The 144,179-nt window shown below is 32.0% G+C and overlaps 3 protein-coding genes, 1 long non-coding RNA gene and 2 other non-coding genes across 7 annotated transcripts in view; 2 read left to right on the top strand and 4 right to left on the bottom strand.

Moving 5' to 3' along the window:
* Positions 1-36,963, bottom strand: part of LOC136987367 (abnormal spindle-like microcephaly-associated protein homolog) — a 46,629-nt gene extending 9,666 nt beyond the window's left edge. Inside the window, exons 1-17 of the mRNA XM_067285098.1 lie at positions 36,719-36,963; positions 31,787-32,212; positions 30,085-31,696; positions 28,154-28,249; positions 26,149-26,301; positions 19,141-19,380; positions 18,980-19,047; positions 18,762-18,903; positions 18,537-18,667; positions 18,287-18,462; positions 16,519-16,738; positions 14,051-14,278; positions 8,958-9,138; positions 6,371-6,444; positions 3,943-4,143; positions 239-433; positions 1-171 (exon numbers count right to left, since the gene is read on the bottom strand). The exon at positions 1-171 is cut by the window's left edge and continues 3,197 nt beyond it. Of these exons, the coding sequence (XP_067141199.1) occupies positions 1-171; positions 239-433; positions 3,943-4,143; positions 6,371-6,444; positions 8,958-9,138; positions 14,051-14,278; positions 16,519-16,738; positions 18,287-18,462; positions 18,537-18,667; positions 18,762-18,903; positions 18,980-19,047; positions 19,141-19,380; positions 26,149-26,301; positions 28,154-28,249; positions 30,085-31,696; positions 31,787-32,203 (4,305 nt within the window). The 5' untranslated portion in view covers positions 32,204-32,212; positions 36,719-36,963. The remainder of the gene's footprint in view (positions 172-238; positions 434-3,942; positions 4,144-6,370; positions 6,445-8,957; positions 9,139-14,050; positions 14,279-16,518; positions 16,739-18,286; positions 18,463-18,536; positions 18,668-18,761; positions 18,904-18,979; positions 19,048-19,140; positions 19,381-26,148; positions 26,302-28,153; positions 28,250-30,084; positions 31,697-31,786; positions 32,213-36,718) is intronic.
* Positions 36,964-40,951: 3,988 nt separating this feature from the next.
* Positions 40,952-41,033, bottom strand: TRNAS-GCU (transfer RNA serine (anticodon GCU)). The gene has a single exon. It is a non-coding gene; the product is annotated as a tRNA-Ser (tRNA).
* Positions 41,034-42,420: 1,387 nt separating this feature from the next.
* Positions 42,421-42,493, bottom strand: TRNAR-CCU (transfer RNA arginine (anticodon CCU)). The gene has a single exon. It is a non-coding gene; the product is annotated as a tRNA-Arg (tRNA).
* Positions 42,494-50,240: 7,747 nt separating this feature from the next.
* Positions 50,241-54,877, top strand: LOC136987377 (uncharacterized). The gene is made up of 3 exons (XR_010882610.1): positions 50,241-50,372; positions 51,522-51,711; positions 54,667-54,877. It is a non-coding gene; the product is annotated as an uncharacterized lncRNA (long non-coding RNA).
* Positions 54,878-63,096: 8,219 nt separating this feature from the next.
* LOC136987369 (uncharacterized protein C05D11.1-like) lies at positions 63,097-101,727 on the bottom strand. Its single transcript, XM_067285101.1, has 22 exons — positions 101,432-101,727; positions 89,468-89,550; positions 88,876-89,034; positions 86,306-86,515; positions 85,879-86,001; positions 84,543-84,683; positions 83,570-83,680; positions 82,402-82,493; positions 81,994-82,096; positions 80,932-81,006; positions 79,418-79,528; positions 75,294-75,437; positions 70,695-70,868; positions 66,821-66,923; positions 66,494-66,627; positions 66,159-66,425; positions 65,052-65,203; positions 64,027-64,213; positions 63,820-63,963; positions 63,572-63,735; positions 63,309-63,464; positions 63,097-63,243 (listed from the first exon to the last, which is right to left on the bottom strand). Exons 1-22 carry the CDS (start codon positions 101,580-101,582, stop codon positions 63,156-63,158), a joined length of 3,072 nt encoding a protein of 1,023 aa, XP_067141202.1. The 5' UTR covers positions 101,583-101,727; the 3' UTR covers positions 63,097-63,155.
* Positions 101,728-108,896: 7,169 nt separating this feature from the next.
* CycC (cyclin C) lies at positions 108,897-140,311 on the top strand. 2 transcript variants are annotated; one of them, XM_067285131.1, is made up of 11 exons: positions 108,897-109,051; positions 114,310-114,416; positions 115,479-115,563; positions 118,378-118,447; positions 118,542-118,593; positions 121,493-121,584; positions 123,738-123,829; positions 125,810-125,877; positions 127,762-127,841; positions 129,743-129,861; positions 140,176-140,311. In XM_067285131.1, exons 1-11 carry the CDS (start codon positions 109,020-109,022, stop codon positions 140,258-140,260), a joined length of 882 nt encoding a protein of 293 aa, XP_067141232.1. In that variant the 5' UTR covers positions 108,897-109,019; the 3' UTR covers positions 140,261-140,311. The 2 variants fall into 2 exon arrangements, with proteins under 2 accessions (XP_067141232.1, XP_067141233.1); XM_067285132.1 differs by lacking the exon at positions 140,176-140,311 and adding an exon at positions 133,832-135,371.
* The last annotated feature ends 3,868 nt before the right edge of the window (positions 140,312-144,179 follow it).

Genomic DNA, 144,179 nt, shown 5'->3' with positions numbered 1-144,179 from the left:
TAGTTTGGCAAGTTTCGATGAACGGAAATAATTCTGTAGACTAAGTATGGCTTTATATATTCTCTTGTATTTTTTTTGGGCTAGATAACGACGCACGTGTGCCTGTAACAAAATGGTAGCATTTTTCTTTCTGTCTAATGTTTTCCTAGCTAAATATCCTCTAAATGTTTTCTAAAAGAAAAAAAATATTAAATCATCATTTGTTATTTGAAACTAAAATATCAAATATTAAATTTACCTGTATTAATGTAGCCATTTTCTCCTGATGTTGTTTTATCATCTCTAATCGTAAATTATTTCTCAACTGCCTTGCTTTGTAACCTCGCCAAGTTTTTTGTATTATGAGGGCAGATCTTCGTTGTTTTTCCATCTTTTGCTTGGCAAGAAATTTTTTTACACAGTTTTGAATAATGATAGCAGCTTTTCTTTCCAGCTAAAAAGAAAATTTACATATTATAATGTAAATAAAGTTTATAAATAATTTAAAAATTCTTATGTAATAAAACCTACAATGATTTAAAATTTACAGTTATATAAGGCTAAATAATCATCATAATCATCATGGTGGAGGAAAAAAGGTGCAAGATGATCCCATACTTTTTAAATTGAAAAACATTTAACAATTTTCTTATCAAGGGTGAATGTGTATAAAATCTTCAACAGGTACAAGGAAGCAGAAATGATTAAGAACCATTGCTTTAATCCAAATGTTTACGGCAAAGGTCAACACTTCACAGACAAACAGAGCACTCATCCCTCCCTGGAATTGAGTAAAAGATTCCACAAATTATAGTTGTAAAAGTAATTGAGATATGTGTCCTTACACCCTCGACCATAGAAAGCTTTGTCTGCCTTTCTGTATTAATGCAATACCGTATTCTATAATCAATTTGTGAAAAACCCTAAGAAATTAAATAAAAATTTAATGATGTAATTATTTGTTTCTAAGCTTTGCCACCTGGAAAATTTTCTGCAGATGCTCGTGCCTAGTACTACTTTATTCATCAAGCAGTATGTTATGATTTCAATAAGAAGCAATTATTCAATCCCATTTTCTTTCTATTTCACATTTATAATAACAGATTAATGAATGGAAATAGTATTTTATTTTATAATTGTGTGCAAATACATTTATTTACATTTTGTAACCTTTATTAATGTAAAAATATCATTTTAAAAGAAAGGTTAACAATAAAACTGAAAATGAGGATCAAATAACATCAAGTCGGTGTTTGAAAAATGATGTTCATTCATTCTTCCCCAATTTCTTCTGATATAATTCATCTAACATCAACCCTCATAATCAATAGCTATTAATGTTTCTTTTATATATACTTTTATATATTCATACACATATTTCTTTATACTTTGTACATTTTATTTCATATAAAATATTTAAAAAATGACTATATGTTTTTATATTTCAAAAGCTATATAAAAACTTTCACAATAAAAATTTTAATAAGACCTATTAACTGCCATAGAAGTATTTAAGATAGAAGTGTAAATAATTTTCTACAAACCAGATAATTTATTTTCATATAAGTACAATACACTTCAGGTTTGTAATGGAATAAGTTTCAATAGACGTTTTATCAAATTATACATCCTCGATCATGGGCGAACACAGGAATTTCATTTAGGGGCGCACTTCATGTGAACGTCAATATCAAAATCAATTATTTTTAGTATCAAGACAAGAAAATAACAAATTTTTAGTGTCAGATCTAACAATACTGTGGCTATTTAATTTTTGTATCACAGTTGTTTTGTCAAATTTCAACAAAGTTTGTCCACAAACACGTGTCATTATTTTATCAGAAAACTTACGCCACAGAAAAGCAAAACGTCTTTCTCAGTTACACATAAAGTAGCAACTTCTTTTTGTATTTTATCGATGCTTTTATTCAGACACAAAAGCAATATCTTGTCGCCTTTTTAAATCAGGTCGGTATCTGGTTAGATCGGCAGTTAAATTGTTGCAAGTTGTAAGTCGGAGGGCTAATAATTGGTTGGCAGTCTGTGTCATCGGTGACGAGTTGGTCGGGCTATCAGTCAGCCCGCGTTTGCGCACCTTTAGGCAAAAAATACAACTGTCACTAAGAATAGGTCACAATTATTCTAGTAGGGGAATTTGCAAGTTTAGGATTCTACCTGCTGGAGAAATTATATGCCAGTTTGCAATGCACTATGAGATTGAAACTGGTACTTGCAAATCTAGCTTTGTAGTTGTACTATAGAAAACTCTTTTCTACTTAGAATTTTGATTTTAGGGAGTATGTACGCACACTCTGCATCTCCTCGGATCCGCCTGTTGATGAAACTTTTCAGGGAAAGTGAATTGCTAACAATTTCTTAAAGGTTAAGAAGACCTGAATTAAATGAAGGACAATAGTCTCTTCATTGTCTGTGTACTAAGGCAATTTAATCCTTTTTTTTTTTGTATGTTTTAATAATCTTTTCAGTTTGACTTTAATTGAATGAAAAAAAAAGATTTAGCATTTTATATTATAAAATATAATGTATTTATTCTTACTTTATTAAAGATTTATTTTTAAAATATTTGTTTAAGTTAATAGTCATCTATGCTAGAAGTGTGCAAACTTTTCTTTAGTCATGTTTTCCTTTAAAGCTGTTTCAATATATGCATTCGCCCAACTTACGTAAACAAAAATGTTTCAAATGTCAATAGGAATATAACAAAAAAACAATAAATTTTTCTACAAATAATCAGTAAAATCAGTAAAAAAAGAAAAATAGAATTACAAAAACACAAATATTTATAACAGAATACATAAATGTCTATTTTTTTTTATTGAAGGTAGAAAAATTCTGTGCCCAATTAGCATTTTTGCATCCCTTCTTTGTGCATCACAGCTTGTGCAACAGTTAGGTGACCAAAATATGTCATACACATGCAACTGTTACATGATTATGTTCTAATTTTTATACATTAATTAATGTATCTACTCAATTATCAATCTGGCCATTATAATCTTTTGCTTATGTCAATTATATATGTTAGATATAAAAAACAACCTTGTTTTATAAATTTTTACTATTTATTTTATACTCAACAAAACTAACATTTGGTCTTTTTATACTATGTTTATTAAAAATATTATAAAACAATTTCTATTTCGGAAATTTTAGAGAGAATTTTAAACATCTAAAATCATCATTTACAGTGGAACATTGATTACTCAAACACCAATTATCCAAAATATCAAATATAACCTTTCTCCTTCCTCTTTTCCTCTCTTCAGCTAGTAACCAAGTGAATAAAATCACTGAACACTGGAACACGTGGATTCACGCCTGACTCATAAGCTGGCATGTGGAGTTTTCTGGGTTTTCTTCACACATCTAACACAAATAAGAGTAAGTTTCCCATAGAAAGTCCTCCCGAAAGGAATTCCCTCTTGGCAGATCACCCATGGGTTGAATTGCCATATCTCACTACTCCAATCCAAATCAATCTTGTTTTTTTGTTTTTTTTTTTCATTTCCATTTCTTATGTTTCTTCGGATTGCTAAAAACAATGTCTTAAATGTATGTTTTAACTAGATGAATGAAAACGGCAATACTGTGAGACAAACCACAATTAGAATATTGCCTTACAGTTACTTCTAAAACATGTCAGAGATCTCATTGCAAAAAACCAAAAATCAACTTGATACAAAGAAAAAGCAGCTGTTACTTTTGCAAATAAGATATTGTACCACACTTATTTCATTTTGTGCGCTATTGTATTGTATGATATGCAAGTTCACACTAGTTAATAAATAGGTCAATGTTCAATTATCCGAACATTCACGTATCCAACTATGCTTGATCCCAATTGATTTGGATAATCAATGTCCTACTATATTCGTAAAAAAAATTATATAGAAATGTATGCAAAATTATTTTCCAATGTAACTTATTTAATGTTTTGCTCACCTCTCTCTGTTTTATTTGCTTTTGAAGTTTCCTACGTCTCCAAGCAAGCTGTATAATTCTAGCAGCACGAATTTCCTGACTCAAGTCCATCAGTCGACTATTCAAATATGCTACTAAAGTGATCATTATTTTCTCATCTGGTATTGTATTAGAAACATAACTTGGTTGAGTAGTGATGGGTATACCACCAAGTTCTTGAATCTGAAATATAATAGATGATTAAAATTAACTACTATACTTATAAAATTATTTAATGATCAATTGAAACCACATTTAAGCAGTAACAGATCAAATATTTCAGGTGCTGAATTTTCAGGCTATATAATAATTAAGAAAACAAAGAAGTTTGATCATAAGAGCGTTGTGGACATAGACGCATTCATAATCGACACGATAATTAATCTGTATGATTATACAATTCTATATTAATAAGTCTGGAGGTGACAATCAAATTGAGACTAGAGGGCTGGCCAGATCACTTGCAAAGTAAAACTTTCTTTTCAGATTATTCTGAATTATTAAATTTAGTACAAGATGGTTACCTAAGCATATGGTTTCAGACCAAATTACTTTATTTTGTTAATTATTATCTAGCCTATTTACAGCCCAGAAATCAGGCAATTAAACATTTATGTATTAATTAAATTCAGGCTTGGTTGTTTATATAAGTTATATATGTCACAAGAAGTGATTATGAGTTTTTTGGGCAATAATAGAAAAATTACAATTGGAACTAAAAATAAACACCAAATTCCATTAAAAATATTGCTGTAGACAAGAATTAATAATATTGTATCTGTTAGCATTTTTTTGAATTTCTTTGTTATTAACTAGTAAAATATCTACCTACACTGTTTATTGAATGGTTAAATTTAGACAAAAAACTTAAGGCTGGTTCACACTTCAAAACAATGAAAGAAAAACACATGCAGTTTAAAATATGATGCACCTTAAAAGCATGCTTTGAACGTATACCAGAGTTCTAAAATACTTAAAAACAAGAGTACAGTTAATTAATTCAAGAAGAAGAGCGAGTAGAGAATATTGTATAAGGTAAGTGATCCCAAAGTGCATTTTCAATATTTTAGATAAGGTTTAAATATATGTGTAATGATAATATCTATTTGGATTCGATTAAATTAAGATAGATAAATAATGAATTATAAGTCAACCAGAGTTAATTCTACTCTAATTCTAATCATTTCAATATTAACAGTCACCATGTTAAAGGACACACAGAATTATAAGCTACCAACAGAGACAAAAGTAGAAATTCTGTAAACTTTTCTTGCTAACCAAAAGAGAATAATTATAATGACCTTGTATTTCCAAAGTTCCACCTTAAAATGGCCATAAAATGAAAACTACTGGACAGAATGTTATCAAACTTGGTAATAGTTTACAGGAAGTCGTGGAATTTTATTTTCCGCCAAAAAAAAGTTCAAAAACTCGCCACCAGCAGGGAATGGCGCTGTATGCAATATTGTTAAATGAAATAAGACATGAATACATTGGTTGAAAATGTTTTTTTATCATTTCTAAAACATGTTACAAAGCATGTTCAATGTGGCATCCACCATTTTCTGAAAGCAAGTTAAATCGCATTACTATGTTCTCGACAGTAGCTGTTAGCATATCAGGAGGAATTTAACTTGCTTTCAGAAAATGGTGGATGCCACATTGAACATGCTTTGTAACATGTTTTAGAAATGATAAAAAAACATTTTCAACCAATGTATTCATGTCTTATTTCGTTTAACAATATTGCATAAAGCACCATTCCCCGCTGGTGGTGAGTTTTTGAACTATTTTTTTTGCAGAAAATAAGGAAAATAAAATCCCATGACTTCCTATAAACTATTACCAAGTTTGATAACATTCTGTCCAGTAGTTTTCCTTTTATGGCCATTTCAAAGTGGAACTTTAATTATAATGATCCTGTATATCATTAGTAACGCACAAAATGTTGAGCACTGAATCTATTTAGTGCTGTTTTCTGTTCTCATACAGTATGAACCAGCCTTTATGTAAGAGAGAGAGAGTATTATGTTCCAAAAATCTGGTTCTCTTATATTATTATTATATTCTCTAAATAATAAATTGAATGACGATAAGTAGAAAAGCAAATAAAACAAACTTACATATGTAATTTGCTAATTATGATGTGCTAAATTTTAAATAATTCAGTTTGAAATTCAGTAATTTCAACAAGAAATTTTAATAATAAGTTTTAAAATTTCTAATGAATCAAGGCTCTATATGTTACTTTTGAATTCTATTTCTATTACTTTGTTCTACTGTAATTAATATTCAGTTTGTAACATTTCAAATTAAATTTGAAAATTGGTATCTTAATTATCAGAATTCTTATAATTGATAAAAATTATGATTAATAAATTTTTATAGAATTAAAAATGTAAAAACTCACTTTATCAAAGGCAAGCTTAATGTTGCATCTCTCGTTATTCAGTAATTCTTCTATATATTCATTTTTAGATCTATCTAAAAGAAATTAACATATATTTAATTATAAAAAAATTTGAACAAATATTGTAGTTTAAAACTACACGTTTCTCTTTCATTAAATTGTTATATTTAACAATTAATGTGAACGGAGACAAATGTATATTAAACAGTGGGGTACCAATTATCCAAGGTAATGATAACGATTTCCTGTGCACAGTTTAAACACATTTGTTCCATTAGAAACTGTGTGTCAGAGTTTTCTCAAACAAGAAAAATTCCTCAAGAACTTAAAGTGGACATCAAAACTGCAAAAATGATGGAAATCGCCATTGGTGTGGTTATGACGCGAAGCATAGCGGTAGGCTAAGTAAAGTTAAACTAAAATCCAAAGATTTAAAATAAAGAATTAGATAAACCTAGGCCCAGCATAATTTCTTCGTGCCAAAATGGGATGCGGAGTCATAGCTGATCTCTCTCAAAATTTCATCAAGTAGTATAGATGAATGTTATTAAACTATTAGTATATTATTAGTGATACTGATTTATTGGCTTACAAAAAAGTAAACAAATTTCTCTAAAAGATTTTATTTTCAAAAATCTAATAACAAAAAAATATTATCTTTATTACAATGATATTAAATTTAATAGTCAAATTCGTGTAAACTGTTTCCCAGGATCAAACCAAGCAAATTTTTCAGTTGAACTTACTTTGTCTAATAAATTCTAGTCACTCAAATTGCATCTGCTTCATAATTAATATTGTTTTCGTGGTTTGAATATTTAATTTTGATTGTTCTTTTTTACCTCAAGGTTCGAGTGAAAACATTCTTTCTGCAAGAGTTGTAGTTCCTGGCAAACAAGAGATTAACTCTATCAAATTATTAAAATCTTAGAATTCAAAATCCATTTTGTGCATTTCATTAAATATTTTGCTTCATTTGTCAGCTACATCAATTTTTTTTTTTTCATTCCATTTCTCCAAGTGTTCAATTATTATTCTTTATTAGCACCCATTAATTGAATAATCAAATTTCATCTGTTTATGTTCTTTTATATGTTTCTTACTGTAAATTTGCTTAAACTCTTCTCTATTTCTTGCCATCCAGGCATCTTCCATTCAATATGTAGCCAAAGAACTGAATTATTCTGATCATTATATATCCAGTGATGGGTATATAATGATCAGAATAGCCAACCAAAGAAGGGTCAGCCATATGATTGTTTCAAGATAAAGTAGACTAAGTATGCCTACGAATTAAAAGTGAAGCCAATGTTTAACACAAAAATGTAATTAACTGTGTCAAGTTTTAACAGAGAATGGTAACAGAAGGATTTACAGATGATAACCAGATCAATAGGAGATTCATCAGTGAAACGTGCTTGCATACATGTTCACTGATGAATCTCCTATTGAACTTTATCCAACTACCAATAGACAAAATTTGAATTTTGAACAAGATATCCAGACATCTCTTTTCTTACCACATCAAAATTTAATCTTAAGATTATGGTGGCAAAAGGCATTATAGATATGGACACACTGATTTGGTCATTGTTGAACAGGCTACAGTTGATGACACTATCAGTAAGATTGTGCCAGCTTACATTAAATATGAAAAGAGTCTTCCCTATGCAGGAAATGGTAGTTTTATGCAGGATGGTTGTGATGCATTGTCACAGTTCACATGAATCAATGCAAATGCCAAAGAAAAGCTTCTATACATTATAAGAGGACTGGCTAGAAAATTTCCCTAACCTTAATCCACTAAGCACATTTAGGCAAGAGAATGCTTCAAGAAAATGTTTTCAAAGAGCCTCACCAACAATTCTGGCAATTCATTCAATGGGTAAAGCAGGAATGACATCCCATCAAATCAAAAACTAGGGATATTGGTTTAAAGTTCCCCATTCAAATGAAAGAGTATCTACAGAAGAAAAATAGTCGTAAAAGTTATCAATATACAATGGTGTGCTTTAAGGAATAAACAAGATTTGATATTGAAATAATATGCTGCTTACATAAGAATAAATATTTACAAAACTTCTGAGAAGAGAGAAATTTTCATTACATCCTGTAATATGTATAATATTGATATTTTTAAATTTAAAAATTTCAAAAAATATCTTTCATTTCTACAAACATGTTCCTAGAATTGAAGAAAATTATACAGTATATAGCCATAATGAGCATCTAAAATAATAATATATATATAGATAACTCGTGTCACTGACATCACTGCAATTTAAGTACCAATCCCCAAATGCCATCTTGTAAACAAAACGCAAATTTTTTTTGTGTTTAAAATTAATATATATATATTCAATTAAGTAGCTTGTACTTTTTGTCAAAACAATAAGCATCTAAGCAAAATTTCATCTACATTGGACAAAGACAATAGGAATTATAAGGAATTCACACTCACATACACATGTGCATGCAATTATATTGGCAATATAAAATTTTCCATGTCACAAAAAGACATTTAGATATTAGAAAATATATTTTTTTATATATTAGGATTAGTTACAATTACAATAAAATGTCTTACTATTCTCGTAAGTACGGGAAGCAATTTCAAAAGATTCATCCAGTTCAGTTTTTTCTTCAGCCCAAAATGTTTGTGTGGTATTTGATTTAATTTCTTCTGATTTTAGCAGGCAAGGATGATAATGATGAATCAAATAACACAAAGCTCTTCCATCACAGAAAGAAACAGTAAAATTTTCTATCTATATTGTAAAAAGGATATAAATACATAGGTCATTTTATATAAATATTTCAATAATTCCAATAAAATCAAAGAACAAAAACTGAAAAATAATCTGATTTAACACAACAAATATTTTTTAATATATATAAAATTCAATTTGGTAATTCTACATATATACAACTGCACTTCACATACAATATTTATATCCTGATTATCGTACGATAATGAACAACTGAGACTGCAATTTATATAAAATTCTACAAACTAATTAAATAATGTGTGTTTTATGCACGGCTTCTCTTCTCAGACTTACAAATCTATTCTTGTATATAATTCTAAAAGAAATTAAAATCAAATCATATAATTTCTAATATTGTAAACAAAGAAAAAGTACCTTAATTAATTGAAGCCCTAAGGAACATATAGTGCTAACCCCCGTAATCACATTTCTGAGGTAACTGTTTGAATGTTAAAAAAAAATCCTAAAATCGTATGAATAGGTGTGTGTTAATAGCGATGTTGACGCCAAAGTTTTAAATGCACAAACGTGTACATCAGACATTTTTTGTAAGCCTAGAAGTTTGACAATGGCGTTTGGAAGGTCGAGCATGATTCCACTGACTTTCCAAACACCATTGTCAAACTTCTAGGCTTACAGGAAAGTGATGCCGAACGTTCCGACGTACACGTTTTCGCATTTAAAACTTTGGCCTCAACCTCGCTAATACTTTTGCTCTTTGAACATTGCCTGTAAATGTGGCTGTCATCTCATCATTTTGATATTTTTCATTTTAGAATATTTTCAAACATTCAAACTCAATTACTTATTACTTGAATGCTTGCTGTTCTCTCTTTTTGGTTGTCTGTTCTTTGGAATTAGGCACAAATTTGCTATGCAGACCTTATCATACAGGAATACTTTTTTCAATGGAAAAAGTAGAATTCATTTGCTATTTTTTATACAATGAAAAATGCATTTTGGGGCATATGCTCCACTTCAGTCTGTAATACAATCATAATAAATTATAGAACATATTTAATAGTTATTTATATTTTACACACGCATACAACACACAAAAAATTACCTGTAATATAACTATTGGTGACAACTGGAATGACTAAATTTTAAAAACGTAGGTAATTTAAATAAATAAATATGATAAAATGACTAAATACCAATAAAAAATAATAAAGGGCATACCTGTAAAATGAAAAAATAAAACTTCCTAAAAATATTTAAAAATTTTGGCAAATAAAAGGAGTAAAAACATAAAAACTTTAAAACCAACAAAACGTGGCTAAAAAGCAAGGTATAAAATGCTTCGCTGTATGATTATCAGGACGTCTGATTGTTATATGGTAAATTAAAAGGAAGGGGGAGGAAGAACATCGTAAAATGGACTCTTCTTATTTTATAGTAATGGTTGCCAGCTCTCCCTGATGACAATGCCAGTGTTTAAATTCATTTTGTTGTTTTCATTTATTCTAATTTCTAGATGTTCATTTATAATATTTTTTTTCTTTTTTAAGAATTTTGATACTGTTGAGTGAAATCTCACAACTGACACGGTTGTGGTTGTAGTGTGCGATAACTGCTGAGTTACTGTAATTATATTTCACAGCCTGTACATGCTCTTTTATTCTAGTTTTTAACATTCTTCCGGTCTTAACTACATAATAATAATATACTGGCTGACAAGTGAAAATACAAACCAAATTATTATTTAATATTACATCTATTTTTCTATTAATTGGTTCTCTGACTTTTAAGGAATTTTTGACTTTGTTGTTCAACACGGGGGCTAAAATAATATTATACGGTTTTAATATTTTTCGTATGTTTTCAAAAATTACTGGGGTGTAATCTAGTTTTTATAAATTATTTGTGTTTTAGGCATTGTTTGTTTTATAGTGTGATTATAAAGCCATTTGTTAATAATTCTGTTGGGCTAGCTGTTTAACTGAAATGTGCATTATATATGTTCAACTTCTAAATTTTGGTCTGTTATATCACTTGAGCATTATTTTATTTTTGTTTATGTACATATCAATCATATTCTTTTTTATATACATAAGTGCACTGGAATAGTAATTGATGATTTTTCCAATGTCACAAGGTTTAATGTACTTTTTGAAAGTGATAAAATTATCAAATCTTTAAATAGTGATATCTAAAAAGTTCAACATAGCCATTATTTTCATTTTCTATTTCAGAGCGTATATTATCTTGGATATTATTGGCGCAGTGAAGTATAATTTGAAGATTGGTTGATTTCGTGTTGTAAACAACAAAGAGGTCGTCAACATAACGATTGTAAAATATTACATCATGAAGATTTTTAATCTCGTCAATTTTTATCATGCAGAGTTCAGCAAGTTTTAGACCAATGCAAGAACCCATAAAGATGCCTTCTAATTGTCTAAATAAAATTATCATCATCTAAAACAAATTCAACAAGTTGAGTTATCCAGTTGTCACATCCTAAACTATGTAATGTATCTATTATGAACTTTTTATGTATAAAAGAATACATATTTTTTTTATATTCAGGCTCCACATCCTAATATCTTTATTTACAGTAAATTTTTTGAGATTTTCAATAAACTGGTCAGTATTTTTAATGCTATTGATTGAATTATTAAATATGTTTAATTTATCTTTAAGAAATTTATCTAAATTGTAAAGTACATAGAACTTTATATCAACTAATGGGCAGTAAGCTTCATTTATTTTATGAGTTTTGACTGTGATGTTGAGCCTAGGTAATCTTAAGTTATATATATATAGTAGAACCTCGATTATCTGGATTGTTCAAAATAAACAAAAATTCTACGAATTTGCTGATTTGCACTTGGCAAATTGCGACACTATTTATGTACGTACGTGATGGAATGCATGAAACAAAATTTTGAAAAGACCATTAGTAAATTCCAGTAACAGTAGAAAGTGGTATAGAAGACATTGCGGAAGCAATAGCACAAATTTCAATGTGTGTTGAACGTGACGAAGAAGATGTAACCGAGTGGTTAAATTGCGATTCGAACGATCCTGGATTCCAAATTTTGAATGATGAGGAAATAATTAAAGAAATATCTGACTCAGATGAACAAGATCGAGAAGACAAAGAGATTTGCAAAGTAGGAGATATTGGTCCTACATATTCTGAAGCTTTTCGGTGCTTAGATGTCGCCATGAAGTGGTTCGAGAGCTAAGAAGAGTGTAACTCAGGACAACTTATATGTCTTAAAAGTATTCGCGATTTAGCAGCTTCAAAAAGAACAGCTAGCTTTAAACAAAAATCGTTAATTGAATTTCTTAATAAAAAATAATTTAATATTGAAGCTATATGTAAATCTAGACAAAAAAAATTATTCATACTATATGCACTGTCAATTATTATTTTTTTCGATTATCCGGATTTTTCCTTATCCGGACTACCTTCATTCCCAATTAGTCCGGATAAGAGATTCTACTGTAGATATAACTTATATATCTAGGATATTATTAAATTTGTTTACATTGATAGTATTAGTTTAAAATTTTTTCTAAGTTTTCGTATATGTTTAATGTAGGATCTTCCTTTAATTTACAATATTGTGAAGATTTTTGTACAAAATTTGGAGCTGTGCAAGTAGTTTGGTTTATTTCCAACTTCTGTTCCTAATTCTTTCGTTCGTTTATCATTGAATAAGTTAATCTTTTTACTAATTTATTGCATTTTCTGAGAGTATATGGATTGTCACAGTCAACCAACACATTTATTATTTAATATTTTGATTTAAGCTCAGAATTAAAAAGATTCTGAGCTTAAAATTAATTACCGACTGCAAAATTAACTTATTTACTTTTTTCACATCATGGTTCTGCATTGAAGAGGCTATGAATTATCTCAGAAGCATAATTCTGAGGGTTAGCACTATACATCCCCAAGGGCTTCAACTATTAGATATTGGCAAAAATATCATCCAAATCAGTCTTCAGTATCAAAAAATCAAACAATCTGCTTTTCTGTTTTGTGTCAAAGTGAACAACTATAAAATAATTGCAAAAATAAGTGAAGATACCTTCTACAAAGTATTGAAAGTGTGCCACAGAGTCCGAGCAGACAGTGGCTTTGAAAAAAGTGCTAAAGGAGAACAAAAAAAAAATTCCCTATAATGACTCTATAAGAAATCTTTAGTTAAGACACAAGAACATTGTCAGTTTGTCGAAAATATGCTGAAAGAGAACAGGCGACTTGAAAACCACATTCTATTAGTATTTGACTTTTGCGAACATAACTTAGCTGGATTATCGAGCAATGTTAACTTTAAATTTTTGCTGGAAGAAATTGATACAAGTTACTAAATTACTTTATTTCATATATAACAATAAGTTACTCTGTATTGAAATAAAGATGATTAATATACTCATCACCAAAACTTTGATTTTGGTCTGGCCAGAGCTTTCAGTATCAACAGAATTGACAACTCAATATGTATACCAATCACATAGTTACTCTTTGGTATTGATCATCAGAATTATTACTTGGTAAGGTAAATACAATCCTCTCATTGACATGTGGGTAAGAAGCTACATTATGGCATAAATATGGAATATATTAAAATTAATCTAATACCAATGACTGTAGATCACATCTACAAATCCAATTAGAATTAATCCAACCTATTGACGTAGGTTAATTCTATTAACTATAAAAGAAGTGATAACTCGAACTCTAATAATTATATGATATGATTTTAAATAAATTTTAATAATAATAATAGCAACAAATATTGTTTGAATAATGTAGTCAAAGCTCTCTTGTTCTGAATAAGAATTTAACTCAAATGTTTCTTTCAAAATTTGTATAATAAGATGATTATTTATCATCATCATCATCATCATCTATAAAAATTCATAAAATAACTTATAAATATTAAAAAATTACCATTAAATTATAATAGAGGCAAACGGTTTGACACCATTGCAACAATAATTGCAAAACTTCCGATTCTGCGTACAACTTGTTGTCTCTAACGCTTTTGTGAGTGTTGTCATCAAATGAGGTTATACTACTGTAATCTTTAATGGAAGCTAATTTATGACAGACTCTGAAGTTTTTACGAAGAAATACTATTTCTTCTTTCAACTTTTCCTTATTCAAAATAACTTCCACCTAATAAGAAAAAAATATGTGCATTAGAATAAATTAAGACATTCAGATCTTTATAACATAAAAAAGAATGCAGAGTTAATTAGATTGTATCAATAACTGATCATAAACGGTAATATATTTTATAATTAAAATTATATTACTAAATTGTTATAACTAATTACAGCGAGTGAAAAATATTTTAGACTTTGCAGCTAATAAATGCTATTGTAATTTTATAAATATTATTCATTAGCATACTGACTTATTTATTAATTTAACTTATAAAAATCCGTAGATCATTTAACTTTTGGATAAATTGTATAATATACAATTATCCAAAACTAGAGTTTTTTGGAAACTCATTAATTGAATTTCTTTTTTATTTAGATGTCGGAATTGTAGACTTAATGTTTAATCAGATAATTCAAAGGCATTTACAAAAAGAAATTATACTTAGTTTAGAATCTCAAATTTTTTCTTTGAAAGTCATGTAGAAAATCGTAGGCACAAAAAAACCTTACACATGCTGTTTCTAGCAAACAAATTAATAAGCACAAACGTTTTCGGCCGTTTTGAAAGGCCTTCTTCAGGTGCACTGAGGTCGGTTGGAAAGTCGGATAGCAAATGCTTACGTGACGTCATTGTTTATGCGGGGTTTCCTCTTACAAGAGACGTCATAGCAAAGAAGGTTTAAACGAAACTGACCCTTTGCTATCCGACTTTCCAACCGACCTCAGTGCACCTGAAGAAGGCCTTTCAAAACGGCCGAAAACGTTTGTGCTTATTAATTTGTTTGCTAGAAACAGCGTGTGTAAGGTTTTTTGTGCCTACGATTTTAAATTAGTTCTAGCTTTGTGTGCAGAGACATGTAGAAAATACAAACAATTTACTTAGAAATAAAATAATGCATCAAAAATCATGAAATGAATGAATCAACTCATTTTTGCTAATTGTTTTCAGGACGGCCAAAGTAGATTTGATGCATGTCTTTATGAATCTCAGAAATCTCCTAAATCCAGATTGGATTTCAAATCTTATGGAAGGTCTAATCCAGATATGCCTATCCCATCTCTCACTGCCTAACTACTCCATTGTATGCTTTTCCACACCCACAATGAGCAAAAACCGTAACAGGCATATCTTATTACGTCCAGAGGATGGAAATATGGTAGAGCATCGTTTATCCGAATTAATTGGGGACTGGGGTTGTTCGGATAACTTATTTTTCGGATAACCGATTATGTATGAAAAAATATATTAACCTATTCCCATGTTGAAATTTTTCTCCGTTGCGTGTCGCTATGCGTTGAATTTTCGTCGATGTTAAGCCTAACATGAATTTTTTAAAATAATAATCGTGGCTATTGTATCGTTAAAAATTATTTTTCTATTTTGTACAAACAAAATATATATATTGAAAAATATAAAAACGAAAAAATCATATTTTGGAAGTTAATCTAGTATCAAAAACGTTCGATTCAGTACCACACAGTCTGACTGGAACGCTTTTGGTTAACCGACGTTTCGGCTGATCGGCTTTCGGATAAACGACGCTCTACTGTATATATATGTTTACACACACACACACACTCAATTCTATGACAAAATTTGGTTTCAAAATCATGGTGTAGGTTTTTAATAAAGGAAAAGATTTTTAAATAATCAATTTCAAAGTTCTTTTTTAGGTAACAAATTAGAAAAACAGTACAAATGCATGAAATGAGTAATATTTACTGTATTCATTGCTCATCTAAAAGGTACAGCAATTATTCACTTTTAACGTTTCATTGTAATGTTGAAGATTGTCTAAATTAAATTTTTAATGTTTCGACTATACCAATTTAAACGATCTTTGATGATCATTTAAAGTGATATGGTATGAAGCAAAATATCAAAAATGTCTATTGATTGATGTTTTAGACTGTGAATATAAAATATGACCATTGATTGCAAGATGTATCGCTATACTGGGCAAGTAAAAGTAGTTTAAAAAAATCTTTGAATCAAGGTAGCACAGTATAATCTTCGAATTATGATGATGAATATTCTAAATATAATTACTGTTAATTAAAACAATCGAAAATATCATTTAGAGATTAAAATTTTTATTAAGTTTTAATGCCAAAACGTTGTCCGTACCATAAAATAAATGTGAAAACTTTTAAAAACCCTAAAAAATATAATTACAATTATTTACAGACATTTTACTTTCTGAGTTTATTCAGGTACAATTTAAAAAGAAAAAGTATGTAAAAACTAACCTGTGTTTTAAATATAATTTGCCACAATAAACTAAGGGTCTTTTCTCTGTGCCCATCAACTATATCACGAGCACCAATATTGCCTAAAAGAATAAATCCAGAAGCTTTCAATGCCTCGAGGGAGACTTCCACGTTATGAATTTTCTGTAATCTACTGATTGCCGGAACTCTAAGTTTTTTTGAAAGACTCCACTGTTTTAAAATTAACTCGATGACTCGGCTGAAAATTAATAAATTATTAGTTTAATGAAATTTATTTTTTTGTAGGTGAATCAAATGAAAACCTTAAAACTGCAATAAAATTTCAAAAAGTAGTACGATTGAAGTGACAAAGTGTTCCTTGAGATTCACAAAATGACTGACAGGTTGCAGAATGATGCTACAACAGAAAACGACAGTCATCAGTAACGAGATGACTGCCCCACTATCAGCATGCACCACTATAGAGCAGCAATCTGTGATAAGTAGCAAAGTGTCAAACCTATTGAAATTCATCACAGGATGATAGTGCAGTACGGTGGTTCGTTTGTCCCTGCAGCAAGTGTACAAGTGGTGCAGAAAGTTTCCAAGCAGCGTAACTTCTGTAGAGGATTCCCCACAACTGAGACAGGCTCACCACGTAGTGACAGGACAAAAACATTGCATTAGTGGAAGATCTTGTAAAGTAAAATAGGCATATAAGTCTGAACGAAATAGTTAGTTTTGGAAATTAGTTTTGGTTCAGCACAGAATATTGTCCGTAATGTGTTGCAATTCAATAAAGTGTCTGCAAGATGCATTCTATATCAGTTGACTACTGAATTGAAAGACCATTGCATTGATGCCTATGTAGAACTTTTGCATTGTTTCCATGTCAAAGGTGATGCATTTCTGGATATAATTGTTACAGGGTATGAGACCTGGGTTCACTATCATCAACAAAAAATGAAAAGATCAAGCAAGGAATGGCACCATAACACATCACCGAAACCAGAAAAAGTCTGCATTCAACCATTGGTGAGAAAAGTCATGCTCACTCTCTTCTGGGATGCAAAGGGAGTAATCCTGGAACATTACATGGATAGGGGAGTGACAGTAACCAGTACTTCTTATGCAAATCTACTGAAAAATCAACTTTGCCCTGCAATCAAGACTAAGTGACGAGAACTTCTGACTTCAGATGTATTGTTACAGCATAACAACGCCCAACTGCATACATTCTATTTGACAGTTCAGACTATCCAGGATATCAAATTTGAATGTCTCATACATCCACCTTATTCACCAGACCTCACCTCTAGCAACTTTCATGTGTTCGGACCGCTTAATGAAGCAATGGGAGGCAAACATTTCAGAACTGATGAAAAGGTGAAAACAGTGGTGCACAAGTGGCTACAGTATGACCAAAAGATTTATTTAAAGGTGGTATCCATGCACTTCCAAAGTGGTGAAATACATGCATTCAACGTCATGGAGACTACATCAAAAAATGATATGTACAATTTTTTCTTAATTGTTAAAATACAAAATGTTTTAAGGTTTTCATTTGATAAACCCTCGTAGTAATATCATATATTAAATTAATATTTATCAATTAATTTAGACGGTTCTGGAAAAAATTTAATTATTAGTAGTAGCAATAACATTGCCCAATCCAATCAAGCAATCATTTGAATTTAATATTATATATTCTGTACAATTTCTAAAACATTTAGACTAATGTTAACTATAATTACAGTCTAGGTGAATATAATATACAAATATTAAATATAATGTCAAAATTTCTTACGCAAGCCGTAATCCACAACGTAGATCAACGGCCAAGTTAGTCACCGCATATTCAAATTCTTCTAAAGCAGTTTGGGTGTGACTGACAGAATAACCTAAATAGCGAAGATGTCGGGTGATGTCACCTTCACCACTTAGAAATTCTCTCGAAAACGATAACAGTAAATCTCTACTTGACTAAAATGCAAGATAACATTATATTAGTACATTATTATATTTCATAATTATTTGATATATATTTAAATATTCACTTTATATTTTGCATTTTTACAGAACAGGCATGGATCGTGGTCTATCAAACGAGTTAATTTTGCATTATCCAAGAAATATACTAATAGTAAAAACTTCTTCAGAGTAAACTTCTTAAGTTCGTCTTCATAGCCTAATTTAGTAAAAAATGAATACATTAAATATAGCTAATTTTACTAAAATAATAAAATTATGTTATAACAATTATAAATAATAATAATACTCACCAGGCTTATATAAATGAGGGACTTTAGGATGTGCATATTTTGATGATATATCTGGGTTATTAAGAAGTCTTTGAATTATAAATCTTGATAAACCCAAAATATCATTATTGGAATTTAAATGTATCAGTTCACCGAAAACAGTCTAGAAAAGGTTTGCCATTATAAATTAATATAGTACTAGAGCTAAAATATAATTAAAATAACTTTGAAATATTTACCTCTAAACCAATTCTCAGCCACAGAGGATTATAATCTAACAGCAACTTCAAAATATATTTCCTTATGCCTACGTAAAGGACACAAAAATTTTAATTTTAGCTTAATTATTAAACACGTTTTACGCAAAAACGATCTTCGAAAAAGAAAAATTAAACCCGACCTATATCTGCATGTAAAGCTTTATCCTTTCTAACAACAAGTTTATTGTTTTCAATTTCAGTTTCTAGGCGAGTGATGACAAAGACCATAGGTTGTGACTGATACATCAAACAGGCAGAATGTCTTAATCTGTTAAGCTGTCTCATAGCAGTGTATGCTTTAAAAGAAAGTTGCTCTTTGGTGGGAGCTGGATTTGCTGCAGCATTGTACATATTCTCTTGCCACAATTTGCCTGCATCAACTGTAACATAATTATACAATAAATACCTATAAAGGTTATATATAGTCATATTTTGCATTAGTAATTCGAAAAATATGATAAAGAAAATTAAGACATGCAGTTAATATATTTTAACTCGTTAAATCTTAAAAATAAACCACCGAATATTATACCAGCGTGTTTGGATTATGTTAATTAATTATTGACCTTAGATTGTAAATAAATGTTTCACTACTTTTTCTGATAACTTTGATAATTAGTAAATTTAAAATAAATTTTGATATATCTGAAAAAATATCTGCTCGGATTTCAAATATTTTGCAACTTCTATATGTCGTATGAATGTATTAAGAGTTATATCTAAATTCCAAACAGAATAGGATCCATTATATAGGTAACCAAAGTATAGCACATTTCGGAAAGCGTTTTACATTTAAATAACACTATTGGTTTTAAATGAAATCATGAAACATCATTATATTAATGTAGATATTTATTGTCTCATAATTGGTTATTTAGCAAAAAAAATATTAGTTTTTTAATATGTTTCACAAATCTTAGGCAAGCTGATGTGATATTCAAAAGCATGAGTCCATGTTAATATGTAAAGGGTACAGTTACATAATTTACAAATTAACAAGTGTAATAATGAAAAGAGAAATGTCCAGATAATTAAATAGAATTTTAAAAATTGTATTTTTATTTGAAAACTCATCTAATAAAATAATTACATATAAAACTAACAAACATGATGTGAGATCCAGGATTTTAAGGATATTTTACTCCATTTTTAAGAAATGTTTTCATAACATCTGTCGTGATTGTTAGAGAAAAATATTGCACAAGATACGGATCTAACCACACTCTTTCTGTCAACAACTGGATGAGAATCTTAACAGTCAATTGCAAAAGTATAACATCCAATTGTGAAAGGAAAGTAAGTGACACTGTTGCGTTACCGAGAGTCACCTCTGAACCAGCACCAGTAAAATCAACTTTTGTTTCCAAACAACTGCTGATCACATGATCAGTTTCCCAGGCTAAATGAATAAAAGGACGAGACACCTACAGTTCCGGGCATTTGTCTCACAGAAGGCCGAGAATAGGTGACCATCCCATAGAAGAATCCCAAGGAAGCAGTGTCTGTCCTCAGCCCTTCTTTGCCATATTGACGGACCTTCCAAGATGTCATACAGCAGATACACTTCTCCGGTTCTCAATGAACATCGCAATAGAATGGATGATATGTATTAGAAGACGGCTAGACTCGCCATTATCCTACTCTGAGGTATCCTTTTATTAGAAAGTTGTAAACTCTCTCTCCGTGTTGAGATTAAGTCCACAGATAAGCGAGGCACACATATTGCAAGCTGCATAAGGAACCTTTGTCACACCACTTTATATGATTGTATATTTAATTGCATTTAATCATTTATTTTTGTAGTAATTATGTATATCTTAGAGTTATAGTTATATTAAACTTTTATTTGTTAAGTTTAAACTTGTTTACCCGTCTATTGTTTCGGTATCCAAGACACCTATGACTTACTCGTGACCTCCCTACTCAAAATTTAGCCCTCCTATTTTAAAACCATCCAGTGATCCGGTGAGTGGGTTTTACCAACCCAACAACTAGAAGGTATCACTTTTGCCCGTATTCTTACAATATTAATAAATGTTTACTTCTATGATAATTGTTAATTATGCATGTGTATTCTTCTTCATAGAAGTGTGAGGTCCCGGACAGAGTCCAAAATCCTCATTAAACATACAGAAAATTCAATTCATTAAAGAAAATAATTTTTTATGAAAAAATGTATGAAATAGATCTGTCATGAAGGTACAAAATAAACAATATGGTCAACTCCAAGAGATCACAAGTTGTTGCAAATGAATGGGTTGGAATGTTTAGAATGTCAATCGGAAAAATCAAACTTTGATTCTGACGCTCGTAGACATGACAAAATTTAGAACTAAACAAGAAAATGTAGCATTCCTTTTAAAGAAAAACTATCGTGTTGTAAATTATAAAACATAAAAACATTTTTAGATGTCAGAAAAGAAAATATCATTGCATGAGATATGAGCAAAAGTTTCAAATTTCGACCAACACTTGTGACAAAGTCAAATGGAGTTGTCAAATTGATTAACTCGGAGCAAACTTTCCCTCATCCAATCTGGTCATCTAATTTCACCTGGAAACAGGAAAAGGACCAGTTGGAAGGTGGATAGAAAAATTCGGGACCAATGAAATTTGGAATTTTGGAGAGAAATCTTTTATTAACACAGAGATTCAAGGACACAGTATATTTATTTATTTTTTTTTTTTTATCATCATTTCCCCTCTTTGGGAATCAGTCATCCTTGTTCCACCAGTGGCACCACAAGGATAATGCTTCATTTAAATAACTTACTTATATCAAACATACATTTTACAAACATAAAAATAAATAACACATAGAGTAATTACAAAGTTCTTGTCTAGCTTATACAAGAAATGCCAATTGCTTACCGGCTGCTAGGCTGGGGAGTTAAATTGTCTCCCCTCCTTTACAATAAGATCTTCCTCACAAAGGACTGGAGTTCCTCAGCCAGGCTTCTATCCCGAATAAAGTGATAAAGTTCCAGAGTAGGGAATCTCGTGTTTTGTTCGTGGAGTAGTTGTAACTCCAGCCTTTCCTTGGCATATTTATTACAGCATAGGAGTAAATGATTAAGGTCTTGAGTCTCCTCTCTGCAGTCACAGACTGCAGTACTTCTTCTTCCAAAACGTTTCAGGTACTCTTTACTACTAGTGTCCAGAATAAAGTTGACTTTAAGCCAATGTAAGTCTCTAGTACGTTCCTCAACACTCGGCAAGAGCCAGAACGTATGTCTGCCCTTGCAGGAATAGCTCCATCTCTCTTGCCATTCTGCATTAGTTTCCTCTCTAATTAGTCTCTTGATTCCCGATATAGGGATCTTGCCATGAGTCACCACCGTTAAGTTTGCAGCCTCCTTGGCCAGGAGGTCTGCACGTTCATTTCCATCCACTCCACTATGGGCTTTGACCCATCGTACTTTAATGTGCACTGCACTTTCATTTATCATGTTTTTAATGTGTAGAGCCATCATATTTGTGTCCACAAATTGTTGTAAAGCACTGATAGCCGACCTGCTCTCCGAGTTTAGTATTACTCGGCTCATTGTCCCAGTTGAAATCACCCATTCAATAGCTCGATCAATAGCAAACAGTTCTGCCTGGTAAACTGTACAGTAATCGTGCAGTCCGTACTTTTCTGCGTGGATCTCTTCACCGTTGTGCATTGCCGAAAAGCCTGCACCGACGTGCTCATCCACCTTTGAGCCGTCTGTATATATTTCTATTTCTCCTCTTTCGTCATTCTGAGCTATTTCTACCGCTTTGCGTTCATATGGTCTAGGCAACATTATTGAAGTGGGTTTCAAATCAATTTCACTCTCTGCATACTCTCTTTCGCCTATTCGTATGCTGTATCCCTTTCTACAATAGTAGAGGGCAGCCTTCTCTCGTAAGATCAAGTCCATTGGTGGGGTCCCAGCTATCACCAGGAGTGCATCTGTAGATGTTGTGCGAAATGCTCTTATAATCCGTAAGAGCGCACATCTTTGTGCACTGTATAATTTCTTTCTTATTATTTCTTTCTCAGCTGCCGAATGCCAGGCAGCGGCTGCATATGTCAGCCGTGGTATAAGAGCTCCTTGATATATTATTTCTATGGCCTCTCTGTCTAGGCCCCAAGTCGCTTTGGCAACCCTCGCAAGGGCGTTAAACATGTTGATGCATTTATCTTTGGTCAATACTGTGTGAGGGAGCCAAGTCAGCCGATTATCAAGCACAACTCCCAAATATCGGATTTGTTTCTCTACCATGATACTATCTTGTCCCATCTTTATCGTGGGGCGTCTTTATAGAGATCCGGTGTATGACCTTTGGTAAAGATTATGGCACTGGTCTTTCTCGCATTAAAAGAGAGTTTAAGTTGCTCGCCTATGTTCATGATCTTGCCAAGCACATGTGTTCCAATGTTTTCAAGTTCCCTGCGGGAATCCGCACCATAAATTACTATTGTGTCATCGGCATAGGCCAGCTCCATTATGCCTGGCCCTTTGTCGAGCCGTAAGTATTGATCATAGACTAGATTCCAGAATAGCGGTCCAGAGTTCGATCCTTGGGGACACCCTCTGTTAATTAAGGTCCCGACTTATCTTCGTCCCATTGTTACAGTAAATGACTTTTCTGTTGTTAAGGTAATCACTGACCACGTCGTATATGTTCTCTGGACATTTTGCCTCTCTCAAAGATTGTAGGATGAGGGGCCACCATGCGTGGTCAAAGGCCCCTTGGATGTCAAGGCTTATGCCGCAACAGTACTTATTTGTTGTTAAAGTCCGTTCTATCTCGTTAATTGCCTTGCAGATAGCGTCTTCCGTGCTCTTGTTCGGGAGGAACCCGTACTGTTTGACGCTGAGAAAGTTGTTCATCGTTATGTGTGTCATGATCTGTTGGCTAACTAAATAGTCTAAAACTTTACCGAGCATGGGTAAGAGGCTAATAGGCCTATAACTTTTCGCTTCACTCTTATCTAAATCATCCCCCTTTCGGAATGATTACCAACTTGGCTTCTTTCCATATTGCCGGAAAGAATCTGAATTCGAGGCACAAGTTGTAAAGTTTTGTCATATACTCAGGATTTATTTCCCAGACTTTATGGATTATTTCAGCCACCAAACCATCAGGACCGGGTGCCTTGCCAGATTTCAACCTGTACACAGCATTTTGTACCTCCTCTGTAGTGAACTCTGGGTCCACCATGCATCTGTATTCTCTTCTGTTCTCCTCTCGTATCTGTCTTTGAGTTAGAATATCTGTGTCTGGTTCATCTTGTGGAAAGAACGTATCCATTAGATTCTGAATTGTATTTTCTACGCCTTCAGTATAAGTCTCACCACTATGTATGGCCATTAAGAACGTCGGCACTTTCAATTTTCCTGCACAGGCCTTGTAAATAAAGCCCCATGGTTTTGCAGAGCTTTCCATGCAAAACTGACGCCATGAGTGCAGTTTCCTTGTTTTTATCATTTGCTTATAGGCCTTGCAATGATCAAGGTAATCTCTCCTCCTCGTTGCTCTTTCATCATCGTTCTGGGCCCTTTGATATCTACGCCTTAGTCTGTTAAAGGACACAGTATAGTTACTTCGCTCTCTTTCAACCTGTTTGTCATCTGTGTGGGTTTCCTTGTCATCTTGGACTTCATCTACGTTCAGCCACTCTATGCAGACTTCCAGCCAGTTTGCCGCAGGACCATCAATTGCTATCAAAACTTCACCTGATTGCTGTCAGATTGTATGGATAAAAGACTAACTACAGACTGCACTTTCTATGTATCCATTCAAGAGAAGAATTCTCGACCAGAATTGTGTAAGTATTGTCTTTCCAAATAAATGACTTGTGTTGTAAAGGTGACTGTCTTAGTGTCAACAACAACACCCACATCACATTCACACCCTTCATTCATCAGAAAAACTCACAGTAGTAGTACATATTCTCCTACAAAACTAATCCATTATCTTAGCCTGCTTTATTGAATTATTTAGCATAGTCAATTATGTACAAATCAATTTTTTCTTTATATATATATATATATATATATTATCTACATCTATATCTATTCTATATATTAAAAGCAAAATGTTCTGTCACCACCAACCAAAATTGAAATTAAACACTTCACAAAAAAGCGTAATAAATAGAGACTTGACTCTGCCTAGATGAAATATAACCAAATCAATCAGGACGGACAACAATTACTTTATCCACACCTTCCAAAATTTTGTTTCAATTGATTTGATTTAAATTTAATTTTCAGTGTAAAGACCAGTTTTAATTATTTTATTATTTTTATTTTTTATTAGCTGGCTATCTAGTATTAATAAATATTATTATTATAATATATAATGCTATATTAATAAATATTTGTCATTTAATTTAACTTAAGCATATTTAAACACTAATTCTTGAATGCAATTTATGTTATGTGAATATCAATTAATGCAACTTTTTTTTTTTAACTAATTTGATTTAAATTCGACTATGGCATATACCAAAAAATGGAAATAACATCTTTCCCAGGTATTAACTTCTAAATTGATAGTCTCGGACTTTTAATTGGTCGGACTGTTGACTTTCTTTAACATGGAAAGTTGACCATCTGTGACAGACTCTGCCAAGTAGGTTGTTTGGCAACCGAGTTATCATACAACCAAAGGCAAAAAGGAGTTCAAACTTTTGTTTGTAAACTGAATTGTTTGAGAAGCAAAGTATTCAAAACTCAAGGTTTGACTGGACATATACAAACTATATATACATATATATATATATATTTTAAACTTTTGTAAACTTTGTATATATTTTTCTGTAATTTACTTTGTTAATCTCGTTCCTTTTGGAATGAGGTTAACAACACCAATAAAGAATAAAGAGAGTTCGAGCGAGGACCCGAAAGTGAACGGACATGTTATTTTATGGTCTCCAGTTTTCTTTTGTCTTGCTCACTGTACATTCGACCCCACGACGACGACTGCAGAATAATACGGCATATATATATATACACACACACAGTATATTAGTTATGAATACCAAAATTCTGGCTGATTGGATCCTCACTAGTCAAATCTTGATCAATGGAAGTGTCTATTGCATATTTTTTATTCATTTATTTATTTTATGTGGTTTTAAAAACTTTTCTATTTGTCAAAATGTATTTTACCTTTTATTACGTCATCTGTAGTTAAGTCTTCAGGGGGAGTAAGAATATAATTAATCCATCTGGTAAAACCAAATTCCTGTTTTAACATCCATTTTTCATCATAATACATATTTTTCGCTGCAAATGGATTGGGGTGACGAATACTAGATGATCCTATTCAGTAATAATAAAAATGGTATTAACTTAAAATCTTCCATAATTAATTTATTATTTTTTTAGTTGTTAAAATACTACTTAAAAATAGACTACTTAGTTAACTATTAAAAAAATTATTTAACAATATCCTCTCATTCCTACCATTTGATCCACTCATAATACCTCCACTTTAACAGGAAATTTCATTGGAGAATATTTCAAAAAGTTAATATTATGTTAAAAATAAACCTCTTTAATTAGGTATATTGACAGATTTTTGATGTTACTTAATATACAAGGTGTTTATAATTAAAATTTTACTTTGAAACGGTCATAAAATGAATGTTATCAAACTTGGTAATAGTTTACAGGGAGTCGTGGGATTTTATTTTCCGCAAAAAGTAGTTCAGAAACTCATCACCAATGGGAAATGGCGCTGTCTGCAATATTGTTAAACAAAATAAGACATGAAGATATTGGTTGAAAATGTTTTTAATCGTTTCTAAAATGTGTAACAAAGCATGTTCAATGTGGCATCCACCATTTGCTGAAAGCAAGTTAAATACAGGTATACCTCGACTTACATCGGTAATTGGTTCCATGAGAGGCGACGTAAGTCAAAAAACAACGTAAGTCGAATTTACTTGTGTAGTTACGACGTAAGTCGTAGTTTCGACTTACGTTGTAACTAAACGCCAATAATGGAGGAAACGCCAATAATGAGTACTTAAAGACCGCTAAATAAGACAACAACACAGAAACACAGATGTTTTCATGGTTCGTTCCCTAGGATTTATGATGATTGTATTAACATTTATTGTAAATGTACATATTTTAATATGATTTTATGTGCTTTCAACGCTTTTCTAGTGATATTACGACTTCAATGTTTATGGCGGACGGATTTAAAGTCGAATAAACTGACTTAAACTTGATTTTTATTTTTCCATATACTTTTTTGACAAACGACGTAAAATCGGGAACGACGTAACTCGAGGTATACCTGTACTTCCTGATATGCTAAGAGCTAATGTCGAGAACTCAGTAATGCAATTTAACTTGCTTTCAGAATTTTTTTATTTGAATATTTGTAACGTATTTTTAATCCAATTCAGAATTTAATCTGAAGACCATCCATTAAGCAGATTGAAGATATTTGTACTAAACGTAAATTTTTTTCACTGCTAAGCATGAATTTTAATTTTGTTTCTGTTTTCAGTTCTCTTCCTTATAACTTTTACTCGCCAATTTCGAAAAATACATTCAATACACTGTTTTGATTTAACACAGTCTGGAAAAAATTTAGTTCTCTTTTTACGCAGTTTGTTGGGTCTAACACATTTCAATAAATTTTCCTTCTTAAAAATCTCCATTTGATTTTAATTCTAAGAAAGAAAGAATTTGCATTTAAGGCTGCTGTACACACTAAAGTAAATTTTATAATTTGGCTGTTTTTGAAGACTTATCTAAACACGTGTAGTGACTGTCTTTCATTCTAACTTTATCCCATGATTGAAGCAGTCGGAAATAATTTCATTTGAAGTCTAAGAATTTCTTTGCGTAACTGTTTTTTTATAATTTCTTTCTGTATGTCAACCAGAAAAATATAAGCTAGAGGTATTTCAATGTTTAATTGAATAAAGTCAAATAAAAAATAAAATTTGTGCAAATATAATGAAAATGTATGGTTAATTAAGATAAAAAAAATCTTTACTATATTCCAGAGAAAACTTCCTAGAATAGAGAAATTTGTTATGTATGATTTTGTGATACAAAAGTCCAACCATATTTAAATTAATGACAAATATGTAAATATTTTCGTAAACCTAGCTTATTTAATTAATCTTCATAAAAACATTGAAAGCATTACCTATTTGAACTGGCTTAATAAGAGTTAATTTTGATTGTGCAATCTTAAATTTCTTCCTTGGAGGCATTTTAGGCTTTGATTCACTATTGTTGTCATCTAAATTAAAAATAAACTTATTAAAAGAATTTTATACAACAAAATTTAATCATTTGCTTAATAAAATATATAATAGAATTTAAAGAATCTTATTATATACTGTATGCTGCTTTATTACACATGCATTACACTTTAGTTACAACTGACAAATGAACTTTGAGGTTTACTTAAATTTAAAAGTTTATATAAATTAGACTTATTAAATATTAGAAGCAAATTAACTTTAAGCTTTATATTCATTTCCGTAATTAGAATATATACATACGTATTCATCATTGATAATCAATGAATAATCGAGAAACTAATGATATTCAAAAATTATATAAAGATTTACAGCTCTACAAAAACTGACATTTTGCTAAGGATGTAAATTTTCTGACAATTGTAGTGGTCTGTAACTAAGATAACCAACATTGACATCCAATAAACTTTTTCTTGTAAAATATTTCATAGCCCCAAATCTACAGTGCCCTCGCAGGCCAAACATATTAAGGAACTTAGTCGAATTATTCACAAATACATTTATATCAAGTGATACAAACTCATTCACTGAAATCATTCATTTAACATTCTAAATGTAGTCTCAGGTTATTTGTGCAACAAATATGAACAAGCACTCTTGATGGATTTGACCTGTAAAAGATTGTTTTTCTAGATGATTGTGAAGTCCCAAAAACAGGTTGAAATTAATCATTTATATTAGAAAATTGTTAAAACGAATCTAGAAAATCGTCCATTGTTAAAGAAGACAAAAACCGATCAAAGATAGGATTAGACGCGTTAGTCATTTGAAACCGCAACGCCAAAAAAGGAAAAGATGTCGAAAGGCAAAAAGGGCCTAATGTAAAATAAAACGCGATAATTGTAATAAATAAATGGTGGTAGACGAGTGTCCACCAGTAGAGATGGACCTTTGACAAGTCGCTCGTATATGAAATATTAGATCATTAAAATTTGGAAAAAAGGGAAAGGTTAATAATGAAAAGGAACATCGCGTCAAATCATTAAATTTCAAAAATATCTCAGACCAGACAACAATGGGGAAAATATGACCGCAGGTTTCAAAGTTCCATCAATTCTTTCCATCCTGAGTTAACGGAGGGTGTCAAGTAGATTCGTCGAAGCGGCTCTTTCTCGTGACTCAAACAGGGGTCGTTTTTCGTTTAGAGACAAGCGAGGGATCAATTGAGAAGCAGGAAAGAGGGGGCGTGGAACCAATCAACACGAACAATGCGAAAAAGGGAGATTGATGTAATCGCCGAGCAGGAAGGACAGAGGACCTTTTTTCCGAGAGGTTTCAAGAGAGACAAGAGGTGCTCCAAGGTGTCCATCGAAAAGTCTGCCGACACCAACCAACGAGTTGCTTCACCTGCCACTGTCCCAGGGCCTACTATCGAGCAACGATAGGAAACACATCGACACAAAAACGTTTGAACGTTCACCAGTGTAAAGAACCGTGCATAGTGTGAGTTGTTTTGTGTTTAAATAAGTGGGTTTCTTTGTGAGACACTTGTCGTCCTTGTCTCCTCCCCCATACCCACACGCGAACGACCCTAGACCATCCTGTCGCGGGATTAACAATTCCCCCTAGAAGTCGGCTAGCTTACAGATAAATATCCGTATTTGAATTAATCGCAAAAATTCGAAAATCTTTGAAACGCATTATTCACAAACCTCACAACAGTAAGCGAATCCTTTATCGTGTGATCGTCAGTCAATTATTTATTTGGTAACTTCTGAATATTCGGTTAATATGATGTACAAAATCATTAATCTGTTTATAAAATTAAAAAGTTACAAATTTAGAATATAAATATTCAGTATAAAACAATTACCTTTTTTTTGTCCATTTTTTGTCTTCAAATTTGCCTTTAAAGATGGATATTTTATGCTTCCGGTATTTGATAACTTGTTCGTGTGTCCAACTATTGAATTTTGTTTTGAATATTTACTTTTAGATAAAACAGGAGGAGAAATAGTAAAAACAGAACATTTATCTTTTTCTTGGTTGTTAAAATCAATTATTTCTTTTTGATGTTCATCCTGGATACATTCGTTATATGTTTCTTCTTCTAATTTTTCTGCCACATCAGAATGTTCTTTTCGATTATTAGTATTTTCTATTTTAAAATTCAATTGATCTTCTATGCTGATGTTTGAAAAATGGAAATTATTAAACTCGTGAAATGAAAGCCGATTTCCACATGAAAGTTGATCAGACATAATGGTAAGTGGTGGCAATTTTGATGTAATACCAGTACTACAATATTTATTTTCTGTAGATTTACCAGACAAAAAACTAAAGTCACACGTTGAATCAGCTAATGTTGGATTATATGAAATAAACAAAGAAGGAATAAATTCTTTTTCTTTTGTCTGTACTCGTGGACAAATTTTCTCTTCGGATAAGGTTTCTGTACGAAACCTCTTTTCAGAACTGTAATGAGGCAATATTTCCGGTGATACCGACGGTTCTGTAAGCACGACCGTATCTGAACTTAATCGAGATGGTAACTTTGCACTCGCATTTTCTGTCTGCAATTTCTTAGAAAGAGAATTTTCTTTTTCTGAAGATTCATTAATACTATCATAAAAATCATTTTCTTGTGAATTTTGTTCAGGAGATTCTGGTTCAATTTTTTCTTGATTGCAAAGCATTTTATCTTGAATGTAGAGATTGTTTGCATTGTCTACATCCACTTCAGAAATTACATTCATTCCTTCCTTGTAAATATCTTCTACAAAATTTTTATTAGTAAAGAAATCTACTTTTGCATTCTGTTCATTTAACATAAACTTATCCATTAAATTATTAGGCACACAATTATTGTATTCTTCGATATTACGTTTTGTATTTGATTTTGTTAGCATATTGAAAGAATCATCTAACAGCTCATTTGATTCAAACTCTAAACTATCTTCCAGTTGTGATAACGATTGTTTTGTAAAAGTTTCACGTCTTGACTCCGGTGTTTTTGAAGTAGTTTGTGTATAGAAATTTCTCTGTAGAGGCGAAAGCTTATACTTTTGTTTTAATCCAGTTCTCTTATGATACTTTTTCCTATGAGTAGTATGTGTATTAGAAAATATTTTTGAAGACATCTTCTCTGTTACATCTGTTTTATCTTCATTAATGTTTACTTCAGAGTTTTTTTCTGGAGAGCTATTTCCTAAAATGTAAGTCTGACGCCTGAGAGGAGTAGGTGGAAGAGGATGTTCGGCATCCTGACGAGCAAATGTTTTCGCCGGAAAATCATCTACATTTATTCCATTGGAATCATTTTCACAATTTTCTGAATTTAAAAAGAGACCTTTCCCATTAGAAATCTTATCTCCAACAGTTGTTTGGTCTCTCTTATTTGTTTTAACTTCTTTTATTTCTGTATTGAGTAGTTTATAATGCTGTATTTTATAATTTACAGATAGTTTTCTAGCATTTACTTGTTTCTGTAATTAAAAATGGAAATTCTGTATGAAATTTTGATATAATAATCAATTACAATAATTGAAACATGTAAAATAAACTTAATTACATACCTTTTTCTTCTTTGGAGTAATGGCTGTGCCTAATAATATAATCTGTTTTTGACAACCGTTATTAGCTTGTAATAAGACAATCTCTCGAAAACATCCTTCTTCGGTAGGAGCCCAAGTTATATCTAAATAAGTCTCCTTGTCTTTTTCCAAGATGAATTTCTGGACATTAATAGAGAACCCTTTCGAGTATGGAAATCTCTTCACCATAACTTCTAAACTTGTATCATTGGGATTTTTAATTACTGCCTGTCGTATTTTAGTAGCCCCAATTTTCACTTTATCGAAACAAATATGAATTGCAGTTCCGAAATAAGTCAACAAAATGATTGGAGTTTCAATTACTTCTTCTTCTTTCGGTAATGGTGCAGGGGGACTGAAAGTCATTACCTCAAATTTTGCAGCATTATCTAATTCCATATTGGATTCCTATATGAAAAAAAAAAAAGTCAGTTTAAATTCTACTTTTATAATGCTATTTTCACAAATATAAACATCTCAAAGCCCAATATTTTATAATAAAACCAAACAATTACAGGATTTAAATTAGGTTACTTCTATTTTCACATTGCTTTAAATATCACCAGTACCAATTACGACAACTGTTTGTCATATCAAATCATATAAGTCATGTGTTGAATTGTCAAAGACACAACCTTTCTTTTGCATTGTATTGATATTGTTGGAATAAGGAAAGCACGTATTATATACGGGCAAGACATTTTCATGATCAATGCTCTAAGAAAACATGTTGTTGTTCTAATATTGATAAATTATGTTGAGATTTTATCAGAGATGGAAGCAGAAAAATTAGATTAAAAAAAATAATAAATGAAATATATTTCAATATGGAGATTTTCAAACCTATTTCTTGTATATATGATAATAGTAGCTGCACTAAAAATCACAATAGGCTACATAAGGCCCACATACACGATATAAACCAGTGGTTCTCGACCTTTTTTTACCCATGAACCCCTTTTCCTCTTAATTTTTTTTTTGTGGACCCCCGTAGACATTGCACGGGAAAAAAACCTTATATTTTTCACTAACAAAAAACAAGAGGAACGTATCAAAAATAAAAGAATAGTAAATGATTATGCTTTATAGATCATTTATATACAATAGTAAAAAATTAAAAAATAAACCATTTTAAGATAAGCCTAAGCGAGTAATGGAGGAAAAAAGGGCAGATTTATTCAATGAGCCTCCCTCCCTAATCTTCAAGATCTGGAACATACTGACGCAAAACCTTCAGAAATGTCACTGTCAAGCGACATGATGCTGATGGTATAAGATTCTCCTAATAAACCCTAGCTTTATAATCTCTCTTTGACCTTTGTCAATGAGATATACATGTCGTATACATATTCAATATTTTAAATAATTTATATTTTAACCCTTATGCAAGAAATGAGTAATGAAGAAATTGACAATATATATACTGTAGAAATTTAATTCTCAGTAAAACAATTGTTCTGAAGTAGAATTACCCTATAGACCACTAAAATATCACCGTGAACCACCAATTCAGTATTTTTTTTCTGTGAACCCCCAGTTGAGAACCACTGATCTAAACAAACTAACACAGACTTTAAAAGTCGAAAAATTTATAAGAAGTTCTGTTATTAACTCAACAAATAATAATAAAATTATAATGAAGAATACGAAAAATTCTTGTTTTCGCAATCTGCCGTTTCAGTCACCATTGACAATCAAAAAACACAATAGAGATGACCTTTTTATTGAGGCTAGCCTCTGTAAAAACACATGAATTTCATAGTAAAGTTGTCTCTGTAATAAAGATTTGTGTTTTTTTTGGTTGTCAATGGTGACTGAAATGGCAGATTGTGAAAATAAAATTTTTTTTTGTATTCTTCATTATAATTTTATTATGTAAATCACCGTTGGCCATTTTTAAAATGAGTCAATGAATAATAGTTAAATATTAAAATAACTCTAAATATCAAAAATGAAGTAATATGTTTAACTGCCTTTATTCTTAACGATCTAAATCAATAATTTTTTACCTGTTTAAAATATAAATAATTCCAGTTATGTAAATACAATAGACTTTCATTTAAGTTTTTTTCTAAGCTTACAAATCTTTTTAAAAATATAAAGATAGTATTATTTAACAATAATTCTTTTATTTTAATCTTAATATCAATTTCTTAATTTAATTTCATTTCCGACATTTTATTTATTTCTAAATCCTGAAACCAATTTTGGGAGACGATCAAACCTAGGTATAGAAAATTTCTATACAGTTCCACCGTCAAAGTTCCAACAAGTACTTGTGAATGGACTTTCGTCAAATACTAAGTAGCAAATTCCAATATGTTATGTTTTGTGCGCTACAAAAATTCCACATAGATGTTATAAACTTATTTGTAATGCTAAAACACTTGTCATGGCATTTACCGAGCCTAGGTAATGCCATAGGTTTTACCGAATGAACTTATTTTCGTCAAATCACAGAAGTTAAGCAGCAAGCGGACACGAAGTCGCCAGTTGCTGTCGTCTAACCCCATCCAAAGAGGGATGACTTTGAATGCTGTAAAGTTCAGATTAAACGAAAGGAAAATTCATAAGAACTCATAAAATAAAGCCAAACCAAGAAAACATATCAACCTTATAGAAAGTGGAACTTATAATAGAGGAGAATTTATAATCTGATTTTTATCGTTGTATCAAACTTTAGGAAGCAAAGCTTTGAATAGTAAGTTTTACATGACAAATCTTGACAATAATGAAATCATAATCTACAAATTATTGCATGCCATTGAATAGAAACTAAAAAGGCTACTAAGATATTTTAAATAAAACCTTAAAAAATATATAACTTAATAATTAAAGAACAAATCAAATATAATTAAAGTTAGAAGATAAAGCTATCGAGATATAAGTAAGATTTTAATCAAATGTATTAAACATACGTTTTGGTAATTATCAATTTTAAAAACATAATGACTTATGCAAGACTATCCGGATTAATTGTATATTTTCTTTTAAAAAAACCTGCATCCAATTCAATAATACAGCCAAAAGTCAATAGCATTATGTTTTATTTCAAAATTACATAATCCTGTTAATAAGAGTTCTGCTAGAAGTTAACTAATTTTTTTCTTTATTTAAAAAGAAAGATAATAAATTTTCACTTTATTTCTGTTGAATAATGTATTTCTTTTCCAATAATTCTAATCTTAATCCATTCAAATGATTGCTGGATTAATCGGGCTACTTTACATCAACTGTTAATCTGGCAATCGTTCAGTTTCTTAATCCATTCTTTACATTTTAAGTCTATATACATTTACAAGATTCAATATTTGAATTTAGTCCAAGACCAAACTGAATTCAATTTCTTATTGATTCTCACTTACAGTAATCTAAAAAATAAATCAGTTTAAATTCTCCCTGTAATTTGTAATTTAGTAATATAATTATAAAAAGATAAAATAATGTACAAAACTTATAGCAAATACATATAAGAAGTGTTTTCAATTAAATATCTGATTGACTTCAATTTATAATTTAATTAACAGAGAATTTATAATATATTTTACATCATTCTAAAATGTCAGGTACCGTAAGCCGACGACGATTGGCTTTCGGTCAAAAGATAAGGTTAAGGTTTATTTAGCCATGACGACACAACACACGGGTCGTCTGCCGGAGGACTTTCTACAGAAAACCAGTCCTCGTTTGGGCGTTAAGAGTACAAAGTAAACCCAGAAAACTACATGTGACAGACTTGCTGACAAGGCACAAACCTGCATTTGGCAATTATATCCACTTGGCCACCGGCAAGCTCCAAAAATTTAACAGAATTCCAAACACTTCCGACAACATTCTAATCTATTAATCAAATTACAGTAGACTCCCACTAGTCTGAATGTCCGCCTAATCCGAACACATTTCAGTCGGCGGAGAGGAAATTTTCTCTAACAAAAGGTCCACTTAGGAGTGTTTCCCTTTCTCTTTCACATGAACAAGGCTTCATCAAGCTTGTCAAACATCGAGGGCCTCGCCATTTGTCAATTTTCAACCGATTTTTCCGAAGTAGAGGAACGAAACCGTTCAATCTTTGTGTGGTTTTTTTCCAGTCGATTATTGCGGCCTCGCCTGTTCCAAATTTTACTGCCAATTTTATCGCACTTTCACCCTTGTCCAGTCTTTTCAAAATGTCCAGCTTATCTTTCAACGTATACACGTCACGCATTTCCATTTCGTGGCCATTGTAGCAGTAGTCTAAACTAAACTAAAATAACGTAGAGCGAAGAGTACATTCAACATTTGCAATTAAGTGCGCTAACTCACATAGTAGCATCAGTCAACAATTGGAATCCCGGACAATGTATTAAAAACATTTTTTACAGTTAAAATAATTTTAAGGTAAACAATGAAGGCAGGTTGCCATTTAAAAGTTACAAAACTTGTTTTTGTTAACCGTTTACACCCCGTACCAAGTACAAGTCAGACGAAATAAAGGGTGGGATGCCGACGTCATCAGATCTATATAAACCAGACCCATTTTAATGCTCGCTTCTGCATTATTTCAATTATTCGGCTAATCCGAATAGGGCTCAGTCCCAATTAGTTTGGACTCTACCGTATCATAAACCGAAGACAGAATAAACGCTCGAACGAAGAAGTCATAACTGTAAGCTAATGTTATATTTTCAGTTATAAATAGTATCAGTAGAGGTTACTGTTAGGTAATTTGTATATAAATACATATGTAATTCACCTAAAAGTAACTTTTACCCTATTATGTATAAAAATATATGTTATGGCTCACCATTGTAACATGTGAATGTCAAATTTTAATGAAAATATGATAATGTTATTAATAAAAATATAATGTAATGATTGGTTTAATGTGGTACATATATTATATAAATGGCATAAAATCAATATACAGTAACTTACTTTTGATAGTGAAGTAATTAAACGGATCTACGGTGATTAATTTATAATCATTTTATAATAACGAATCCGCTTATTTATATATAAAGCTTGTAAAAGAAGCTTCGTTCGTACATTTTCCCGAAACACTTCAAAACAACACTACGAACAATTACAAATTTCGAGCACTTTCAACTGTAACCAATCACAACAAGCGCAACATATATTTCGTTTTAAAAATGACACCGGGGACCAATAGGATTCGTTCTTTCACTTTAACGTTTTGTTGTTGTTTATCCGTTGCGACTAAAGTTCGTCTCACCTCTCTTTTTAATTATTATTAATATTATTATTTAAAATACATTTTAAAAAAAATTAAATATAATAATTATATTCGGTATATTTCTTAGAGAAAGAATATAATTGTTAAAATTTTATAAATAATTAAATGAATTTAAATTTAATGTAAATTTTTGTGTGTCTAGACCTTGACTCTTTCGGTAAAACTATATTTTTGTATTAAAAATGATAAAACGATATTTAAAGTAGGTCAATATTTGCATCTGTTATACTTTTGACTTACAATCGATATCACGTATCGACGAGGATTCCAGTAAAAGAATGATAGTTAACTGTCATCGCTTCCGTGCCAGCGGACGCTTTTATATTTAAATATACTGTATTTAGAGTTATTTTTAACTCTTTCCGCCCTGTGGGCAATAAGAGGACATCTTTTTGCAAGCCTATTATGGGTTCGGCCAGGCTCACAATGGGGCCGGGTGGTAGGGGACGGGACCCGACATATCCGAACGGAATTCCTGAAAAATTCCCCCCCCCGATCACCCCGAAAAATTCCTGGGGATTATTTGATCCGTCCGGATTCAATCTCGGGTTTTCCAGAGCGGTAGGCTGCCACCTTGACCGCTCGGCCGTCCTGTATCTGTATTTAGAGTGTGTTAAACAAAATGCGCCCCAGCTATATGTAAAGCATTATATAAAAATGATATCACGACAAAAAAAGCCTGATTTTTTTTAACTTATTTTATTGATGTTTTATGTAGTTTTGTGGTTTTTAAAGAGATGGAGCCGCGAATTTGTAGCTGACCAGTTCCCACCCCACTTATTTCAACTCCTATAGGCCTATACATAAATAATTACAGATTTCATCACGTTCTTCAGTTTTATAATTTTCATTAAAGAATCTAAAACAAAATTTTAAATAGTAAAGTTAACGTTGTAAATTTAGCAACGAAGCTTTTATGGGTCAAACAATAAACCCTATGACAAAGATAGCCAGAAGAGTCATTTAAAAGGGTATAACGTTTGTGAGAATTCGAGAACATTTATTACAATATATTCATTCCATTGCATTACGTGTGTATTAGGAAAAAAATTATCCTAAAGAGAAAGTAATTAAATTCGAGACTCGATTGTAACGATTTAAAAGAAAAATTGGTTAATGTTACCCTAAGTATACAAAATGGCGGCTCGTCTCTGACTCCAGCATACAGAAGCGAGGAAACAGTGGGGACGCACGTTTCTAAACCCAACCTATTCTAATAAATTATCATAATTATTAGCAACTAAATTCTTACAATAGGTTAGGTTTTAGAAAACGTGCGTCCCCACTGTTTCCTCGCTTCTGTATGCTGGAGTCAGAGACGAGCCGCCATTTTGTATACCTAGGGTAACATTAACCGAAAAATTTTTTAAACACAAATCGTGCTATTATGAATGATTAAAGAAAACTGTACAAAGCAAGGGTTTTGAAGCAGCAACACCTTACTTTGTCTTTCTTTCCCATTTATATCCCCCTCTTTCCGTATTTATGATACCATTGTGGGGAAGTTCTCGTTATCTTAGACTCCTTAGAGTGTTTCCCGTGTAGGTGCGAAGGAAAACGTATCCAATAAAGTAAACGCATTCTACGACTCCAATGAAAAAACCAAAAGTTTATTTCACCGTCTTTACGTTCAGTTCAAAATACACTAATATAAGAATAATACCTTAATTCTCCGCCGACTTTTCCGCACCCCTTATTCGTGGCACGCGCGACTGGAGGACAAAGAGGAAAAAATCCACACTTGTTAACACAATTGAAACGAAAGTTGCATCTGTAAAAATGGTTCTCCCACATAACACTTCGTTTTTGATAAGAGAACAATATTATTTATTATGCGCCGAACAATATGTATAAAATAGTAACTCTCAATTGTGAATTTAGTATCGCTTAAATAATAAATATCAAACAAATAATTAAAGTAAAACAATATTTATTTACATATAGCAAACACCAATTCTACTTACACGAATGAATACCCAAGGTATTCGCCGCAGTGTTTTAAATAATATTCATTTGTGTGTGTGTGTAATTTTATATATTGTTATTAAACGTTTACTTTAATATTATGAGTAGTTAAAGAACTCAATAAGCAGTTATTTTCTCGGTAAATTGCACTTTAATATAAGTAGATGTTATGACTCGAATGTTTGATGTATTGTTAATAATTTTATTAACTTTTTACAAGATAGCATATAAATTATTTTAATACAGTACATGAATAAATTGCTTACGGTATTTTTATGTTGTTACTTTTATATTTCGATGTTATTAGCGACCGAAATAATGTAAGTCATTTTAATAGTATTATTGTATGAAGAATTATTATAACATTATTGTAACCCCCTTTTTTAACATTGTTTTAGCACCTGTATCTGCTACGGTGGCTGTAAACCTGCTGATGAAGGACCAAATGGTCGGAAACACAAAGCGTGTAAAGTGTATACAGGTGAAACAGGCAAACAATTAAAGAATAATGCTTTTAAATAATGGAAGACATTTAATTTTTTAAATTAGTTTGATTTTTTAGATGCTGTCATAGGAACGTCACAAGAAATAGTAAGGCGTCACGGAGTGTTTCTACTGTCACGTGACCGCAGAAACACGCGCTTTTCCCGAGATTTGTTTACATTATTCTTCACTGTTATATTTTGTAAATAAATAAACAAAATTGAATAAAAATATAAAAATTTACAGAGAGCGATGAACAGCAAATAGATAAAAGCATAAATTAGTACAAAAACAAAGAAAATATTTTAAAAATTTACATTAATTAGAGCAAATAAATTTGATTATAAAATTTTAAAAAAAATTACAATCTAATCTGACAAAACGAATTGTTTAGTCTTAGAAACATTTTTGCAAGTAGGCCTACAAACAATTACAGTACATTTTTTTTTTTTTTTTTTAACTCTTTCCGCCCTGTGGGCACTAAGAGGGCCTCTTTTAGTAGGCTCATTATGGGTTCGGCCAGGCCCACAATGGGGCGACCGGGTGGTGAGGGACGGGGCCCGACATATCCGAACGGACCACCCCCCGAAAAATTCCTGGGGATTATTCGACCCGTTCGGATTCGATCCCGGGTCCCCCAGAGCGGTAGGCTGTCACTTTGACCGCTCGGCCATCCGGCCGTCCAATTACAGTACACTGTAATTGAAACTACTCGAAACAGAATAATTGTGTGTTTCGAATAAAGAGACCAGATTTGAAAACGTAGTTTCTAAAAAAACAAGCACATTCTTCAAAATAATTGTATATTAATATGGCTTTGTTTGTTCGATTGTGTAAAATCCTTCGCCACTCCAACAACTCTTCTGGCAAACACTGGGGGTCGCGACCCACATTTTAGAAACCGTTGGTGTATAAAGCACTAAAACCGGAGTAAAATTGTATTCAAATTCTGCACGTGGAATGGTAGTGAAAAAATAAAAATTGTATTGTAAAACCATATTTGACATTGACATGTTTGTGATTTTCCGATTTGTAACATTTGTGACGAAGTCGCTGAATCGCTGAAGTCGCTGATCAATATTTTCACTACTATTTCGCGTCAGAATTTCATTACTATCGCATGGCAACTTTCGGGTACATCGATTTTATTTATTTATTTATTTACGAATAAGTGTATAATACTGCAATTTAATTTAATGGAATTCGAAAATGTCTAACCAATTTTTACATTTTTATTCAGTACTTATTAACGTAACTTCAGCTAAGATTTTAGCATTCTTGTATGGATACATTTCTTTAAATACATCGATTGAAATAAAGCATAAAAGATTCATTGCGTTTTAGTGCTGTATTCCTTGAGTTGCCGGAATTAATGAGTAAGGGCTAAAACCCACGATCAAGAAAAATTAAGATTTCTCCAAGCTAAACACAGATTTAAAAAAAGACGCGGCCAAAAGGAACGGTCTCGACGAGGGTGGGATTCGAACCCACGCGGGTATAACCCAATGGATTAGCAGTCCATCGCCTTAACCGCTCGGCCACCTCGTCCTAAAACACACCCTATTTTTCGATACATGCATTTTCGCCATCCACTCCACAACGCTTGGCAACAACAGTTACACTCAGAATATCGGCTGCAGTAGCGTGGCGAGTGATCGGGTGATGGCGTTGTCGATAACACGGGACACTACCTCACAGCGTAAGCATTTCGTCTCCCGAACACCGAAAACTTGATTTCGACTCGGGCGATGTGGCGTCTTCTTGTCTGTAGTGGTATGGCTTTCTACCTTACTGGATGAATGCCAGCGTACCGCTACGAACCAGCCGAAATTGCGCCGATTAAATATTTGAAACGAAATAGTGTATTATTGACACGCCTGTGTTCAGGTATGCTCGTACTGTACGATTATCTAGGAAGAAAGAACAGGTGGAAGTTTGGTTCCGAGCATGTCAAACCGATGAGGAAGTGACGCCCAAGATCCGTGTTCCGTTCTGTCCGTGCTTTATTACCGTCGTGTAAGCTCGCCGAAATGGGGGGGAGAGTTTTATTCCCAACCGTCGGAATGGCTAAGGGCTATACGTATGTGGGTGGCGGTTTTGAGGAGGCAGAAAAGACAAACGTTGACAATTGACAAGGTCTTCACAGGCACCGTCCAGTCTGTTAGATGTCTTCAGATGTTTTCTTTCGTCCAGCGATGGCGGACCCCGGGGTAGCGGCGTATTAAAGTTCGGCACGGATACGTAACACAAGATAGCGGCGAGCAGAAGCACGGAGCGAAGAGGGCGACGATTCCAAAAGGCTGGATATGTTATGGAAGAAGTCCCTTCTTTCCTTGCAGTCGGAATTTTTATAAGTTTTTCGAGCTTAACTTGGAGTTAATTGGACAGATTATTCTTCTGCGCTTCCTAATTGGTCTCCCACTTGTCTCCAGGTGTAAATGGAGCTTCGTATAGGTCACGGGAAAGGTCGTCTAGAGAAGGTTTACTCGACACCGTCTTTTAGACTATGATGGCGCTTAATCGTTGACTATGACACCTACGCTCATCTTGATATTTTTTCTTTCTAGTTTCGTTTTGCTCTCTAAACTGCGTCTTAAATCTGTAATATTTTCCTTTCTAAATTTTCTTTACCTAAAATTTTGTTTTTCCCGTTACTCTTTATGAGCGTCGACGTCAAAGTCCGGTGTCGTCGACTCGACACTTATAATCTTGGAGTTTAACTTAACAAATTTGTACATATCCCCCTTTTTGGGGGCTATTTCCGGGCCTCACAGTTGCGCATTCCAAACGAAACCAGTCCGAAGATTGTAGATAACGTCCTGTGCGCGTGCGACCATTTAGCTTAACTAAAATTCTGTCGGTATTTCTGTATCGGAATGAGAAATAAGAGCCATGAACGAGTGTAAAAATTCATTTGGCGCCGGTTGCAAAAACGTACCCCTGGCGGGACTCGAACCCGCAATCCTCGGTTTAGGAGACCGATGCCTTATCCATTAGGCCACAGGGGCATCTCTTACTGCAGCTTTTCCTATTCTTCAAATCGTCATGCTCCTCTGCAGATACAGCTGCGTGTTTTAACTGTTGCTGGTAAACTGGGCGCGCGCGGAATCAGTTTAAAAATTCCTGCAGAACGTGTTCCTATATTTCGGCTGGAGTATACGCCGTCGCGCGGTAAAAACGGCTTCTTTACTGTGGAAAGTAACATGGCGTTTTCCACGGCTGACATATTGTTTGTTATACCGTTTCAAGAATGGAAGTTTACAAGTCCTGAAAGCTATGTTAATTATTATGTAACGTAGGTAAGCATAATTTTTCCAATGGTAGCCACCATTCTAAAAGGAAAGTTATAAAAATATCACTACATCACCACAAAAAATAGTAAGATGTAATTAATGGTGTAGCTACGTGTTAGTGTTGCTCTCGTTTTTTTCATAGAACCACCTTCATGCATACGAAATGTTAGCAGCATCCTTTGCGTTAATACAGTTGCCGGCCAGGCCGGCTTTGTATATTTCTAATGCTTCCAGGTTGCAAAGGTGCTCGACCTGACATTTTCACCAATTTGGCTTTAGATTATCCCTCGCGATTCCTGTGCGAGAAGTGGTTTTATTTTATTTCTACCCTTCTTTCTAGTTTGGGGTAAAGAATATAATTTGGCGCATTGGCTACTTTTTTGGCTACATATTATTTATAAATATATTATTGGAATAAAATTGGTTTTTTCTTAATTAGAGACCCAAATAAAACAAATATTTGTTTTTTTTTGTAATAAATGTATCCTTTATAATTAATATGTATCCTTTGTATGTATAATATGTATGTGTAATATGTATAATTAATGTATCCTTTGTAATAAATGTTTCCTTTATAATTAATGAATTTATCTATTTCTAAGCAAAACATGTGTTCTATTTAATGGAATAGAATACATAATAGAATTTGAACATCTGTATTTTATTTAAACCGTGCAGAATATGAGGTTATTTATGACGTTAATCTATTTTCCAAAGTATAGGCAGGATTGAAGCGTTCACTACGGACAGCGCCATAACTAGGCAGATGCGACAGGTGCACCCACACATGGCCCACTTGGAAGGGCTGGAGCCAAAATGCATGTATTTGTTTTATTGTTTTCCCAAATTGTAATTAATTAAGGGGCATAAATGCAAATTCTTACACAGAACAATGGCTAGTTACGTCACTGACCACGGGGCCTCCAGACACCAACATGGATCGTTATCAGTGCGAAACTGAATCTGGATTTGTCACCGTAGACGATCCGATTCCATTCCACTGCGGTCAAATCCCGTCAAGATCCACACCACTCCAAACGGAGGAGACGGTGGGTAGTGTCAATGGCAGCATACGTAACGGCTACCGTGGTACCAAATGTTCCTTGCCCAGGCGCCTCGAAACGGTACAGACAGAGGGTCCTCTAATGATGTGAGAACCCGAACTTTAACGAAAATCTTTTTTCGATTTCATCATACATGTTTTTGACAACAAACGTTGTCGACTATCCTTTATTATCTGAGAACATCTCGATTTACATTTTCTCGACGGCGAAAGCGACCTTTTCTTGTAATCCGTTGACCTGTCGGCCGTGCGTTACCGATTTAAACCCCTGTATTATTGTGTATTACATTATAGTATTTGATTTATATAACTTTAAAGGTTATTGTCGGAACGTAGTGACGACTAATACTTGACTTCGTGCATTCCTTGTCAACAAAATAACTCTGGAATGAGTTGTCCGATTTTGATGAAATTTTCTAGGGCGACTCATCATCACTCAATGATGAACTGATTAAAATTTCAACTCTAAAAAATGATCCATACTGAAGAAAAACCCCTATCTCCAGTTCTACAAACACGGATCATTTTTGAGAGTTGAAATTTTAATCAGTTCATCATTGAGTGATGATGAGTCGTCCTAGAAAATTTCATCAAGATCGGACTCCAGATTGAGATGAAGTCGCTCAAATTCACCATCATCGATGAAATGTCAATGATTGGTACAAGAATGCTTTACATGATCGAGAGAAGATTGAGGGAGATAAACCCCGAGAAAGATGAGCCGTTTGGTGGATTCTTTATCTATTTGTTTGGTAATTTTTGTCAGCTTCCTCCTGTTAAAGATACTCCTCTCTACTCGAGTGTTTTTTACAACGTATTGTCTAATTACATTGTAATTGTACAATGTACAATTACATTAATTCGCATTTGATTCTTTTGAGAAGTTCATTGAACTTAGTAATTCTCATAGACAAAATAGCGCAGATAGTTTTTTCACAGATGTCTTACAACATCTAGCTTCGGGTGATTTTTCTGATACAGATCTGAACACTCTGACGACAAGAAATCGAGCCTATTTATCCAGAGATGAACTTGATCAGTTCCAAACGGCTATATCCAACAAACGAGCAAGTTAAACAAAGCAACGAGGACTACTTGCAGTCAACTGGGTACCCTCTTGCTTATATAGCATCTGAAAACACTCCAGATATTGCCTTGCCTTCGTCCAAAGATGACTCGGCTCTTGGTCTCTCCAAGTATTTGAATCAGTTAATGCCAGAATCATGCTGAGAGTCAACTTATGGGTGAAAGGAGGTCTCGTCAATGGTTCACTAGGAACTATACGCTACATTATATATGCTCCTAATGCTCGCCCTCCAGTTCTTTTTCTGTTAATTTTAGTGGAATTCATCTATGGTAATCTGTTTCCAGTAATCCCCATAACACGCTCTTCGAACGATGGCAGTATATTGCCATCTCGTAGACAGTTTCCCCTTACTCCATGACTATACATAAATCACAGGGATTAACTCTTCCAAAAATCAAAATAGATATAGGGAAAAAAAGAAACAGCTATCTGTCTTATCTATGTTACATTGAGTCGAGTGAAAAAAATAACTGACTCAGTATTTTTAAAGAGTTACAATAAAGATCGCTACGAGTCAATCTGTAAGTCCGAGGCCCATAGTGATAGGCAGAATTTCGTGAGACGTCGGCATAGCAATTAATTAATGGCTTATTCTGACCTTATATTTGTACCTTTAAATGATCCAATAGAAATCAAATATATTGTTGAGAACGAATGATTATTTGTTTCTTTTTTCCCTCATAATCTAGAAAATAAAGGTGCGAGCAGCTTCGTTCCGACTACACGCAGATACAGCGTTACTTAACTAGTTTTACTTAACACCGAGTGACCAATCTAACACGTTTTGAAAATTATTTATTTCTCTACTGTACACAATGTAAGAAATTTTTAAAATGTGTTAGATTGGGTACTTTATGTGACAAACCCTTACATAAGATAACCTTGTAAATATAAATCCAACAACACTATAATTTAATACAATAGAAAGGTTAGAAGTACAAAATAATGTAATAACTCATTCGGTACTACTATTTACAACACTATTTCCGTGAAAATACTGTACGTAAAGCATAACTACCGGAAACGTAATAATACGAAAGAGGAAGCGCGCCATACCATCTGCAATGTCATACTTATGGATTAATTAACCGATAGGAGGAGAAATAGCGCTAAACTCACAAGTCTACGTAGAGTTTAGTTATAAAAAAGGTATGGGAAACTGCAGTGAAAGCATATTTCGGCGAACAACAAACCGAAAGCGACATGAAAAACATCCTCCTTCTCGTGGTTCTTTTCGGTAAGTTAACAATTTCCTATAATATTTATATTTCTAAATTGATAGGCATTAATCTAATATTTTGTTTTCAATGTTTATACTTCGATTTGCTAGTCTTGTCTCCTTCTATTGTAAGTGAAATTTTTAAATGTTACTTGTTGAAGACAAGTTAAATGAATTAAAATTGTATTATTAGTCGTTTTAAATGTTCTGTAAAGTTTTTTTTTATTAATTAGTTAATTAATTAATAACTTTCGTTAATTATACTTTAGTTATTTTATTTATTTTAGGAATTGCCACCGTAGACAACGGGGAATGTCGAAGAAAGAAATAAAGGAAGATGTTTCATTGGACGAGGAGAAGAAAGCCGAACTCTCAGTTGATGATGATTCGAGACAACTTTTTGGAGGGTCAAATGATGGCCTAATGGATTTCATAGATGATCACAGCGGAGATTTGAATGCACTTTTAACAAACTTTGATCTAAATAATTTAATACCGGATATTTTCTCTTGGGTTAGTTTAATGTATTTTTAAGGATTGTTATCATTTTTTTTTTTTTGCAAATATTTTCTTTATTACTTGATATTGTTATTATTAAAAACCCATAAATTAAGTACAGGTTTATGTATTTTAATTTATATATCTCCTTTTGTTTTTTTTCTTTTCCTAGTTAACACTTAATTTGCCTAGTTTGCAGAAACGCTTTAATAACCTTAAAGTTGTGAACCCGAAAGTTTCTGATGCTACAGTTAAACTTAATGAGCTATTGTTTGGTAAAAGTGGCCGCGAGCAATGACGGATTAAGGGGTACGCCGGACGGCCGGATGGCCGAGCGGTAAAGGTGGCAGCCTACCGCTCTGGGGGACCCGGGATCGAATCCGAACGGGTCGAATAATCCCCAGGAATTTTTCGGGGGGTGGTCCGTTCGGATATGTCGGGCCCCGTCCCTCACCACCCGGTCGCCCCATTGTGGGCCTGGCCGAACCCATAATGGGCATACTAAAAGAGGCCCTCTTAGTGCCCACAGGGCGGAAAGAGTTAAAAAAAAAAAGGGGGGTACGCCGAGTATGCCTGGCCATAGGGTGGCACGCTTCCAGGGGCAGCAATAGAAGAAAATTTTTTTTTGTTATATCTGGACAAAATATTTTATGTTTGAATCTTCTGTTTTAAATTTTTATTGATGCACTGTAATAATAAAAATTGTGACAGAGACCAAAATATTTTTATTACAAAGAATAAAACAGTAAATATAATAATAAATGAGCTCGAAATTAAATTCAATGAGACACCAAGTTTTCCTCCCGATAAATTTCGAACACTTATTTGAACACAGTATAACGAAAAAATTGAGAATTTAGTGGTTAATTAATTATACTTTATATTTGTAAATTTTCCTCAACCTTAACAAAAATGAAGTAAAAAGTAAACTTTTAAGAAATTTGTGAGATTTCCCGGGTTAAAAAACAGCTAGGATTACTGGGATCCCGTTAGAAAAACCGTTTAATGTTACCTTTGGTTCCAAGATGGCTGCTCGTCTCTGATTCCAGCAAATAGAAGAAGGGAAACAGTGGGGACGCACGTTCTAACCTAACCTATTTTAATAAATTACCATAATTATTACCAACAAAATTATTAGAATAGGTTAGGTTAGGCTAGAACGTGTGTCCCCACTGTGTCCTTGCTGGAATCAGACGAGCGCCATCTTGAAACCATAGATAACATTAACCGAAAAACCTTAGTGCACACAGGGCATAAAGAGTTGAAAAGTTCTTAAGATGAACTAGCCTTTTGTTCGTTATGTTGTAGACAACAACTTTAGAACTAAAGCCGTGAGCCCGAAGAGGGATTGGAAATTTACCAATCCGAAATGCATTGTTAAATGGGCGAAATAAAGTGAACTGTTTTAATCTCGGTCTCTGTTAATTGTGCGTAATTAAGAAAGACGTGATAAATACTACTAGTTTCACTATCGGAAAGAAAACCTTTACATATAACTTTTTCTGCGCTCTCTAGCCCGACGAAATAGTCTGTCTCCTTGAAGTCAACTACGGTCCATCTCCCGCAGGTTTTGTACATTTCTAACCTTTCCAGTTGTTTCGGCCGAGGAACTGTTTTCTCTCAATGGCATCTTTTTTATTTCTAAGGAATGAGGAAATTGTAGGGTTCTTCTAAAAACAATTTCGTGCTTACTCCTTATAGATGGAACAGAGTATGTGACTACCACGTTGTGTGATAGAACTGCTTCGGCTGAAACATTTGGAAAGATGTCTACAGATTCTACGGGATAACTATGGCATGAATATAGATAGTCCATTTATATCTTACTGTAGGCCTATTATCATACCATTTAGCAAAATTGCTGTAGAGGAAATCGCCGTAAACTTTGATGTTAGAAACAATAATGTAACGAAACAATGGCTTCATCTATGTTTATATCAAACTAAATTTTAAATTATCATCACGTTACTGAACGCCGTTTAGTAAAATCGTTATAAAAAGTTTTAATTGGCATATTTACCAATTAAAACTTTTTATATGTAAATATCGTAAATATAGCATTTTGACGTCTTTTCTAAAGACAATTACTTCTATTTCTGTCAATGTGAAGACAGTAAATACTATTTAATTTATAAATAACCGAAAAACATTTGTATTTATTGTATTTTTTTATATATCTTTTGCATTAGATGTGTTATTGATACAAGATTTAACTATTCTTGTGTTCTTTATCCTCGTCTTTACTCGCGCTTGTTCAGACAATTCGCCATACAAATCCTACATGATTATTTTTAATATCCACCAAACAATACGAATGCTTATCGTACAATATTCAACACACGAACTAACAAAGGTAATTGTCAATTTCACAATAAATAATCATCAGTCATGTAAATCTAATTATTGCAGTAATTATAATTATTTAAAAGTCTATATTTTTTAAGTGTGACCTTTCATAAGTTGTATACGGCAATAGTTAGATTTATTAAGATATACGAAATGCTTTTTCGCCTAGTTATTACGCACAAAAACGAAACACTGTACATTTCGTATATACAGTACTTTGAATACACGTAAGATAAAAGTCGTCCTAGTAATTGCAAATTCTTTTTTTTTTTTTTTTTTTTTCTAGTGAATACTTGCAATGAGTACATGTTCCGAATTTGCAAGAAAAAGTAATTGTTAAATAGAGAAGGTATCTCGTACTTGTATAATTGGTTAATGTTACCTATGGTAGCGAACATGGCGGCTCGTCTCTGAAACAATGGGGACGCACGTTCTAACCTAACCTAACCTATTCTAATAAATTACTATAATTAACCGTATAATTTGCCGATGAGTCGTATGCATAAAAACGTTTCCGGCTATCGGACTCCGTGGTGTTCAGTAGATTTGCACAGTAACAATAATAAGCAAAGAGAAAAGAGACAATATGTCATTTGTCGTTCTGATCCCTTTATATTAAATCCGATCTGTACGAATCGCGGGTTCATATAGTTGTGTTGTAAGGACGTGTGACTCAAAACAAACGGTCCGGACGGTGGGGACTTCAGCGGTTGCAAGGGGCCTCGCTCTTTTAAGACCACAGAGTTGCACAAATAATATATAGATATACTTGTCGCTATACCATTATTAGCTAGATCCTAGAGGATTTAGACATTGCAAAATGTTAAATATCTTACGGTGAGAGATTTAAATTATATTTAATATAACTCAAGGTTCACAGACCACGTGTCTTTGGCTTCATACTTATGAACAAGACCTAAGCTATTATATATACGAGGCTATTCACTACTCGCCATACAACTTATTTTGTCAATTTAACAATTTTAAAATTCATTTTTATAACATTGAAAATGATTATAATGTTCTTAATTTTATTTTATCCCAATTTTAACCAGTATAATTATTAAATATTATAAAATACATCATTTAAGCATCGAATTAATTATGTTTATAGTAAAATATTGATTGACCTCTGATCGACACTCTTCAAATAAATGTAAATATTATTATATAGATAAGAACTTTAAAAAGAAGTAAATATGGAGTCTTCTACGGAACGATCATCAGTAAGTTAATTTTAAATGATTTTAAAAGATTTTATAATTTGACAACAATTTTATAATTATTTTTATATATTAGATGAATTCTAAATCTTATTTGGTGTTCGATTATAAACTGAATAATTTGCTCTTCTATAATCTTTCCATATCAAGTGTTGAAGGTAAATATCATCCATTTAATTATAAATATTGCATACTTTATATAAATATTCAACGTTGTAGTATTTCCTACTCAATATTCTACTTAAATGATTATAATAATGTTTCATTTTGTGAATCAGAACATTTAAATCACCCCTGTGTGTTTATTTATGTTTATACTGTACTGTACATGCTTATTTACACGTACTCAATATGTGACCTTATATATGCATTCTCTATAAACTCATAAGGAATAAACCATTAGATTACTGCTTCGAGCAGCACTAAAGATGTCTTGCAGAAAAGAATAAGTGGCCACAAGCCGGGTTTTACAAGTCCCGTAAATGAGAAGATCTGGACAAACACCTAACAGCACTTTCTGTGTAACAGAGCCTGCACAAGAGCAAAAATATCTATAAAAGCATTTCCATATTTATAATAATAGACACTGCCTAGACAGATAAAAGACTATCAAAGCCATTTAACTGGGGTAATGACAAAAGAGCCCTAAAATGAAAAAGGTCAGTTAACAGAGACATACTTTAAGAACAACTCATGTTATCCAATTGATCCTCACACAGAGAAGGCCTCAAAATTTAGTCTTTCACGTAACAGAAAGCCACTCTTCTTTACATAGATCCATGGGCGTAGCCAGGAAGGGCATGGGTGGGCACGGCCGCCCAGTTAACCTGGTGCCCCTCTCCAGAAAATTACAGCCTCTACTAGGCCCCTCTCATAACAAAATCCTGGCTACGCCAATGCATAGATCGTTATAATTCTATAAAAATTCACAGGCTCAGATAGGCTAACAATTAAATTTTAAAATAATTACAACCTCTGTAATTAAAGTCATTATTTTCATTTTTAAATACTATTTTAAAAAATATTTTTTAGATATTAGTGAGGTTGAGGCCGAAGTTTTAAACGCGAAAACGTGTACGTCGGACGTTTAGCGCCGCTTTCCTGTAAGCCTAGAAGTTTGACAATGGCGTTTGGAATGTCGAGCATGATTCCACTGACTTTCCAAACGCCATCGTCAAACTTCTAGGCTTACAGGAAAGCGGCGCTGAACGTCCGACGTACACGTTTTCGCGTTTAAAACTTCGGCCTCAACCTCGCCATTTATTCAAGTATTTTCTAAATTGAAAGTGTATTTTTGTACTTTATAGAAATGCTGGGTATTTGCCTTATGGTATCATTAATGGTATTACTGTATGAAACCATAAAGATTTTCCGAAAGCGCGTGTTACAGTTATTCGAAAATAATAAAAGAATATTTAAAAGGAAAGAATCTCCATCGATCACTTCTGAGAAAGCCATTATCGCAAAAGTTAGAAGATCTGTTCAGGATTGGAAGAGGTAAAATTATATCATATTAACATTTTTATGAGAACTAATTCCAAGGTAGCAACATATGGTAAGGCAATGTGCTGCTGCCCAAATACATGGCATCCTACAATTACTCTTGTTACAATGGGCCCGACCAGCATGTTGAGGAATGAAAATGATGCCCTGACTCGTACTGCTCACAGATGCTTCTAGACAACAACTAGGTAAATGACTCAGTTACTTGTTTAGAAGTACACCATGATTGATTATTGTGGTATAGATCGAATTGGAATCCAGATCTCCTATGTCAATTGGTTAACATTTACCATGCATGATCGTTACGCTACTATGCACAAGACATGTTCCTTGATCTTGGAAAGATAATGGTCAGATGTTATAGTAGACCTTTCTCTACGGCAGGGATGGCAAACCTTTTTGAGTCCGCGTGCCATATTGTAAGCATACTTCGCTTCAAAGATGTTAATGCGTGCCAATGTCTTAGACTTCGAATAATGATATTTAAAGGAATTAAACGAATACGCTTTAATTCGAATAAAGTGTAATAAATCAGATTGAAAAAAAAAGATCATCAGGTGATAAACAGAAAGGATAATTGAAGAAGACAGAAATCATATGTTACAATACGTTCCAGATGATTTCTCTTACGTGCCACTTTGGGCACGCGTGCCATAGGTTCGCCATCCTTGCTCCATGGTAACAAAATTTACTAAGGACCATATATTTTACGAACGTTCCTGTATTCAATTATATGATTGTTAAATATAAATCATAAAGGGCTGTTTTTACAAGACAATTAATTCCATTTTTAAGAGCAATTCAAAATGCAAGAGATTTTTCTATTGCCTCGAGAAATCCAATTCGAATACAATCTGTATCTCAATTTATTCTCATAAATAATTTTAATCAGAATGTGAATCCATTCAACATGACCCGTTCAAGTCCTCTGTTTTGTTTGACTAAGCCCTATGTAAAACTTGTTTATAAACTTCTCATGAATGGTCTTTTTTTTTTGTAACTCTTTTCGCACAAATGGAACTATAAGGGATTACTGTTATGCCTTTTATGGGTTCGTTCAGGCCTACAATTTAAAGAGGTTGAGGTGCACGTATTCAGCTCAAAACGTCTGCCTGAACGGCGGACGGACGAGAGCCGCCATCTGGCAAATCTATACGGTCGATAACGGCGTTTGCTACGTCTAGAATGGTGAGTAGACGATCGGCTTAAACTTCTTCATTTTTTTTGTGTGTGTGTGTTTGTGGTTAAAATTATGACGTAGTTTATTAAAATAATGATTATTTAATCATTTACGAATAATATTGTAAAGAAACAGACGATTTTAATCCAGAAATTACTTAATTATTCAATTTTTGCAAGTGATGCGAAGTGCCTATAGAATTTACATATATTTGTCTTTATAATAGCTTATCTTAAGGTAGGTTTGTTCTTCCACGGCCATCAACAGCGTAATACGTTTGTAAATTTTCTAAAAATTAATTTTTCAAGCAGCTTTCGAATTTACATAAGCCACTACTTCCCTGAACAAAAGTATGAGGTAGTCCTATCGTCCGATCGTACGGTAGGAGACACCACGCTAATTAAAAATAATTATTTAGTGTTATTAAATATCCTATAAATACTTTAAAACGTTTAATTTGTTTATTTACCTCTGCTTGTAACCCTCGATGTTAAATGTATCCACTAATTTTTCAATAAATTTCCCGTGAGTCAATGCGCGACGTTCACTGAGTCACGTGATGCTGTGAACGCAAGGTCTTTTACTTGGACTTAAAACGTCAAACGTGTACTTCTGCTTGCCGTACAAGTTTAACGTTTGTACTTGCGTCTCAACCTCTCTAATAAGAGCAGCTGTATGGTTGTACTTGCGTCTCAACCTATGAAAACTTCCTGGGGATCTCGGAGCTCCAGAATGTCAGCCTAACATTTTTACCGATTCAACATCCAAATGTCTATTATAGATGTTCTGGAGGAGCTTTATTGGGCATTATCTTTCTCTATACAGCTGAATCAGTGTGATGAACATGCAGAGCTAGTTGAACATGTGATGAGTATTAAAAAAAAAGACTTTCTTAGTTATCATGACACACGATGCAAAGTAGAGTACAAAAGCTGGCGATGCTGGAAATTGATCTTATGAACATTTTCCGATAAATTTCTATTCTTTTCTCAGCAAATAATACGCGTAATTCTTTAAAACAGAATATATTCTTGTAAAATAAACTGTATAATTATAAGTTTAAGATATTATCTACTAAAAGTTGGACATAGATCCCTGTATGGCAGTTACGAAAATCGTGCATCAAATAATGAAAATTACATGTTCAGATATATTTTTAATTTTTTATTCAATTTGTAAACCCACTTTTCTCTTCGAGAAACGATACAAAATAAAACATCGTTATAAAAATCCACTGTTTTACGGACAGAGACGTAACTAGGGAGAGCGAGGGGCCAAGTGCTACGGGCGCCAACCCAGGGTGTTCCAAAATGAGTCCGTAGAGTAAAAGCCTGTAGAATTTTCTTTTCTAATTAATGTTGAATCGGGAGCGTCAGGTATTAGGTTAGACGACGAAACTGTTCTGTAAGGCTCTGTCCTACGGCACATTATGAACGCCGCCATCTTGGAAACGATCACAGCGCTTTCTACACGGCTACCAAGTGTACCGTGCGTAGTGTCTATATCATCCTTAATGTAACAGTTTGTGTGGACCTCACAAATTTTGATCTCGTAGCAAATGATACTCCGTTATGAATTTCCATTGCGAGGTAATCGAGATCATGGGCACGTATTCTTCTTACACTTTCTTGTAGGCAGCCGTGACGACAGACAGCAAGCATTATGAATATATTTATAGACTTTATTTTAATATTAAATTTCAAAATGATTTTTTACCGAAATAATATTATTTTGATATGTATATTAATATATATTTTTTATACTTTCAGAATTAAATATCATCTATTTCAAACAATCTTTCATGTCATTCAGACCGTCCTGAGTTACCTGATAATGCTGATCGTTATGACTTTCAATATGTGGCTGATAATCTCTGTGCTCCTCTCTTCGGCGATAACTTTTTTCTTATTTGGAGCATTTATGTCGCGTAAACCTAACAAAATTCCTATCGAAATGTCATCTCACAAATGGTAATATATATCTCTACATATATTATTTGTATGTTACTGTACAAATATAATTAACTAGCGATTTTGAGTTACGAAAGTGATTTATTCTTTGTAAAAGTAATACTACTTACGTGTTCCTGTAGCGCAGAGAGTAGCGCGTTCGACTTTTAATCCGAAGATAATGGGGTTCGAATCCCGTGTTTCTGTGAAATTTCTTTGTATTTTGCTTATCTATTTTTAATAATCCTATGAAAGTAGATTGTGATTCTGAAGTGTCTCTATACAAAGGTCAAGTATTATTTAATTGAATGCATGTATAAATACGTGAAAAGATCGTAACAAGCTGCGAATATACTGTATATATATCACGAGTGCGTCTCATAAAGACTTGAATCATCCTGCCGTATACAATAATCATTTATTGTCTAATAAAAATATAACAGTTCTGAGATAATTTTTGGACAGTTTCAAATAACCAAATGATATACAATGGCATCAATTGGTATTTGATGCCACTAAACCATGTAATGTTAATGCTTGTTGAGATTTGTACACTATCTCTATAATTAAAGTATATTCTTTTAGATCACTCTACAGGCTTTTTATTGATCTATGGACCGATAAATTTTTGTAGGCACTTATCTTGATACGAAACAAGTATGCTGTTTCAAAAATAGTTACAATTTTGCCACTAGGATCTATAACGGTACCACTCGTGACTGTGCGACATCTGTCTGACTCCGTTCTTATTTCATTACGTAGAGCAGTGTGTCTCAAACTTTTTTGGATCACCTGTTAGTAGTAATGCCCCCAGTTCTGTGTTCACAGGGTCGAGGGTGCGTGTATACAGAACAGAGATAGGAGGCGACAGAGGCCTCCTATCATGCCTAACAGACCCCTAGGGGCGATATTGCCACAAATGTCTAGAGCAGTGATTCTCAACCATTTTTTCATCATGGTACACTTTTAAATTCAAAAATTTGGCGGCACACATAATTACTTCGGTAAGTACAGCAGGACAACCGGTGACATCATAAGTGATTTTTAAATGTGGTTGGTTATTTAGATCACATTTTCTGAACGCCTTCGTAACTACCGGTAACACCACTTACAATTTCTGAACACGCCCTCTTGAACTACTTGTCTGACGTCACTTATGTATCGGTATTCGCAGTGGTGGCACGTATCAAAAATCTTGCGGCACAGTGGTTGAAAATCACTGGTCTAGAGCCCTGGTAAATCTTAGTTCTAAATTATGCCGCTACGGCAAACAGCTCCAGTCATGGGAACTGGATTTGTCAGTTTCAGACAAAGCCCTCCACAGAAGAATAAGAGCACATTGCTTTGAGTATCCTAAGTTCAACGAATTCTGAGGGACATTCTGCTTGGAATTCTTTAAATTCAGTTTTAAGAATTCTATGCAAGAATGTATAACATATAATAGGTTTTTAACCACTTGACATTTTATTTATTATAAAAATTACATCTTGAGATTTGGTTCTTTCTGCCCTTATGGGACGAAAGAATGTTAAATATATTACTATTTAATGTTGAAAAATACTGCATATAAGGAATTATACTGCAATTATGTAGTATGTTATAATTTGTTTAGAAATTGCAAAGTTATAGTTATTAAAGAAAAACATGCCAAGAAGTTCCCCGTAACAAACGTTATGTCCCCTCCACCTATAATTGGCTGAGTGATAGGAGGTTTTAGTCAAACCCTGTCTTTTTCTCTAAGTATCCTTTCCAAAATAATAATACCCAGACAATATGATGATTGTGTATGTCATGTACTGTACATAATGAATTTATAATTAATGCAAACAGTAATGTTTGTTAGGCTGTATACTTACGCATATTACAGAATGTTCAATTACTACTAATAATAGCACTTCTCTGTGGAAAAATATCAAATTTTAAGTCCCCCTATGTTTTATTTTATTCGTAATTCCATCTGATAATCTTACAATATTAATTTTTTATAGAATAATTCATTTTTAAGCAGGGTGTCTATTCATAAATTTATTTTATTTCCATTTTTAACTAATAATTTTGAACAAAGCATTTATAATTTATAATTATATACAGTATAGAAAACACAAATATTGTACCAGTATATTTTAAACCATGCGAGCTACATTCCATTTTATTTAACATATAACGAGTTCAACAACATTAACAGTATGATAAACAAATGATAAAGATATACTGCATTCCATTATTAACTAAGACTGAACAAATACAAGACCCACCTGTAACTACGATCTGAAACTGGCAAAACCAGTTCCCACGACTGGTGCTGATTGCTGTAGTGGCATAATTTAGAACTAAGACTTAAAAGACTATAGATGCTTGTCTCCAGAAGGGGTTAATAAAGCATGGTGCTTGATAACAGTTGTTTTTTTAAATTATGTATTTTGAAATGTGAACTAAACTAGAGTATATCATTCAGAATGAGCGTAACTAGCTGGCATTACCATTGTCAGTCTGCAGGGCCTACTGGTAGGTTCCAGTGACATCACTTCAATTAAACACCTAGGTGTGATTGTTGATTGGATCACAGGAACCTACTGACAGGTCCAACTTTGTTCATTTAAATTATCATTAAATTTTACTGTTGACAGAATTTAACATGACATTTAGAAGAAATTTAATCATTTTCTGTAGCATATTTAAAAAATAGAAATTATCTAACAATTTTTGCAATGAAATATTTTATAGAGATTACGAAAGTTTTATTCCATACAAAATACAAAGCTGTATATAAACAGTATTAATGATAAAAATAAAAAATGCCTTTAAAATTCCCAAGTAGCTGGTGAAGCCTTCTGTCTTCCAGTTTCATTTATTCTGTAAACAATAAAATTTATTTATAAATCTAAATTAGATAAATGTAATAAAAAAATTAACTTTAATCTATGCTGAAAGACACAATGTTAAATCGTTGCAGTGGTGTAGCGAACATAACTGGCGCCCCTCTCCATTCTCCAGAAACACATATAGTTTGTCTTGAAGACCATTTGGGCACCCCTCTGCGAGTGGTGCCCAGGGCATCCACCTTGCACCCCCTTCGCTATGCCACTGGGCAATTGCTGATTTTTTTTGGTTGTTATTAAGGTTTGTGTGTATGCAATTCTGCGTAAAAGTGACAAATTCACTAAATAATTATAAAAAGAATAAATATCATTCTAGCTAAGTTTTTAATATGTTAAAGAAATTTTTATAATCTTACAAACTTATGTAAACATCATTGGGAATATTTCTATGAATGTAACATACAGAGATTCTTGTTATATATTCAAAGAAGTAAAAATGAATTTATAAATATCAAACTACAATAAAAAGAAAGAGACGGGGATTATTGAACACATTAAGGGTGTTGAATTTTATTACAATTCTAATACTTTGCTGGTTTATAAGAATAGAATGTAAACCAGTGAAGTATTAGGATTATAATAATTTTCAACACCTTTATAGGTCCAGCAAAAGATTTTTAACGCTAACATTTTTAGTCTGTTTAAATAACCTTCTTCGGGATAAAACCACATAATTAGTATTGAACATAAAGTAAAATATTACAAAAATTTTAAATAAATATTTTGAGAACAGAAATTAAAATAATATGTTTACAGATTCATATTCGTCAAAGAATTTTTGCTGGTGTTGAATTTTATTTGAGTATGGAACTTAGTGTATTTTCTGTATGTGTAGACGAGGCAGAATTATAATAAAACCTCTTGTTTATGCAAAAGGCAGTTAATATGTTACAAAATTTTTAAAATATGGATTTCCATATAAGGTAGTTAATGGAAAGCAGTTATCATTTTGTTTAACTTTGCAGGTTTCGAGCCCTTAAAGACATTTGGAAACAAATCATCCAATGTATGTGAAAAAAGCTGTAGTATTACAGTAGACCCCCTATAACACGGTGAAAAAATTGCGATTATGTTCATATAACATGCTAAAAGAGACTCATATAACACGGTAAAATGTCATTGCCGACTCATGTCGCAACAGGATTGGTCGAATCTGAACCAAAAGTGGACATTGCACAAACCGTTGAGTTTAAACGAGCAGCGGACCTACTGAAAACCATTTATTATTTAACGGCCATAAAAATTATATTTATATTAATGATGTCTCCAAAATTCAGCAAATTTTTCGCAGAAAAATAACTTATTGGGAAACACGCACCCGCCATTCGACGAGCCGCTCCGCGACAAAAACAAGCTTAAGCAATGGCGTCGTCGAACGGTGCACACTCGGTAAGTAATCCTACAATTTTTTGTTGTAGCATAGTTTATATGGATTATTCCCAAAAAATTATACGTGATTTGGAAATGTTGAGTCAAATTAGTCTAGAATCGGTTAATTTTAGAAGGAAGAAAACCTTTCAAACAGCCTTTACATTAATTCAGCTTTCAAAATTCAGCAAATTTTTCGCAGAAAAATAACTTATTGGGAAACACGCACCCGCCATTCGACGAGCCGCTCTGCGACAAAAACAAGCTTAAGCAATGGCGTCGTCGAACGGTGCACACTCCGTAAGTAATCCCTAAACTGCACGCATGCCGGGCTGTAATTGGCTCATGTATTTAAGTGACTCGTACAACACAGAATTCATATAACACGGAACATATCTACCATGTTATAGGGAGGTCTACTGTACTGTGAATTTTTCAAAAGAAAAAGTCCGACTCCCTCGAAAAATTTGAAAAAGTTTTTATTATTAAAACAAGATATCTAAACAAAAACATCTGAGATGTAAAAAGTTTGAGCTTTGTTATGATGGATAACAAATTGAATAAAAATCATACATTTCAATGATATTTTATTCTTACAAGCATAAAATTAAGTGATAAAAGTAAAATAGTTCTATGAAGAACCCCACAACTTTGACATATGATCTGGAAGTTTTGCCAGCACTTCATTAGTAACAAGAGAGGCTTAAGTTTAAAATTTGAGCTTTCTAGACCTAGTAGTTTTTTCTCTAGGAGTGTTTGTAATACCAAATGAAGGAGAAACAAGTAATATAAAAAAAAATTTTTAAAGTCAATTCCTACTTTGGTCAACAAAGAAAAATTTTATTTTAGTTACTTTTTATTGAATAATTACAATTAACATAAATATGTATATACATATGACAGAATCACAATATTAAGTGGCAAAATAGAAAGAGAAATCGGAATTGAACCCAAAGCATAAAATTTCTTCAATTTTATTTTTTGAGAAAAATCCTTCATTCTAACCACTAAGCCACAGCTGCTAACTCACTCTCGAAAATCATTTGGATTAAACGTCTACTTAAAGCAAAAATTTTCAAAAATTTATTGATTTTTCGCAAGAATTGAACTCTCATTCTTCATCTTCACGTGAAAAATACTGAAATCCTTGCATTTTACCGATTGAGCTACTGCCTGTTGATTTCAATTTTCATTACAAACTGCTAAAACTCTATTTAAAGTATTAATAATTAGGTTAATGTTACCCGTGGTATCGAAGATGGCGACGGGGAAATTTTTTTCCCTAGATACTAGACGGCGAAGGGAAAATTTATTAATTTGCATAATGCGACAAATAGTACGGGTACGCCCCCTAACGTTTAGATCACTCGGTATTCTACTTCGAGATTATCCATTGTTAATCTGCTTCCAGATTATCACTCGATAATCTGATTCGAGATTACCGGAAACGCGGCCATCTCGAACGTAGGGAAAAAAAATTTTCCCGTCGCTGTCTAGTATCTAGGGAAAAAATTCCCCGTCGCCATCTTCGATACCACAGGTAATATCAACCAATAATTAAATTTAATTAATGAATTAATATTTGAAAAAACTGTATTAACATCAAGTGTCATCCACTACAAGTTTAAAAAAATGTATTTGAATTTGAGTGGATGAATAAAATCTATTTTATTAACGATTGAAAATTTGAACAAGATATATTCAAGATATATATATATATATATATAGGGAGAGTGTGAACTAATAGTAGGAATTTAAAAAGGAAACAGCTTTTTTTGGTGATTTTTGTACTTTTCAATTGCTTATATTTCATCAATTCCTTTATAGAAAAATCTGAAATTTTGTACACTACCCTAAGAAAACAATTTTCTTTTGAACAAAATATTCCAAATTACTATAGCATTTCCTGAAAATTATCAACTGTGATTCCTATACATATAGTCTGTCAGAAACTTTTTTACTTTGCGTTGAGTCGCTGCTGTGACTCTCAATAAAATGAAACAGTGCTTTTAAAGAATGCTAATTGGATGCATTGGCAAAAAAGCAGTCAAATACCAAACATGAAGGATGTGAGCAGCACTCGAAAAGCTAATTGTCCATACAAAAAGCGGATAATTGAGAGCTCTGGGTGAAGTTCTTCCTGTCCTCATCTGTTTCTCTCCTGATCTGGACTGGGAGCCATTAGCTCTGGGTGAGAGTAGATTATGGTACCTGGCAATTTTGTTTTTCTTCTACTAGATTTTGTATTTCTCACTACTTAACTTTGGTCTGATGAGAATGGATGTGTTGTGAATTTAATCTGTTCCAGTAAAAATATAAGCATTGCATTCTCAAGTACTTACAGGCAATCAAAGGAGGGAGGAGTTGCAAAATGAGAGTATATATGGAGAAATAAAATAGGAACCATAAAATGATTACTGTGGACTAGAATAGAGGAACATAGGAGAGATATCAGGACAATGAAATTACTATCATGCCAAGTTAAGAAGCTTAAAGTAAAGAGAATATAGCAAGATGAGAGAGTATGAGGTTGCTGATAAAGAGGTTAGAAGGTTACAGAGAAAGCACGGATATACAAAAGGAGTTTGAGAGCTAAAGTAATCAATGGCACAGACTGCAAGACTTTGTGCTTGGAAGTAGCTCTTAAATAATGAGTATAATTAATTAGGATGATTATTTTTTTTCTTTGTTCTCTTCTAGTTTTGGGGCTTTATGTAATACTAAAGTGGAATAAGATGTAGAGGGGTAAAATGGGTTATTTTCATAAGGTGATTTTAATTGAAAATGTATTGTTATAGTTATCATTTTTAGTGCTAATGTGATTTACATGATGTGACAATATAGTTTTCCCTGGGACCCAAGTCTTATTTACTTTTTAATAATACCAAAGATTCAATATCCAATATTGCTTAGTTTAATAATAATACAGTAGAGCGTCGATAAGTGAAACGTCGGTAAGTGGAATGGCCGGAAAGTGGAACGATTTTCAGTCGGACTGTGTCGTGCTGAATCGAATGTTTTTGATACTAAATTTACTTCTAAAGTATAATTTTCATGTTTTTTATATTCTTTAATATATTTATTTTGTTTGTACAAAATGCAGAAATAATTTTTAACGATACGATAGCCTCGATGATTATTATAAAAATTTTCGTTAGGCTTAAAATCGACGAAAATTCAACACGAAGCGACACGCAACGGAGAAAAATTCAACAGGAAGCGATACGCAACGGAGAAAAATTTGAACATCGGACAGGTTAATGTATTTTTTCGTACAAAGTCGGAAACTGGAACAAATCATTAACTGGAAGGACCCCAGTCCCCAATTGGTTCCACTTATCGACGCTCTACTGTAATAATAAAAAAATATGAACAAGAAGATGAGATATTAATTTTTTTAAAAACTAACTCACTCTGGGAAGAGTGGGTTAAACTCACTCATCAAAGGGTTAATCTATTTCTCTGAAAGTTAACCTATTTCAGCAAAACAGATGGAGTATTCTGCATATACAGTATTTTTCTCATTTGAATCTAAAATGTTATATAGTCTAATTAGTTAACTGCACTGGATTTACTTATTATTATATAGAGTAAATCATTGTTATTGAAACAAAATTTCTGATCATTCAACAATATTTTATGTTCTTGAAGATTTAATGTGATAAAATAATTGTTATGCAGGCCTATTCTATCAATAAATTTGCCGCGCGATAAATACCTAATTTCATAATTATGTAATGACTCAAAAATTTTCCTATAAGTTCTTAAAATCAAGAATATGCTTGAACCCGAACTTTCACCATGTTTTCTGAAATTGGCACTAAATTGAGTGTTACTAGACTGAAGTATCTCAAACAATAAGAATTATGTAAAGTAATGATGTTTACACAGAAGTAGAAAGTGAGAGATTTATTACAATACTAATAATTTCTTGCAATTTATATTTTCGGATTATTTGTAAGTATGAAGGAATATTTTAGTTCTCTATTATTTTTCAACTTACCTAATTTAGCAAATTCCATCATATATTTTGTAATCATAATCATATTAAATATAATAATATCAATACTCCTTTGAGGAACTCTCGTCTTGTATTTGAGAAAACAAACAATCATCTAAATTGTCTATTACATTCAAGTTACGATCCATTCTGAAATTAAACGCTCGTGTTATAACAAATTTTGTATATTTCGTACACTAAAAAATAAAATTTACTCTTTAAATCCAGAGACGAGTCCTTCAATTTTCGAACTACAGCAACATATTCCACAGGAAGATGTAGTCGGATCAAATAAAGGTAGCAAATATTTGGTTCCAACAGACTGTAGATCTTCTACATTTACCTTAAATATCTGATTCAATAAAGTTTTCCTAAAATGGATACAATTTATTTACTTTATAAAACTTAAATAAAGCTTTACAAATGAAAAAAATATAAATAAATTATTGCTTAATTTAATAAATTTTAAATATATTACCTTGTAAAATCCAAATCAACATCTTGATAATAACAAATCAAAGAACGAAGTGCAATACTTTGTACAGATGTCTCCTTTCGCCCAATCATATCATACACCAGAGAACTACGACTACTTTCCAATAACAACTGATCCCATTCTTCTTTTCCATTTAAAAGATCATCCTAAAATTTATAAATAAAAAATATTTTTAAGCACTTGATATCAAGAACAATAAGAAATGAGATATTATTATGACGACTACTCACAATGTACTTTTTTGTTTCCTTAAATGCAGTAACCAAAGCAGCACAGTGATATAAGCCAAAAGTGATCAATCCGCACTCTTTTTCCAACGTAATTCCAAAATAATAGGACCGTCCCAAGCCTCTTATCATACGCCACAGTGGACCCTAAACATTTAATATATTTTTAATTTTTTGCTTAATTTCTAAACTTATCTTTTCATATAATACCTCTGCTTGGTTGAGATATTTTAATAAGACTAATAATGCAGGATAGTCTGGATGTTTACAAGAACTTATGCATCTCGTTGCCTGAATCAAATATGACGAATCTGCAGATCCAGCGGCTGTAATACAACTCTGAGAAGCCGAAATCGGTAGTGGAAGTAAATATTCGGAAGGGTCCATTATTTTATGGCTTTAAAAAGATATTATATATTAAAAATTGTAAACCGAATAAACTAAATTCAATTATTATATTAATACAGTAAAATAATTTTGATTATGTAGGGTGAATGAGAAAACTTTCATCCTGGTTAATAATTTCCAGTTAATCCAGTTCCATTTAAATCCTGCACCCAGCAAATGGAACAAATACAAAATAAAATAATTTGTTACATTTATATAAATAAACAATAAAGACTGAAGAATATGAAGAATTAAATTAAATCATATATCTCTCTCTGCGTGCCATATCAGAACATCTGACATCGGCAAACACCTTTTCATTGCCTTATTCTATCAAATATTTTGTCAGTCATCTTCAAAATGAACATCTTCTGCAGCTATCACAGTTCAGCCAGAAAACCATACCACTTGTTAACACAATCCTGGAATCATTGTTCCAGCTCCATTGTTCCTAGTTAATGAATATCTCACCAAGAAGGGTAACTCTTATTCTTGTCTCTGGAATCTTTTGCCTGTTTTCTAAAATGAACAGAATTTGAAGGATTATAAATTTCAATCAGTAGTGAAATAAGCCTATAAAAACAACATACAAAGAGTTCCAGGACTGCGTGAACAACTGGTATGAATACAGGCATAAGTGTGTAGCTACAGTAGGAGTTTATTTTGAAAATGGTTCGTTGCAAGAGTTTGTGTTATGTAATAAAATTTGTGCCAAAAATTTTATATTTAACTTTACTACACAAAAAAATGTTGAAATAAGAAAACACTGAAGTTATAATTCACTGACAAAGTTGTGATACTCGCTCTCCTATCAAATATAGAGTAATATTCAATCATTTGACAATTACCTTAAAAATGGCTTTATTGCAGGACTTTCCATTAAATTCTTCCAATAAGAAAGTGAATTTTCTCCAACACTGTTTAGATTAGCTGTCATATGCACTAGAATATTATCAGGTTGTGTCAACTTGCTTCTTAGTTCCTCTAAATCATTGATAACCTGAAAATCATGTTAACTATTAAATTTTTTCATATTTTAATAAAATTTTTAATAAATATATTCACAGTACTGCAAGTAATATATAAAAAAAAATACACGAGTCATCCTTTATAACAGCATAAGCATTTTTCCCCTAACTTTTTGCATCACGATATCCTCAAAAAGTATTTGAAAGAAGAATGATAATTTTAACATGAAGGCCATTTAAAGTATAAAAGAATATTGTTATACGTGTAAGAAAAGAAACTCAAAAGGATTAAAGGATTCGGGATATTTATTCATATTAAGTGCTTTTTGAGATTCTCGATCTCGTGTTCAGATCAATAACGTTCAATATTTTGACAATTTGAACAGAACAACTGTTTATATATAAAATTTTTAACTGTAATACCCCTTTCACACTGGAATTTTTAAGCTGGTTTAATAGTTAAACAGGATTAAATTAAATTTAATACTGCTAATAGAGTTAACTATATTGAGAAATGTTAAGCGACTTACTTCACATCGTCCTCTAGTGATTATACATTATGTTACATTTTAAATAAAATCAAAATTTTGTTATCTCAATTGTGAAAACAGTAGATGTTCTGAAATGTATGCTTCTGTTATCCAAAATATTTAATTAAAGTAAAGCAGTGTGTACTTATCCAAATTTGTGATATTTTTCTTTATTGATATTTGCTTCTGTCATTTTTGTTTTTGAACTTGTGATGGACCATGGTGAAATCATTTTTTTGCTTGAAAATTCATTAAGAAAAATTATAAATAATTGGAATTTAGGCAGGAAATACTGCGTAGAAAAAGAGGTAACGGTTTGTAGATGAATATGAAATATATTTCCACTAAGAATGCAGTAAATAAATAATAGTGGGTAGTTTTTAAGAATATTTTATTGATTAATAAGGTATGCAATCAATTTAAAACTTCTGTTATTATGTAATTATGAAACACTTACCTCATCTGGATTTAATTCAAGAAGTTTCTCAATTTTTTTCAGAAAAGTGTTTTGTTTTAACATACTACAGCATGCTTGATTACTGTCTTCTTTGAACATGATGTTGCTTTCAAGACAACGCGATACACAAAATCCTAATTCTTTACACTTGATAATTCTTTTTAGCATTCTTTTAACGTAAACTTGAATACGGTCTGCAGTAAATTTGGTTTTGTATAGCAACTCACGAATCCACTGAATCCCTTTTTGATACTTTTCTTCTTCTACCTATGATAATAAAGATCGTTATTTATTAAACTACAATTGTCAATAATAAATATGAAAAAAATAATTACTTTAAAATATAAAGTGATCAGTTGAGCAAAGTATCTGGGATCATAAACAGAGCATCCAAAAATTCCAAAAATAGGTCTTTTCTCCAGAGTATCAGCATCCAGTTCAGTGACAACTTCTTCATAGGGCATTAATTCTAACATGAAAAATTTGATAAATAAACAAAGAGAAATTTATACTTTAAAATAAAATCATTACTTTGAAATTAGAATAATGATTTTCATAAAATTTCTGAGAGTATTGCTGTTTCAAATATTAGTTGCTTGTAGCTATTTTAACAGTTAATTTTAAAAACTAAAATATAATAAAAATAAAAAGAATAAACTTACTCCCATTTCTCTCAACAGGTAATTCCATTATCAACTTTAAAAAAAGAGGAAGATAATAACGTAATTTCAGTGGAATCGAAGCCGTATCCATTATTACCCACGTCTTAAAATAAGATAAGTGAATTTTAATATTTGATTTAAAAGTTCTGAAATTTATATTTCACAATAAATTTATTGATATTGTCTAAAGAATTTATTAATACAGTTTCATGTATCTAAAAGCCTTTTACCGGTGCACATATCATCACTCTAAACCAAGTAACTACAAATGTTTTCAAACCTTACTGGTTCTTCATCAGGTAACAGAATGCCCTAACAGATGCATGACGATTCAAAGTTGTGAAGAAATATGATCCGGAACGTTGTCCCAACCCGATGATGTCAATATGGACTTGCGCGCTACGCTTGTTGTGTTCTAACTTATCGTTTTATCTAGTAGGGCTGCCACGTCGTCGATAGAGCTATAAGGCGGATCGTATTTCTTCACAACTTTGAATCGTCATGCATTCTGTTAGGGGATCGTCACCTGATGAAGAACTGGTAAGGTTCAAAAACGTTTGTAGTTACTTGGTTTAGAGTGATTATACATATCTAAGGCTTTTAGATACGTGAAACTGTACTGTTCTCCAGTGTAGATATTCTAACATCTTTCGAATTTATTAATGATAATTTGGCAGTCATTTATATTTCTATATGGGCACTCCTCATTTAATGATCGAGTTTCATTCTAGGTTGTTAAGCACACTGTTCATTAAATGAGGAACTTAATAAAGAAAAGGTCTAAATGAAACTCCAACTTGATAACTGTTTTAATTAGTATCTCTTACCTATTACAGAACATAAAAATGCAATCAGTACATTCATATTAATATTACCACCTATTAGCCCCAAAAATAAAAGGTTCTCCAGCATTGAAATCCCATACCCAGCTGCCACAACAGTGTGAAGTTATGCTGCAGCAAGTTAGAGGATTGCAGAGGTGTGCATTGAAGGTTCGGGCAAGAGCCCACCTGGAGCTGCCTCTGGTGTGGATCTTGGTCCAGATTAATATTTTTGTCATTGAATCCTTTAAATGTTATGCACACTAAAGTACAAATTTATAAATGAAATATGCAGTCTTGAAGATTGTGAATGCTCTGTATAATGAATACTGGTCAACAGCAGGAACTAGACTAATATTAAAAAAGGGGATTCCCTGCAGGGGAGAGCTATCACAAAGGTCCATTTACACACAACAGTGACGTGCTGGCACTAACCGTTCGGTGACAGTGATGTCAAGCACGGCACAGTGATGAGTATTTACACACAACAGCGATGTGACCGTGCTGTCGGTGAGTGGTCATGGACTTTTCTGAGGATGAATAGGCTATGATAGCTATACGTTTGGATGAAGAAGAAAAAGAAATGCAATCAAAAAAGCGTACATCAAACATGGACAAAAAATATCAACAGAATGGATACTCTTTATAAAAAATTGAGATGACGTATCTATATTTTTTGAATATTTTCGAATGTCCCAACATGCATTTCATAGTTTATTAAACAAAATAGAGAAATACTCATTTTGTATCCAATGTCCATGTATTTCGAATGAGATAAATCAAATAAAACAGGGTGTTGATGCACGATTTCAATTAAATGTTCGTCATTCATTGGAAAACAAAATTTACCATCAGTGAAAATATCGTTCCCATCAAATGTACTTTCACGGTATGGTCACGCCACTTCCTCTGCACAGCACTGTGACGGACGAGTCTGGACAGGGTAGTTTAAAACTAGGTCAACGATTTCCCACTGGCTAAAAATCACTGCACCAAGCGGACGTGTCACTGTTGTGTGTAAATAGACTCTAAGTCTGAATGGTCATTAAAAAGATAGGTCATTAAGTGAGGAGCATATGTAGCACATATAATACAATTATTTTTAGAAAATTCTGTGTTAATATCAACTGAAATATGTCTTAATTTTACAATTCTATAATAGCTTTGTAAAGAATTCAAAATTGCAATTTAAAAACTAAAACTTTTAGCTCTTTTCAGAATAGCTTGGATAATCTGAGAAATTCTAAATTCTCCCCCTAAATTATAAAGGTAAACTTTTTAACAGAATTGGTAGTCAAAACAACATACTCAGAACACCTTATAGATTTGCAGCCGTGCTTATTAGGTACTAACGAACGTTTACATCGGAGCCACCAGAAGATCACTCAAGGAAAGGCTGGCGGAACATGAGAGAAATATAAGAAGTGAACAGCCATGCACAGCGTTGGCGACTTACGTCCTGGCAGATCCCCAAGAAGTCCAAGCTGAATGGGCCCAAGCAAGATTAATACAAACAGTTTGCAACATAAAGCACCTCTGTTATACAGAAGCTTGGCATATCTGCAAAGCAAGCCAGAAAGGACAATCTATCAACTTCAGAGAGGCTAGTAAAGTATCTGCAGCCTGGCGCTCATGCGGTATGTAAACGTCAGAAAAGCGGATAAGCGGAAGCTTACTCAAGGACAGAACCCATTAGTTATTGTCTCCGCACAGCTCCTCTCCTTCCCTATGTTCTTTGCGCCGTTCGGTTTGCACCGTATTTTTATGTCTGTATTTTATTTTTAATGTCTCCATGGAGCATATTATTTTTCATTGTCAGTTATTTATTTTTATTTTATTCTCATGTATTGTGTTATTTAATACGCATCGATGTAGAGATGGCACACGCAATTCTCTTTAGAATATTTTTAAAAACGTTCCAAACGCTTGTTCGTTACTGCAAATTGTCTTTGTGTTCGATTTTTTGATATTTCCTGAAGAAGGTCGTTAAATACGACTGAAAACGTTCGTTAGTACCTAATAAACACGGCTGCAAATCTATAAGGTGTTCTGAGTATGTTGTTTTGATAAGTTATGCAGTCTACGATGAATTAGAATTGGTAGTTTTAACATGTTTTTAATAGTTCTAATGAAACATTTTTAATTTTTACATAGGAGTATGAAGCAAAGTAAAATTAAATATAAAAACCAATTATTGTCGGTAATAGGACGTCTGTATATCGTAAGTTTATAAACCTATTGTCGGTAAACCATTTTATTTATATTTTTAATTATTTATTTATTATTTATAGTCAAAAATTGTAATCCTAGTAATCCTGCTGATGAGGGGCATGATAGCCCGAAACACAGGTGATAATCATTATATGTGTACAGGTAGCTTAATAAAGAGAGTCTGTTTTCTTTGAAAACATTTCCTCATTCTTGTGTAAATGCTTAACACCAGTATAATTGTCCTGTTAATGATTAATGTCCATGTTGACAAATATAGGACAAACATTAAGATTTGTAGGTTAATGTAATCCTTGGTGCCAAGATGGCGGCTCGTCTCTGATTCCAGCAAGGAAACAGTGGGACGCACGTTCTAACCTAACCTAACCTATTCTAATAATTTGGTTGCTAATAATTACGGTAATTTATTAAAATAGGTTAGGTTAGGTTAGAACGTGCGTCCCACTGTTTCCTTGCTGGAATCAGAGACGAGCCGCCATCTTGGCACCGAGGGTTACATTAACCGATTTGTATAAACATTAGAAATAAAATTAACTTTACAGTTTAAGTATTGTTTATAAATATTGTCAAATTTTTTACTTAAAATAAAAAATTACCATATTTTACGGACTATAAGACGCACTTTTTTCTTCGAAAAATTGCTTCCAAAATTCAGGTGCGTCTTATAGTCCGTAGCGTCTTATAGTCCGTAAAATACAGTAAGCTATATTTTTGACACCGAATCTAAAAACTTGAATTGTTTTTAAATGAAACAAAATTATTAAAAAAGTAAAGAAAATTTTAGAAAAAATTTTAAGAATATAAGAATAAAAATAAGAACTTACTGTTACAAATTTTGTGTTTACATCATCGAGATGAAAAGAACATGGAATTTCCTGTAACATTTTATCAAAAGTTGGATCTTCCTTACAATTAGTTAATCTTCTAACAGATTGAAATTCTACTTTATCAAATGAAGGAATAGGTATTGACTGAAATAATTCCTTTGGAGGTTTTATCTGGAATTTGAATAATAATTATTTTTTAGCTTCTGTATCAAAAATGTTTAATTTATTAGTAGAAATAACTTATAATAAAGTTAAATTTGCATGTATATATATGACCAAGTAAATAAAATTTAAAAAGAAACATTGGCATTTTCATTTATGAAGTTATATCCTGCATGTTAATTGTTATTAATGCTATTGTGGCTGTACACCATATTTTTTGTAAATATTAATTTAAGTTTAGTTTTAGTCTTCTCCTTTGTTCTTTGTTTCTTCTTCTCTCTAGAACTTTCTTTTATAACTCTTTTCCCTTGGATGGGATGACCAGTTTTGGGAACCACAGAGAACAAAGAGATGAACGAGGCCTGAGGCCAGAGAGAGGAAAGAAAGGACAATCTTTGCCCATACTTGGAAGTGGACAGACATGATATGTGGTGCTCCAGGTTACGATAGGCAACGACCGGAGAGTTCAAGAGATTTTGATGAAAAGATCGGGTTTTATTGTGGTGATGATAAAACAGTGTAGCAACTAAGTGCAAGGAAAACTTTAATGAAGACGAGAACAACAGACCTTCCAAACGGTTCAACGTGGTATCCTACCCAACAAATTGTGGAGTTCGGCAAGAAAAACCCAGGTATTCCTATCTTTACTGTAATCTACCTCCTAGATTCTCTATTCTCTATTAATTTTCTATCCTTAGTTTTAAGTTAGTACCCAAGTATTAGTTACAGTTTTCGGTTTACCTTCATATTGTCATGATCGGTATATGTTGTTATTGTCTGCCGAATTACTGTTTGTGCCGTATTATTGTATATTACTGTGGAGTTGAAATCTAAAATAAAAACCTGCTCTAACACGCGAAATAAATTACTTTGTTTGTACCATACCATCGCATAGTCATTGAAACGTGTTTCCTTTGTTGGTTTACACCAATTTTGAGTGTACTTAACACTATATAAATTTACGAGTATAAAACTTTTATATCCATTATATCATCTAGAAGTTTTATCCTGGTAAATTTATATATTTTGTGTTTTGAAAATCACAGCATAACACTCACTATCACGTATAATAAAAACTTGAACTAACCGATCAACAATAAATTATAAAAATTCATTTAGAACAGAAAGGTTGATTATTTCATTTGCAGAATAATGTTATTTCTTTGACTACCGGGCTTCTAGTAGACAAATTTCAAACAACTGCTGATGAAACATTCAGTTCAAGTCTACTGACAGGTCTCCATGCATGCAAATTCATTGCTACTTAAAGATTGTTGCTATTACATAGCAATTTTCTAGTGAATGTTAGTGACCATTGTTTCAAGAGAAGAAATGAGTCGTGTCAAACTTACTAAATAATAACGATGCATCAGGAATAGTTTGACTATCTCCGGAAACAATGCAAGAAATAAGTGAAGCTTGTGATATGTCCAAGTAAGTTTATTAAATTTTTGGATGAAAATAGACAAATCACTCTTCATCAGTTGGCAGTTAAAGTATGTATTTATTAAGTAATTACATTCTAAAGGAATGAACACCAAACCTTATTATAGTAATGTTTGCATCATTGTCAATCATCTAAACAGATTGCAAATCTAAATTCTGGATTCCACATAGCTTGATCCTTGAGTGTAAAGAAATGCTTGATTAGTCGAAAAGGAGAACCAAGAATTCTTAAATTGAATAGCAAAGTATGATGAGGAATAGATTTGTTATTATGTCCCAGTAGATGGAATCACCAAAATCAAAGAATCTTAAACCTTTTCAGTTAGCTGCACTTAGTATTTTGACGTAAGTATTCTTACACATTTTCTTAGAGATATTTTAACGTATAAGTGAATCACACATTCACCAAATGATTTGGTTTTTTAATTAGTTTTTTATTATTTTGAATTTGTTAATGTATGAGAGCTTCAATCCCATATAGACAAACAAATTTATAGTGAAAGGCAGGACCATCTGCATTCAATTTCACATCCCCAGAGCATTAGGGTGATGCCTTAACTGCCTCAATCATCTGACCGTTCCTCTACACAATGATAGAATATGGAAAAGAATGGAAAAGAAAAAATGCAGCATTAAAATCTCTTCTTTCAGACACTTGGTAAAATGAAATTTATGTCCAAGTGTCTAACTATAAGAAAGTTATAGAATGATGAAGTTAGAAGAAAGGCATAGATTAATACTGTATGAAAGCTTTACTTTTATTTGTTTATCTTCATTAATTATAAAAGCATTCCTAAGTTTTGATGGCTATTTTATTTCCAATAAACAGTAATGTCTGTCACTGTCTCTAATAGCATTGCCATCCGTCCAGTTTTCACCCGGACAGTCCGGTTTTTAATTCATTATCTGGGTTTCTATTCTATTAATTTTGTTCGGAATTTCGTAGAAATTGTGAAATTATGATGAAACAAAGTACTAGCAAATATTTTTATAAAATTTACTTTATTTTTAACAGCAAAAGACTTCACACTCTTGCTGAAACTTAATTCGCCATTTAAGTTGCTCCTACACAAGTCCCTAACTGGTTTATAAGTGGCGTGCATGTTATTCTTTGCATGATAAAATAATATTGTGCATGCGTCAGGGACCTCTGTTCGAACAAACCCGACCTGCCGTCTGGGTCGGCAATTTTGAAAAGGTGACAACACTAGTCTCTGATAATGCCATTTGGAGAACAGCATAACCGTGGCATTTCTGGGCAATACAGTCTTCATTTAGCAGATAATATCTGTAGTTGTCTATTCTATATATAATGTTTGGATCAGCTGGAGATATGTGTTGGTTTGTTTTCCTATATCTATTTCTTGTTGCAAAATATCTGGCTAAGCATTATTGCTCATTTGTATTCTTCCTTTTTTAAAGTTGCCGATTTATTCCAAGCTTGTGGTGAACTTGTTCTCGATTCTATTTTTTCCTTCTTTACTAATAAAAAAAGTAAGCCATGCTGCATGCTTGCATCTACCAAGAAGTCCCGTCCTGCATGAGCAAAAGGCATTAATCATTTTCTATTGATTGTTAAGCTGAAAAAATAATATATGGCCATTAAGTTTACATTGATTCTTTCATCAATTCCCTTGCATTCTACATTAATGACAGCAAATCTTGCATGTAATTTTTTCTTTAGCAATAAGCATTCAAGAGATTTTTAAAATTTTTGCATTAATATTTTTATTTTAAACATAAACCATACATTTTTATTTTAATTATATTTTTTAAAATGATTAAAAGAGATGTAATATGGATGATTAACTTTCCTTTGGACAACTTGTACTGGAATTTGTTAGCTAGATTTTTTGTACAGTATGTGCATTTGTAAAATATGTTTACCAAAAGCAGTATATTTTTGAATATTTTAGGTAACATTACGAAAATGGCCTGTTTACTTTAATTTTTCCCTGTTCTAATAGATTTTCTACAAAAACATCATCCTCAAAAGTGACAGGAAATAAAATTATTTCTTAAAACTGTTAATTGTGCCTATGTAAGTACATGTGTTTGTAGGTACATTTTTCAAATTTCCACTGCAAGAGGATGCTTTACCGTAGCACCATCTAATTTAGGTAGTAAGCGTACAGTCTTGAAAAGCATATTGACATTAGCAGTGGCGTAGTGAAGGGGTGCAAGGGGGTGTATCATGCACCGGGCACCACTCACAGAGGGATGCCCAAATGGTCTCCAAGACAAACTATGTGTTTCTGGAGGGGGAGAGGGGCGCCAATAAAGTGTCAGGTGCCAGTTATGTTCGCTACGCCACTGAACATTAGTTCCAACCTTTGTTGCTAGAGTTATCACAAGAAAACTTTCAATATTATTAAAACTTCTTTCATAGGCCCAGAAATCAAAATTGACAGGACCCCACCTAGTTCCTGATTTGTTCATGCATTTTCTGTGACATAACACAAGCATGAATAATAAAATATGCACTAAAGTTTTTAGGATAAAGTTTCGTTAATCTATTCGACTAAATTGTTGAACTTCTGAAGCGAAATGGTTTCTTCAATATGATAATGCTCGTCCTCATGTGGCCAATCCTGTGCAGTCAATAATCGTAAAAATGGTTCAGAGCACTTACCAGTTGCCACATCCTTATCCATTTGACTTGGCTCAATGTGATTTTCTATTGTCAAATTTAAAGAAAATTATAAATGAAAAGCATTTCCGAAAAGATTAAGATGCTCACGGAGCTACAATTGAATTTTGAAATCATTCGAAAAGTTAGATCCGGTAAGCCTTCGACGCACGAGTGCAATAATAATGAAACAACATATTATTTGAGAGAAAATATTTTTAAAAGGACAAATTTTCAGAAGCTAAACACTGTAATAATATAAATTCTAGCTCTATTCTCTAAATTAAATGTATACTTTACACTTAACTTTAGACTTACTTTACTTAAATACTTTATAATACTATTTTTATAATACTAACATCATTTTTTTTCTTTGCAGCTTGGAGTAATTCTTCTTTAGCTTTCAAGCCTTCTTCTCCTAAAGTTTCTTTTTGCTTAGAAACTCTCAATTCTTCATCTTTTATTGATTTTTCTTTTAATTCAGGACTAGGTTCTCCAATAATCTACAAGATAAAATTATTTTAATTTCGTTTAAATTTATTAAATATAATTTTTATAAATATCGGCATCAATTTCTATAATTATTAAATTTCTTCTGTAATATATCAGAAATGGAGAATCATCACGCAACCATTTTAAGTAAATCAAATCTGTTTTGAGGAATTAATAATTAAATAATTATTATTTCAGCAATTATTTAATGACATTTTTATGCTGATACTAAATATATTACTGTAAAGTTTTCTTTTACTCTAAATATTAAACAATTATGGGTTTTATCTCTCTATATTATTAAACAGTGTAATCACAATCAACGTGAAATCATTGAATACAGAAGCAATTTCTTTATTCTGTCAAAATGTTTTTGGAAAATCATCTTTCCCCCACATTCGGTGATTTATTAAAGCTAGGTGACATGCCAAATTGCTGCGTTGTCGAAAAAAAAATTCTTGGTACACAGAAGATCTTGGTACAGAGCATCATCTCGATGCCCTTGTCAAAGATCTTCTGTGTCATTACTATTGTGAAATTTGAAAGGGCTTTTGTTAGCCTTCTAAGGCAAACACCAAAAATAAAAAAAGAAAGAAACATGCACAGTAAATGTTAAAAAAACAATTTAATTCGTGTGATATAACCACGTACAGAATCGGTTATGGACGCCAACTCTAAAATGGCTATTCTGGCAGTAACCCAAAACATGATTGCCAGCAAGATAATTACAAAATGTCGTGATGCATACAAAGAAGTCGCAATTATGTATTGCCCAAAAATTTCTTTATAACTAATTTTTAAAACTAACTTACACTAAAGGAAAGCAGAAAACAGACAATAGTGGGTGAGAAGGATCAAAGGTGGAAGACAGAATAGAATTAAGAATCTGGGCTGTACGAACATCTTTCTACTGTCGTGAGGGAGCAAGTAGAAACTTCCTTGAGCATAATTTGCACTTCTGTTTACTTTTCCTTAGTCCAAGATGATTTAGATAAATTTCTAGTCTAAGCCATTGTTTGTCCATCTGAGCCTGAAACTCGGCAAGCTGAGACACCAACTTTACCACTGCAACACCGGTCCAAGATTTTCAGGGCCTCTCTCCTTCCAAATTGGCTTCACTCGTCTCTCGAATACTCGATAACTCTCCTTTTCCTTTTCGTCCTCACTCTACGAAGAACAGCCAAAAAGTAACTCTTTCTCCCATGTGTGGCCTCAGAAAACTTCGCATTCATTGTTTGACAATTCCAGGAAGTGACCCTCACCTACAAGGGGAAGAGTAATTGGAAAGGAAAAGGAACAAAGGAAATATGCTAAAGCCTACAAACTAAACTTAAATCTAATACAGCATACAGACACACTATCTTGGTACAGAGCATCAAGATGATGCTCTGTACCAAGACAGTATGTCTGTATGCCTTCAGGCTATATGCCCTCTTCAGTCCTTATTTTATTATGTATATTGATAAAAATAAAAAAAATTATAGTGAAAACTGGTAATTATTAAAACCATTAGATAGAACAAGTAATACTGTAAAAATAAAATATTTTTGTTAAAACATAGAAATTTTAAAACCAATAAAAACTGGTTAAAAATAAGGTATAAAGGCTTTCACTGCATCATTATCAGGAAGTCTGATAATGTATACGATGCAGTAAATTAAAAGGTGGAGGGAGGAAGAAAATCTTAAAATGGATTCTTATTATTTTGGTAGAAACGGTTGCCAGTTTCCATCAAAATAAGAAGAGTCCATAGATGAAGTCGAGACCAGATAAGGAAAGCTTAGAGGCGGGTCCCGATAAACTATACGAACTACCAGTCTAGAACAGAAGTACAGTCATACCTCGGTACTCGAACATTTTCCCCTCGACCGAGTCACCATAGATGACTGGCATAACTCTATTGTTTTCAGGAAAATTATGACATACAGGGGCAAGATGCTACTAATTCGAGATGGGGAACATACATTTTAAATTGAATAAATGAAGAATATGATTAAAAATTTCAGCCTAGCATAATTAATTTTAATTTATAACTTCTGGAATAAAACTTAGCCTTACTTAATTATTAATTTAGCTTTATTATAACCCAATAATTCAGAATATCATCTGGCATTAATTAAAGCTAATCAGATTAATTTAAATTTTTCATTCTATAAACAGTTTTTCTGAATATAGAATAAAAACTTTAAATGAGTAATAAAATGTAAAATGGTTTAAGATTTAAAATGCACTGTTGGAAAGAATTTATCTAATTTTAAAGACAGTTTATAATTTTTATAAATCACTGAATGTGGGAAGAGATTTTCAAAACATTTTTGATAGAATAAAGATATTTGCTCCTTAATTAATTATGTGGTGATTGAAGGCAATAGAATAACTATTTAACTGTTTAAATGATTACTTTTACAAATAAAGATTATTGCCATTATAATTTTTAATCTAATTTTACTGTTTCGATTGTGATTTAATAAACAAAATCTTCACAAAGTTTATCAATAATTCATTAATGATAGAACGACATTTGTTTCATCAACAGAAAGATCAAATTCTACAGATTCTAACTTTAAATTCCTCAATACTTATTTGTATTTATTATATTTACTGTATTGATTGATTCAAATTTTAAATGAAGTAATTCAAGCCAATTAATTGGGCACATTCTAGCCTGACAGTTAATCTGACTTGCTGAGAATTACAGGTATCCCTTGCTTGATGCGGAATTTGATTAATGTGCGAAATTAATTGCAGCAATCCCGGCTTTACCAGCTGTCTTTATTTAACATAGATACCATATTTGATTAATGCAATTTTGATATACGCAATAGCATTGAGGGATTAATTAACTGTGTTAATCAAGTATTTGATTATTAGTAATTTGAGCATAAACAAGATAAAACTTATATAAAACTTATATAAACAAGATAAAAATATAAATCAAAATTTATTTATTTTTTGTCTATTTACAGTCGAGTCCGCATAAGTCGACACCCGGATAACTCCACACCATCGGTTAAGTAGTCACTTTTCTGTGGTCCCGGCCGACTTACATAGACATTAATGTTAAAAAACTCCAGTTTACTCGACACCATTTAACTCGTCACCACTGGATAAGTTGACATACTTTTGCCGTCCCACACTCCGATAAGTCGTCACCCCCTCCCGAAAAAATGAATTCACTCCACACGTGTGGTGCAAACTCATTTTTTTTTTTCAGGAGAGAGACTCGATTTATTAATTAATATATAATTAATATATTTAATAATATAATAATACATTAATATTATTAATATATATACATATTAATAAAAATGCCTTAACATTTTATGTATTTTTATGTATAAAATAATAACAGATAAACAAAAAGAAAATATACAATCTACATCAACGTCACACCAGAATCCAATTTTGCATTTTCTCACGTGAGAGGCATTAAGAATCCTTAGATGTTACTTGCCAATGATTGAAAATTGCAAAGATGATGTTTTAAAGGCGTTCGTGATCGTTGAAAAAGAAAGTCGAGACAGTTAAGTGCTCAAAACAAACAACACTAAACGAATTTTTCAGTTTTTCATCTACGGAGTAATTGTAAATGGAGGACACAATGTATTGTAAGCCTATACTACTGTATAACGCACTACTGTATTTTCCTAATTGTAGTTTAGTGGTTTTTTTTCTGACTTCGCTTTAGTCGTTACATTGGATAACTCGACACGTTTCCACTTCCCCTTGGGGTGTTGACTTATGCAGAGTCGACTGTATATTAGAAAATCTTGACAATTTTGTAACAAACATTATAAAGAATCTATACATTTCTTGTTTGTCATATTCTTCTTTCACTTGTCACACGTAATTATTTTGTAAACTATTTTTATTTTAATTTCACAAATTCATGATAAAATCACTTACATTAAACAATTAATATGTAATACAAACAGTTATAAGATTAGGAATTTAATAATTATATATCAATTGCTTGTTTAATTTTACTTACTGTAACATTATTTTCATTTAACAGATATTTCCTTAAAAGATTCTGCCAATATTTCATATCTTTCTTTTCTAATTCATTATACAAATGAATAGTTTGCATTTTCCGTTCCAACTAAAATAAGTAAATAAATTAACTGTTATAATAAAAAATATAATTAATTACACACTTAACTGAAATTCACATTAATTATATTTTCAAACTGTCTAGCACTTTTGGATTCCTTTAACCGTCTTCCACAGATTTCCATATACAAAAGTCCTTTTATCAATATTTCAATTTAAAATTATGATCAACTTGAGCAACCCCTCGAGCAACTTTCATACAAAATCCAACACCAATAGAAGCTTGTAAGTCATGACTTATAAGCTTCTATTGGTGTTGGATTTTGTATGAAAGTATATTGGTTGTGTACGTTTGTATTTTGATTGTGGTTTTCTTATTATGAGAAAACAGTTACCCGAAGAGAATGTGGTCTCCCATCTGAAATGCATTGCAATAAAAGGTATTTTTAGAGGTCTCGGTTTTTTAAAAACAGATATAACGAGAGACGTGACAATATTGTTAATAGTCTCTAGTTGGTTTTATTAGCTAAAAATAAGAATAGCATACATCCATTTCCATAATAATTATTCTAAAATTATTCTTGTTATATTTTTTGGTATCGATAGAAAGACTTTTATACAAAGAGATCCCCAAAAGAGGGTTACAGGAACCCGAAAGCATTAAGGAAGTTGAAGATGTGGATTGATAAATACTGAAATGCAAATTCCAGTTAAGCAGTTACATTTTCAATATATTTATTATGGAGTTTTGTTAAAATATGGTTAGTTTGAAAAATGTAAGTTAAATTAAATACAGTCAAACCTGTTTTTGTGCGGTCTTTTCTGTGCGATTTTTATTTGTGGGACTTGTTTTGTGCTGTATATGAAAATTTCAATCAAATTGGAACATAATTGACTCCTTTAAAATTTTTTAAAACTTTATTGGATGTTTCCTATGACATCAGCAGGTTTTTTCATTTTTTATTCAGTAAAATTTTTTTCTCAAACGTTTTTCGGTCCCCTCTCATTTTAATAGCATAAAAATCATAAATATTATGTTATATTTGAACAGATGCGGTAAGTTAGCTCCCCTCCAGCTTTAGACTGCGGGTGTGAAATTTCACGCCTTGTTAAATGAAATAACACTTCCTGCAGCTATATTTATCAAATAAAATCATTTTTTAACGATTATTTTTAACTTATTAATGTTAGATTCGTATATAAGTGGAAATAATTAATTAATATAAAAAATAAAATTCTTAGAGGATTTTTTTCCCATTAGGGATTGCAGAAAAAGGCCCAAGGAGTTAAAAAAGCAATTCCTAGTTATTTCCTACGGTTTTGAGTTATTTTCTATGTGAGACTTTTTTTATGCGGTCCCTATCCCCCGCATAAAAACAGGTTTGACTGTATTTACAGTTGCTTTGTATATTAAATACTTAGTTCAAATAAAAGATAATTATAAAAACTTACCTCGTCTGTCGATTTACCGTAAAGAAAATCGCTGATTATTACATCAACAAATACGTAATTATAATTTTTCTCTATCTAAAAGCAAAAAATTTTGTCTAGTTATATTAATATACATTTAACTAAATTTTACATATAAATTAAAATAATTATTTGTAACTATTGTCACAGAATGTTTATGTTTCATTAAATTGAATTATATTTTTAAACTTTTAAGATTTGTAATTAATATTTTATAATATAGTTGTAACCTCCGTTATATAACAGCTGGGAAAGTAAAAATATTTTAGCTTATCACATTTTACGTATTGTTTCTAGTTATTTGAAACATAAACAAAAACTGGAACACGCTAATGAATAATCACTAACATTCTATTGCTCTGTTATCTGAATCGCAACTTCATAATTTAAAAATAATAATTATAAAATTACCTGTTTATGAAAATAATCATTTTTTACAAAAATGCTTTTAATATATAATCGGCTTGCTGTATGGTAGATTTCAATGTAAATCCATCTCTATAATCCAAAAAAACACTTTGGTAGACATATCTCACAGCAATTTCTGGTTAGCAAATTGTTTTTTATTTACAATTGAACTACATATGCATTATACCAACCCGAAATGCATATGTAGTTCAATTGTAAATAAAAAACAATTTTCTAACCAGAAATTGCTGTGAGATATGTCTACCAAAGCGTTTTTTTTTTTTTTTTGGATTACAGAGATGGATTTACATTGAAATCAGTGGCGTGGCGTAGCGTAGTGGGGGCGGCAGGGGCGGCCCGCCCCGAGCGGCACTTTGAAGGGACGGCAAAATTTTACAATAAATAATAATAATACCTAAATAAGGGGCGGCGAAATTTTCCTCTGCCCTGGGCAGCTAACACCCACACTACCCCACTGATTGAAATGCTTTTAATGATTACTTGAGAAAGACTTAAAGACTTTGACTAAAGACTAAAAACAACATTAAATGAAAATCTATCTAAATCATCTTAATCTCTAAATTTTGATAAGTTTATTTGTTATTCGTTTTATTATTCAAAATATATAATTCTCACATTATTTAATATCTTTAATTTCAAATTATGTAATATCGTCGAGATTCTTTTCATATCAAACTCTTCCTCTCCGGTCGCTAATTTGGTAAGAATTTCTAACAGTCTGAAACAAATGAATAAATATTAATATAAAATAATTTTAATTAATTCCGAGTTAATCTCTGTATTAAAAATTTCAAATTTATTACTTTTAAAAATCTTATTTATTGGTTCGACTATTTAAAACTAGGTATACTATTATTACTTTACAGCAACACATATATTTGTACAAAAGTTTATATATTATTTACATACAAATGTTTTTGGAATCAAAATATAATTTTATATGACTATTTTTATAATTTTTTTAAATTGTAAAAATAATTGTACAAAATTATTTTAAAGAAAAGATATAAATATTAAACTTACCTTGATTTAATATTATTTAATTGAGCTTTGCTAACACAGTCAAAATGCATGACGATAAGTGTTTCTGAATACGAAGTTAAATAAGAATAAACCTGAAACCATAAATAAATGATTTTTTGTTAATTTAACAAAGAATTAAATACAGTAGCCCCTTGTTATATTGCACATGTTGGGAGACAAACCATATGAGCAATGTATCAGATGGCACAATATAACCAATGTTTTCGTCCACCAGTTTTGTTTATTTTCAATTTCCATGCCATCTTGCATTTTTTGTGGATTGTATTTCATACAACAATACAGTAGTTTCAATGTCGATAATTGGAATAAGGTAATATTTCTTTGCCAGTCAAAATTGAATAGCAAGCAATTTTATAAAAATTATTGGCTAAAACACTTATATTTGGAAGACGAAAAAAGTGAAATATATCTGAATAGCAATGTAATGAGGTGTGATATATTGAGGGGCTACCGTACTATAAACACAAATTTTTAAATAAAATATAAATCTTGTCTACAATGTATATAAGTTTAAAGCTATATCTAAATAACTTTGATATTAGTTGTGTGTCAACTAGCCTGATGTAAGAACACGATTCAACCAACCAGAAAGTTATTGTTTGTGTGAAGTCAGCACCAAATAATAAACACTACAATAAGTTATTTTCTATTATTTAAAAACATCTTTTAATCTAGAATTTCCTTGTTAAAATTACATTTCCAATCTAAAATCTAGAAGTAATGTCATCGTGTAATAGCAAAGTTGAGGCGGAAGTTTTAAACGCAAAAACGTGTACGTCGGACGTTTGGCGCCGCTTTCCTGTAAGCCTAGAAGTTTGACAATGGTGTTTGGAAAGTCAGTGGAATCATGCTCGACATTCCAAATGCCATTGTCAAACTTCTAGGCTTACAGGAAAGCAGCGCTGAATGTCCGACGTACACGTTTTTGCGTTTAAAACTTCGGCCTCGACCTCGCTAATATGGAAATTCCAATTTAATTTAATAAAACTTTATGATCTTTTATGAAACATTTTTATGCCATTTAAAATTTTCTGTTATTTTTATAAAATTTTTAAATTTAAGAATCAATACTAAAATATGAAACTGATAATAAAAGTAAATATCATTCAAAATGTATTGATATTTAAAAATAATTTTTCATGCTTACATCACTACAATATGGTTCTTCAATTTGTACAAATTCTCTTTGTAATGGGGAAGCTGAGGTCTTATCAAGATATTCCAGAAGTAATTCAACTGCTTCACATTCTTCAATTTCCTAAAAATGAATATATTTTTATTAAATTTAAAATTTATTTTTAAAAAAACAATTAATTATTATGATTTAAATAACCGATTCAATAATTAATTGCCTGGATCGGAAATAATATAATTAAATACTTTAAATTTGTAATCCAAGCACTTTCAAGTGTTCAAATTCCAATATTAAAACAGGTGAAGAGTTACTACTGCAATTAAACTAAATTCTTTTATACAATTCAAGTATTATAATGCATTTCAGGGTTTCTATTGTTATAACCCCCTTGTCAGAACGTTTGTTATTTTTAGAATAATATTTAAAACTGAAAAAGTATCCTATACCAGCGGTCGGCAACCCAAATGCATTGGCATGCTACGAGACGCATAATTGAAAATACTGGACACTACACGTGCCACTAAAATAAAATTATAAAATTTATTGCATATTAACGTATTTTTATTTAACTAAAAAATCCATTTACTTCCTCAGACACTATTATTGGACTATTCTCAAACTATTTAGTAAGATTTACAAGAATCTTACATTGTCCCAACAGTGTCTGTTATTTGGAGGTTATACTTTACTTAAAAGCCCTTAGTTTAAGTTTGTCTTCTCACATATTAAATTTCTGGTTGTTTCAACCTTTATGGATGAAAAGAGACTGTTATAATAAAAAATATTGAAACATTATTTGTGAAGAAAATAACATGAGAAAGGAATTCATTTACTTCTAAATTATTATTGACAGCACTAATGGATTTATTTAAAATGTTTAATTGAATAAGTGATGTTCAATATTCATCCATTAAAAAAATTTATTCCTTACACAGGCAGTCATTATTAAAAGAATTCTTTATTTAGAATAATGAAAATTACTTGCCTTTAAAAGTGGTCCTCTCCATGCTATTTTAAGAATCCCATTTTCAGAATCGTCGCAAAGATAAGGCACGGTTTTTACAACTGGCTTTGGAAGAGGAGGGACGGGATTTTGCCACGGACGGATAAATTCGGGAAGACGACCCTAAAAAATAGAAGAAATTTTAATGTAGTTTTTAGTTAAAAGAGTCGCTTAAATCATAAAATGCCTATTTTATTTTTAATGTATCTTTTAAAATAAGAAAAATTTATTTCAAAAATTAGAATCTTAATTTATAGATTGAAACATAAAACCGCAAGAAGTCAACAGATTAATTTTTACTTTTTCGGAACAAAGTATTGTAATTTTTCTTTGTTAATTCAAATTTAAACATATTTTAGAATCTGTTTTATTTTACTGAATATTGCCTATTTGGCCTATTTCTTTCAAATTAAAGATAAAATAATTATTAAAGAATTATGCCAGTAGTGAATCAAATGCAGTTCTAATCCTTAACAAAGTTATAAAATGTTAAGAAATTAATCTAGAACTTAAATGACATTAGATAACTTGTAAACTAAAGACAGCAATACCTAGATTAACTTTCAAAGCACATGTGTTGTCAAGATTCCAGAAGTGATGCCATAGGGGTTACCTAGACGCACTTCTATCATAATTTATAAAGAACTTCTTAAGTTAGTCCTGTTGATATTATCATCCATCTTAGACTTTTTAGAATTGTTTTTCCATGGTTATCATTTCATTATTCTTATTGCAATGGTACAAATGCAGTTCTGAGTGAAGGATTTGAATCTCCCCAAATTTTAACCTCCAGACAGGAGGTTAAAATTTGGGGAGATTCAAATCCTTCAGAATCATTTCACAATCAAAAGAGTCAAAGGAACCATATCTCTAACTGTGACATTTGGCAAGATATCCACCTGCTTTTAAATACATGATAGCATGATTAATGGAGCACACACTGTGACTCTAATCATTCCCAGGAAGTATTCAGTGCAATGGCATGTCTTGTGTTTTGTGAACTTTTAGCCATTTCTAGTAAAGTGGAAAACAGTTGATTTTAGCATTTTTTCATAAGTAGTTCTGGATTTTTTCACTTTTAAATTTTACCCCATTCTTTAAGTCTTCAAAATTCCACACAGGCTGATTTTGGAGAACTTTATCTCACAAAAGGTCACATATAAACCAATAGTTCCTTTGACTTTTTTATTTCTATGGGCATGGTCTACAGCTCTGATAAGATTCCGTATGCCTCATTCAGAGCTGCATTTGTGTCATTGCAGTTACTTATAAATCTACAAATTAACCGCAAGAAATTATGGTAAACATATTCACTTACTTTTTTAATTATTCTTTCTTCTACAGGAGAAAGGGCTTTAAATAGGTCAGAAACATTTATTTTTCCAATTATTGTTATGCAAAGATTTTCAGTTCTGTAAAACTGACAGTGATATTCTTTTACCTGTAAAGTAATTATAAAAATACGAGATTAATACCTGGTAGATATTATTCTATACAAGTTTATAGTAAAGTCTTGTACAACTTTATAAAATGAATAAGTTAAGCATAAAAAAAATATTTTAATATTTTAGAATTAAATTACAGTTTTAAAATTTTAATGTAAGAATTTCAGAAATGAATCGAAATAATATTCTTCAATTATTTGCCGCCTTTACTTTTAACAGAATAATTTCTAAATGTTAACTTTATATCAAATAATATAATAATAATGAAGTTTCTCAACTGTAGAATCGTAAAATAAATACCTTTTCATTAGTGGTACTTTCTCTCAAATTTTTTAATCGTCCACCTTCCTCAGATTTATAGCCACATTTTCCTGGGTATGCTTCTCTAAGCATTTCTAAATAACATTGACTACAATCGAGGTTTTCAAAAAATTCCATTTCACAGTATAAAACACCCGCATCTTTTCCTTCACCATTAATATGATGTACTTCTGTTATGAATGCTTCGTCCTGAAATAAATAAAAATTTAATTATAAACAATTCCAATACTTTCCCTTGTTATGTATACACAACAGCCAGGAAAGTAAAATTTTGGTTTGTGGACTTTATGATTTTCATTAAATTATTTCAGAGATAACTTTAAATGCAGTATAATTTTAATTATACTTGTAAGCCCGGGCCGAACAAATTTTTCGAGAGAAATATCAGATTAAGATCCAAGAGACAATTAAACCTGTTTCCACGGACTTACTTCCCTATTGAAGGCGACACATCGAATGTGTCACCCAGAACCAACGAGTGAACATTTGACTATTGGTCACTAAAAATCTTAATGAAGTCATGGAAAAAACCCAGGAGGTGCTCCAAATAAAAGAGAGGGGGTGATAACAATCCGGGGTAGTCGTCATCAAGCTTTTCAAAAAAAGTGTGTGTGTGTTCCGCCCCGCCGCCCTGCCTTCGTCGCTCGCCACTAACCGCCGCCCAAAAAGCCAAGAAAATGAGGATTACCACATTGAGGATCGAGGACAAAAAGAGGATTATGTCACATCGTTACGTCTAGGAATCACGAGTAATTTAAGATATTTATCATCTCGCAAACTTACTGTAAGCTCTCTCTCTCGGTCAGGGACACGATAGAGTCATCCCTCTCTTTCTAGCTATTGTGCTAAGCTTCTAAAATGTTACCGTAGAGTTGTACATAATATTCATTAATAAACAAGTTTCTTTTTATTTGCGAAGTGTACTTCCTCTGGTCATTTTCATCCACCTCCATTCCGAATCCGGAAGCCTACAAGCACGACCGCTCACACAATGAAATTTGCGGCCAACTCGGTTTCTGTGTCTGTCCGAAAAGACACAGTGGTGTCAGTCTGGCAAGGTACCAAAGAGTTGCAAACCATGCGGTCACATATTCTGATATTTTCAGTCGCTTTTAATGGGCATCCTCGACCAACTTTAATATTATAATAATAAAATTAGTAACATAACACTCGGGGCTAACTTGGCCTCGAAAACAAGGAATGGGTTTTGGTTAACATATAACAAAATTACATGGGTAAATGGACAAATATCATTCATTAGTTTCTTTTATATTTGCAGAATGGGCTAGAAGTCGCAAATTTTCTGTTGATTTTTTTAAGCCTAAAATTTTTTGGCTTTTATTCAGTAACTTACATCACACAAGAAACTCTTATTGATATAGACTTTATTACTGGATGTAGTTATGCATTTTGGGTCTTAATGACACCTCTTCAGTTTTTATTTTTTCTATAGATTTTATTAAAACTAATAAATTACATCATATATATGTGTTTACAGAGAATATTTACAAAATTTTCTTTTTTGTATGAGTTCTGAAAGATTTATAAATTGCATAATTTAAAACAGAAGTATCGTCATCAAAATCTAATCCAGATAATGACTTGAAATTTTATTGTATGCATATTTTGAATTATCCGAACTAAAATATATGCAAAATCCCGATCTCTTGACCGGAATGTAGACTTGACTTCTAATTACGTGATACTTTGAATTATCTGATATCGAAATAATGAGGTTTTACTGTATATTTACTAGTTCAATTTACAATTAAAGTTTCAATCTGTATTTACTAGTATTTTTACTCAGCGTGACATGTATTACCTAATATATAAGTGCCGAATGCTTTTTTTTTAACATCCTGCATATATTCCCAGTTATTATATCTGGACATGTGATAGCACCAAACTTCTGGTATTTTAATTTTGTTTCTATATATGCCCAATTTTTTATTATTTGAATTAACTTAAGTAACTCAATTCCGTTTATGCATTCTCTTAGAATTTTATGACAGTTTGAATTATTTTTTGCATGTATTAGCACAAAAAAAGGCCCACCAGTGGCCAAGCGGTTCCATTGCTAAACACTGGGAGTTCGGTCGCAGGTTCACGCCACGCTCGGACAGGCTGGCCACGTGGAGTTTTCCGGGTTTTCTCCACGTTTGTAACACCCGAATAGGGGCCAGTTTCCCTTAAAAGACCTCCTAGAAGGCATTCTTTCCCCTTGCGTAACATCGCGCCCCAGAGAAAGCAACGGGAAACCACTCTGGGTATAACTTTCCCTAGAAAACACCTTGGCGCATTATTAACCACCTTACTAACCTACGCTAGGTGTCGCCGATGTCAGGAATCTGATATGGCACGCAGAGAGAGAGAGCACAAAAACATTTTTAAAAAAAAACCAAAAGTGCTAGTTAAAAATTTTTTTTATTTGTTAGCAAAGGTTGAACTGTATGATAAACTGTTGATCAAATATGTCTATGAATTTAAATAATATATTAAAAATACATAAAAATGATAAAAGAAATAAAAATTTGTTAAAGAGTACTCACAGTCAGAAGTGGATATAGCAAATGATCCATATAAATAGGTAGCAAGTTCAAAAATCCTTCGGGTCCAATAGTACTTATCATATAAGTTGTATGGTCGACAACGGTGTAAGCATTTGCACCCGAAGACAGACAGCGATTTGCTAATTGGTCCAAGATACCCTAAAAGTAATTGAAATGATTAATGATTAAGACTTAAAGATAGTAAAAAAAAATAATAATTTAATTCTAATTCTATTTATGTAAATTAAAAAATAAATAAGATAAAAAATTATCAGTGTCAAGACAATAAAAATCAATAGATGAATAATAAGGACAACTAATTCTGAAAATACAGAAAATAAAAGATCCTGTTTAGTGTAAGTGGTATACTGTATAATTATAAAAAAATTCTCATATTTTACTGTTCTATAGAAACAGTGTCCAGGGCCTAGTCTAGGCCCCTTTAAACTTGCTTTAATTATACTTAATAGTAGTTAGACCACTGAGTGAGGCATAAAACTTTTAAATCACTAAAGAAAATACAATTGACTAGTAAATATACCACAGCAATAATTACTAATAAATTGTCGGTTATCAAAATGAATGTAATTACCTTAAAAGGATATAATTCGCTACCCATAAATATGAGATGTTCCAGAGTATGAGGTAAACCATCATCATCGTGTGTTTCAGTAGCTACAAAAACAATTTTTACATATGACATTAATAATAATTTTATATGTATACTTATACATAAATTTAAAATACTACCAGTAACTAAATTATATAACAATTTTAAAAACTAAATAAAAGTTAATTAATGAGAATTATTCTAATTAAAAATTTTTCTATGCATTTAACTGGTTTTTATGTATGTTACTGTAAAAGTCCAAAGTCCGGCACTGGCAAATCCAAACATTTATTGGTATTGAGTAGTAAGTCTGAAATCCTCGATAAAATGTCCACATTTTGTACTTTTACCAATAGATACTGGTTAACGTCCATATTTACCGACTGGCTTGGGTAATTTTTATAAATGACATACATACTTTATCGTACCTGTAACCTATGATGTTTTAAAAATTTCTTAAAACACCTAGGTTTGAAGATAATGTTCATTAATTAACATAAAAATTTAAAAAGGTTTTTTTAAATTTTTGTTTATTACAATAATCTTTACTTGTATGCAGTGTCAAATAAAAGTGGAAACTTCGTGTGTGTGTGCTGGCATCTAATTTTTTTTAATTTCTTTATTTTGTTCTGAGATACAGTGGCATAGCGAGGGGGGCAAGGAGGTATATCATGCCCTGCGTGTCCTTCTGTGAGTGGCACCTGGGGCACGATACACCTCCTTGGTCTCCAAGACAAAGTATGGTATATGTGTTTCTGGAGGAAAAGAGGGGCGCCAATAAAGTGTTGTGCCCCGGGCGCCAGTTATGTTCGCTACGCCACTGCTGAGATATTATATAATATTTCAAAATGGGTAAAGTTAAAAAACGAAATTTGGCACAGTAACTTGCATATAAAGGGGCATTAATGCTATTAAATTTTGGTTCTTAAAGGTAAACAGGTTGGAGACGTAGAAGGAATCGTGTGTCATATCTCCAGTTTTGCTGGACTTAATGAATATTTTACTCGTTATTAGCGTTCGCAATATTTTTATAAAACTCGTCTCTACCCTCAAAATTAAGCTTGTTGTCATTTTATAATAGTACAGTAGAACTCATTGCCTGAAATGTTAGAATGTGCATGAAGGCACGATTTAGATCAACCACTTTGAAGCTTAACTCCCGTGTGGCCCACCAGTAGCCAAACGGTCTTTGTTTCCCGAACACTGGGAGTTCGGTCACGGGTTCGTGCCTTGCTTGGACAGGTCGATCACGTGGAATTTTCCGGGTTTACATCCGTAACGTCTAAATAGAGGCCAGTTTCCCTTAAAAGACCTTCTGGACATGGGCATAGCCAGGAAGGGGCATGGGTGGGCACGGTCCCCCAGTTAACCTGGTGCCCCTCCCCAGAAAATTACAGCCTCTACTAGACCCCCATAACAAAACCCTGGCTACACCAATGCTCTCAGAAGGCATTCCCCTAGGCATATTGCCCACGTGTTGCATTGCCATAACTTAACAAACAAACAAACATTAACTCCTGTGTTCGGGAGTGGATCTACATACAGACTAATAGGGCTTATGCCCTGGGCCCCTAAGTGTCAAGGGCCCACAAAAATTGAATTATCATACATTGTTAATACTTTTTCACTCATGTGAAACTTTTTGTGTGAAGTTATTGTTTAATACTTTTTCATTAACAATGAGCACCTATCGTTTAGTAAAAAATAGTTAATAGGTTAGGTTTGGTAAAAATGGGGCCCCGTTGGGCTTCAATAAGTCCTAGGCCCCGAAAAACCTAGATTGAACTTCTTTTCTGATGAAAAGAAGTTCAATTTAGATGGACCTGATGGTTTTAATTACTATTTTCACAATTTAAGAAAAGATAATTTTATATTGAGCCGTCGACAAGCCGGAGGTGGTAGTGTAATGATATGGTCTGGTATTGGATACTCAGGTAAAATGGATATTAAGTTCTGTTCTGGAAAAATAAATAGTAAACGATATATAGAAGTAATAAACGAGCAAATTAACTCTCATGCAATGCGAATTGCTGGTCCTAATTTCATTTTTCAACAAGATAATGCCAGTATCCATCGTGCAAAGGTAGTTAGAGACTACTTTACTGAAAAAAATATTCAAGTTCTTGAATGGCCAGCGTATTCTCCTGACTTGAACATAATTGAGAATTGTTGGGGAAATTTATCACAAGCTGTCTATCGTGGATCAAGACAATTTACTTCTGTTGAAGAGTTAAAGAAGGTGATAGTTGACGAGTGGCAAAATATAAATCAAGACATAATTAAAGAGCTATATGACAGTTTACCTGACCGAATGATTGAGGTGATAAGTAAAAGTGGTGGATCTACTAAATATTAATCTATATGAATGATTATTGTTTGTTATATTTTTCTCGAATTTTTATTTAAATTTCATTACCTGGGTTATACTTTTGTCGCACTGCAAAACTCAATATCATTTGTATTTGGTTAATTATGCATTTAATAAATAATGTATTGGTAGTATAATAAACTTACTAACACCCAAATTTTGTGTATTAGTAATATATTAATATAACTATAATTCTTTATCAGATATGAAAAAATTCAGGGGGTGGGTTATACTTTTGTCGCGGAGTGTACCAGCAAAACAACATATCTCAGCCTTGGAAGAATACATAAGGCAAACGGGCCGCTTTCTTTAACCACCAGGCGGCAGCACTTCGGAGAAAATAGCCTCAGTGGCTGAAATCTCCAGATGAACACAACAAACAAACAAACAAAGAAAGAAAGGAGGATGCACACGTGCGGGGCGGCAATGAAAAGCGGCAGAATGACGTCATTTCTTCTCGCCGCAGAAGTCGATTTGTGCTGCCAACACGCGCTTCTATCAGCCAATAACAGTTCGTCTGGTAGTCACGTGAGAAAATACAGTCACGTGGTGTTTTAATGGCGGAAAGTTCTATGCGATTAACCGAGATAACTAACATCAGAATAAAGAGGAAAGGATAATAAATTTAACACAAATTCTACACAAATAATCATATATAATTTAATTTAAAGAACAAAACAACCGAATCTTACTCGAAATAGTATTCTTTATCGAGAGATCTTAATCGAGGAATGAGCGTATTTTGTACACCAGTTCTTTCTCGATCCGAGAAAATATCTCTAATCCAAAATCTTCTAGCTAAATAAAGCAAGCCGTACAAAACGAAATTTGTAAACACGTGGATAGCGGCAGTGTCGGTATCGTTCGCCATCTTGAATACTAAACGCATGCGCCGAAATGTAAGCGGATTGACGCTTGGTTGCGCTGTCGCGCGGCGAAGATGCGTTTGCGACACCACTTTTCCTTGTCGCGCCGCATGTGTGCATCCTCCTTTAGGCTTCAAACAGGGTGAACAAAATCGTGCCCTTCACACAGTCTAATATCCATTCATATAGAGAAAAAGAACCGAATCTTTTGCCTATCTCGACATTTGAAGGTGTCCCGAGTCCAAAAGTGTAAAAATTTGGGAGGGGTCATCCTTTGACAGATCGCTACACTTTCTCTCTATTAGGGCCTATATGTAACAGCCAGGAAAGTAAAAATTATTGAATACATATTTATGTATTGACTGTCATTACTTAGAGGAACTACCGATGCAATCTTCGCAGCCAGCAGGATGATGGACAAACACCGGGAGAAAAATAAACCACTACACGCCGCCTTCCTCGACTTGGAAAAGGCCTTTGACCGAGTACCCTACCAGCTCATTTGGTATGCACTCCGCTACCACGGAGTGCCCGAAGATCTCGTCAACTGGGTCAGAAAGCTGTACGTTGGCGTTCATCAAGGCTCCGCACTGTCGCCACTGTTATTCATTCTCATCATGGACACTATCACAAAGGATATACAAAACAATGTGCCTTGGACGCTGCTTTATGCTGAAGACATCAAGCTTGCAACCACCACTCGAGAAGAGCTTCAATGCCAGGTGTAGGCTAGAGCGACCGTCTGAGTTGCTTTGGCTTGCGCCTTAACACCAAGAAGACCGAATATCTAGAAATGTTTCCAAATGTGGGCACGATCCAGGTCAACGGTGATAACTTGTATAAAACGCACACTTTTTGCTACCTCGACTCAACCCCACGGAGTGACGGAGGCATTGACGACAAGGTATGAGCGAGGGTGAATGCGGCATGGCTAAGATAGAGAGAAGTCACCGGTGTTCTCTGCGACAAAAAGATGTCCATGTACCTGTAAATTTTAACATTTTAGGGGGGGACACCGATTCTACTTGCTCCAGGGCGCTGAATACGTAGTTACGCCACTGCTTGTATGACTGTAGTTTTAACCTCCGATAAGCAAATGTAGTTCCCACTGGCAAGCGAATACTGTGTGTCGAGACCTGGTTATAATAAACATTAAGTCATAGTAGAATAGAAAAGTTTACACTTTTTATAAAATAAGCTGTTATTAATTCAAATATAACCAGTTTTAAGTGACAGAATTTTAAAATAGAAAAGAATTTTGTAGTTTCAAACAAACTTATACAATTGTGGGGACCCGAACGAGGTCCGAATCGTTACCCAAGGTGAGATACTTCGGAATGCGTTAAAGTTCCGGTTTCGGATGTTGAAAGAAAAATAAACCGCACGAAGGAACAATAAAGGTTGTTTTTTTTAAAGAGGTGTAAACTGAGAAAGTAAGTGAACTAATGGGTCCACAGTCGAAGTAGAGCTAGCAAGAGTGGAATCCAAACCGGGCTGGCTGCTGACCTCCGGTGGGTTTCAAATTGTCTTAAGTGACAAGATGAGACCAATGAGATAACCCTTCGAGGAATCGGGTTTCAGCGATTGTTTTGGACATGTACGCAAGAGACGAAAAAAAGGGAAGTCTTGGTGGTGGTGCGCAAAACGACAGGTGGGGCTCTCCGCGGTTGTGAGGATGTGCTAAAAACGAACGTTCAAAAAAAAAAAAAAAAGACTCTCGGACAGTGACTGAAATTCCGGCTCGACGGATCTCGACGGATAACCCCGAAAGAGACTCTAACATTGTTCAACCGAGGCTCATCTTTGTAAGTTGTGTAAGATCAATTTCCGCTGTTATTAAACGCATAGAAAATGGGAAACCTTAGTGCCTTACCTCGCCCACACGGAAGGGCTGACCGCGAAACGCCATCCAAAAGACTCACACAATGATAAGTCTTTTGATGACAGAGAAAATATACTTGTTGCAACAAGGTTAACTATTACGACATTTAGAATTGCACGACAAAGTTCGTGATTCACACAAACATGTTTTTGTTGAACACTTTTTAAACAATTGCAATTTTTGAACCTTTGGTCTCTAACGAAAGACAGTTTGCTAATCATTTTCCATACAATAACTTCCTACTTTTTTGATGCTTTACACAATGTAAGTTGGTTCTCGGTGTATAATGACTTTAGCTTTCTACACTTACAAGTTAGTGCCAAGTCGATAAAATTCTTCATCCTCAATATTTATAACCTCGGCTATTATTGATTTTGCATCAATTTTTGCTTGGTCTGTATCTGGTTCTTTGATTCTTACATTCTTATTATACAACTCTTACACCACACCCTTCCAAAATAAGCTTGCACCGTAGCTAAACACTTCTGCCTACATCTATGCTCGTAACAAAAGTAACATAAATTATATTTCCAAATAAAACGTCAAGTAAAGTTCAATGTTTGTTCAAAGAATTATAAACTTGTCAAAGGTGATAAGACAAACAAATATTGAATTATAAGCCTGACACAAAAGTATTAAAAATAAAATAAAATTAATCAATATTTATTTTGCTTATATAATGAAAGATTCTAAGAAATAGTTTAGTTAAACAATATCATAATTAACATCAACAACTTCATAACTTATTTCAAAGACAATATATGTAATTTAGGCGCAACAGGTTGATACACAAATTACAGTTAACACTATTGACACAAGTGTAGCCGAGTAATAAATAACAGAATCCTGAGAATCGCTCGGCTTTGATAAAAATTTTAAAAAAGTTTATTAATTACAGTTAACACCGATAGTTTCCAAAGAAACAATTGTACACACTTACTAACTAAGAAAATACAAAGACACTTGGGACCACCCGTAACAATATCAATTGGTCCCCACGTACCGACAAAACAAAGGACTTATGTCTAGCTTAACTATAGAGCTTAACCCTCTACTTACGAACTTAATCCGTTCGTAGCGGTCGTTCGCAAGTCGAAAAGTTCGTAACTCGAAAAGACAATGTTTGGCGCAAAAACTCAAATATAAGGTTGTTTTTACAATTATGTAATGTTTAGGCTACTTGAATAACGTCGAATTAAGATTGTTAAAGGGAAGTATAAATTCAAATCAATCACATGTACAGTACATTATTTATTAAAATTACTCATTTAAAACAACTACAAATGTACATATGTATGTACTGTAAATGTTTTAACGTAAAACTTCAAAAATAAACTTGACTATACATAAAAAATAACCAACTGCACTTTAACCCGCCATCTGTCGGCTTTTGTTCGTAACTTCGAAAGTTCGTAAGTCGAATGTTCGTAAGTAGAGGACTGCCTGTATGTCATTAGTATGTTAATTGTAACATTGTTCATTGTTAAATCCCGTCTGTCGATTATTAAATGTTAAAACTGAAAACATATTTATATCTAATGACGTTGACCTCTGTCAATGCTTTATCACAAGGCTTTTCTTTGTCACACAACTTCTTAATAAACATTCATTTGTAAATCCTGAAATTTCTTCGAAACAAATAAAATTAACGAGAAAATTAGCGAATTACGTGTTCTATAAATAGGCCTAAATAAATTAAAATTTATATTATTACATTTAATGTAATTAAATATAAAATGCCCACTTACATGTAATTTATTTATTTCAGCGTGCTTCAAAAGCTATAAGTTGGTGCAATATTTTTGAACATTCCATTAAACTTTGTAGGATTATAGATAATTTAGCAGATGAGTTTTATTTACGTAGACCAGTGGCATAACGAGGGGGTGCAAGGGGGTGTATAGTGTACCGGGCACCACTCGCAGAGGGGCGCCCAAATGGTCTCCAAGACAAACTATATGTGTTTCTGGAGGGGGAGAGGAGCGCCAATAAAGTGTCGGGTGCCAGTTATGCCCCGGGCGCCAGTTACGTTCGCTATGCCACTGCATCGGACTTGTGTTTAGTATTCTCTTATATGTTAAGCGCAAATTCAAATTCTTAGCGATTCTATTAAGCAAGAATGCATGACTATACTATTTTAAGTTTGACTGGAAAAACTGCAGAAACATTAATGAACACATCATTACACAAAATCAACATTTGCATTGATTCTTGTGCATGTAATTTTTATTTTCCACACATTTTTATTGTGTTTTTCACCACTCTTTAGTGCACCACACATTCAAACAGATTCTGATTCATGGATTATCATGGGACAATACTAGATTATTAATTAATTTTTAGAAGATGCAGGATTCATGTATTCTGGATTGTCAGGTGCCAGATTAACAAACTTCTACTGTATGTCCATTTGACATTTTATACTAGCTTACTTCTGTTTAAAGTTATTTGATAAGAATTGACACAAATAGCTATTGTACTATAGTTTTATTATAGTTTTATCATCAAGAATACTTCTATCAGACATTAAATTTATTTATAAGTTTGACAAAAGTAAATGTTTAGTTTCAATGTACAATCTGTTATTGGAGTAAGAGTTGTTAAGTGACTGTTTAAGAACAACGGTTAAAAATATTCAATGTAAAACTGACTAATGTTTCAAATTCTTAACAAAATTCTAATATTCATCCTCTGTACAGCCACTTGTTTATGTTAAGCAGTAATAAATTGCAATCCATTTTGCAAGTAAGCAATGATAACATAAAAATATACTAACAATGTTCCTATAAAAATTCTTGATGTTGGTCCTACTAACTAGTAATTAGAAAAGCCAACACAATAGGAAATTTGAATTAATATAAGTCACTTCAGTTATCATATTCTTTTGTCTATACTGCTTAAATAATAATCAGAAAAACTGCTTATAGCATAATATACCAGTAATGAAAACAATTGATTTGTTTTCAATTGAAATCTGACTACTAAAGATGTTTTTATTTTTATGAATAATATATTTAGCCTATTACATTTCCTAAAACTTGTGTCATTTTGTAATATTTACTTAATGATGCAATTTGTATTCACTACTAGGTGTGTTAAGAGACACAAGGCTTTTTTACATCTTTATTTCTGGTTCTGCCATATGCTGAAGCACCAGGAATAAAGATGTAAAAAAGCCTTGTGTCTCTTAATACACCTAGTAGTGAATATAAATACAAATAAAGAGAAGACACGGTCTCGGAATACATATTTAATGATGCAAGTTTTAATGAATTTCAATGACTAATAGAATGATAAACTTGTACAGAATTGCAAAAATATTTTAACGTGTCATGAACTAAATACTCAAAACAATTCGTCTTTCTTTTTATAGCAATTTTCTAACAATCAACAGAAATTAAAACGAAGTAATACAACTCACTGTCAATTAATTCTAGAAAACTTTGAGATGATCAGTGACAGAATCAAGTATGGAATCCAAAGAACACTTTTGTTAAAACAACTCCTTGTATTGTTCCTGTTTGTTAAATGCCATCATCAAATTTTTCCAATCCTTTCTAATTTATTTGATAAATGAAAGTCTATCAATATTGTTTTCATTCATTCTTATAAATATTTCTGATGTAAACATTAGATCTTTGGTATGTAAAGGTATGTATCTTTGGTTTGGAATGTAAAGTCAAATGTTTACACAGACTAAGTTAAACAATATTTGATATTTTTTATAAGATTTGATTTTTGAGTCATTTGTGTGAACAACAATATAACAAGGATGTTATTGTGCTATTTAATAAAAAAAATACTTTTATTTTATAGTAAATAAAATAAGTATTAAAATGGAACAACTTGTAAGGCATCAGTGGATCATTCTGAAGGATCCAAGATTTATTCGGGCGGACAACTTTCCATAAATGTTTTACCATTAATCTATTCTGATGTACCAGGCCATCCCCATTGTGAGCCTGGCCAAACCTGTGACAGATATGGAAAAAGTCTTCTTAGTGCCCAGTGCTGCATTATAGCTTCATGGGCAATCAGGCAATCAGGGGCCCATGTGCAGTGTTGACTTCAGATATTTTTATTCAAGGAAATTTTTTAGGGGAAATATTTTCTTATACAAGATTGGTTTGGGGTCCCCGTTGGTAGAGGCCCCAAGTAATTGGCCATAGAATAATGCGCCACTGTAATGCCCATGTCAGATAGATTCAAAAGTGAAAAGAAAAAAAAATATACTAGTGGAAATATTGGTAAGATTTTATCTCTGTGACTGGCACTCTAGTATGATTTTAAACCTTCCTTCTACAAAAAAAAGTAGCTATAGATCCAAACATTGGTGCACCCAGAGGGCCAAGGGCGCCACGCGCAATTTTAACTTTGTGTTCTTCGCTGGAAAGTTATGCAGCTCATTGCGGGGTTTTTTAAACGTTTTGTACTAATTTTCAGACCCTCTACGACTTTTTAATTTAAACGATTCACCTATCTTTCCTAATGCAATGTTTTATTGTCTCCGTCACGTTGGAGGCCATCTTTCGACCAACGGACAAACAGGATAATACTGTCTGGTGTCTGTCCCCTTTACGTTCTTGTCAAGAAACGAGAAGAGCTAATGCCATTTTGAAACAGGAAGGTAAAATCATGGTTACTAAAAAGGGCGCCATTTATCAAAGGTCGCTAAATCCTAAACAATAGAGAAGAAAGTTCAGAGTATACGAAAAATTCGAATTATAAATGCCACATAAATTTATAAAGAAAAATAAATAATTAGTAATACTAAACACTGTTTTTTTAGTTATTGCATGCATGCCATATACGCATGCAACATTTTACAAAAATTTTATAAATATACAGTGATGTAACAAGAAACTTCAAGTAGAACGGAGGATAACTTTTGCCGGATATTTATTATAAAAAATACATTTTTTATAATGCTTCGCAAGCATTATCGATTAAAAAGTAGATTAACATCATCTGTCTTTTTATTATTTTGAAATTCGTCAGATTTTTCTTTGTTTTTTTTTTTGACATTTACAACAGGTCACTTGGGCTCTTGTTTTTCTCACTCACCATATTGAGTCACTATATAAACGTTACTTATTGCAGATTTCATAATTGAATGATTGCAACACAAGTTGTAACACACCTGTTAAGTGTGCAATCTGATATATAATACATTTCACAAGTAACGGCAATAAGGGAAATGAAATGATAAACTTGTTTTTATTACGAGTAATTGCTTAATTTTAATCAAAATATTGATCATAACACGATATCGGTGGCACAAGCTGTAAAAAAGGAGCATTAAAATCAAGTTAATCAAATACAGTGGTAATACACGTTAATCAAATCAAATACAAAACAAATTTTTGGACCTATTAAAATTGTAGGCCTATAAATTCCGTCTGTCTGTCCTTCCTTAATCTCGAGAATGAAGTTAAATAGATGGAAGATGTGACCAGATTAGGAAATCTTATGGACAGGAGGCCCCGATTTACTATATAAGAACTTCTGGTTCAAATCGGAAGCAATGATATTTTAATTGAAAAATCTTTCCCCGAACAGAATTAGATAGATGATAGGCACGACTATATTGTTAACAGGAAAAGTATGATGTACAGGGGCAAGCCACTAGTACTAATTTGAGGTGGAAAGCATGTATTTTAAGTTAAATAAATTAAAAATATGATTAAAAATTGCAGCCTGGCATTGTGTATGTATGTACCGTACGTACAGGGTGGGGCCTAAAAGTGATTTGGAACCATTCATCCTTTAATTACATGTACAGTTTTTGAGTCACTTTTGATTCCTCCCTTCTCTTTCTCCCTGTTGTGTAAAATTGTGTATATTTGGCAAACTCCTCTCCTTTAACTAAGTACACAATAATTCGTGGATACTAAGATCACTTGGACTCAGCAAATATTGATTTAGAAAATATTTGGAGGACTTTTTTTTAGTTAAACTTATTCGTGACTAGGCTTATAGCAACAACAAATTCGTATGCCACTAATCACCGAAAAACTTTTACGTAGAACAACGCTTTGACCCCTCGTTTCCCATCTACAATAACGTGCTTTTCGAGGTCCCCTTGCTCCATAAATTGACCCTAGATATAATTTTTTAAAGATTTTTTTTAAATAACAATTAAAATCAGTGCTATGAGTCTATAACTGCATTTGAATCTATAGCCTTCCATTATTTGATGGAGGAGTGGATTATCTGGATGCTTATCCATTGTGAGTCCACGTAACACAGGTTGGAGACTTATTAAAACACTAAATACGAGCCTTTATTAATTTACAAGTAAATTCTCGTTGAAATTCGATGTAGATCTGAACAAAAGCAAAAATATAACGTGCGTATCAGCATCCGTACTTTCCTGTATCTTTTCTTCTCTACCGCTGATATTTACATTATATAACTTATGGTATGACAATCGCCAATTGTCATACTATGTGTTACGTAATGCATAAACTCTTACATGCTTTAATCTCTTAAGTGTAACGGAATGCTCGATACAATGTGTGCATCAGTCTATCGCTCGAGAAATCTAAGTCAAATTTCCGGTTGTAAGAATATGATCCGCGGATCACCGGTGGTCCCCAGTCTGATCTAATCATTTTTCCGAAATGTAATACTATGTCTAGTCACAGGAAAATACATTTTCACGCATTGCATATTTGCAAGACATGGGAGTAGAAGGAGCAAGGTGGTAAATGATCCTGCGGATCAAATAACTTTGAGAATCATCGAGTGTACAGGTAAGGGGCCTATACATAATTTTAAAAGAAATATATATATATATATATATATTATATATAGCCTATATAACTTACCAAAAGTAAAGTAACCACTAACGATAGGTCTTTCCATTTCGAAAATACATATCTTCAATCCCGTCTTCTTCGATTGATACTTTGTCACGGGAATCTCCCCTTCGTATTTTAATTGGCATAAAATCTGATAATCGTCGTTAACATCGGACATTTTGCCGTCAGGATTCAATTAAGTATTCGTCGCAAGAGTAGTCGTAAGTTACAACGATCGGAGAATAATCGAGTAATCGCTTAGACAGAGCGCAGATTACAACCTTCGGCAGCTTATATACTAATGTCTGTCTGGCTTTCCGGTAAATGATAGATGTTGATCAGCTGGTTGACTCATCGATGACGTTTTCTTCTGGTCGTGACCATTATACTCTTTCCGTGTTTAAGTGGAAAATTCGAGAATAGGCATCCAGACGGACTGTACTTTGTTACGTCGAGGTACAAAGGTGATGTCTAACAAGTTCACGTGATATATAGGGAAGGTAACGAATGAAACTCGCGCTTTCAGCTTGAAACCGTTAAAGGTCCCCTTACCATACATCAGTCCTTAAAATCAGTTTAATATTACATTAGTAAATTTAAATGATTATATTATAACATTTTTATACCAAAATGCATTCATTCCGTCGTCTTTATTTTTGTCAACTCTCCACTCAGTGGGCAGTATGGAGGATCTTTTTTCTTACCCGTCATAAGCTCGGCCAGGCCCACAATGGGGTGGTCGGGTGATGAGGACGGGGATAGATTGACCCCGAAAATTACTAGGACTGATCCTAATTCAGGGGTTTCCTCCCTAAATTTAGGATGGAAATTAGCAGGTTGGAAGGAAATTTAGGGGAAGAAATATTTTATAATTCTTCCCCTGTAAATCATACTTTTCCTTTAACAATCGTATGCACTGTTACCGTGGAAAGCCGCGATCGGTTTCAAACCGGATCGTGTGAAACGGGTATTAATCGCCTGAATTATTTATGTCCGAAATTGTTCGAATGCGTTTAATTTGGCTGTTTTACACCATTCAAATATTTTTGCCGTGGAAGCTATCTTGTATTCCACAATACAGCGCTTCCATTGGGAATACGCATGTACGAATTTATATTCTAATATACAATAGCAATCTCATCATTTTTTCACATGTATAAAAATTTGTAATAAAATACATAATGCGGTTATAATAAAATATTAATTTTAATTAATTCAAAGTACGTTAAAATATGAAAATAATCTCGTAATATGTATTTATATTTTAGAAAATACAAGGAAAGCGGCGCTTCAACAGCTTCCATGGACATCACGTCACTGCATTTCAAATATATTTATATTAAATCTACAAAATTTGAATATATTCGTGCGTTTCTTACACAAGGAACAGCGTTTCCTTAAGGGACAGAGAGCAAATCTCATGTAAATCTTATATTGGGTACTTGAAGATTATTGTATTATCAAAATAATCTTGATACGGGTTAAAAATAAACCCCCATTCAAACCCCCCATTAAAACCTCCTTATTCAGATTCTAGATCCGCTGCCGGTCAAGGGTGCCACGATTTTTTATTTTTCAATCAGGGGTGCCATTCAATGAAAAAGGTTGAAAAACACTGACTTATATAGACACCGCGGCCTACTACACCCTTCACCCCGCGACTACGATCTTTACTGCGGAGGGATATGCAATCCTTCAGGCAATCCGACATGTCACTAACAGAATGACGGACACCATAAGGGGCACAGACTCGATGTCTATCCTAACGGTCCTCTACTCACACCACAAAAACTCGCCCACCATAATACAGGGTGGTGAGAAAGGACGGATGTTTTTTTTTAAAAAATCGCAACATCTGTAATTGTTACTACAAAAGATATTTGTTGGAAGATATGAGTTCGTATTGAAATAGAATTTTACAGATCAAGTGTGGAAAACATCTCCCATGTTGTATCTGTTAGTACGGTACGAACCCGCTTAACGCGGGGATGCGTTCCTAGACGACAAAGCGCTAAACGAAGTCATTTAAACAAAGAGTAAATAAGGAAAGGGGAACACGCGACCAAAAATAAACAAATTTTACTTTAAGTTATTTTTATATTAATTTACATAATAATATACGTTAAATAACAAATAAACATATGCACACAAAAATGTAATGTTCATTTTTCGTGATGAAGGTCCTGGCTCTTCTGAAATTCTTGTTTTTTGTGTAGTTCTTCGTTTTCAAAATCTCTATTTTTCAGTTCTGCCAGTTCTTGAAGGTTGTATTGTCCGATAGTACAAGACTAACAGGAAGCCCATTTAATTTGTACAAAGACCAAAAAAATTACAATATTAAATGCGTGAAATAAATACAAAATTTTCCTGTAATTCCTTTTTGCACAAAAACTACTTCACCTCGATGTATCTAAATAATAGCACACTCCTTCAATAGTTCGTTCTTAAGAGTCCTTTCCAAAACTTGAATGGAAACGGATAGAAAAATAAAGTTCTACTACCTTCGTCCTCCTCACTTTACCCTGGTCAATCACATACGAAAAAATAGCTAGAAACAAAGGGAAACACCTTAAATCCCAAGGTCTGTATAAGAAGGTCAGGACACGCGTGACCTACTTCCTGAGCCGCCATTTTGGAGTATTTTGAGTCGCATGTTTTAACAAATAAGCTTGTTTTTTAAACCATTCAGCCATAAGTCTTTCGAAAAAACGGTTAATGTTACCTTAGGTAGCCAAGATGGCGGCTCGTCTCCGATCCCAGCAAGTAAACAGTGGGACGCACGTTCTAACCTAACCTATTCTAATAATTTGGTTGCTAATAATTATGGTAATTTATTAGAATAGGTTAGGTTAGGTTAGAACGTGTGTCCCCACTGTTCCCTGTCTTCTGATTGCTGGAATCGGTGACCAGCCGCCATCTTGGCTACCTAAGGTAAAATTAACCAAAAAAACAAAGTACTTCCGGTTATCGTGGTACTTCCGTAATACATAAGAAATACATGTATAGTCGTTAATATAATAAAGTAATAATCGCTTATTATAGTCTACTATTAGTACAATAATGTAAATAACGTATAAATAGAAATCAAATACACATCATCAATAATAAAAGTGTATTGACCAAGATTTAGATAGGCCCCGCATTATAATATATAGGCCGTATTATTATCTTAAATTTTATTACTTTTTTTTAACATACATAATATTTTGAAGTTAACATTCGTAAAGTGTGATATGTACGTGATAGAAAACCGAAAACAGATTATATCTACTGCAAATTTTAAGCGAGATATCGCAAATTGAAAAACCACTTTAAAAACCACAGAACGTGTACGCAACAGCGGTGTTATTTCGGATTATCGAGTGCACAGCTGACAGGTTAAGCAAACTTTTACGAGCAGTCAGTTTTATACGGCATCAATTAAACTAAAATTGCATAAATCCAGTGATTTCTACTCAAGAATATAATAATAATTTCGGATGATTATGCAACCCCAATTTTATGTAACTTTTCGATCAAATAGTTTAAAAGAAACAATCATCTATATCATTTGCTATCGTGATTGAAACTAGAGCAGGAATCACGTGTAGTGAGCTCTATCGATAAGTCCCAAAATGGCCGCTGCCGCATAGAATCACGGGAGCGTGTCCTGACCTTATACAGACCGTTGCTTACGAGATAAGAAAGGCTATCGTATTCCAAACTTTTCGCTTCGAAAAGAGGGTCGTTTAGTGTTGCTAAATTTTGTGGCTAGATGACGTCTTTACACCCTTATTCAGAGAGACGAACGCATACCCAGTTGTTTTATTGGCTTTAAAACTTTATGTAAACTTTTTAATCACATTATATTTATTAACCCAGACTGAATCCAATGAATATATATATATATGATATAGTCTATATTAGGGTTTCTCAAAGGGATCACGGGATCTCGGGATCCCGGTTGTTTTTTTAACCCGGGAAATATCCTGGAAAATCCCGCAAATTTCTTAAAAATTCACTTTTTTCTTATTTTGTGTTAATGTTGGGGAAATTTTGCAAATAGAAAGTATAATTAACTCATAAACTGTCAGAATACATTTGTATTTATTAATTTTAAACCTATTTATTAGGTTTTTTTTTTAATTTTTACTCGTTATGGCACTTCACAAATGGTCAATAATCAATACGTTGCTTATTTGTGGTATGTGTAGTCAAAATTCTTTACCTGTAATATCTGGAATAATTGTGCTTATGTTGTCTTAATTTTTAACCATACCCAGTAGCTTCAATAACTGCGTAACGCCAAGTTGTGCAAATTGGGCCAGGATACGAACAAAGTCTGCAAGTATGAAGTTTTTCTTCATAACCTGATTATTAAAGACAAACGAACTGCCGAATTATTGGGCTATGATGTTTCAATTAAAGCAGTCGAGGTAGACAAATCGAGAATACTAGAGAACAAAAAGAAGTACTAGAAATCTTTCAGGATACAGGTGAAAAACACATAACATTTGTCTTCTCTTAAATGCATTAATATATATCTTAACAGCGTTATTAATATTATTCTGGAGGTTGCGGAGCGTCTTAAATTACTTTAAAAGACGAAAAAAATAATTATATCATTTGATTTCATGATAATTTGTATATGTTAAAAATAATTAATTTTGTCCCGGGATTTCCCGGGATCTCGGGAAACAGTTCACTTTTATCCCGGAATCTCGGGACAAGCAAAAGACCGGGAAATGAGAAACCTAGTCTATATGTTTACCTTTTATGCATTTACATGGTATGTTATGAGAATTTTGTAAAGTCTATTAAAAAACATGTTTAAAATACTCCTCTTTTCTATCTTTATGTCAGCAATATTATTTTTTTTTTTTTTTTTTTTTTTTTTTTTTTTTTTTAACTCTTTCCGCCCTGTGGGCACTAAGAGGGCCTCTTTTAGTAGGCCCATTATGGGTTCGGCCAGGCCCACAATGGGGCGACCGGGTGGTGAGGGACGGGGCCCGACATATCCGAACGGACCACCCCCGAAAAATTCCTGGGGATTATTCGACCCGTTCGGATTCGATCCCGGGTCCCCCAGAGCGGTAGGCTGCCACCTTTACCGCTCGGCCATCCGGCCGTCGTCAGCAATATTTATAAAAAAAAAAAAAAAAAAAAAATACAAAATATGATTTTATCAATCAATCATTTATAAGAAAGCATTTGTGATTTAAAACTAATTAGTGCTATGCCTTCTGCTTTTTCAATTTAATCATAGTCACAATATTATGATAATATATCATATGATTCTTAGAATAATATTTTAAAAATTAAATAAATATTATACAGAACAAATAAACCAGGCGAAAGGAGGATATATCCCGCTTATCCATATCCTTTTAAGTTATTCTGAGTATGAGAAATCGCTTCTTTAACAAAATGATTTAAATAAGCTGATTTATGTGGGAAGGAACAATTTTTAAAATTTATATCTTGAACCTATTAAAGAAGAAAGAATGTCAAGGATAAGTCAATATACGTGATATCATCCATTTGTTTGTAATAAATTAACTCTGTGTCTTCTGTTTCACTTATATTTTTTTAATTCGGCAATAATAAAACAAAAAGAAGACTAAGTACCACGCCCCTATTCACTTCCCAGCCGCGGTATATTTACACCGATTGCGTTCTGTCACGTGATTCAGAACACGCTCCTAGCAACCAAGGACTATATACTACATAATTAATATAGTCCTTGTAGACAAGACATTTCACTTTACAGAGATTAAGTATAAAAAACGGGAGCACCAGATGACAGGTACAATATTGTTTCATAAAGTAACTTTCTCAAGGGAGTAATATTTCCTTTCACTTGTGTTATCCATAAACGAGTGGGTTGCAAATGCATTTAGTACGTAATCCTGTTGCACATTTTCTCTCGCATAAATCCGAATAAACATATGCGAGAGTTATTCGTAAGCAACAACATATACGAGGGACTAAGAAGCTTTTTCTACCCGTTGCAACGCTCAGGCTTTAGGGGTGTAACAGCGCCCCTGCCGGCCACCACGAGAAACTGTTTTGTCCCCTGCGCGTTCTCGAAATGGGATAGCCTCTCTTATCTCGTTAGCACCGTACAGACCTTGTTAAATCCAGTAACCCCGTGGCTCCCCTTACCGTGGACAAACCGCTTCAAAAAAACAAAATGGTGTTGTAACACTACAAGATTGTGGTTGGTAAGGCTCTCACCAGAAACCTGTAGTAACTCCTCAATATCCTGCTCGTCTATCTTCTGTATCGATTAAGTTGATAATTTGATCAACCAAACCAGTGGCGTAGCGAGGGGGTGCAAGGGGCTCTATCATGCACCGGGCGCCACTCGCAGAGGGCACCCAAATGGTCTCCAAGACAAACTATATGTGTTTCTGGAGTGGGGAGGGGGGCGCCAATAAAGTGTCGTGCCCCGGGATCCAGTTACGTTCGCTACGCCACTGAACCTAACGATACAGCGATAAGCTCTTCTCGTCGAGAATTCTTGAATACCTTCAGCCATAACTTCTTCCACTCTTCGTTCGTGCATTTATCAGTTAATTCTTGCCAAGCCAAGCCAAGTCAATATTGCCCATGGCATCCGCGATGTTATATATATATATATATATATATATATATATATATATATATTACTTTTTCAAAAGTGTACAAAACAAACATAGATTTAAGGAAAAGTGCGGCGCCACGACGAACTGCCATCTTTTGCCGATTGGTTGGTGTTTGTAAATAATCGTATTATATACGAATCAATGAAATGCCGCGATAATTTTGATCAGCAACGTGAAATCTCCAGAATTTTCAACACTTTTACATGTTAACAATTTTAAATATTACGAAAAACAGGGGACGCTGGTGCGGCGATCTGTAATTTCGGGTACGGTGGTATCTGAACCAAGGGTAATGATTGTTTCTTTTTGGATAATTTTTCCAGCTATGGTTAATGTGTTTCCCAAAGAAAATGGTTTACACTTTGTTTATCACTATATTTTAAATCGCACTTGATGCATTCCATTATATTTAACGTATAGCGAGTTTAACTACGTTGACAGTACGATAAATAAATGATAAACGCGGTTTGGATCGGGCAAAAAGGCTGACTTTGCGTATTTAAAAAAAATATCATTCATTTATAAGTAATCTAAAAATTCGATTTATTTTCATTTTTAACTTATACAAAGTATGAATAAAGCATTGGTAATTTGTAACTATGACCAGAAAATAGTACGAATCCAATCTCGCCATTGGCGCTGTTCGCCGTAGCGGCATAATTTAGAACTAATGTTCGCTCGGAAAGCTAACCGCTAGGGAGCGTAGCTTTCGTCTAATTAGAAAACAAAATCAAAACATGAAAATATTTTAATTTTACCCATTTATTATCTCTCGATTCTTGATTATAAATTGTCAAAATTATTATTACATTTTTAAAAAAAGACATCGAAAAACGACAAATATATTTATTTTATGGCGTTTGCTTTTCTGTGACGTCACGCTGGAAATTCATAATGGAGTATGACATATAAAAGCTTTTGTCTGGTTCAAGATGTTTTCCGAATCATACGTAATCAAGCTGTCATACATAACTGATTGATCATATGATATGGCAGGCAATTTTTGGCAAAGTTCTCATTAGTAAGTTTTAAATCCATCTTTAAACTTTCAAATTTCTGCTTTGTGACGTAACTATTACGTCTGTATAGATGAACACTACTACAGGAAATACTCGTTAGTTCGAAATTCAAGCGACTTCGAATTATTCGAGATTTACGTATTTCTGTACGATATGCAAATGCCATGTAATTGATGTAATTTATACGGGCTGTTTACCACGTGATGTTTACCTTTACTTTTAATATAAATGTGAAGGTAAACAGCACGTGTCCGGTGACACCCTCACAGGTCGCCAGATAACTTTTATAAAAAGTAATGCAAAATTCTTCGAAATTTAGCCACAATTGAGTTAATGTAACCCTTGGTGCCAAGATAGCGGCTCATCTCTGATTCCAGCAAGGAAACAGTGGGATGCACGTTCTAACCTAACCTAACCTATTCTAATAATTTGGTTGCTAATAATTATGGTAATTTATTAGAATAGGATATGTTAGGTTAGGTTAGAACGTACGTCCCACTGTTTCCTTGCTGGAATCAGAGACTAGCCGCCATCTTGGCACCAAGGGTTACATTAACCCAAAATTGTTTTAAAAGTGGCCCAAAAAATAGTAAGTCGCCCAAATGTAGTAACCTACAAATATATCAATCTGTTACTTGTAGCCCAATCTTACAATCCCCAAACCCAGCTGTATTTTGTGAGATGAGAAGGAAAAAAGGGTTGTCCGTGTGTAATGTGACACCCAAAAATGTGTTAATGTAAAAGCAAAGCCTTATTGACTGGATTAGTTATTCTCGGTCTATTGTTCTCTTATAGTATGGATCGATGGCTGCGTTTGGCAGACTCGACGGTTCCGGAGCCGTCGAGTATTTTTCTGCCAAATGCCTTCTACGGTAGCGCTCTTTCGGAACATGTTTGGTAGCATCTTTTGTTTACGCTGCCTATCGATACCCGAAACTGTCCAATGACGCTTTTTGTTCCAATGCAACGTCGCTTGTTCGGCAGATCCAGGTTGCTACGTAACGGCTATCGACGTGCTCGGTTACAACTGTTGAGTCTGCCGAACGCAGCCAATGTTTCCCAAAAGTGGTTCCTATTGACCTCTGGGAGGGTCCGTGGCAAATTAAAATTAATTTGGGGTGCGTGGACGACATCGGGGTCCACGAAAGGTTCGGTAAAAAGTAAAATGATCGTGACCCATTTTCATTATTATGAAAGTTAAAAATAAATAGTGATAAATAAATTGGTAGTCATTTTAATGTCCCGAGTAAAATATAAGTATAGATAAGTACATAAAATACAAGTAATGACGAGCATTGCACAATGGGAATACTAGCTAAAGCTCGCCCATTTTGAAAATATGCACAGTGCTTCATTTATTGTATGCGTTATGACATTTTAGAATTTATTTTGTTTGTTTATAGAATTTTACACATTTATTTAATTTTTCTTTCCAAAACAATGATGATTATTGGTTGTTTTTCATAATTATAAAATTTTTAATGACTAAAAATATATAAATAATTCCTTATAGGTGTCAATAACACTGGTGCAATGCGTGTAAGCACGCTTGATCCATGCATGGAACGCTGCATATTTAAAATTCATCGGATCGACAGAATTTTTGGTATAATAATGGGCTGATAGGTGGGTTTTCTATAAATGTCAGTCCATATTTGACCCTCCTTGCATGTGATTGAAAGATCAAGGAAATTTACGTTAAAAGCACTCTCTTGGTCTAGCGCTAAGGTCAAACCATATGGGTTTTTGTTGAATTCTGTCGATCCGATGAATTTTAAATATGCAGCGTTCCATGCATGGATCAAGCGTGTATAAATAATTCATTTATTTTGATCAAAAATATGTTTTTCTACGAAAATTCAATAGATAAAATAAAAATACTTATTAATTTTATATTTTTGTAATGTAATTTATAACCCAATTAGAAATAAATTATACATTTTTATGTTTTCACTATATTACTTTTGTTTTTCAAAAATGGGCCAGTTTTAGCTTGTAATTCTAATAAATATTACTTTAAATATCAAAATGTTTTATTTATAAATATATATATATATTTTTTTTAATGTTGCCATTCACCATTGAAGACATCAAAGTTAAATTTGTAATTCTGCTATTATGTAGTTGTGTAGAATTACTTCACTTGGGGGTTCATTGTCAGGGTTTTTTCTATGAGAAGGGATCTGTGGGCGTAATAAGTTTGGAAACCATTGGTATGGATTCACTTTGATCTAACCGAACAAGTTAACATATGCATATGACAGTTCGAACAGAATTTTCACATTGAATTTCGAAGTAGCCGTATTTCAAACTAATCAAATTCCGTAACTTGTAAATCTCTACGTCCCCGGCCGGGACAAAAGTACGGTTACGAACTAATGGGATTTCGAACTATCCAAGTTTGAATTAATGAGAATTTCCTGTATTAATGATGCGAGGGATTAGGCTTGCAAACTGTTAAAATTGATAAATCAGCATTGTTATCCGTGTGTTACTTTCAAAAAAAATACTTAGCATCTTTTACTTTCCTGGTAACAAGTTCATATTGTTGAAAATCCAAGTCAGAATAATTTCTGAGAACACATTCAGATTTTTATATCGGGATACAGTTCAAAAAATTATACGTTTCTGGGTCAAATTTATTTCTAATAGTTAACTTGAGGAGAATTTATCGCAGATGTAGAGCAGTGGATACATGTTATACAGTTATTATCGATGATTTGGGATGTTGATTTCCTAACAAGAATTGACTCTAAAGTGATTTTTTTTTAATAACAATTTGATGTACGGTATATGTTACAATCAGTAATTACATTAAGGCATTTGAAATAATTGTAAGTCTAAATAGAAGTTCTCCAATTTATCTTAACTATTGACCTTCTCAAACATCCAAATGCTTCCTATTTAAGGTAACTGGAAAGTATTTATTCCTCAGAAATGTTTAAAATACACTAATTCTTCATTATATTGTGCATGTAGGGCGACAAACCAATTATCGGATGGTGCAATATAACTGACATATCCATCCACTACTGGCTAAACCACTTTTATATTTGGACAACAAAAAAATAACATGATGTCGTGGAACGAGCAATTTAACAATGTGCGATTTAATGAGGTGTTACTGTACTATTTCCAAATACATGAAAATATCTCTAATTTAGGATTTTAAGACATTCCTATATTCTCCAATTAATTATTTGCCTTTTAAATGTGAATGAAGAATGTAGGACATGCCTGGTGTCCTACAGACATCATTCACAAATCAACTTCTTATGATTTTAAAAGTATATAAAATGAAAGATAACGTTGATAAAAACTATGATCATAAATTAAATTTAATTCTTATTATTTAAAATAATTATTGACGATTGTATTTCTTTTTAAATAAAATATTGTGTGTATATTTGTTGGAATAAGAAACAAAATGCAGATTACTATTTTAATAAATTATGATTTAACTCTTTAATGAGTACTCCTGTAAATATACAGTGATACCTTGGTTTTCGTTGATAATCCGTCTGAAAACAATCGGCGAAATCTAAAACCGATGAAAACCGAGGCAATTATTTCCATACGAGTCATTGTAAATCCAATTAATTTGTTCTAGACACTCCAAAATACATACCAAAAACACATTTTACAGAGAATAAGTATAGTGTTTAATACTAAAAACAATACGAAATTAATATAAAATGAATATAAAAGCAGCCAATTTCGGCAATCTTAATGTCGTTCTCATATTTTTCAATGATTTCCTTTGACTCGATCGTATTCCTGACCTCCTTCGACAGGCTGCTGGCTCTGGAAACTTTCTTTGGTTCTATGATGGAGCAAAAAGGAAAGGAAAGCAATGGAATTGTTTGTCTAGAGATGTGGGGGGTAATAATTCTCACACAACGAGAAACAATGCCACACTGGGCATAAAAACGCATGTGTCACCCTTTGTTTTCGAAAAATTAGCAGTGAGATTATGTGGGTACATCGACGAGAACAGATAAATTTTTCGCAGAAAAATCGACGAAAACCGAAACCGACGATAACCAAAGTCGACAAAAACCGAGGTATTACTGTACATTATACACATGGTAAGCTCTACAGAGTAAGCACATGTATTGTACATACACATTCAAGTTTCTCATCGTATAGATAGTATACTCATACATTTATGGGCAAACTTGAAACTGTACAGACAGCTAGTGACATTTATTGACAGGTCTAGAATATTTTTTTAAGTTTTATTAGATTTAGCATAGAATTTTCTGGCACGCAGACAAACATGGCATCTAGTAGTAGTTCGCACTCACTGTCTCCTCCTGAATTGTTATTCAACAGAATCAACATACAAAAAGGAATTGCTGCCTAGTTTATTAAAAAAATATGAATTAGAAGATGATATTATTTTTTTTTTGTAAATATTACATTCCTTAAAAACTAACTCTTGGAGGAGAGGGAGCCATTGGTAAACCCACTCGTCAAAGGGTTATCCGACACTTTGTTAAAATAGGTTAGTCAAAGCCAGACTGTCATTACCGGTATACCTTAAAGTACTTATAGCATCTAAAATGCAAATGATCACAAAGTGCTTTTCAATTATATTTGGTTATTATTTTTGACACTTGCCCTACTTATAGTGAGTTGTCAAGGTTTTTTAAATTTACTTTTGCTCGTTTTTTGGGTCTAGTGTTATTGCACACTTAATAAATGATAGTGTAAATGTTTTTAAGCTTTCGTGTGTACCCGGAAAATGAAAAAAGCTGTGATTCACTATAACGTGGGGTTTAGAATCTAAGCTGCCATATTAGCAAGGTTGCCGATACTTGGATTAAATGAATTCTTCCCAAATGATACCAGAACACTTCAATCCCAGGACATGCAATAGATGAATATTTTTACTTTGCCGGTGACAGAAATACATTTAAAATGTGGAAAAAGATACTTTATTACAGGAATGGTTTTTAAAATAATGTCTTCCTGTTGCTAAATGGCAGTCGGAAAAAATCTGTGATAACTCCGGTAAATCGGACATATGGCAACCCTAGGAAGATATGCTTCTATCGGTATACACAATGCATACTATATTTTTTGAAAGGATGGCCTTTATGATTATAATAGTCCATATCCCATAAAATAAGAAAAATTATTCACAGATTCTATGATTCTGTAATTTTCTAATATTTTAATATTTCATTTTCATTTCTATTTTAAATGATTATATTTTTATTAATATAATTAAAGAAGTGTAATTTATGTATTACAGTCAACAATGGTTGCTAGACAGACAAGATTTACTTCGAGAACGCCATTCAGATCTACAGTTATTGACAGAAGAAGAATATCAAAGAGTCATGATATTCTTTGCAAATTGTAAGTGTAAAAACTCAGAATTTAATTTCCAAATAATAATAATAATAATTTGATTAATAAATTTTTTATTTGCAATTTAAAAGTTTTTAAACTTACTATTATTTGGGTCTAGCATGTCCATTAGGGATTTTGATCCATAATAAATGCAGGCAGATGATGGAAACCCACCAGCGGCTGTGTGGATAAAAGCACCGAACACTGGTAGTTGATTGTGGGTTTCACCTTGCCGGCGAGCTGGCCACGCAAAGTTTTCTTTATGTTTGTAACACCTAAATAGGTGCCAGTTTCTTTTTAGAAAGTCCTCCCGGGAGGCATTTTTTCCTAGGCGGATCGTTCGTGTGTTGCATCGCCGTATATAAATAAAATCAAACTAAAACCAGATAATGGGGATGGACTCTGATAAATCTAGCTCAATCCGTCCACAAAAATTTTTGAACTGTCTTGATTTACACCCAGATCCTAAGAGTTGCAAGCTGGTGCCTTTATTGTCTCAGCCTTCCAATTGTTGTTATAAATATTGATATAAAATATGTCTTTTTGTAAAGTAATAAAATAGCCTATCAAAATTAACATATTTCTTTTTTTAAAACAATCAAAATATTTTTTACGGTAAAACTAAAACCATGTTCAATAAAACAGATATTGAATTATAGGATTTTATAGTTTATCTATAACGTTACTTTTAATCTTTATTAATGTCAAGTCAAAGTTTGAATAAGTTAGAATAGAATTATTCTTTTTCAACATAATAATATAATTATTCAAATTGTTTATTGTTGTTGCAATATATAAGAAATTTTAGAGTAACTTTAACTTTAAATTCTAACTGGAAATGTTTAACGCTAATTAATAATACAATGTTTTCAGGTAGATTCACTGCGCAACTTTAGCCTCCCATTCCTTACTCCATCTCCTTTCTCATAAAAAGTATTCTGTCATGCTTCAAGGGGGGAATTTCTAGTTATTATGTATTCTAATATTTAATAAAAATGATTATTAGATGTTTTAAAGTACATATCAATTATGAAATTTAATAAAACTTTAAATATTTTTTTGCTCTAGTTATTCAAGCATTAGGAGAACAACTTAAAGTAAAACAACAAGTTATAGCAACAGCTACAGTATATTTCAAGAGATTTTATTTGAGGTAAATATTTTAATTATTTAGAATTGTATATAATTTCAAGATTTATAAAAAGGTTTTACACATTTACTGGGCATTATTCACGCAACTCAACCACTATTTTTCTGTTTTTTTTTAATTTAAATAATCATTTAATTGAATCTTCAACATGAATAAATCATGGCACTATTATGTAAAGATACAAGTAGATTGCTAATTGAGGTAACCAAAATGTTTATTTATAAAGAAACAATTTAGACTTATACTTAACTATCTTATACTGTAATAATGTTTTACTCTTCGTGAAATATCCTTTACATGTACTAATAAACATTTTAGACTTATCGTATATTTCCGCAGATAAGACGACCTTCAGATAAGACGAGGCATAAATTTTCGTCAAAGTTTTATAGTTTTAACATATGGACCGTTTATTTTGAAAGTGGCGTAAGTCCATTTTTTCTTCTTTCGAGATATTTAAACATGTAGTTTAGTTGATTCAAAAATATAAATAAAGTGTACTAAGTTTGACAATGTTTCTATGACTTTAGAAATATGTAAGTTGATTGCATAAAGACTTCTATGTGAATTTAACTAAACTAATATATTTTTTCTGGGCCATTAATGGACTTACACCACTTTGAAAATTATTGAACTGTAAAACTCATTAAATTTCTATTATGTAAAACTCAATTTCACTTGAAACACATTGTGTTTTATTCTGATTTTGTTTATATATAATAACAAGAAATAAAATTGTGTTGTTTATTCTGAACATTAAAAATATTTACTTATAGTTAAACTGTTTTATGATAAGTTTATCATTATTATGAGCTACCATTAGACACTACTTTTCATTTAGGTTCATTACATGGATTTTTTTTTCCATTCTATCAAATTGTACATTTATGGGTAAAATTTCTAGTTTTCCTCCTCAGTTATAAGGGGCTGTCCATAAATGATGTCCACTGGAAGGGAGGAAGAGGGTTAATCCCTTTAAGACAAGTCAGACAAGAACGATTGAGCATTAGTGGACATCTATTTATTTCATTAAATTTTATAGAGTTTAAGCATTTTATTATATATTTCATTTCTACTTGTGGTATCTATCATTCAGAAAGTGATGGTTTTAATGGGGGTTGAGTTATGTTGGACATCAAAAGAGGGGAAGAAGTTACAAAAACTTGGAAAAACTGGGAAAAGAGAAGGGAGTAAAAGTTTCAAGAAAAATGCACATGTAATTTATGGAAAGCCCAAGTGCTTATACTGAAGAAAATGGACTTACACCACTTTCATAATCAATGGTTATGCAATGTCATTTACCGATGAATTTTTTATTGATCAAAGCTTATGGTTATTTTAAAATAATAAGTGTGAATTATTTATAAATAAAAAGTTCATACTAAATTATATGCATATTATGTGATTTCTCAATTTTTTCGAAAAATGGACTTGCACCACTTTCAAAATAAACTGTCCATGTATCTGTCCTATAAGACGACCCCCAAACTATCAACGGCCTATGAATTTAGTTTAGATCGGCGATCATCATCTGGATAATAATACTGTATAGCATATATGGAATTATGTCCTATTCGTAATTTTTCAAATGAACAAATTTTATTTTCTGCCTTGCGATTGTTGCAAACATTCGCACCAATTCGGGCATTCGGCTGACGACCTTGACTATTCACAAAAACATCCTATGGGCTACGACATACCCTATTCTCTACTAGTAAATAATTACGGTTTGTCTGTTTTTTTGTAATTGTTTTAATTTATATAAATTTCAATCTTGTTTATGTTTGTATCTGTCCTATAAGATGACCTTGGATTTTGGGGCCTTTTTTTTTATGATTCAACTATCATCTTATCTGCGGAAATATACGGTATATTTAACTATTTTTGGCTTTCATCTGAATAAAGAACAATATTAAGAAAATATAATTTAAAATTTGAAATTTAATTACGCAACATATTAAACGAAAATAACATTTGAAGTTAGAATAAATGATAAACGCGACAAAAAGTTTAAATCGTTAGATTAGTTTAAATCTGGGATTGTGTGCATTTCTGTTAGAATTATTAACAGTATATGTAGAACACCAAAAGTAAATTCAATTACGTATAACAAATTGTCTCTGGAAAACGTGAAGAATCCATTATATAGAAAATTCATTACATGGAAAATGCATTAGTGGTGAAAGAACACACACTATACTGTGATGATGTTGTACTTTTCATGAAATATCCTTTACACATATTAATATAAAAATAGTGTTACGTAAGCATTGTATTTTGTTTATCCAAAAATATCAAACAGAAGGTATAATATTTTAATTGAAATTGAGAAAAAATGTTATGATTAAAGTAATAAATATTCATATATTTATGTTGAAAAATAGTCAATAATCTTTGACTGTGTTTTTTTTTTTAAACAAAAGTTATTTTGTATTCAACAAATTATTCTAAATTTATTTAAATAATAATAATAATAAATTTTATCCAGAACATTTTTGCTGAAGGAAGGCATTCGTTACAATTTTTGAATAGATCAAAAATATCATTATTCGAAACTTTATCCTCAGATATAGATGTTTTGTCTTCGTTACGAGTATGGTGTAGCTACGGGTATTAAACCTTGCGGCATAAGTAGTCTGTTAGCAGTTTTTTTTATACCGATTTATCAATATCAAAAATACGTTACCTTGTTATTTGGTTGCCTCAATTAGCAGTATGCCTGCATGTATAAATTAAGAATCTCTGACTACGTTTAAGTTATATTTAATTTTAAATTAAAAATTTAATGTTTATTTGCTAAGTATGTAAAATTTTTAGGAATTCTCTTAAATGCATCGATCCTTTATTAATGGCTCCTACCTGCATATTTCTTGCTTCAAAAGTTGAGGTAAAGTATAGTAAATATGTAAATTTTGTTTGATGAAATATATTTTTAAAAATTGATTACTCTGTTATTCATTATCCTCATTTTATTCTCATAGGAATTTGGGGTAATATCAAATAGCCGTCTCATTTCTACCTGTCAAACAGTGGGTAGGCTATCATTGCTTTTTATAACGTTTATTAAAGTTTTATATATTTTTTTCTTTGAAATGTGGCACTTTATTAAATGATTTTCGTTTAATCATTGCATATAAAAACTAACAAGTAAAATAATTAGAGAAATTGATTCTCTGTTAAAAGAATGAGAAAAATTTGAATTTATCTGGATAATAACAAACAGTTAGGTTTCATAATATTGAAATTCTAACATAATAAAGCTACATTGTCCAGACTGAGCACTGACATGAAATATTTGAGTAGGAGCAGATTTTTCACAGAAAAATGAAACAGTAATTTGAAAGACAATGTTGCATTATATTACCAGGAAATTTGAAGTTAAAATCAATTATTTTAAACTGTATCAGAGATCAAAATTCAACTCGCTGCCTCGTAGAATGTTACGACATCTGTTGAATGATTAATTTAAGCAGCGCCTGCTTATTTTTAACTTGTTTTTATTAGTTTTCTATGCATTATTTCAAATAATACCATTTTTATTTTGTCTTATAATTTACTTTTTCTTTATTAAATTTTTAAAATATTATTTATAGTCACTTAATTAATATATACAGGATGTTCACTTTAACATTTATCAATGCACAAAACAGCTTTCCAGCATTGTATGAGAGTGCGCAGATGGTGCACTAGTTCCACTGTGCTGTTTAAAGTAAGATAAATTTATTCATTGAAAAAACAGGATATGTGTAAATTATGTAGTAGTTCAAAAGTGGTACTTAAATTTTTCAAGTATGCAAATTAATAAAATCTAGGAACAAGTTGCATAACTTACCTGACTTTTTTATGAGATTATATTTTAAAAATTTTATATATTTTTAATTATTATAAAATAGCAAAGAACTTAATTTTGAGGTTATGAGTCTTATAAAATGCTGTGAATGCTAACAACAAATAAAATCTTCATCAGGTCTGACTCTTCACAAGATATGACTCCTTACCACCCTCTTTCTCTCTGTCCCCTTGACCTTTCACAACTAAAATTTAATAGCATCATTGTTCCTTATATACAAGCTACTTTGCCAAATTTTGTTTCTTTACCTTCACTCCATACTGAGATATTAGCAAGGTCGAGGCTGAAGTTTTAAACGCAAAAACGTGTACGTCAGACGTTCAGTATCGCTTTCCTGTAAGCCTAGAAGTTTGATAATGGTGTTTGGAATGTTGAGCATGATTTGACTGACTTTCCAAATGCCATTGTCAAACTTCCAGGCTTACAGGAAAGCGGTGCTCTGCATCCGACGTACACGTTTGAAACTTCGGCCTCAACCTCGCTATTAAGTGAAATAGATGCCAACACAAATGCATCCATGGAATTTTTTGTCTTGTTTTTTACTCGTTTGGGCTCAGCGGTCTCAAAAAGTGGAGATTTGCAAAAAAAAAACTCTGACACTATTCCATTACTTTCCTTGTTATGTATACATAAGTCAGAAAAGTAAAATGTGATCTTTACAAATTATGGAGCAACGTAGGTGATTATGTTCTTACAAAAGAACCAATATCATGCAATCTGCTGATTAGTAGAGCATTGTGAAAAATGCATTATAATCACAAACACTACTATGAAGTGATTATGAGAAAAAGACATGAAATACATGAGAAGCAGCACAGTACTTGCCAGCTGTACCAATACTTATGCATATGACGGTTTTAAACATAATATACTGCTTGATACAAATTTGCAGCTCTGTTAGGGATTACTTTTCAGATTTTCCTCATCTTCATGACATTGGAGAATTTTGGCACACAAAAGTGATACATTAAATAGAGGGGCAATGGGGACTGCAACAGTCATAAAGATGTCAAATTTTACATTACCATGGCATGCATTCATTCAACTGCTATCTGCAACTGATACAACATGTAGGAGATGATGGATGATTTAGCCGGTGTGACATGACATTAAATATACACCAGCATGGACCGCAACTGCTTGAGCACTTTTTATGGACTGACTAAGCATTTTTTTTCTCTGGAGTGGTGTCTGTAACTAACTGTACACAAAATACATGCTACCAGATATGTTTTACACCAACCCTCTGTTAATAGTGTCTAGAGGAGAAAATTCTTGATCCTATCTTTATCAACAGAGAGAACCAGGTGTAGTGATTGCTGTCTTAATATCCTATACACAGTAGTGAATGAATGGCTTGATGACTTGCTGTTGGAGCAGCTATGGCAAGTCTTAATATAAAAATATTTCTTTTCCTGTTGTTATAGAATTAATATATGTTGTATAAAAATAAAACTAATACAGAGATAATTTATGCTTCTCATTCATCCATTCTCCCAGAGGAAAAATTTCCAAATGAAGAGGATGGAATAGAAAAGTTCTCCATATTGCCATGTAAACATCTCAAAGCTCAATGTTTTAATCATAAACCAAACAATTACCGTATTAAATTTACTGTTACGCTAAAATTTACTAACGCTATTTTACTGCTACCTAAACCGTAACCATAGTTTGGTTTGTTATTAATAGTGGCAGTAAAATAGCCCAATTTAATACAGCAATCATTTGGTTTATGTTTTAATTATAAAATACATGTAAGAAACGTGTTTTTGCTATAACATAATCTGCTTTGATAAAATACGTCAGTCTATCCAAGGGCATTTGACAAATATATTAACATTATAGGAAGGTACGTTACCATCTGTTGATGATTTTAATGATTAAATAATTGAGTTAAATGAATTTAAATGTTTGAAATAAGAATTGTTTGGATAAAGAGTTAACTTTTCTAAGTAATTTTTTCAGATTTAAAAATATTTAATAATTTAATGAAAACATTCAGAAATAAATTGTATATAAATTTAAATAATTTATTTCTTGAAGGAAAAATGTGTGTCAAATATTAAAAATAATTTTTTACAGTAAAAAATAAATTTTCTTATGCATATCCTCAAGAATTTCCTTATAGGATGACTCATGTTTTGGAATGTGAATTTTTTCTATTAGAAATGATGGTATGTATATATCTTATATATATCACTAAATTATAAATTAATTTATTTACAAAAGTTTACTTTATATGAATATATGAAGTATATTGTGCAGCATACAGGTAGGCCTCCTACAACGCGGTACCTTTACGACGCGTTTTCGCTCCAATGCGGAAATTTTCTTACAATGCGGTTTAGGGTATTTAGAAACAAATTATCTTTCACATAACAGAAAAATCGCAACGGATCACATAAGCGCAGTGGAACTTGATGAAACAAGCTCAGATCATTGAAATAAGGCCAGTCAAACATTCTCGAATAACTATAATAAGTGATGATGAGGACTGAATTTGTGAGCATAACATTATGTTTCTTTTTGGTTTTGACTTGAAATCATAATCTTTTTAGTTTTTATATGATGCTGAATTTTATTTAAGCTTTTTATGTACATAAATTTAAAAAATGATGAAAATATTACACCATAAAAGGCAGTTTTTCTCTTTTTAGAACTGAATCCCAGTTTTTGTATTAAGTTGGTGTCTCCTATAACGCGATTTTCCACAACGCGGTATTTTCAAGGAGCGTATCTACCGCGTTGTAGGAGGCCTATCTGTACTTTAATTATGTTTAATATTATCAATATAATTTGTTTATTTTATGGTAACATAACTAAGAATGGAGTTTAAACCCACTCAAAAGCTGGAACAGTTGATTAATAACACTGCACACTAATTTATACCTACTCCAGCACATTAAAGTTTAATGGAAGCACAAACGTTTCCAGCCACTGTAAGGGTCCTGCATCTGGCAAGAAAGCCATTTTTACATTGAACAAGTTACAAAAAATATTTTAAAATGGAACATTCCGTATATGCAATAATGCAGTTTACAAATTATTCGATACACGATTAGATGCTGTTTCAAAAGTTATAATTTTAAAATACAAAAATATATAGAACAAAGTATTATAAAATAAAATATAAATAAATTAATTAAAAACAAAAATATTAACATTGCTAAAATACGTACTCAACTATTAGTGCAGGTTAAAATGTCTTTATGTGAAAGTTTTATTAAAAATCTGGTTTAGTTTTGACTCTGCTACATAACTTAGGAATAGGTAAACTTCAGTACGTAAATAATTTTTTTTTTTTTTTTGAGAAAAAACAGTAGCTTATTGTAGTCGAATTTAAAGTATAATGGTGTCAGTGGTGTAATATATCCTGTAGCTTCAGTAAATATGTAAACAAATGGAATACAATTTTGGTAATACATTATTTTACATTTATTATTATAGTTTCTGTGCTTTTGTCTTTATATTTTATTCTTATATGACTATGTACCTTTGGCCACAAACATGGCGTGATAAGTCCAAAACTAACAGCGAATGATATGTAGCTCTATAAGAAAAAAAAATTATTTTACATGTAATTGTACCAGTAATGTACTGTACATTCTTGTTTTTTTTTAAAAAAAGAAAATTGTTTGCGTATTTAATTTAATGAAGACAGTCTTTATACAGTAGACAGTTTTAGAAATAACGTAAAAGATTTTTAGAAATTTTTAATATAATTCAATAGGAAATTTGAATTGTTACACATTATCATCATATTTTTAAAAACTAGATCGAATTTATATTATAATCTAGTGCGGGGGTCGCCAAAGTGGTCGATATCGACCCCCGCCAGGGGTCGATTATCAAGCTTAGGCTAAGGATAAGAGGGAGCTAGGGATCAAGATTATCTGTCTCACTGATTGTCAGTTACAAAAATTATTATTAACAAATATACAATAAATGAAAAACAAATGCAAAATTAAAAGAAATGTATTAAAATAGTAAGTGCTTTGTTTTGCTTGTAACACAAACTTTTTGGTGGGGGTCGACGTGAGGTTTCGAAAACTTGTAGGGGTTCGACGATCAAAAAAGTTTGGCGACTCTTGATCTAGTGATTTTAGTCATTATTATATTTGCCTGTAGCATTAAAAAGTTAGATTGTTTCACAATGTGTTAATATTTAATTCAAGTTATCATCACAAATATGTTAATATTTAATTCAAGTTATCATCAGTAGTTAGTTATATGAAAAATTTATTATATTTTAAATAAATTATAATTTTTTATGGCTTTATGCAATTCATTTTTCATTAAAAACATTAATTTATAATTTTATTTATAGGACTGTTGTCTCGTTTTATATCATCCATATAGGCCTTTAGTACATTATATACAAGATATCGGACAAGAAGAGATTTTATTACCAATGGCTTGGTAAGAGTACTCTATATTAGAAATACTAAATTTGGGATTATTTATGATTCATAAAATGTTGTGTGTACTTAAAATCAAGTATAATTTGGTTATAAGATTTTTAAAATGTCATTACTTTTATAATTTGTATTAAACAACTCCACAAAGAAAATGAAATGAAAAATAATGCTTTAATAGAGGAGAAATAAGAAGCATTCAATTGCACTCATATTATCACGATTCGTCATCTAAAACAGTGTTCTTCGACCTTGGATCCTGGTGTCAGTCTTGGAAATTTCCTGCCAGTTCATAAAAAATTTCTTAGACTGTCAGGAAATAATAAGATTTTAAACTTGTAATTAATATAAACAGTTTTTATTTAGTTTTATTATTGCAACTGTTTAAATAAAGTTACAACAATCATGCATGTCACCCATGTCCAAGCAGTTTAAGTCTAAGAAAATTCTTGTTAGTTTTCTGCTTATCTGCAAAATATTATTTTTATTTTTACTGGTATGCAGATGTGAAAAGGTTGAAGAATGCTGATCTAGAACAGCAGTCGCTAACCAGTGGACTGTGGACTACTGAATGTCCTTAGAGAAATTTGGACATTGATCAGCTCAACGTTACACAAAGTATTATGAAAGGAATGCAATAAATAATGTTGTGAGTGCGATTGTTGTCCTAAGTGGAAAAGAACAAAGAATCCATAAACTTATTTCAAACAAGCAGCAACAAACTTTATACTAATTTGTTATAATTAAACAAGTGAATTTTATATTAATAAAGTAAAATGAAGTAAAATGGAACTTTTATGATCATTATTCTATAGATGTTTGTATCGTTTAAAAAAAAATTCACGGTAGTGGTCCGCAGGATTCAAAATTGGGAGTTTAGTTGTCCGCGAAGTCAGAACGGTCGGCGACTGCTGATCTAGAACACTTCAGACGTCGAAATAAAATGCTATTGTAGTCAAGATGAGCAAGTAGATAAAAATCAAAAGTGATTGCTATGATTACAAGAAAAAAATGACTAGGAAACATATCAATTACGAATTTTACAAGAAACATAAATGATTACAAGATAAACCAATATATCACATTAAACAAACTGCCTTAACAGCTTTCTTATAAACAAAATATACACACAAGAACTTTTGACAACATATTATCAACTTTTTCAGGTAAGAAGAATTTTTCATATTAATAGAATATCGAACAAAAATCTTTTTAAAATAAGAGAACATAAATATAAAAATTCTTTCTCCATATGCATGAAAAACAAATTTTTTGCAAATATTATATCAAATATTTTAGGAATTTGTGTAGAGAATTGTAAAAAATTCAAATTTTTGTTCTTCTGCATTTAAAAATCACTAAAAAATTTGTTTTGATTAAATGCAAAGGAACAAAAAATTGCTATTCTTTATGATTCTCTACACAAATTGCTAAAAATATGACATAAAATTTAGCTAAAGGTTTGTTTTTCGTGCATATGGAGAAAGAATTTTTATATTTATATTCTCTTATTTTAAAATAATTTCTTTTTTTTTTTTTGGATATTCTATTATAGACAAAAAACAGTTTTGCCTTTGCCAAAGCTTGCCTGCTTGACAAAGGCAAAAGACAAAGCCAAAAAACAGTTTGTTTAATGCATTATTTTTGTAATTTGGCATGAAGCATGTGTAAAAAAGATCTTGTTAATAAACTAATATACTATTTGTATGTATTTTTATCCCATGATTACTTTATAACTTAAGTTTCTCATATAATTCATAATTTTTTCTTTATAATCTACCGCAATAAGTCTTGGATTATGTCCTTCTATTCAAATATTCATAAGTATTCCTGATGATTTTAACAATAACTTGCATACATTTAAATACTTGTTATTTATAGATTTTATTTGTAATTTTTTTTTTCTTTATTAAAGCATTATTTTTCATTTTATTACATCATGAAATAAGTTTGCATAGTTCTGATTTATTTTCTTTTCATATAGGAAAGTAGTAAATGACAGTTTGAGAACTGATGTATGTTTAATGTATCCTCCACATCAGATAGCTCTAGGTAATTTTTCTATTCATCTTTGTTGTTTGTTTTCAAATCATATTTTAAGTTATGATTTAATAGCTAAACTAGAACTTATTATATCTAAAATATTTTAAATATATACAGCACTCCAAATTTTCATGTATGATAGTTAATTCTGTACAGTCATAATGCGTGTTCAATGAATTAAAGTTATTTTATGTTACATTGTTATTCCGTTAATATTTAAATTTTTCTTTTACCCATTAACTATATGAGCTAATTTGTTTGTACAGTAGACTCCCCTATAACACGGTAGATATGTTCCGTATTATATGAATTCCATGTTTTGTGAGTCACTTAGATTTTACAAATACATGAGCTGTCCACAGCCCGGTACTTGTGCAGTTTAGAGGGTATGGCTGTTTGAAAGGTTTTTTTCCATAAAATTAATCGATTCTAGACTAATTTGACTCGAACGTTTCCAGAACACGTATAATTTTTTGGGAATAATCCATATAAACTATGCTATAAACAAAAAATTGTAGGAATACTTACCAAGTGCGCACCGTTCGAAGACGCCATTGCGTAAGCTTGTTTTTGTCGCGGAGCAGCTCGTTGAACGGCGGACGCATTTTCTGATAAGTTATTCTTTCTGCAAAAAATTTGCTAAACTTTGGAGACATCATTAATAGAAATATAATTTTTATGGCCGTTGAATAATATGTTTTTTAGTAGGTCCGCTGCTCGTTTAAACTCAACGATTTGTGCAATGTCCGCTATTGGTCCAGATTCGACCAATCCTGTCGAGACACGAGTCGGCCGTGACAATCTGTCTCATTCTTTTACTGTGTTATACGAGCCTCTTTTAGCGTGTTATACGAATTCGTCTTATATGAACCTGTGTTATAGTGGGGGGGTCTACTGTATAAACGTAAATAAAACTTTAAAGTATAAAGCACAGTTCCTTTCTCAGTTGCAGTTTTGAAATAATGTAATTTGTACCAAAACTTGAGTTATTGAAAATTTATGAAGAACATTATATTTTCATTACCACACATTCTTTAACTTCTTATTGTCGAAGAGCCATTGTTTCAACAACTGTGGTTTTATCAACCATACCATTTTTTTTGGAACTTAACCCCCCCATGTTAGGTAAATGATGTCTGTTTGAAGCACCATTTGAACTCTTAAGACAAATTTTTTGTCAACTTTTGCATTTGAAGTTAAGTGCAAGATAACACTTCAATAGTAAAATTAATTGGATGGAACAGAAAATGTTTTGTCTATGATCAAAGTTTAAAGCAACTACACAACCACTAAACATCATTTTTGCAAATATGTACAACCTGGTTAGGCCAATGTCACGACAGCTGGATTTTTGAATTCAAGGTCAAAGTTTTCCACGTAAAGTCTATGGACCAATTGCCAGTTGTAAGCTGGTCACGTGCTACATGTCATTTGAGTTTTAGATTGCTGTCAATTTACATTGATGGTCTCTGCGATAATTTTTCATTTTAGATTTAGATCAGTTTTGAACCCTTTTTACACACAGTTTGTTTTTTTATACCGCAGAACGCAGTTTAATTTTTCTAGAAAATACCCAGTAATAATATACAGTAAACTGTGCAGAAAATCTCAGAAAGTTAAACTGATTTTCATAACCCGAATCAAATTAGTTTCATTAATTTGGAAAATATTAAGGTATTTTAGTTTTCGTTTATGTGAAAATTTTAAAAATATATCGATTGTGAGATTAAGCAGTAAAAAAAAAGCTCTATCAGACGTTAAATAAATAGATCAATAAAAACACGAATAGCATCATAAAATGCTAATTTTAATTATAATCTTAACATTAAATTTAAGTGGTATATTTGTATGTAATTATATCTATAAAATTAAATTTTAAATTTATTTTTATAGCATGTTTACATATGGCATGTGTTATTCTTCAGAAAGATTGTAAACAGTGGTTTTCTGAGTTAAATGTAGATATGGAAAAAGTACGTATAATTTTATATAAATTTCATAAAATGAATTTTTTTTTTAATTAATTTTGATATAATTTTTAAACTTATATCTATTTCATTTGAATTATATTAAAATTTAAAAAATTCACAATTTTGATCACTTATTTATTTATGTAGATGTCAATATCAAAATTTATGAGATTAAGCCCGAAATTTTCATCAATTCCCTCATTTGCAAACTCGCAATAGACTTTATCTGTAGGCTTCTGCTGGAGCCCAAAATTTAAATCATTCCTGTAGATATGCTTCAGTCAAGTTAGAACTGTCATAATAATTTTTAATTTTATCCACGATAATCTTTATTATTTTTTAATTATTGTTGCGATGGCAGTTCTAGTGGCAGCACAGCTACAGACAGGATCGAAGGTTGGTTTATATTGTATGTATTTTCCCAGCAGAGCATGTTCTAGCCCAGCATTGACATAGCAAATTTACATGATGGGTTGTATTGCCAGAGGTTATTTTTGCTGTTTTGAAAGAATATTCCAATCCAACAGCCAATAACATTGGAATGTTTGAAGGCAAACGCCATTACAGTAACCAAATAGGTGTTATTAATCTAACAATGAATTACAAAATTCATTGAGGGAAGCCTTCGAAAACATGACAGGTAGGGGATATGCCGATAATATTTGTTAAATAAAACAAATGCCTTTATAAATGAAAACTAAAAGAATATTGTAATAAAATATTTAAATAATTCTAGTGGGAAAGTATAGCAAAAGCAATGAAAACTGGCAATTAGTACCTTTGATCAAATTTTTCTTTCATTTTGCTATTGCCAACCAGTTTATAAATAATAGCGAGGTTGAGGCCGAAGTTTTAAATGCGAAAACGTGTACGTTGGACATTTGGCGCCGCTTTCCCGTAAGCCTAGAAGTTTGACAATGGCATTTGGAAAGTCAGTGGAATCTTGCTCGACATTCCAAATGCCATTGTCATACTTCTAGGCTTACAGGAAAGTGGCGCCGAACGTCTGACGTACACGTTTTCGCATTGAAAACTTCGGCCTCAACCTCGCTAATGTAAGCAGCTAGATATTCTTCTGTCCAGTGATATTCTTCTATACTTGACAAAGACAGATAATGTGAAAACCCAAGGCTCCAGTAGTAATTAGCCTACATATAAAGATCTGTTGTGATGTGAGTTGATGTAATCAGTTTATAAACATCAGTTTGGGAATTTATTTTGAAATTTACCAAATTTTTATATGTTAATCAGCAGTTGGCCCTCGAGTAATGGACAAAAAATGTTACGTTCTAAAAGAAACTGTAAGCTTTGAGAAGAAGTACTTAAAAAGTAGCAGAAGCACTTCATTATTTACACTATTATTTTTGATATCTTTAATTAAAATAAAGTCTGCATTCTGCCATAAATATATATATTTTTAACAGATGTTTTAATGACATGTATAAATCACTCAATATACATATACAAACATCTCAAAGCCCAGTGTTTAATTGTAAGCCAAACAATTGCCCGATCGAATCGGGCTACGTTACTGCTACTATTAATAATTAAATTCTGAGTAATTTGGTACTAGAGGTAGGAATTAAGTGCCATCTCTTAAAGACTCTCGATACAAAATAATTTTATGAATATATCATCAATTATTAAAAACATGCATAATTTTTATGCTAATTTCTTAACATTTTGTATGTTTCGCAGACTATTGTTTTACTATTATATGAAATTGATTTTAATATTTTTAGATCCTTAAATTTTAAAGAGTTAATAAGAAGTTTACTCTTATATTTATATCAATTATACATAACTCGAGAATGAATCCTTTCGTTTTGTAATCATACATATGATAGCTTAAAAAATTTTTTTTCTGTAATATAACAGATCTATAATATAATTTTTCAACTTAGATTTTAGAAATAACTCGCCAAATTTTATCCCTCTACGATTTATGGAAAAACTTTGATGAGAAAAAAGAAATTCCAGCCTTACTAGCAAAAATTCCAAAACCAAAAACACAACCTTCCAGGTAAATTTTAAGAATATCATAACGTATATTAATAATACTTGTTTATTTTTTCAACAATGTAAAATTATTTTAATTAACTAGCAATTTTTTTTTTTAATATAACACAAAGAAAGTTGATTAAAACTTGCTGGAAATATATACTTTCAAAAATAACGTGGAGTAAAAAAAAAGCAATGAATTTATATTAATATCGATGAGAAATTAGGAATTAAATTAAAATTTTATTTATTGCAAATAAAGTACACGTAATGAAAACAAATTCTAAACGCGTGTAATATTAATTGAAAAATTTCATTAAGTTTATTTCATAAGTTTATTTAGTTTACATTGTTTCAGTTCGAAGTTTTTTATAATCATTTTTTAAAGCAATACACCAACGAAATCAAAATTATCGGGCTATAAGCAGCACAATAATAAATAATTTATAAGATAATTTGGTACTAGAACTAGGTGTTAGGCCCCATCTCTTGCTAAATTTAATAATTATAATTTTAATTAAATAATTTAGATAATTTAGAACTAACTGGAAGAAAAGAATCGGCCCGAAGCGGGACTCGAACCCGCAACTCCTGCATACCGTGCAGATGCGTTGCCAATTACGCTACCCGGACTTCCAGTCCGATCTTTTTTTCCAGTATATATAAGCTTACATTACGACCATCGACAGCCATTACAATGCCGACTAGGGACACATCAAACGCCCACATCCTGTAAACATCTCCTAAGGCACTCAACCTGCCATCGCAACCCCGACAAGGCATATATATATGAACAAACATCATCAGCTGACCGATATGCATTAAAGCAATACACCAACCAAAGCCAAATTATCGGGCTAGAAATGGCCATTTCTAGCCGATAATTCGGCTTTGGTTGGTGTATTGCTTTAATGCATATCTGGTTAGCTGATGATGATTGTTTAAAATCATTTTTTAACTTGTAATTTTTGTATTAACTTTGTTGTTAGTAGCATAATTAAAATTGCAGTATTTTTACTGAAAAAAAAACTGTAAAGATAACATTAAAATTTAAACAATCAATTCTAACTTGCTCTTACAAATGAAAAAATATCTGCTTTATTGGAGCTTCTAATAAATAAACATGCACTCTACAAGTTTTGTAACTTATCTTTAGGAATATGAACAGTAAATTTCACTACAAATAAAGATTTAAACTTTAAAATACATTCGAAAGAATATAATTTGAGAATAGCAAACTAAATTATCTTTTTTCGTTTAGTGTGATACAGAAGAATTACTTAATTTGTTAGGTTTAAAAAACATTTTTCGATGAAATTTTAAGATCGTATTTTCGGTAAGATACAAGAATCATCGATACGGTATACTTATGTGCACCGATCATCGATGAACATAATCTGTTTAGAAATTCAGTTCAATATATTTAACTTTACAAACTCTTAATATTTACAAATCATCGAGAAATATATAAAATGGTATTCTATTTGCTAATTAAGAAAAGCATCAAAATCGTTCAGATTAGAATAAAAGCCAACAGAAAGATGTAATCTAAAAAATTGGCAGAAAGAGAGATGTAGAAAATATACCATTACATTTTGTTGGAAATAAAATCTTTATAAAAAGTTTAGTAAGATTGAGGAGCGAGATAGTCACGGATTAGGTATAATCTGGGCCTCCTGTCCCTAAACTTTGCATATTTGGTCTGGAATTTCATATATCTGACTCCATTCTTGACATTAAGGAAGGACAAATGGTGGAAATTTACAGGTCTACAATTTATTCAGATTCCGAGCTTTTACAAAGACATTTTTCGAATTACCATTCAATTTCTGATTGAGAGGACTCATCTTTGTTATTTCCATAGAATCTTCTTCTTACGTAGGGAGGTCGCGACGATCATTTTCTTCTTTTGTTAACAGGAGACTTGCTCATAATAATCTTTAGAACAAAAGAAGCAGAATCCTATTTCTTTTGTTCTAAAGAAGAAGTCTTCAATGAACAGAAGAAAAATATAGTAATATCAGTCTATTAAGTTACATTTAAGTTTTCATTGATAGATTATGCATATTGATGTCGTATCAAGTTTGCTTTGTTTTCTAATTAAATTTTTATTTATATGTATTAAAGTAAAAGTACATAAATTAACATATAAAAGCCAAGAAGTAATTAATATAAAATGAACATAAAAGATTACACAGAGAAAATAATAAAAAGGATTAAAAAAAAACTGTCTAAAAACTTGAATAGCTGCTTGTACGATATATAGGTCGTATATAATAATTAATACCTTTTTTAATGGTTTATATAAACGTATAAATTTAAATAAATCAATTATCCGATAAACATTTTGTAATTAAAAGTATTCATTGCTATTTTTGATTCACAAATATTTTTGAAAGTAGATCAATTAATTGATTAGGAAATCTTTTTATTTAAATAACAAATATACATGCAATAGAAATTTTTTGGGAAAAATCATTAATGAATTTAATAATATCATATTAGATTATATTTTGTTTAATTACTGTATATAATATATATATATATATATATGCTGTATTCTCTAAAATATAGGAAAATGTAAACGATCATTATAATTTTCAAGCAAAATAAAACAAGAAGTCTAATACAATTTTTTGTTTTAAAGAAATTTCGTCATTGAAAAAGCCGGTATAAAATAATAATTTGTCACAAATAGCATTTATATTACATAAAGAGAGCATTACGTGCGATAGACTGTCGACGTATGATAATGCAAGCTATACATTTAAAGTTTGTCTTGTTCTTTTCAAACACAAATTAGTTATTTTAGTAACAATCACTGCATCATAGCATTTTTTGCAAAACCTTTTATCCTTTGTTTTATGTTTTTATAAGCTCTGATTCACAAATATATTGCTTAATAAGTCCAAACACAAACGACTAAAAAAACAAGCTTGCAAGAATCTTTTGTCAAAGTAATTACGTAACATATTTATAATAGCTCTAGTAAAAGATATCATTTTTTAGCTGTGGATGTTGCAATTTTTGTTCATGAGAAAAATCTAATCGGGTACGATGGCAATAACATACGTTAAAACGCCAGGAAAGTAAAAGCAATAATGACGGTGGCTAGCAAATATGTATTGAAAATACCGAAATTGATTTCATTTACATATTCTATTAAGAGTATCTTATGATTATTCGGTATATCTTTTCTAATTGTTACTTTATCCATCTGTAGAAATATTGTGAATAAAATGTAAGAGCTAATAAAGTAGTCATTGGAAAAGCTATAGTCATCTTGAATTGTCTTCTGGAAATAAGATATTTATTGCATATAAGACACTGTTTTCTGCTGGATGTTGTCGGATAAATTATTATGAAAACAATAAACATACTTTCTGCTATATAGAGAATGTGTTTTAAGTTTTAACCTACATTCCTAAGAAAACAAAGAAATTTATTCACACGAAATTTATTATAATCCCCCTAATTTATTAAAAAAAAAAGAAATGTATTCTTATCTTCAGTTACGCTTATTGTATTTTATTTTTATTTCTTCATCTTTTTGAGCTAACTACACTAGTTACAAGTTACGCCAGGTGCGACATTGTTAGAAATACATTCGGAAAAACGAATTTATTTGTCTTCTTAAAGTATTAAATGGAACGTAAATGTGTTTCTGAAGCACACATTCAAATATTAATAGCATATAACAAAAATTCTTTGTTGTTTCTTGTATAATAATAAACTTCTTAACTGGAATATATGTAAAATTAAAAAGAGTTCTAGCACTATTTAGACTTTTATAAATCTTTTTAAAATTGAATATTATAATCCAGCAAGTTTTAAAAACTCTTTTTCTTTTTTTTATTTAAAATTTTAAACTAATCGATAATTATTATTTATTTTAATTCTCTAATTGTAAATGGAATTGATAAGAGATTTATTAAGCTTTATTATGTAAAGATTTTTGTTAAAGATTGCTTATTTTATGCTTACAATTTCAGTATTAAAGCCAAATAAAATATCAATTAATAACTGGAAAACAATTTACAAAAGCCATTTATAGTAACAAATTAAACAACTATTGCTGAAAACGAATCAACCGAACCAGGACTCGAATCCAGAATCTGCTAGAATAATGTCTGTTCGCTGTCTTAGAGTCATAAAAAATAAAATAAAATAAAATAAAAAATATGGGCATCAGTGACTCTAAGGCAGAAATACATGTTAAGGTAAACATTAATTATTATTTAATGAACGTATCGTTCTCAAAATTGTACCATTTGTGTATCGACTTATATCGATTGGTAAAAATACTGTCAAAATTTATATTTGATCGATCTTTTCGTTATCGAAATGTTTCGTTTGTCGCACGGCTTATTAATTTCTGAAGCGAAATATAATCGAATTAAAATAGCGTAAGGTTAAAAATGGAGAATTAAAACAAAAGAAAAAAACTATAAGCATTCCAAACGAATCTTAACAATGAAAAACAATAGAAGCGATTTTATTCCGTTAATTCAGTGTTTCCCAAGATAGGGTTGTTTATGCTTGTTTCTGAATGAAGTGTCATGTATTTGTGGAATGGCAGTTGTTGTATATGTAACAGAATTCTTTCAGTTTTTATTCACATTTGAAATTTAATTAAAAAAGAAAAAATTTATATACACTTGCATGTTTGTAAGACTGATTTGACTTCATATTTAATACCATAGTGATATTTTCTGTTTGTTAATTGCGTAAAGTGAAGTTTGTATTGTGTTAATCTGTATAACTCTATTACTTGTATTATTGTACTTGATTACAAAATGAGAACTTCTTGACGTATTTAACTTTGATTTATTTACATATCCCGTAATTGATCCAGTAACTCCAATTTTACAATTTAATATTGTTGCATAAATAAAAAAACAAGAGAAAATTGTAATTTTCTGCCAAATACTGTTAAATTTCTCATTGTTTTTAAATGTTTATATGCATTATTTTAAATTTCTTATCAACACACACTAAAATTGCAAATAATAATAAAAATTTTCAAAGAGATTATTTACTTCTTTAAATTTCAAGCATGTTTAATTATTTATGTATGAAATTATCTAACAGATAATATAAAATTTTCCGTCAATAATGTTAAAATATATAAGTGTTTTGAAGTGTAAAACGACAATAATCTTACGAAAAGTCAAGCTAACTTTTTTCCAGTTTCTAACCCCGAGAGACGTCGACCCGTTTTCGACGTTTCAGTACGCAAAAATTATTCAATTAACCTGCAGTATATTTTGTGGTTTCCAAAATTTTTAAATATCCGAGCTTTTTCTGCCGAGATTGATACGCACGCATCATCTAAATATACAAAATACCGCTTTCGACTCTGAAAATTAAGAGTTGTCCTTATAGGAAAGGTTGAATTTCTCCTTTCTCACCAAATTTACATAAATTATGAAAACATGTGTTAAAAGAATTGCCAATTAATCAAACTGGAGTCTCGCTAGTCACGTACGATGACGACTCCGGTTCACATAAGTAATTTAAAAAAAAATAAAAGTTACATCTCAAAGGCCCAAAGTATGTATTTGTAGAAGAATGAGACGAGGATGTTGGCAATAGAGATGCCGTTTATTTCTAATTCGTTCATTGAAGTATACCGAATTAAGATATTTATTTTCAATCAGTGTTGTATTTCATTATAATATAAAATTGTCTTACTAATCAAACTGCAGTATCTATATAATAAAATTTATAATATTGTAATAAAATATCGAGAAAAGTAGCTCTTTAAATGTCGTTACAAGTGAATATTTCTATGTAATAAGCTTTACTCGTGACGAATAAATCTTGATCTTTGTATTACGTTATTTGGGAGCGCACATTTATTTCTGTTGTAAACGTGTCAAATTTTTATATTTAAATTTGTTTGCCACGTAACTCGTTACTACTGTATAATTCGTTATTGTGTATATAAAGTTCCTATTTTAATAATAACGGAAAAAATTTCGCAGTCGTCACGTTATCCGTCTGGTCGGAATGTTTGTCATTTTACGAAATTAAGAATTAAAACAATTTAAAATTAATTTCGACGCAGATATTTTTAAATAAAAGAGTAATTAATTCGATATTACGTATTGTTAAAACAAATTATCTTCATTAAATTCACCTGTAATTTTTTATTTTAATTATATATAGATTCATTCGTATAACTAAACACGATTTATTTGGTCATCATCGTTATTATTATTATTATATTTTCATTTTGTATCCTTTCGAGACTGTAAAATGTGATTTCTATTGCAAAGTTTCTATGTTAACAAATTGAGATTGTAATTTTGAAAGTTTGCGATGCAGAGAAGAAAAGTAACACTAAGGAACAATAGAAGAATACTTTTAATTGATCTTTACGAATGTAATTGAAAGTGAAAATCCTTTGTATCTGTAGAAATTGTTTTTTCATATTATAGTGAAAGTTTTGTTTAACTTTGATGCTATGTAAATGGATTGTATAAAATAATATTTTAATAAATATAACTTAAGTGTTTACAATTTTGAAAATTCTTAGACAAATAAAATATTCCAAGCATGTATTTCGAAATATATAAACTTGTACACGTGGAAAAGTCAAAATGGCTTTCGATTTAAGTCTCTCGTCCTAATTTTATCGACTCGTGATAATTTGAATGGCGTTTTTAATTAATTATATAAATAAAATTAGATATTTTACCACGTAAAAGCTAGATTTTCAAACTCAATTTCTCAAAGAGATGCACGAAATATATTAAATAGTATGCAACTGTTTCTCAAAAATAAAGTAATTCTGTTTTAAATTGTGATGTATTTAAATGGGAAATTATTATAAAAACTATATTAAAATGGCTTATAAATTTGATGGAATTTATTCTACGTTGATACGACGATAAGAATTTGAAGTAAGCACGTAGCGTGTCGTCTTATATCTCGATTATAAACAATGCTGTTACGGTATCAATACATATTTCATACCAGTAACTGCACGGAATAATTAATTTTCAATCAATATTCAGTGTTAAGTTAATGAAAATGTATTCACGTATTTATCAATTTTATTGTTAAATTAAAAAGAAAAATACATTAAGTTATTATTGGATTTTTTTATTTATTAAAAAGCTATGAAAAATTGTTACAGGTTGATGTTTTATATAATCGAGTAGCAAAGTTTCTATGTAAATAGACAATGTAAAGGAAACACTGCGTTTTTATCCGACATCTTTTAGGTTGGATTCTAATTTATTATATTTATAATATCAAGATTCGAAGAAGAAGAAGAAGTAAAAACTATTCCAATGTTTAAATCAATTTAAAAAAAAAAAAAGGAGGGGAAAAAAAGATATAGTAAACTCCCAATAATCTGTAGTATGTCTATATTTAGCACAGTTGTATATGAATACATCTATTTATAAAAGTTTATAATATAAAGGGGAGATGAAATTGTTATAAAATATAAACAATATAATGTTTACCTTAACTTGTTTAAAAAATAATGGTAATGCCGAATCAATTTATGAATTTCTTGGGTACATCAATCAGTTTTTTCAACTTACCTTTCATACAAATTATTATGAGTTTACTGTATTTGAAACAAAGTGTAATTATTAAATTATAGATATATATTATTATTTTTATTATTATTAATGAAAAAAGTAAATATTTTATTTAACTACAAGAAAATTTTGTAAAATTACATTGATTTTCTTCAAGAACTCAAAGTCTTTGTTGTTGTTTATTTCTTAACCTTTTAAACTTCTGTCTTGAATATTTATTGCAATCTGACACAATTGAAATAAAATTTTGAATTGGTTTTTTCCTATTTCCCTTTTATAAAATCAAATTTTAGGTAAATTCAATAAATTTTACAAGTAAAAGCAGTTCTCGAATTATATCTGTTAAATCAAGCAATGTATCTTAGTGGATAAAGTGGATTAGAACTGCTGTTTTCAACTTCTATTCCACTTTATTTGTCAATTCCCGAGGATGTCCCGTCGTGCGGATTGAAAATATTAGCATTTCTGCATCTTCACTTATTGTTAATTCATTGTTTAATTCAGTAGATTAACTACAGTGTCTAGTTTGATGTTAAATTATAGATATATCTGATAGAATTGTTTAAATTTTAACCCTCTCTCTGTACTGTGGAAAATGAGATTTTTTTACACTAATCACAGATTTGGTAAGACTCACATGGGACGACTGAATTGCGAGGAGTAGGGCTCGGGCACCCATACGTTGGGGCATATGGAGCTTCGTGCTTCCCCTTTTTGTTCGGGTTGCCCTCTTCCTAATCCCAAAGAGAGCGTCAAACAATAGTGAATCCCTGACTTCTAGCAAGCCTATTTTGCAATTATAAAAGAAACTAATAAACAATATTTGTCCATTGTCCCATGCAACTTTGTACATTGACCAAACTACATTTCTTGTTTTCGAGACCCAGTGTAACCGACACCACTTTGTAGGAGCACCGATCCGACATTGATTAAGAGTTTGAAACGCCTCGCATAATGTACGATGCCTTTTTTTATAGTTTGTGCACCCCTCTTCGATAGTCTGTGGGCGCCACCGGGCAAGGTCCAATATATTCGGTTCAACCCACCCAAGAAAATTGCTAAGTTGATCCCGATTTGAACCTAGCCTTAACATTAAAGTTTTAAAATGATTAGTAATCTGTACAAGTAAATTGTAGTAATTGTTTTTGTTTATTCTGTATATTGAGTTCTTGAAGAAAATACAGTTTTTATGAAAAGATATCAAGAAAGAATCTGTCGAGCGATTACCTTAAAGTTTTTACAAAATTACATCACATATATTTATATAGTTTAGGAAAGTTATTAATGATATTTTATGTAATAGTCAATAAATTTCTCTATTAAACCTACAGTTTCTTGACATTAGTCATCGGGAATATCAAAAATTATTTCGGGGTGTCCCCAAAATACTTCAAACTTTAATATTATGGAACAACATACCGAACATTGTCGCAACCGACTCAAATTTTTGAGTCGGCGTATCGTAGTTTATGTTCGTATGTCAGTTCAAAGCCACAATATAAAAGTTTGATGTTGTAAACTACCTTTTAGTACACCCTGTGTTATCAAGATCTATATCTTATCTCAAAAAATTATTCATATTATTGGAAAATAATTTTTGATAGCTTAAACTTCTACATTTGCCACGACTGTGTGTGTCTTTTTTAAATATATATACTGTATATTGCATCTTTTATCAGTCACTTTAAAAAACAACTGTGTTTGTTTGCTTTGTGACAGTGGTAAAGGTTACTTAGATAAAAGCAAGGTTGTTTAATAAATTTATTGAAGAGAAGAGCAATATATTATGAGCTTATAGTTTGATAGTAAAGGAACCGACGAGGGGTGTCGTTACTAAAACATTTTTATAAGTAATGAAAGTGATTTGGTAGATGAGATGTGCATTTTCTCTTGTTAAAAAGTCATCAAAGCAGGATAGATTCTCTCTTATCATTCATTTTTTTTTGTTTGTTTGAATAAAAATACATATTTAAAATTTATTCTGAAAATTTTTTTTTAATAACTGTTGTATAAGAAACAAATTTACATTAATTTTTTTTATTTTTTTGAAAACATATTATATTTTCTGGTGTAATACTTGCCTTTTGAAGTTTTCCTACCTTCCGAAAAGTGCTATCTACATATTAAAGTATAAGTTATTCAGAACAGTATGTACTATTGTATTTTTATATAAATTCATTTAAGTTTTATAAAATATGTATATTAAATTAATGATTAAACTAACAGGAGGAGAAATATATATATTTCTTCGAGTAACAAAAATTTCTCATAAGCGATTAAACAAACAGTTTACCGGCGAGAAGTAGATTTGGTGACACTTAAGCTATTGTCGCCCTTCTTACGCAGCATAAGGAAGACCTAAATCTTCTATATTTATTAATATAGACTCGCAAGATAACATTTAATTCCTCGCCGACACCGTCCGGTCGACTCCTCGCTATTAAATTTTTCTATTTGATCGGCCGGTAGGTCAGGAAAAGTTCTTTAAAAAGTTTTGTTTTAATTCTACTTATTCACCAGAAAATATGATTTTTATTATGCAAAGAAAAGATAGTTATATCACAGTTTCATTAAAATTAAATTAATTCATTAAATATTTCAAATATGGTATTAATTTAAAGTAAGTATTCTTTGTTACAAATATTTAAAAAAATAATAATAATAATAAGTGTTTTCTTTATCATTTTAATGAATTAATTTAATAGACATTTATTACATTAAATTATTTTATAGTATTTTGCAACGAGAACAATAAAAAAAATCTTATATTTTTGTAGACCCCCTTCTCAGGGAGCTGGATCTTCCCAAAATGATCCCAACAATCAACCAAATTCAACACAACAATCAACTGTGCAGGGATAACATTATAACACATTGTAATATAAAAATAAAATATTTGTTTTTAAATATGTATTTTTGAGTAGTTTTTGGTGAGTCACTAATTTGTATTCTGCAAAAGACAATTTAAACAACAGAATATTTAAATAAATGATTGATTTTAATTAACAATTAACTAAATTTCAGATGGGATAAATCAAGTTAAATTAAACATTTTTCATTATTCACTTGGCTGAATCCATTCATAGTAGTGGATTTGTTAAATCGTTAATAGAAGGAATACAATTATTTTTTAATTGTAACCTGTATATTGGATTTATTATAGTTTCTATATACTTAATGCAGTAATCATTATTAAAACATTGTTTTTCTCTAATCCATAATCATCTCTTTAAATGTAGAGCAGTAAAATTGAAATCCAATCTGTGTTATTAAGAATCAAGCCCATACAAATATACCAATAAACATTTATTTAGATTTATTTTTTATTCTTTCTGCCCATTTTTGGGCCCATCATGGGTGAGTGGTTTCTCGGGACATAACCCATCAAAGAGGGGTTGCTCGCCCGGATTTAATCCCAGGTCTCTCGGAGCGGTAGACTAACCCCTGGCCATAAATGCTTCGGCAATGTGGCCAGTTTATAACATGTAAAACGTAATGGCTATTGTTATTTAATTAGTCCACAAAAGAAACCCATTTTAAATATGATTGATGTATTCGTTTTCTTTTATTATTAATAAATATAATTTTTGTTAGAAGAAAGTTTTTGTTCTAGTGAAATAAAGAATGGTTTAAATAGCATGTTCTGTTATTTTACATCTTAATGCTTAATTTGTGATGAAAGAAAGGAGGAAGAGAAGAAAGGAAAATAACACATTTAGATACGTCATAGAGTATGGAAGAATGAACAAACTGTGAAGTATTGCTGTGTATTGTTTTCTGCAATTAAAAGTATATATTCGATCCATTACATTTTATATATTTACACAAAGCATTTGTTTTTCTATATTAAGTGTTTATGAGTTTTATGGAATGAAACAAACGAAGATTTGCTTCATTTTTAATACATTTAGATGTAAAAATTGTTATTAGATTCGTCGAATGTCCGGATCGCGGTTCTGCTCGCAGCCAGGACCTATATTTGTCTCCTTTGATGCGGGTGAAAACACCAATTCCGACTGGGAAACGGTATACATTCGGGTGTATTCGGCTAATCCCAAACATTTACTACAAACTCCTCATCCACCCTCCTCTGTGTTTACCAAGTGGCAAACAGTAAACATGGCTGTGCGTAGCCCTGCTTTTGAATAGTCAAATCAAATTATTAAGAGACTATTCTTTACACATAAGTTATTCACGTAATTTCGTATACATGTCATTCGCGACATTTACATATCGTGTTGGGCAACGACAGGAATAGATGGGAGGTGTTATAATCACCAATGTAGAGGACAAGGTTGAGAACCACTGTATTAAAGTAATACAATAATCACATGCGGCATATCCAAAATTAATTAATAATAGTCCGATGTCGATATTAATTGCAAAAATAATAAATAATAACACATACCAACATTAATAATATTAAGTTACAAAAGATACAATTGTATCTGATACAATGTATAATATAAATACGAGGCGCGCGCAATGTCATTTTACAGCCGAGAACTGAATAATGCCCGTGCCAATTTTAAACCAGCTAGGGACCAAGCTTGCAAAACTTCATCATAGTCCAAGTCACAAGGCTTTAAAGTCATCCTAATGCGTTTAGCGGGTTGTAATTGTGCATCGGAGAATCTTTCAGTCGTTCTATACTTACAACAGCTGATAACAAAAGAAATTCTCAAATGAGAATACAAAAGGGCTCAGTGCTGCAATCTCTAATGCAAAGAAATGTCACGAAATTAAAATTTTACAGTGGTTACTAGTAATCCCTGTTATATAAGCCTTTGAACCCGATAACTTTCCTCATTTGAACAGAACAGAGTTGCTAATCCCAATCATTTTTCTAATAATTGGGCTATTTTAACACCATTTCTGCCACGGAGTTAACCTTTTTAGAGTGGGTTAATGGCAGTCAGTGAGCGGTAAGGGTCTACGTCGGATGAAACGGGTGGAAGGAGACATGTGGGAGTTGCCACATGGATCATAGTAGAAGATCGTAATAAAGATAGGTAAATGGAAGAAAACGCTTGGAATGGTTATTATCTGGAGTAAAAGAAGCCTGCAAAAGAAAGATTGTAGAAGGAAGAATGCACCAAGAGAAATCGCAACCAATACTGCTATCACCACAACCTCTATTGCAAGCCCTGTTCTGTTCTGTGATTTCTATTATTAGCAGTTCCGGTGTATCTACAGTTCCATTATCTGGGCTGGTAACAGAAAGAACAATGGAAATACTGGAATATGTACTGTATATAAATAACGTAACGTATTCGTGTCTCATCGATCTAGTTTTAAAGATTTATATTGTTATCAATCTTTGCGAAATTCAATAAAATCGAATACGGTGCGTATTTGTATTTTATCGATTGCCACATACAAACAGTAATAACATTCATAACTTTCAACCACGAGTTTTTAAAATTACTATTACGTATCGATGATTTACTTATGGTGTATTCAGTATTTTTAAATTACAACTTTAACTTAATAGTTTGATTTTGGGTAGGAGCGATTACAGTTATAAACGACTGTGGCCTTTGTCTAAAATCTTGCGCCTCCTCCTCCGCATCTTTCGGAAGCATCCGTGTTACAAGAGGCGCCATCCTCGGGCTCGGCATGGCCCGAGGTGTGCCACTTCTTCAATTCCTTGAAATTGTCTTGTAAATTTCAAAGAATCAGCTGTGAATCAGTAAGCCGATTACTATACAGATGTTCTCTGCATATTTCATTTATGAGTATGACGTTTCAAGCAGATACGTTGATGCGAACAACGTAAAATTTGAGCACATTTTTTTACAGAAAGGACACAAGGGAATTAGCAGTGTGGGCGAAGTTTACCGCAAAAATTTCAAAATTTATGTTTTGACTGCATTATTTACGGGTCACGTCCGGGCCACTCACAAAAGCTCAGCGGGTCGCAGGTTGAGTATCGTGGGTATAGAGTATAGCGGTGTGAATTTCGTATGAGACATATTGTGTATATAAATCGTAGCGGCTGGCTGCTGGCGTGTTTTTTCTGCGAGTTACTGTTTCGAACTACAATTTATTGTATTCCATTAATTGACTTTATAGAAGATGTCTTTTTCTACTGTGATACTTTCTTTTTTAATTTTGTTCTTTTTGCTTGTTATTGGAGGAGTCGAACTTAACCCAGGCCCAATGTCTCGTACACCACCTTCTTCACCTCGCAATAAAGCTTCATCGAATCCAAGCGATCCAACGTTGAAATCATCTCGATTGGAAGACTATTTTGCATCGCAGGATATTCCTCCTCAAATACCTCAGAAGATTCTGTGTCTCCTCGAGGAACGTTTTGATACTATTCTATCGAAATTTGACTGGCTGTCTAATTTACATAAGGAATACGACGAACGTCTGTCTCGCTTGGAAGGAGAAACTGCTCAACTTTCGTCCTTTAAAACTGTATGTATGGATAAACTTTCTCTTCAAAATTATTATATAGACTCGGTTCGTAACGATTCGAAGAAGGATAATATCATTGTTTCTGGTTTGAGTGGCGATGACGAGGAAATAGTTAACAATGCTAATCGCTTTATTGAATCGTTTAAAAGACAGAGCGGTGAGTCTATTCCTGTAGTTAATAGTTATCGAATACCAAGAATTCATTTATATATTGCAAAATTATGATTTAGTTGCTTTAACTGAGACATGGTTAACTAAGCATTTCAAACCGGTTCTCTCTATGTTGAACTCGGATTTGTTTCTATACGAACAACTTGCTAAAAAGCCAATTGGTCCCGGTCGCCTTATGGCGGTC

The sequence above is a fragment of the Centruroides vittatus genome, unplaced genomic scaffold (assembly GCF_030686945.1).
Source record: "Centruroides vittatus isolate TY-2023 unplaced genomic scaffold, ASM3068694v2 scaffold_1519, whole genome shotgun sequence".
NCBI classification, from domain to species: Eukaryota; Metazoa; Arthropoda; class Arachnida; order Scorpiones; family Buthidae; genus Centruroides; species Centruroides vittatus.
Note: the sequence above shows the minus strand (reverse complement) of the source record. Positions and strands in the feature narration are given on the sequence as shown.

Coding starts and splice junctions, on each gene's coding strand:
- LOC136987369 (XM_067285101.1), bottom strand. CDS start 101,582: ATGTCCGATGTTAACGACGATTATCAGATTTTATGCCAATTAAAATAC. Junction 79,529..80,931: donor ACGGTAAATCGACAGACGAG/GTAAGTTTTTAT, acceptor TACTTATTTTAG/TTGGAACGGAAAATGCAAAC. Junction 66,628..66,820: donor ACCTGTTGAGAGAAATGGGA/GTAAGTTTATTC, acceptor TTTTCATGTTAG/AATTAATGCCCTATGAAGAA.
- CycC (XM_067285131.1), top strand. CDS start 109,020: ATGGCAGGCAATTTTTGGCAAAGTTCTCATTA. Junction 121,585..123,737: donor TTTTTCTATTAGAAATGATG/GTATGTATATAT, acceptor TTTTATTTATAG/GACTGTTGTCTCGTTTTATA. Junction 129,862..140,175: donor CCAAAAACACAACCTTCCAG/GTAAATTTTAAG, acceptor ATATTTTTGTAG/ACCCCCTTCTCAGGGAGCTG.